The sequence below is a fragment of the Hibiscus syriacus genome, unplaced genomic scaffold (genome assembly GCF_006381635.1).
Source record: "Hibiscus syriacus cultivar Baekdansim isolate YM2019G1 unplaced genomic scaffold, ASM638163v2 tig00111069_pilon, whole genome shotgun sequence".
NCBI classification, from domain to species: domain Eukaryota; kingdom Viridiplantae; phylum Streptophyta; class Magnoliopsida; order Malvales; family Malvaceae; genus Hibiscus; species Hibiscus syriacus.
In genome coordinates this window covers 151,089-295,267 of record NW_024062970.1, presented here as the reverse complement: position 1 = coordinate 295,267, position 144,179 = coordinate 151,089, and the positions used below count along the sequence as shown (strand labels likewise).

General features: G+C 34.3%; 8 protein-coding genes, 1 long non-coding RNA gene, 1 other non-coding gene and 7 pseudogenes across 11 annotated transcripts; 11 read left to right on the top strand and 6 right to left on the bottom strand.

Annotated features, from left to right (window-relative positions):
* Nucleotides 1–28,807: 28,807 nt before the first annotated feature.
* Nucleotides 28,808–32,042, top strand: LOC120151729 (annotated as a pseudogene).
* A 2,053-nt stretch (nt 32,043–34,095) lies between these two features.
* On the top strand, nt 34,096–47,420 carry LOC120151810 (annotated as a pseudogene).
* LOC120151730 lies at nt 38,714–40,875 on the top strand (annotated as a pseudogene).
* Nucleotides 47,421–48,298: 878 nt separating the features above from the next.
* Nucleotides 48,299–52,408, top strand: LOC120151731 (serine/arginine-rich splicing factor RS2Z33-like). 2 transcript variants are annotated; one of them, XM_039164103.1, is made up of 7 exons: nt 48,299–48,383; nt 49,052–49,170; nt 49,691–49,730; nt 49,876–49,971; nt 51,322–51,518; nt 51,646–51,726; nt 51,845–52,408. In XM_039164103.1, the coding sequence occupies exons 2-7, from the start codon at nt 49,064–49,066 to the stop codon at nt 52,284–52,286; spliced, it is 963 nt and encodes a 320-aa protein (XP_039020034.1). In that variant the 5' UTR covers nt 48,299–48,383; nt 49,052–49,063; the 3' UTR covers nt 52,287–52,408. The 2 variants fall into 2 exon arrangements, with proteins under 2 accessions (XP_039020034.1, XP_039020035.1); XM_039164104.1 differs by lacking the exon at nt 48,299–48,383 and having other exon boundaries at nt 49,081–49,170; nt 49,493–49,730.
* Nucleotides 52,409–54,844: 2,436 nt separating this feature from the next.
* Nucleotides 54,845–66,667, top strand: LOC120151766 (annotated as a pseudogene).
* Nucleotides 66,668–72,343: 5,676 nt separating this feature from the next.
* LOC120151767 (LOB domain-containing protein 1-like) lies at nt 72,344–73,933 on the top strand. Its single transcript, XM_039164130.1, has 2 exons — nt 72,344–72,607; nt 73,585–73,933. Exons 1-2 carry the CDS (start codon nt 72,344–72,346, stop codon nt 73,900–73,902), a joined length of 582 nt encoding a protein of 193 aa, XP_039020061.1. The 3' UTR covers nt 73,903–73,933.
* A 10,434-nt stretch (nt 73,934–84,367) lies between these two features.
* On the top strand, nt 84,368–87,397 carry LOC120151779 (elongation factor 1-alpha-like). The gene is made up of 3 exons (XM_039164135.1): nt 84,368–84,453; nt 85,653–86,134; nt 86,245–87,397. Exons 2-3 carry the CDS (start codon nt 85,673–85,675, stop codon nt 87,124–87,126), a joined length of 1,344 nt encoding a protein of 447 aa, XP_039020066.1. The 5' UTR covers nt 84,368–84,453; nt 85,653–85,672; the 3' UTR covers nt 87,127–87,397.
* Nucleotides 87,398–87,483: 86 nt separating this feature from the next.
* LOC120151809 lies at nt 87,484–89,981 on the bottom strand (annotated as a pseudogene).
* A 110-nt stretch (nt 89,982–90,091) lies between these two features.
* TRNAP-AGG lies at nt 90,092–90,163 on the top strand. Its single transcript has one exon. It is a non-coding gene; the product is annotated as a tRNA-Pro (tRNA).
* A 7,367-nt stretch (nt 90,164–97,530) lies between these two features.
* LOC120151808 (MLO-like protein 6) lies at nt 97,531–101,967 on the top strand. The gene is made up of 13 exons (XM_039164158.1): nt 97,531–97,752; nt 97,843–97,900; nt 98,260–98,420; nt 98,508–98,624; nt 98,757–98,817; nt 99,499–99,587; nt 99,738–99,816; nt 100,517–100,557; nt 100,704–100,877; nt 100,968–101,003; nt 101,092–101,159; nt 101,285–101,345; nt 101,503–101,967. Exons 1-13 carry the CDS (start codon nt 97,627–97,629, stop codon nt 101,965–101,967), a joined length of 1,536 nt encoding a protein of 511 aa, XP_039020089.1. The 5' UTR covers nt 97,531–97,626.
* Nucleotides 101,968–109,950: 7,983 nt separating this feature from the next.
* Nucleotides 109,951–110,287, top strand: LOC120151770 (ubiquitin-like protein 5). The gene has a single exon (XM_039164132.1). It carries the CDS (start codon nt 110,062–110,064, stop codon nt 110,281–110,283), a length of 222 nt encoding a protein of 73 aa, XP_039020063.1. The 5' UTR covers nt 109,951–110,061; the 3' UTR covers nt 110,284–110,287.
* Nucleotides 110,288–110,759: 472 nt separating this feature from the next.
* LOC120151807 lies at nt 110,760–114,049 on the bottom strand (annotated as a pseudogene).
* Nucleotides 114,050–114,223: 174 nt separating this feature from the next.
* On the bottom strand, nt 114,224–116,470 carry LOC120151771. The gene is made up of 3 exons (XR_005518645.1): nt 116,445–116,470; nt 114,410–114,484; nt 114,224–114,331 (listed from the first exon to the last, which is right to left on the bottom strand). It is a non-coding gene; the product is annotated as an uncharacterized LOC120151771 (long non-coding RNA).
* A 1,783-nt stretch (nt 116,471–118,253) lies between these two features.
* Nucleotides 118,254–119,446, bottom strand: LOC120151769 (annotated as a pseudogene).
* Nucleotides 119,447–121,112: 1,666 nt separating this feature from the next.
* On the bottom strand, nt 121,113–122,964 carry LOC120151768. Its single transcript, XM_039164131.1, has 2 exons — nt 122,824–122,964; nt 121,113–122,063 (listed from the first exon to the last, which is right to left on the bottom strand). Exon 2 carries the CDS (start codon nt 122,033–122,035, stop codon nt 121,247–121,249), a length of 789 nt encoding a protein of 262 aa, XP_039020062.1. The 5' UTR covers nt 122,036–122,063; nt 122,824–122,964; the 3' UTR covers nt 121,113–121,246.
* A 2,865-nt stretch (nt 122,965–125,829) lies between these two features.
* Nucleotides 125,830–127,885, top strand: LOC120151715 (tRNA pseudouridine synthase A-like). Its single transcript, XM_039164095.1, has 2 exons — nt 125,830–127,329; nt 127,421–127,885. Exons 1-2 carry the CDS (start codon nt 125,906–125,908, stop codon nt 127,797–127,799), a joined length of 1,803 nt encoding a protein of 600 aa, XP_039020026.1. The 5' UTR covers nt 125,830–125,905; the 3' UTR covers nt 127,800–127,885.
* Nucleotides 127,886–139,063: 11,178 nt separating this feature from the next.
* Nucleotides 139,064–143,976, bottom strand: LOC120151748 (probable pectate lyase 13). The gene is made up of 5 exons (XM_039164115.1): nt 143,788–143,976; nt 142,825–143,505; nt 141,832–142,048; nt 141,003–141,205; nt 139,064–139,335 (listed from the first exon to the last, which is right to left on the bottom strand). The coding sequence occupies exons 1-5, from the start codon at nt 143,916–143,918 to the stop codon at nt 139,110–139,112; spliced, it is 1,458 nt and encodes a 485-aa protein (XP_039020046.1). The 5' UTR covers nt 143,919–143,976; the 3' UTR covers nt 139,064–139,109.
* Nucleotides 143,977–144,179: the final 203 nt, after the last annotated feature.

Sequence of the window (144,179 nt, the reverse complement as noted above, 5' to 3'; positions counted from 1 at the left end):
ATGTAATTGAATTGAATGGTGAATAGAAAGGACAATAAAGAAGTTGGAAATTAAGCACCAAAATTTTATTAAAATGCAAAGATGAAGTCACCACAATTCATATTCAAATCTCAACTAATGTTAATTATGCATAGATATTTTTAATTTTTTTTTTTAAAAAATTTTATAATGCGTTGGTTTTGTATAGATATTTTAATTTTCAATTTGTATTATATGGTTAGAGAAAATCGTTTAAATTTCAATGTGTATCATAATATTATAAAAAGTTACAATTAAATTTAAAGAGTCAGACAACTCAAATTGAATTTCATAAACTCGATTCAATTCAAAATAAAATTTAAATATAATTTTAATCATAAAATAAGACTACTCAACTCGACTAACTCGAATTTTTTTACTTGACCTCGATTGGATACTATCCCCTAGTTTTAGGACAAAATAATAAAACAAAGAAGGGTCCTAATTCTCAAGACCAAGTCAAAGAAAATTGGATGCTTTTAATTTGTGCTTTAGTTTTGAAAATTGATTGAAGAACTGGAACTGGACGGCTGATTTGAGTGCTTGACCAAAGCATCGAATCACAAAGTCTCAAATTTGCTTATATTTTCCTTTGAAATTTTCTTCTTACCTTCATCAATATCATCTCTTCACTATCATTCTCTCTTTTAATAGTTTAATGATAAAGGGATCAAATTGTTTGATTTCAAAACTAACAGGGATATAAAAATATTTAAACTAAAAAGCTAGGGTTAAATTTGCTTTAATTTTAAAATTTATAGGGACATAATCAATTTTGGACACCAACAAAATGCGAAGGCTAGAACTTGATTTGCAAATTTTCAATATTAATAGGAAACTAAAATGTGATTAATCATAAAAATTGAGGACATAATCAATTTTGGAACCAACAAAAAGCTAGGGTTAAATTTAATTAAACTATTGTCTAGTGGGATGGGGCACTAGGTCCCTTAAGCAAGGTCAGGGTTCGAATCCTGGCGTTTGTGAATGGAGCAAACTGGGTTGGGAGGGTCGCCCTTGCCTCTGCAGTACCCGATATAGATTAGTCGGTCAATAGATCGGATATCAGTGATTAATTCAAAAAAAAATACAAGATGCATTTTCAAGGAAGTTTACTTATAACCTAATTTTAGTTTCCTTGATATAGCATCAACCTAACCTAATTTAAGATCAAATTATTATTTTTTTAAAATAAAGTTAGATATTTTTGGTTGATTCTAATTATTATGTATTAATAAATTGTTTTATTTAAATATAATTGCAAGTATTGTAGAATTACTTTAAAAAAATCATTTTTTAACTTTCTTTTACAGCCTAATGGTAATATTTGTCTTGTTTTTTACTTAGATAAATTCACACTAACGTATTACTATTTACTATTGGATGAAAAATATCAGGAAAAAAACCCTAAATTAAATAAATTATTTATTGGGGATGAAAATGAATGGTACATTCTTTTCGTTGAAAAATATGAAATGAGAAAGAAGAACCACAATGAACAGATAGTAAGGGTGTTAAAAAAACCCGAAATTGTTAACTGTAACCGTTAACCAGTATAATCATTATATTTAACAGGTCAATTAATCGAATCGTTAATATTAAATGGTTTCTGTTAACTGAACCGCTAAAAATGATGGTTAACGGTTAAAGTTACGGTTATAAATTTTGATAAACGGTTAATCAACGGTTAACCACTAGAAAATTAAATTTTTAATTATATTTCTAATTTATTATAATTTTACACAAATAACTTAATATAGTTTTATATTATTTATAATATATATATATATATATTTAATAAAATTTGTATACAAATAAATATAATATATATATCATTTTTAATTTTTATTTCTTTAAAAATATAGAAATATTCTTACACCAATATAATTATATGTTTATTGTTAGGTACTAAGATATTTGTAATATGAATTATGAAAAAAAATTGATAAAAAAATTGTAATAGATTAACAGTAGATTAACCTGTAACCGAACCTTTAATAATATGGTTAACCATTGGATGTTAACCGTTTCTTAACGGTTAGAAAAATATCATAACCGTTATAACTGTTAACTGACTGTTTAGACCAAACGATACAATTAACTGTCCATAAAGAGCCTTAACAGATAGCATGAAGCATATGCTCCCATCCCAATCTCATCTCTTAAAGACATATCTAATTCTTGTCTGAAAATTGTTTGTTTGGACAAAGAAACAATTAAAACTAAGTCCAACTAATAACCACTTGATTTTATCATATAATATATTATATCCTTTAAATGGAATTTAAGAATTTAAATTTTTAACATTATTAATAGAATAATTTAACTTAGAAGGATTGTTCTCATAATAAATTACTACAGTACGTAATTTGAATTGTCGATCAATAAATTAAATATTAATGATTAAAAAAAATAGGTTCAATCATTCAAAACACAATTTCAACAAAGCAGGTGGAATCAATTAATAAAAAAGTCAAACTAGAAAAATGAATAAATTTTTAGTTCTTTTCATTTAATTAATTGAATAGTTGGATGTCATACTTTTACATATATATAAAATGAGATCGAGTCCCATCGTGGGATCGAGTTGGTAGAGCGCAAGACTCTTAATTTTGTGGTTGTGGGATCGAGTCTCATGGTGGGCAATTCATAATTCTGACTACCGGAGGTTTTCCACGGAAGCTGCTCTCAACCTGGCGTTGGGGGCAGCCTACTACCCTACCTCTCCCATACCCCTAGGGATGGCAACTCAACCCGAATCCGACGGGTTCCGACCCGACCCGATCGGGTCGGATTTTTTTAAAAAAAATTCGGGTTCGGGTCGGGTCGGGTTTTTTTTAAATGTACTGTTCGGGTCGGGTCGGGTCGGGTTTAGGGTGAAAAAAATCCGACCCGACCCAACCCGAAAAATATATATAATTTTATCCTATATATTTAGGGATAATTACAATAATGTCCCTCCATATATAATTTTTTTCAATTAAGTCACTGTTTTCATTGAATAAATTTTTTTTTATTATTATTTCGGGTCGGGTCGGGTTTCTAAGTCATATATTCGGGCCGGGTCGGGTGAAACCTTAATTTTGTCGGGTCGGGTCACGGGTGAAAAACCCTTTCTTCTCGGGTCGGGTCGGGTGGCCCAAAAACCCGACCCGACCCGACCCATTGCCATCCCTACATACCCCATTACATATAAGAATAGGTTTAGCTAATTTTTATAAAATGAGATATCAATAGTATGATTAAATTTAAAATATATTAGTATAGTAATTCTAGTTAGAAGAGTAGATAGTTTATTAAAACATTTAATTGAAAATTAATAATTTTAGTGATTTATGAAAAAAGGGGAATTTTTTTACAACGATTTTGTAGTGCATAATAGAATTTATTCATTGGAATCTTATATATTGTAGTTTCTGATAAAATTTAGCATTAAAAGTCAAAATAATTCTTAAATTGTGCTCAAATCCAACATTTAATCCTTATATTTTCATTAGATTAAAATATTAATAAAAACCATTTTAAAAAAATATTTTTTATTCATCTAAACCTAACAAGAGAGGTTTCAATGATAAAAGAAATATTGTTGCCCCTAGGTAAATTTATCCAGATTTAAAATCGAACACAAACATTACCTTATAATCATATTAAAATGATCAAAAGAAAAAATCATACCTTTCAAAATAATTTTAAACACTCAGTTGGTAGAGTGCAAGGCTCTTAACCTTGTGGTCGTGGGATCGAGTCCCACCATGGGCAATTCATAATTCTAACTGTCGGAGGACTTTCACGGAAGCTGCTCTTAACCTGGCGTTGGGGGTAGCCTACTACCTACCTCCTCCTTATCCCATTACATATGGGAATAGGGTTTGAAAAAAATTATTAATAAAAACCATTTAAAAAAATATTATTTTTATTCATCTAAACATAACGAGAGAGGTTTCAATGATAAAAGAAATATTGTTTCCCCTAGGTAAATTAATCCAGATTTAAAACCAAACACAAACATTACCTTATAATCATATTAAAATGATCAAAAGAAAAATTAATACCTTTCAAAATAATTTTAAACCTATAGAGTAATTTCAATTGTAAAAATGACTGTTATTCTCTTTAGAGAACAACTGCTTCTGTTGGATGTGTGCGTGTTATCAATAGACTAAGAATAATTATGAACATGTAATATCTTGTAATAATTCCAGACTATTTACATAGGCTAAATTTTAAATTTGAGCATGATAGAAGGATTGAAAATAAATTTACCCTTTTTATTATCAGTTAGTGATATTCTTTTTGGTTGCCCTATTTGATATCCAGAGCTTTGTTCTGATTAATCCGGACTGACCCGTGTCTCACACTTGGTATTAGTGGGCGAGTCTCCCAGTAAGAATTTTCTACATACACAATAACTCGAACTCGAAACTCAAAATTTGCTTAAATAATATCAAATTGCTTACTACTCGAATCAACCTCTTTGATCAAAGATGGAGCCATGTGTATGTATGAGGCCACTGCCCCATTTTTTATTATTAAAAAATATTTAGGGAAAAACATGTATTCAGGCCTTTAAATTTTGGTTTATTTTGATTTATCTATATATTCCGAAAAATCTGATAAATTCGCTTATCAGATTTATCTATCAACTAAAATAATAATAAAATAATTAATTATAATGGAAAATTGGTCAAAAAGACAAATATTATAACGACTCATAACTAAACCATTTGACCTCTAATTTTTTTAAAGCTAATGTGATTATAAAGTAGTATTTATTCTAAATATTTTCAATCATTTGAAAATAAACATTCAGTCACTCTACTGCAGCGGTTGGTGTTTGAACCCGTGACATGTAGGAACATAAACGATTCTTTTAACCAGTGAAGTAATCGGTTAGTGCTTTGACCTCTATTTTTTAAGTATACAATCACTTTCAACTTAGTTCAATCTTTTACATTATTTTAATTGAGATATCATTTTCATTTAATGGAAGGTCCAAAATTATTGTCTTAATATTAAATGTTTAATTTGGTATTTGTATTATCAAATCATTTAATATTTTGATACCTAACATTAATTCTATTAAATGTAGTGTTTTTGACCAGTTAGTACCATATATGTTTCTTTAAATAAACTTAGAAGAGTTATATATATATATATATAGTAAATTCAATTAATTAATTTTATTTTTACTTTTTATCGATCAGAATTAATTAATTTAACTGAATTTAATTATCGTATGTCAATTGTCGGCCTCTTTCGTCTCTTCCTATTATTTTCTCAACCTTCTCTTATTACATATATTTTTTTCTAGTATTGTTATATTTTGTGTAGGTTCGAATTCTGTTATTTACTTTGAAAATTTAATATCTCTTTAATTAAAAAATTATTTTACGTATGGACTTGATATAGTTTCCTATTCTTTTATTTAATAAATCTCTTTTTTTTAGTGAAAACAATGAAATCATTTCATAACCAAAGAGATAACACTTAAAAAAATGATTTTTTTCACATTTAAAGTAATCAAACTTTGAAAAAAAAAATATCATTTTTTTCGTAAATGAAGAGATATGATTCTAAAAAAATAATGATATATTACTTCGCACTTGAATGAAAATGATTGTAAAAAGTTAATTAATCATCTATTTTGAAGAAATTATATTTTAAAATTTAAATTATTTATTTTTTGATAACTTTAATTTTATAATATCATATTCGAATATTTTATCGATGAGAAAAAACTTTGACATAATAACCAAAAATTTATAGATCACTTAAACGATTTAACATCATGTTTGACATAATATTTTCTTCTGAATCGCACATTGCTAATGTCCCTGATGGTCCGAATAGCTTCCACCAGTTTAGTTAAGTTGAGTTACGGCCGTTGTTGATGGACATCTCGTCTGAGGAAGTTCGGGAAGTTGTTTTTAGTATGGCCCCGGGGGTTGATGGACTTCACGTGGCGTTCTTTCAGAGAAACTGGGATGTCGTAGGTCTGTCTGTTGTGGAATTTGTTAGGACGTTCTTTGATGAAGGTATTTTAGATGAAAGGGTAAATGAAACTGTATTGGTGCTTATCCCGAAGGTTGGTAACCCTGAAGCGATTACTCGATTTTGGCCTATTAGATTGTAGCATGGTGTTTCTTTGTTTCAGATGTGTGTAGTTCCTTTGTGAATTTCATTCAGGGGTAGTGTGAAACTACATTGATGTAGTCTGTTTCGGGCAGTTATAGTGGTGTAGTTCCCGACTGTTGTTATTGTTGTTCTCGGGTTCATGTTGAACCTTCTTCCATCCCAAGATTCTTGGGGTGGTGTACTTTATGAATTCGAATACAAAGTAAACATTTTTCAAACAAAAAAAAAGCTTGTGTAATGTCTTGTACAAGATAATTACTAAGCTTTTGGTTTGTCGCTTGAAGCCTTTCTTACCGAAGCGGGTGTCTCCTACTCCATCAAGTTTTGTCCCGGGTAGACAAATCATGGATAATATAATTCTTGCGTAGGAGGTGATTCACTCAATGTCGAAGAAACCCGGAATAAAAGGTTGGATGGCCATTAAGGTAGACCTTGAAAAGGATTACGATAGGCTGGAATGGGACTACATTGAGGAGATTTTGTCGATGATTGGCTTGCCTATTAAAATTATCTTCTGAATTATGCAATGCTTAGATCAATTTCGACCAAGATTATCTGGAATAGAGAAGTTATGGACCCTTTTCGTCCCACTAGAGGGATTCGTCAGGGAGACTCGATGTCACTGTATCTTTTTTGTTCTGTGCACGGAAAGACTCTCCCAGACTATAATGGTAAAAATTGATTAAGGGAATTGGACGCAGATTCGCCTTTCTAGAACGGGTCCAAGCCTTTCGCACCTCTGATTTGCGGATGAACTAGTCCTATTTGCAGAAGCCTTGGTTGATCAAGTGAATACTATCTAAGAAGTTCTTGATGAGTTTTGTGGGGGCTCAAGACACCGTATCAGTGTATCGAAAACTCAAATCTACTTTTCAAAGAATGTACCGCCATCTAGACGGGGAAGTATAGCCACAAGATTCGGCTTTGAGGAGGTGAGTGACTTGGGAAAGTACCTTGGAGCTAAGATTCTTTCTCTGGCGGGCCGTGTAACGTTAGCCAGGGCAGTGCTTCAGGCCATCCCCGTCTATGTTATGCAAGCTGCTTGGATTCCTAAGGGGATTTGTGAGGAAATGGAAAAACTAATCCAAAAATTTGTTTGGGGCGCTCATCAGGGTAATGGTGGTATTTCTGTTAAATGGGAGATGGTGCAGCGTGGTATGAAGAGCGGTGGTCTGGGGCTGCACAAATTATACAAGCAGAACCAGGCGTTTCTGATGAAAGTCGCTTTCCAACTAATCTCTCAACCGGAAAAATTATGGGTTCAAACTGTTCATGAGAAATATAAGTGGAAGGAGCCTTTTCCTTTCAAATTCAAGCGGCTCTAGATTATGGCGGGGTCTTCAGTTCATCTGGCATGACTTTACAGAGAGTATTACATGGAATATCTGGGATGGAAAAGACACTAATTTTTGGTATGATCATTAGTCAGACAATAACAATTGACTGGTGTTTTCTTATACGGGAGGAGGTAACTCGAGCCCTTTACTTGTGTGTGAGATGACACTCCCGTCTGGTGCATGGAATTGGGAATTACTTTCGGATATTTTTCCCGATCATATTGTTCAGCGTATAGCTACGGTACAGCTGCCTGGATGCTAGCTAGGCCCTGATATCCCGGGATGGCGATGGGAGCTCGATAGACGCTTCTCTGCCATCTTGGCTTATAGTTACATTACGAATTATGAGGCAAGAGAGAATTCAAAATTGTGGCGTGGTTTGGAAATTGGAGGTGCCGCAACGAATAAGAATGTTTCTTTGGCTTGCTTTGCACGATCGGCTCCTTACGAATGCCGAACACTCATGCTGTCATTTGTCATCTATGGATGAGTGTTCATTATGCAATGAAGTTATAATGCCCCGGATCCTGAGTTAGGAGTTTTGGGCTAACCCGAGATTGGCCTTACATTAATTTCTTAGCTTGTAGGAGACCTTAACCCAAGAACAAGTGGATTTAGGCTTGGATTGAGCCTAATAGTGGAAAAAGGACATTTTTAGTTTGCAATTAAAACCAGAAGGACCAAGGAGGTAATCAGACCCTTATTCAAAATAAAGTCTGATCACCATTTATGAAATAGTAATCTCACGTCTGAAATTCCAGCTTCTCTTTTACTTTACAATTGTTTTCTTCTCCCAAGTTCCCTTCTTTTCCTTCATCTTCTCCCTTAGTTAAGCAAGTTAAAGGTGATAGCTTTGAAACCTTACAACTCTAGTTCAACAACCTAAAGGTAAGAATCAGAATCAACACCTCTTGAGCTTTCATTTGAGACTTCAAGATCAAGTTTTTGACATGGTTGTAAAAACGTGTTTTAGAAGAGTTTAAGAAACTAGATGGTTTTCACCTCATTTTTTAGATATTTCTAACCTTAGTAAATGTTTTAAAACCCTCCTTAATCCTTGACAACATTTAGTAATTCTTGCATTTGGTTTTGTTTAGTGCACGAGGTTAGAGAAGGCTCCAAAGCTAGGTGAAGAAAAAGCTTACATTGGGTTAAGCTTTTGACGTTTCCAATAATTTAGCATCAAAGGCAACTCACCTATACCATATGTAGCTCATGTAGATGAGTTGGTAGGCTTGCATGAGATTGAGCACGATCATGATAGATTTTGTTAATGGACTCTTTATGCCCTATTTTACTATACATAACACTTAAACATCATTTGGGGTGTGTCGTAACCGGTTTTCGTCCGGGCACAAAATATTTATTTGGCGGGAAAATTGATGTGAATAAATGGTTTTGAAAATAATTTGGGAGTCGCCATCGGCCTTTTGGGTCAGGTAGGTCGAATACCTAAAAATTATTTTTTTTTAAAAGTTTTAAGAAAACATTAATTAAAAAATGAACTGATCTGCGTTTATAACCAAAAATTCGTTCTTTTTAATAATAAAAGGGATTCGTGGTCGGTTACGTTTAGGGAAGGATTAGCACCCCTACAACGCCCAAAATTGGTACTTTTTAATTATAAATTGTCTCTATTATTAAAAATTTTAAAAATTCAAAATATATTTAATTTATAATCCTATTATTTCAAAATTATATAAAAAATATTTAAAAATATCAGAAAAGGACTTCTAGGTGCCTTAAGACAGCTCTTTTCTTTGATATTGATAAATATTAATTTAAATTAAATAATATTTTTATAATTTTAATTTTAAAATACCAGAATAGGACATCCAGTTGTATTAAGACTGTCCTTTTCTTCAATATTGAAAAATAAATATTAAAATAATTTATTTAAAATAAATATTTATTTATTATATATATATTTATGACTACATAATAAAAATATTTAAATATATAAACAAGTAAAATAAAAATAAAAATACAATTAGAACTATATATTTAAAAGCAATAAAATAAATAAAAATATTTAAAATTATTAACTAAATTATAGTAAAATTAAAATTAAAAACCTAATTCATAATTAATCAAAATTACAGGGATTAAACATGCTATTTTCTTATTTATTAATTTAGTGACTAAAATAAACTTATCTAAAATTTGAAATATCAGATTAAAATAAATTAAAAATATTGATTAAAATATTATTTATTAAAATTAAGGGATTAAATCTGTTATTTATCCTAAATATATTATTTTAATATAAAGGACTAAAATAAATAAAACTAAAATTTAAAGATCAAATTAAAAGGATTATAAACTCGATTTAGTGACTAAAATGTAAAAATTACAAGTTGGAATGGCTTCGGACGGGGTTTACCCTTTATGAAATTACAGAAATACCCTCCCCAAAACGACGTCGTTTGGGAGAGGGTATTAATACCCGAAACCGGCTGGACCTACGGGCCAGCTTCTCATTTCTTCATTTCTGTTCTCTCTCTAACAGAGAGAACAAATTTCTCTCTGGCTTCTCTCTAGCTTCCCTCATCGGAGGGAAGCCGGTCACCGGACGGCAACCGTCTGCCGCCGTGACCCTCACCGCCGGCCACCGCATCCGGTGGCCGGAAAATTTTATTTTTACACCATTAGATAGATCGGACCGTCCTAAGGACGGTTCCGGTGCTCTTTTCTCCTAAATGGCTCCTGATCGGAGCGAATCTAAAGAAGTACCTTCGGTTTCTGAAGGTTTTGGTGACGTTTGAAGGGGTCCGGTGGCTTCCTCGGTAAGTTCCTTTCTTTTCTTTTCCTTTCTGTTTTGTCTTTTTGCTGGTTGTGGGATGTTGCTCTCTGTTTTCTATCTCTCTCTGTCTCTGTTGTGGTTTCTCGGTTCTTCCTCCTTTTTTTTTTTCTTTGCAGGTTGGGTGATGGCTTTATAGCCATCACCGGTGTTCGTTTCGGACCGGTCCGAAGGGTAAAGTTCAGTGAGTCACCGGACCGTAGGTGGTGACTCACCCCAGGGTTGGAACGTGGACGGCGTTCCTTGCTTCCTCTAGATGTTTCTGTTGAAGCGTGGCAGCAGTGGATGGACGGGTCAGAGAGGCGGCCGGCGTCGTGGCCCTAGGGTTTCCTGCTGGAACCATCTGGACCGTTGGATCTTGCCAGATCCAACGGTAGCAGGCTGAGGCGGCTGGTGGAAGAGGGAAACCCTAATCTGGTTTAGGGTTTCCATTGGGCTTCTGGATTTGGGCCACCATTTGTAATTGGGCCTCTATTTTGGGCTTGTAATATTAAATAATATATATTAATAATAATAATTATAATTATAATTATAATTATAATAATAATTATTATAATAATAATAATAATATAAATAACATAAAAATGAAAAAAATGAATATCTTCAGCTGCCCCTCTTTGCTTATTCTTAATAAGAATAGAGCAAAGACGAAAAGATAATAAGTTTTTTTCATTTGACTTCACTTAATTAGTATGGAGATGTTGAATAAATTCTTCTCTTTCTTTCAGATGAGTTCTTCTCATTATGAACTTTCCGCTGGGGATGATGTTGACCTCTTTCTTTCTGTGATAGAGTCATTCAAAAGGTTGAATAAGCTCTTCTTATTATGAACTTCTTCTTCTCCTGATGAGTTCTTCTCATTATGAACTTCTTCTAGAAAAGTTGATCCATCAAGTGATGGATTTGAGCAAAAAGTTGAACAAATTCTTCTCATTATGAACTTCTTCTTCCTTCTTCAGATGAGTTCTTCTCATTATGAACTCGAACTGGAAAATCTAATCCATCAAGTTATGGATTTGAGCAAAAGGTTGAACAAATTCTTCTCATTATGAACTTCTTCATCCTTCTTCAGATGAGTTCTTCTCATTATGAACTCGAACTGGAAAAGCTAATCCATCAAGTTATGGATTTGAGCAAACGGTTGAACAAATTCTTCTCATTGTGAACTTCTTCTTTCTTCTTCAGATGAGTTCTTCTCATTATGAACTCGATTTGGAAAAGCTAATCCATCAAGTGATGGATTTGAGCAAAAGGTTGAACAAATTCTTCTCATTATGAACTTCTTCTTCCTTCTTCAGATGAGTTCTTCTCATTATGAACTCGATTTGGAAAAGCTAATCCATCAAGTGATGGATTTGAGCAAAAGGTTGAACAAATTCTTCTCATTATGAACTTCTTCTTCATTCTTCAGATGAGTTCTTCTCATTATGAACTCGATTTGGAAAATCTAATCCATCAAGTGATGGATTTGAATCTTTGCTAAATATCTTTGAAATTCCTGTCCAAATTCAACATGGATGAAAATGAATGAAAATGCCATATTTTTGCAAATGCCTAAATATGATGCATGAATGTTAAGTTATTTGATTTCAGATTGGTGAACTGAGTATTTCTTCAGTTGTAGAAACCCAATAAATCTTTCTTCTTCAAATCAGAGAATCTATCATCTTTGACAAATGTAGATGTAGATATAATGTCACAAAACCTCTTGAAAATAAAACTCAATAGTATAGGCTCTTGAAAAGCTTGCATTCATGTGACATGTTGATTCTGATAACAACTCATCTGATTATGAAATGACCTTTCAAGATGATTTCACAAATATCGATAGTTCTTTTAATACCGTGAAATCTTGAATTCTGATTCTGATGAGGAGAATAAACTGTTATACTTGACAAAAATGGGATTCTCAGAGGCTGAAGCTTCAATAGCCATGGAGATGTGGTCCAGATTCATCAATTGCAAAATTGACAAATTTTATATGTGATGCTCAAATGACTAAGGCTGCCGACACATTTCTTCCGGTAAAAGATGGGAAGCCATTATGCAATGATCTCAATTACAAGCAAAGGTGAAACTTGGGCTATGTTTTTTTTTTGGAAAGGAAATAAGCAAAATAAGCTTTAAAAAAAACTTCTTAATGAAGACGATCATGCAGTTCATCTTTTAATTCCAATGATTGGTTCTGTGGTTCCTACTAAACCAGATCAGATAACTCAAAGAACACTTCCAGAAGATGCTATGAGCATATTACTCTTCCAAATTCAATGATTGGTTCTGCCAAACCAGATCAGATAACTCAAAGAACACTTCCAGAAGATGCTATGAGCACATTCATCTTCCAAATTCAATGATTGGTTCTGCCAAACCAGATCAGATAACTCAAAGAACACTTCCAGAAGATGCTATGAGCATATTCATCTTCCAAATTCAATGATTGGTTCTGCCAAACCAGATCAGATAACTCAAAGAACACTTCCAGAAGATGCTATGAGCATATTCATCTTCCAAATTCAATGATTGGTTCTGCCAAACCAGATCAGATAACTCAAAGAACACTTCCAGAAGATGCTATGAGCACATTATTCTTCCAAATTCAATGATTGATTTTTCCAAACCAGATCAGATAACTCAAAGACCACTTCCAGAAGATGCTATGAGCACATTCATCTTCCAAATTCAATGATTGGTTCTGCCAAACCAGATCAGATAAATCAAAGACCACTTCCAGAAGATGCTATGAGCACATTCATCTTCCAAATTCAATGATTGGTTCTGCCAAACCAGATCAGATAACTCAAAGAACACTTCCAGAAGATGCTATGAGCACATTCATCTTCCAAATTCAATGATTGATTTTACCAAACCAGATCAGATAACTCAAAGAACACTTCCAGAAGATACTATGAGCATATTCATCTTCCAAATTCAATGATTGGTTCTGCCAAACCAGATCAGATAACTCAAAAAACACTTCTAGAAGATGCTATGAGCACATTATTCTTCCAAATTCAATGATTGGTTCTGCCAAACCAGATCAGATAACTCAAAGAACACTTCCAGAAGATGCTATGAGCACATTATTCTTCCAAATTCAATGATTGATTTTACCAAACCAGATCAGATAACTCAAAGAACACTTCCAGAAGATGCTATGAGCACATTATTCTTCCAAATTCAATGATTGATTTTACCAAACCAGATCAGATAACTCAAAGAACACTTCCAGAAGATGCTATGGGCACATGGCATTTGTTCCATTTAATGTTTGGACTGGGATATCACAGTATTTATTCGATGTAAAGCCAGAATTTGTAGATTCGAAGCATTTTCATGCTACTACACTGAAAATGGCTATATTCATAATTCTGCCAATTAAGAACAGATTTTCTCTTATTCTGTTTCCTCCATGTGCTGATGTTTTTCCATTGACAAAGAAATGATGGCCTTTTTGGAATCCAAGAACAAAATTGAAATGTTTATAAACATGTACAAGAAGTGCCAAATTGATAGAAAGGATCTGTAAGGCTCTTGAAGCTTATGACAAAGAGCCACTTTCGAGTGTCCAAAAATATGTTCTTGATGAGTGCTGAAAATGGAATCTAGTATGGGTTGGAAAGAATAAAGTTGCTCCACTTGAACCTGATGAGGTGGAAATGCTTCTAGGTTTCTCTAAAAATCATGCACAATAATCTGTATAGAGACATGTTCCATGGTGGTATCAATGTCCTATCTCTTTTATCTGGGATCAATGATGCAGAAGTTGCCTTTTACTGTCTTGGCATACTTTTGAAAGCAGATATGCAAGAACTGAATGATGATCGATTGGAGCAATTGATGAGTAGATTTGTCGAATTCGACCTTGTTGTTGTTTGTATTCAGCATAACAACCTTATTGTTCATGGCTTTAAGATGGTGATGATTTGCTTACTTTGTATTCCATGTATTTAAAAGTATTATCATAAAGTGATATTCAGAAATCTTTAACTTATTTCAAAATTATGTTAATTCAATAAAAGAATAAATTGAATTTTCGAAAATAAATTGAATCTCAAATAAATTGAACTTGAAATAGATAGAATTGTATTCAAAGTTATGGCAAGCATAAGAATAATAAAAATTCAAATGTCTCAACAAATTATTAGCATAAGTATTTCTAAATTAATCAAGTTGACACAATTTAGAGTAATGATGTAAGCTTTTGTCTGGAAGATCTCAAACGTTGTCAAAATGCTTGTAGATGTGAAGTTTCTCCCAAACTGTCAAAATCTTAAGAGAGTTCAATTGCCAGATGCCTAATATCAACCTGCATTTGAGCCGCCTTTTCAGGTTTTCAACTCAAATCCTTCCTTTGGTTACAAGATGCCCTTTGCGGGTTTTTACCTTGACCCCTCTTTTTCTTTTTTCTTTTCTTTTTTTTCTTTTTTTTCTTTCTTTTCTTTGCTTCTTTTCTCTTTTTTTTATTATTATTTTTTCATTAAGCATAATATTTCTTGACAGAATCTGAGTTTATTGGATTTCTCAGAATTTTTCCATCAATTTCTACCAAGATCAACGCTCCACCGGAAAAGGCCTTTTTCACAACGTATGGCCCTTCCCAATTAGGCATCCATTTCCCATGGAAATCTTTATGTATAGGCAAAATATTTTTTAGTACTAGATCACCCTCTTGGAATTCTCTTGGATGTACTTTTTTGTCATGAGACTTCATCATCCGTTTCTGATACATCTGTCCATGGCAAATAGCTTTCAATCTTTTCTCCTCAATAAGGTTCAATTGATCAAATCTAGCTTGGATCCATTCAGATTCATCCAATTTTATTTCTCTCAATATTCGAAGCGATGGAATCTCAACTTCAATTGGTAATACTGCTTCCATCCCATAGACTAAAGAAAACGGTGTTGCCCCAGTAGATGTTCGAACAGTAGTTCGGTATGCATATAAAGCAAAAGGTAACTTCTCGTGCCAATCTTTGTAAGTTTCAGTGGTCTTTGTAATGATTCTCTTGATGTTCTTGTTTGCTGCTTCAACTGCCCATTCATCTTTGGACGATATGCCACTGAGTTTGCATGTTTGATCTTAAACTGTGCACAAAGTTTGGTCATCATTTTGTTGTTCAGGTTCAGAGCATTATCTGTAATGATCCTTTCTGGTAGGCCATACCGGCAAACTATCTCTTTCTTTATGAATTTGCAGACTGTGGACCTCTTAATATTGGTATATGAAGCAGCTTCAACCCATTTGGTAAAATAATCAATTGCCACAAGGATGAAACAATGTCCATTCGATGCTTTCGGTGTGATTGCTCCAATGACATCTATTCCCCACATAGAAAATGGCCAGGGTGCTGTCATTACATGTAAAGGAGATGGGGGTACATGAATCTTGTCTGCATATATCTGGCATTTATGACATTTCCTTGCATAATCAATGCAATATGTGTGCATGGTAGCCCAATAGTATCCATATCTCATTATTTTTCTGGCCATGGAAAGACAATTTGCATGTATTCCACATACTCCACTGTGTACTTCTTCAATGACATTTCGAGCTTCGCTGGTATTTAAACATCTCAATAGCATTTGATCATTGCTTCTTCTATACATAATCTCTCAATCAAGAAAATATCCAGCAGTCATTCTTCTCAAGGTTCTTTTATCAATTTTCGATGCATTTGGTGGATAACTTTGATTTTTGATATATTGCAGAATATCATGATACCATGGTTTACCATCTACCTCTTCTTCCACACTATATAACAATGTGCAGGAATTTCATATACTTGCATTTTGATTGGCATCATATCAACTTTCTTAGTTGCTTGAAACATAGCAGCTAATGTAGCCAAAGCATCTGCCATTTGATTTTCTTCTCGAGGGAGATAATTGAAGGTAACTCTCTCAAATTCTTTCACTAATTCGAGGGTAAAATTTCGATATTCCAACAATTTGGGATCTTTTGTTTCCCATTCTCCTCGCAATTGATACACCACTAAAGATGAATCTCCATATATCTTGAGACGTTTGATTTTTCTTTCTATAGCTGCTTTCAATCCCATGATACAAGCTTCGTATTCCGCCATGTTATTGGTGCAAAAGAACTCCAGTCTACTTGTAAAGGGATAATAAATATTTTCTGGAGAAATTAACACTGCCCCGATTCCTCGTCCCAAAAGCATTAGATGCTCCGTCAAAGTAAAGCTTCCAAGTTGCAAATGCATCATTTGTTCTGACTTCTTCATTCATGGATATGCATAACAAATCTTCATCGGGAAAATTGAAACTCAAAGACTGATAATCATTTGATACACGACTGGCCAGAAAATCAGCTATTACACTTCCTTTTATTGCTTTTTGGTTGACATATACAATATCAAACTCAGATAATAACATTTGCCATCTAGCCATTCTGCCTGTCAAAGCTGGTGATTCCATTAAGAATTTTAAAGGATCAAGTTTGGATATCAACCAAGTAGTATGGTATAACATATATTGTCTGAGTCTTCGAGTAGCCCACACCAAGGCACAACATAATTTTTGTATTGGTGGATATCGAATTTCACAATCAGTAAATTTCTTACTCAGATAATAAATAGCTTTTTCTTTTCTTCCAGATTCATCATGCTATCCTAGTACACATCCCATCGAATTTTCGAAGACCGTTAAGTAGAGAATTAATGGTCTATCAGGCATTGGTGATACTAAAATTGGGGCATTGGATAAATATTTCTTAATAATATCCAAAGTTTCTTGACATTCTTCATTCCAGACTTCAGGATTGTTCTTTCGAAGTAATTTGAACACTGGATCACATTTGTCAGTTAATTGAGAAATGAACCGAGATATATAATTCAATCTTCCCAAAAAGCCTCGAACTTCTTTTTTTGTATTGGGTGGTGGTGGGAGATCTTGAATTGCTTTTACTTTATCTGGATCAATCTCGATTCCTTTTTTGCTGACCACAAATCCCAAAAGTTTCCCGGAAGTTACCCCAAAAGTGCATTTTGCGGGATTGAGCTTTAATTGATATTTCCTCAATCTCTGGAAAAGCTTTCTCAGATTTTGAATATGTTCTTCTTCAGTTCGGGATTTGGCAATCATGTCATCCACGTATACTTCAATCTCTTTGTGCATCATGTCATGAAACAAAGTTACCATGGCTCTTTGATACGTTGCCCCTGCATTTTTCAATCCAAATGGCATCACTTTATAACAGAATGTGCCCCACATAGTTACAAATATTGTTTTTTCCATGTCTTCAGGATTCATTTTTATCTGATTATATCCTGAAAAAACCATCCATGAATGAAAACCATGCATGTCCTGCAGTATTGTCCACCAATGTGTCTATGTGGGGTAATGGAAAGCTATCTTTCGGACTAGCTTTGTTAAGATCTCTGTAATCTACACACATTCGAACTTTCCCATTTTTCTTTGGTACGGGAACAATGTTGGCTACCCATTCTGGGTATTTAGCTGCCTGTAGGAAACCTGCATTGATCTGTTTCATCACTTCTTCTTTGATTTGCAACAACATTTCTGTCCTCATTCGTCTGAGCTTTTGTTGGACCGGTTTATATTCTGGATTGATTGGAAGCTTGTGTATCACTATATCTGTGCTTAAACCAGGCATATCTTGATAAGACCAGGCAAAGATATCTTTGAACTCTTGAAGGAGATTTATCAATTCTTGTTTTATCTGGATTGTCAGAGTAGTACCAATTTTCACCTCTTTCATTTCTTCATCTGTTCCCAGATTCACAGTCTCAATCTCTTCTTTGTGGGGTAGAATTTGTTTGTCTTCTTTTTCTACCAATCTTAATAATTCAGTATGAACATCACATTCCAGTTCATCCTCACACCCATTGATTTCTTCCAGGCATATAGGTTGCTCTAAATTTATCTCTTGATTAAATTTAGGAATAAACATGCTATTAACATGGTGACACCTGCAAATTTAAGTCGGACATATTTCCGAAAGAATATAGTAAATTTATGAAATAAATAAATGTATAAATGTAAGAAAATGTAAAGAATGATTGCCATCTGAAAATTTTAAAGAAAATTTCTTATATTTAACATAATTTCTTTTACAAGATAACAAAAAGTTTTCATACTTTTGAGCTAAACATAAAGATTAGTTCTGAATATTACTCTGCGTTAATATTAAAAACTATGGGAAGATCTTCAGTGGTCCAATTGTTGAGTGTTTCTCCAGGAAAACATGGGCGAATCCTATCCAAGTATTTGCCAGTCTTGTTGTCATTCATGATCATGTTGATAAATAATCCATTCATAGCTTCTTCAACTATGTCTTGATCTTTCGTCAACTTTTCTTCTTTAAAGGCTTCAACAAGCTGCTGTTCTACATTAATTGTTCCCCCTGATCTGAATGTGGTCTTCAACTGTGGAAAAAACATGTGTTCCCAAAGGATTTCTTTCCCTTTCAACCTTGCCTTTCTGTCCTCACATCTTCTTTTCATCTCTTTGTTCTTTTGCTGAAAATTGGGCTTAAATCCAAGCCCAAAACGATCTTTCTTCATCTGTATATTTACAGGAACCGAAATCCCTTGAAGATTCTTTCCTAAACCTTTCCCAGCTTTAGCTCCGATGCCTAAAGTTTGTTGTACCGTCATCTTGGTGCAATCAGACAATCTGGGATATGGAATTTTGCTTCCTTCTGCAATAAAGGTTGCATTGACAAATTCAAGAGCTCGGAAAGAGCATTCAAGTGCATCATCATTGGTTTCAATATATGGAACATCACTTGTTATAGACGCAATGATTTCTTCTTCAGCTCCTACACATATTAGTTGTCCATCAACAACAAATTTCAATTTCTGATGTAATGAAGAAGGAACGGCTCCTGCTGAATGAATCCATGGCCTCCCTAATAAACAATTATATGTAGGGTGGATGTCCATCACCACAAAGTCAATATTGTACACAACTGGTCCAATTAACAACGGTATTTTCATTTTCCCAAGCACTTCTTTTTGAGTACCATCAAATGCTCGCACTACATTCTGATAACTCTTCATGTGTGATTGATCTACAGGCATTCTTTGAAGTGTGACTAGAGGCATCAAGTTGAGAGCAGATCCATTGTCAATCAATACTCCTGGCAACACATGACCATGAAAATGTGTCGTGATGTTCAAAGCTTTTACTGACCCCATTCCGCCTTCCGGTATTTCATCATCCGTGAACGTTATGTAATTGTCAGCGGCTATATGTCCCACAATTCTGTCAAGTTTATTGAGGGATATATCTTCAGGGATAAATGTTTGATTGAGAATTTTCATCAAAGCATTTCTATGTGCTTCTGAATTCATCAATAGATCAAGAATAGAAATTCTCGCTTGTTGTTTGTGTAGTTGTTCAACCACACTATACTCACTATGTTTCAAGAATTTCAAAAATTCTTGAGCTTGTTTTTCTGTCACAGGCTCATTGAATGCTGGAGGGGATTCATCATCAAATACTTTCTGAGGCATTACCATGGCTTTTTCCTTTTTCTTTCACTTGTTCTGAAGCATTGGATGTTTCGGGAGAGTAACATCTCCCACTTCTTGTAAAGAAACCGACTTCGCTCACTGCTTCAGACGTCGATGTTGTATCCAAATTCTGTATTTTCTCTTCTGTTTTTTCTAGAGAAACAGATCCTCCTACCATTGAAACATTGGTAGTATAATTCCAAGGTACCCTGCGGGTATCTTTGTATGGAAATGGTAGAGGAGTGGTGATAACTACTTTCGGCTTTATTGGTGCAGGAATCGCCGTAGATAATTTTACATTAATGATCACAGGATCATTTATTCTTTGATTAGGTTTAGAATCCTCTGATGAGCAAACATCATCTTCTTTTTTCCCTGGTTCTTCTTCAAAGAATTCTATTTCTCGGTTGTTCATCAATTTTTGCACCAAATCCCTACACTCAGGACATAGTTGAATTTTATGCCCTTTCTCTTGATGATATTCACAATAATTCTTGCCTTCATTCTGCTTTGGCCTGAATTGTTGTGGAATTATACCGGCTAAAGAGAGTTGTTGGAATACCCAAACAAAAGGAGATTTAACTTTAGAAATGTCAATTTTTGCTTTCTTTCTGTTCTCTTCCTGAATTGCATTCACGTTTTTATCTCCATGATTTGGCAATGGATGATTTAATGCAGATGGTGTATTGAATTCCAACTTTCCAGTGTTGATCAAATTTTGAACCACCCTTTTGAATGCCAAACAGTTTTCAATAGAATGACCCGTAATTCCTTCATGGTAAACACAGTGTGCCTTTGTATCATACCAAGGAGGGAATGGTGGTTGCATAGGAACCAAAGGATAGGGCCGTATGACATCTGCTTTTAACAACGAATCATAGATCTCCGTATATGGTACTGGTAAAGGTGTAAAAGACAACCTTTCATTTTCCTTTCGAGATCCTCTGGACTCTGTTCGATTAGTGTTTGTTTCCTCTTTCTTAACCCTTGGCTGGGTTATTGTAACACTTTTCGATGAATCCTTGTTGTAAGAATTTGCATTATTGACTTCATTCTCTTTTTTCCGGTACATAGGTCTTTTGGAACTAGACCCCTCATTTGATTCAATTTTGCCACTTTTCAAGACATTTTCAATGAGTTCTCTAGAAATGACCAAATCTGCAAAATTTCTTGTTGCATTCCCCATTAGATGATTTAAATAAGGAGCTTTCAATGTATGGACAAATATTACTGTGGCTTCTTTTTCTGACAGAGGTGGTTGAACTTGGGCTGCCGTGTCACGCCATCTCTGGGCATACTGTCTGAACGTTTCATTATTCTTTTTCTCTAAGTTTTGGAGAGTCCATCTATCAGGAACCATGTCTGTTACGTGGCGGTACTGCTCTAAGAATGCTTTAGCCAGATCTTTCCAGGATCTAATGTTGGCTTTGGTCAATTGAGTATACCATTTTAAAGCCGGTCCTGTCAAACTATCCTGAAAGCAGTGAATTAACAATTTCTCGTCCTTCACATATCCTGCCATTCTTCGACAAAACATAGTAATGTGGGATGAAGGGCATGTAGTACCGTCATATTTATCAAATTCAGGAGCTTTGAACTTGATGGGGAGGATTAAGTCTGGAACCAAACTCAACTCACTAGCGTCAAACCCATAGAATGATTCAGTTATTTCCACGGATTTCATTCGTTCTTCTAAGCTCTTGATCTGTCTGGTCAATTCTTCATTTACTTTTTCTTTCTCATTCAGCTCATTCAAATCTGGGATTAAATGCTCAGTATTAAGATCCCCTATTTTCACATCTGATATAAGCGGATTTTTGCTTGAAGATGCAGGATCCACTTGTTGATTTTCATGTGGTTTGGCTTCTTGAAATGCTGATGTACGAGCATTGATTTGTATAGGTGTAGTACCAGAATGATAAATTGGTTCTGGTGGAAAACCTAGAGGATACATAGGTTCTTGGTCGAAAGATACAGGATTTTCATGCATTTTTCCAATGATAGCCTGCCTTTTAAACATGTCCTCTATTTTCTGCATCATGCTGTCTTGTGAATTTGCAATATTGGCTTCAATTTTCTCCAGCTTCATTCTCATTTCTGCTTGTTCTTTATTATGATGTTCTTCAATACGTTGTATTTTATCCTCTATAATTCTCTTAGTAGCTTGTCTAGTACCGTAGTGATGTTGTATTTCTCTTTTGGCCAGAATAACTGCGATTGAAAAATCTTTTTAATATTATTTTTTCCAAATTGTAATTAATGAATTTTATCTTAATAAATAAAATAAAAATAAAAAAAATATTCATAAAGAAATTTATGAAATGAATGATGAATGTATGCAAAATGTATGTATGCAAAAAGATATTGATCCCCAAAAAGTTAACTGTCATAGAACAACTTTCATCGGCATACAAAAGTTTCTTTATAATAGTTCATAACTACAGATAAGGCGTAGCTTTCTTATTAAGCTCTATAATTTCTTTAATTAACCATAACACCTTCTTTCCGCACTTAGAAACTGGATCAACATGATGCTCAATTATTTTGGCTTCAACAGCTAGTTCCCCAACATATCTAGCAACTTCGCTCATTTGTACCATGGCCTCGAACACCATATTACTTCTTTCTTCACTTCTTTCAACATAGAAATCAGTTGACTTTTGCCATTGTTCATTTGTTCCTTCAAGAGTTTGCTCTAACTCAGTGATTCTGACTTGACAATTGTGCAGAATTTTTTCAAGATCTCTAATGCGTCTTCGCAGTGAAGCACTTTCCTCATTACTTTCTTTGAGATCATTAGGTCCTAGACGAACCTTTTCTTTAAACAACGATTCTTCAAGTTGCAAAATGTAAGCATTAAACTCTGAGTTTTTGTTTCTAGACTGATCCAGATCTTCTTCAAGTTTTGTTCGTGCTTCTTGCGTTCTTTGATTAAGTTTATGGATTTGAACATCCTTGTTTCTGCATCTTTGCATCCAATTGCTAGCCACTTCCTGATCTACCTCAAGTCTGGTGTTGAAATTTTTCTTTCTAGCTCCCATTTTTCTTTTTCAATATTGTTCTTCCATCTTTTGGCCTCTGACTTCAAGTTCAGCAATCAGCTGGTTCATTTCAGATTCAAATCCCTTGAACATGATATTTTTCTCACCTTCAAATTTATCAAAGATGTCATTCTTCATCTCTTCTAAATCTTTGGCTCGATCCCTTTCTTTTTGCATTTCATTCATGATCTCGCGGTGTTCAGCCTTGCTTTTTATAATTCGCTCTCTTCTGTCAACCTCAAAATCTTCCATTTTTTGCTTTCCTTTCTCAAGGCTTTTGAGTAGAAGGCTATTATTTCCTTTCAGATCTTCAACTCGTCTTTTCTCGATGTTCAATTCTCTGGTCATCTGTATTGTTTCCTGGCTTGATCCTGATGCTTTCCGGGATTTATATAACTCCTGGTAATTTTTCTGTAATGCTCTGAATTCATCATCAACTTTTTCTTTATCTTTTCTCAACATTGCACATTGTGATGAATGAAAGTCAATGTCAACACCCAACATAGCTTTATCTTGTCTCATTTGCTCTAATTCTTTCGACCAGCCTTCTCTTTCTGCTTCAAACTCAACTCTCAGGATTTCAATCTCTGATGGAACCACCTTAATGTGATCTTCCATAGAGATATCCTCTTTTTGATCTGGTAGAGGAATATTTTTATTTTTCCTGGCAGATCTCCATTCTTCATAATCATGAGTTAGCATTTCTTTTGCTGCTTTAGCTCGGATACAAAAAGTTGTTTTCCAAGCTGTAAAGGCTTCTATGATATTTCTTTTATAATTTTTGCTATGGAATGCGAACTCAGATGAATGTAATCCAGCAGTGACAGGTACAAATTGACGACCTTCATACTGTCTTATGACCAGAAGTGGTGCATATCCAATTCCTCCCCATAATCCGAGCAGCATTATCCAGTTGTAATCACCACATTTGTAAAAGAATTCCCTTTGGATTTGCCACGGGGCTCGCCAAACAATGTCATTGCTTTGCAGATTTCGAAAGGCATTAATCCACATATCTTTCTTAATTTCTTTCGGCCATTCCTGCTCCAGAAATTCTTTTAATGGTGAGTAATCCGTATTAAAGCGTCGGTATGAAACCTTTTCTGTTCTCCAGAAATGACTACGGATCCAAACATATAACAACTGGGTACACCCTGAGAATCGTCCACCTCCTAGCTTTCTACAAGCATTTAACGATCTGAAGGTCTCTGCTAGGATTGCAGAAGCAGGATTAATCTTTTTCGGTAGCTGTTCAAACAAATCTACTACTGCAGCTTCAACATATCCCAATACTTTTGGGAAGATGACCATACCATACATACTCAGAGCAAATAAATCGAATTGTACTTTAATATCTGGATGGCTCTGAATAAGTTCTTTAATGTTGGTCCAAGCAATGCCTTCGCTTTCGCCTTTTTGTTTTGTACGGGATGTCACCCATTCTTCTCGTACCCCGGCAATCTTCGCTAATTTAACTCGAAAGGGTTGAGTTTTAATTGACTTTGAATAGATTCGATTCTCCAAAGCCCCTTCGATATGTAACAAAGTTGTGTACTCTTCAATAGTAGGGACCAAATCCTCTTTATTGAGAGTGAAGCAATTGTACCCTGGATTCCAGAATTGAATTAGGGCTCTGAGTAATTCATCATCAACTTCAACATAGAGCAAATATGGGATGTCTCCGTAAGTCTGATAAAACTGCAACTTTTTGTTTGAATCCCAACTTTCCCAAATACTTCTCAAATCCTGCATATCATTTCTTTTTAGCGAAACTGAAGCATAACTGGCTAAGTCAGATACATAATCATCCTGCAGACTGTCTTCTTCTTGTCTTTGTAAATCCTCAGCCCACTGTCTTACTTCTGAGTTTAGAATTACTTGATTTGAACACTTTTTATCCATGGATGAAGGCTTTCCAATGAGACAATTAACACAAGGATCAATGCCTTTTATCCTGTATGATGCTATGCAAACAGAAAAAATAAAGAACACACAAAAAGAAATGAATTAGTTTACATAATAAAGAGATTTAATAATAACATTTACCTAAATATTTTTATTTAAACATGCTTTTTCTAAATTTAAATAATTTACATATACATGTAATTTAATCAGTAAAGAAAATAAATAAATTAACAGGAAAGTTTAGAATTCATTTCTCCTGTGTGTACACCTATTTCGGCATGACTTCGTATTGGAAGAGTTTCTAGGGTTTTATATGCAGGGTTTCAGATCTAGGAATAAAGGTACCCGAATTGTCCTTGTTAGTGCCCCCTTGGGTTGCTAACCCTCAATCCTAGTCCATCACAGACTAAAATGGATCGAGTTCAATTCGAGGGGATACATTTCTCTATGCCTGACACGGAGAATAAATTCTCACGAAGCCATAGAGCATATGAACCCCGAAAGTTACTTGCTAGGTCTGACACGGAGAATAAATTCTCACGAAGACGTCGCTTTCACTCCCACTTAAAAGGGACAAACTCAATTATAGAGCTTTATGTTATGCAAAGCAAGTGTTGTGTGTGAGGAGAAATGTTCAAACCTTTGACAGAAAATAATAATGAAATAAATACTTGCAAATAAAATGAAACATATAAATATTATGAAAATAATAATAATATAAAAATTTGAAAAGAAAGAATTAAAATTAAATATATGAACTTTTAATTTTTAATTAATAGAGACAATTTATAATTGATTTTAAAGTTTGACCGATCCCCAGCGGAGTCGCCAAGCTGTCGTAACCGGTTTTCGTCCGGGCACAAATATTTATTTGGCGGGAAAATTGATGTGAATAAATGGTTTTGAAAATAATTTGGGAGTCGCCATCGGCCTTTTGGGTCAGGTAGGTCGAATACCTAAAAATTATTTTTTAAAAAAAGTTTTAAGAAAACATTAATTAAAAAATGAACTGATCTGCGTTTATAACCAAAAATTCGTTCTTTTTAATAATAAAAAGGGATTCGTGGTCGGTTACGTTTAGGGAAGGATTAGCACCCCTACAACGCCCAAAATTGGTACTTTTTAATTATAAATTGTCTCTATTATTAAAAATTTTAAAAATTCAAAATATATTTAATTTATAATCCTATTATTTCAAAATTATAAAAAATATTTAAAATATCGGAAAAGGACTTCTAGGTGCCTTAAGACAGCTCTTTTCTTTGATATTGATAAATATTAATTTAAATTAAATAATATTTTTTATAATTTTTAATTTTAAAATACCAGAATAGGACATCCAGTTGTATTAAGACTGTCTTTTTCTTCATATGAAAAATAAATATTAAAATAATTTATTAAAATAAATATTTATTATATATATATTTATGACTACATAATAAAAATATTTAAATATATAAACAAGTAAAATTAAAATAAAAATACAATTAGAACTATATATTTAAAAGCAATAAAATAAATAAAAATATTTAAAATTATTGACTAAATTATAGTAAAATTAAAATTAAAAACCTAATTCATAATTAATCAAAATTACAGGGATTAAACATGTTATTTTCTTATTTATTAATTTAGTGACTAAAATAAACTTATCTAAAATTCGAAATATCAGATTAAAATAAATTAAAAATATAAAATAGGGATTAAAATATTATTTATTAAAATTAAGGGATTAAATCTGTTATTTATCCTAAATATATTATTTTAATATAAAGGACTAAAATAAATAAAACTAAAATTTAAAGATCAAATTAAAAGGATTATAAACTCGATTTAGTGACTAAAATGTAAAAATTACAAGTTGGAATGGCTTCGGACGGGGTTTACCCTTTATGAAATTACAGAAATACCCTCCCCAAAACGACGTCGTTTGGGAGAGGGTATTAATACCCGAAACCGACTGGCCCTACGGGCCAGCTTCTCATTTCTTCATTTCTGTTCTCTCTCTAACAGAGAGAACAAATTTCTCTCTGGCTTCTCTCTAGCTTCCCTCATCAGAGGGAAGCCGGTCACCGGACGGCAACCGTCTGCCGCCGTGACCCTCACCGCCGGCCACCGCATCTGGTGGCCGGAAAATTTTATTTTTACACCATTAGATAGATCGGACCGTCCTAAGGATGGTTCCGGTGCTCTTTTCTCCTAAATGGCTCCTGATCGGAGCGAATCTAAAGAAGTACCTTCGGTTTCCGAAGGTTTTGGTGACGTTTGAAGGGGTCCGGTGGCTTCCTCGGTAAGTTCCTTTCTTTTCTTTTCCTTTCCTTTCTGTTTTGTTTTTTTGCTGGTTGTGGGATGTTGCTCTCTGTTTTCTATCTCTCTCTGTCTCTGTTGTGGTTTCTCGGTTCTTCCTCCTTGTTTTTTTTTTCTTTGCAGGTTGGGTGATGGCTTTATAGCCATCACCGGTGTTCGTTTCGGACCGGTCCGAAGGGTAAAGTTCAGTGAGTCACCGGACCGTAGGTGGTGACTCACCCCAGGGTTGGAACGTGGACGGCGTTCCTTGCTTCCTCTGGATGTTTCTGTTGAAGCGTGGCAGCAGTGGATGGACGGGTCAGAGAGGCGGCCGGCGTCGTGGCCCTAGGGTTTCCTGTTGGAACCATCTGGACCGTTAGATCTTGCCAGATCCAACGGTAGCAGGCTGAGGCGGCTGGTGGAAGAGGGAAACCCTAATCTGGTTTAGGGTTTCCATTGGGCTTCTGGATTTGGGCCACCATTTGTAATTGGGCCTCCATTTTGGGCTTGTAATATTAAATAATATATATTAATAATAATAATTATTATTATTATAATTATAATTATAATAATAATAATATAAATAACATAAAAATGAAAAAAATGAATATCTTCAGGGTGCTCACTAGGATTTTGGGAGTGGAAGCTTAAGTTTTTTTGTGCCAAAATAGGGTACACTGCAAGTTGGGTCTCGATACTGAAAGGTCGATATCGAAATTGTTCTTCATTCTGGGCAAAAACATGTGATTTCTGGGTAGTGGTATCGATACCATGTAAGGGGTATTGAGACTGGGGTCACGGTCTCGAGGCTCCTAGGTTCAGTATCAAGATCGAAATTCCAGTGAATAAAATAATATCGATACTTTCATAAAGTATCGAAACTTGGGCAATAATATTGATATTGAAGGGTCAATATCGATACTGGCAGTCATTTTTTTTTCTAATAACTGAAATTTTAAAGGATTAGACTCGAGGTAACTCAATTAGAATGTTACTATAAATAGATTATTTCATGTTAAAACTAAAGCAGACATTGAATGTTTTAATAATTACATAAGTTATTTTTATTTTAATAATTTAATAATATTTTATGTAATTGGCTAATATTTTCAAAAAATTTAATATTAAATATAAGGTAAATTATATCATTTTTCATTAAATTTTACATTTTTTCACTTATTGTACTTTCAATTTTTTTAATTTGCTCACTAAGTTGTACATATTGAATCATTTTGCTCACTCTGTTATAATCTCTCTAACGTTGTGATGACGTGTTATTTTTTATTATTTATTAATATAAATATTTGAAAATATAAAGGGTAAATTACATTGTTTCTTATTGAACTTTACTCTCTCTTCTATTTTGTTCATCCAACAATAAAATAAAAAAGTAGGGAGAAAATGGAGGGAAGAAGAGGATTCGAAACGACGTTGTTTTGGTGTATATTTGAGTTTTTTTAAAATGACGTCGTTTTGATACTTGTGTCATGTCATAACACCGTTAAAAAGTTAACGGTAGGGTGAACAAAATTATTCAATCTAAAAAGTTTAGTGAACAAATTAGAAATATTAAAAATACAATGAATAAATAGAAGAAAAAATAAAGTTGAGTGAGAAATGGTATAATTTACCCTTAAATATAGTAGAGAAGAAAATTCGAAACACCTTCCCTTCTTCCTTAGCCAACCAACACTGACTAATTACTCTTCTTCTTTGAACTTTCTTCTCTTTGTTCTTTTTTCCTTTTCATATTTACTTTTTATTTTTCATTTTAAAACAAATAAATATTCCCATCATTCTCCTTATTTTCTTCTTCACCAATGGCCGCATCTTCAATCAAAGACGGTAACACTGTTGACTCTCCTTTGACTCATCTGTAAATTTCCAATACAATTTCTCTTTAACTTATGTACATACTTTTTCATTCTTTTTTGTTGTAAAGTTTGATCCTTTAGCTTAAAGACTCATTGATTTTGGGTTTTGATTCTTTCTTAAAAAAATTTAATGGGTTATTTTGGAAAAAATACTAAATCAGCTAGTTTAAACCAGTTTTTTAATTGAATTTTTAGCTTAGTTTATATCTAGATCCATTGGAGCTTAGTTTTTAAGAAATAAATTGGGAAACAGGGTTCTTTAATTTTGAATTTGGCGGTAGTTTTAGTTTGAAATTAGGTTTCAAGATGAAGATATTGGAGTTTTAATTGGTTCATTGACAGGAGCTGAAAAATCAAAACATCTAAATTGTGGTCATGGGGTCAAGGAATATGACAAATTTGTGATTAGTTTTGATAATTATATTGATTATTTATTGATTGTTGATTGTAAAGGTGGAGATATGGATCTGGAGAAAGGACTTGTGAGTCCACATCCGGGTCATAATTCCGGCATGGAAGCTTCGCCGATACCATCACCGTCCTCAGCTGTAACAGCGCCGACTCCGGCTTTGATCTTATCGAATTCCAACAAGCGAATTGACCGGTTGGGAAGTAGCCTCACCAGTTGCAGTTCCACTGTTACGGACCACTCAGCAACACCATCACCCTCATCTATAGCAACGGCCCCGGCTTTGATACTATCGAATTCTAACAAGCGGATTGATCGAATGTCCAGTAGCCTCACCAGTTCCAGTTCGGGTACTGGAGAACCCTCGGCGACACTGTCCCCGTCGTCAGCAACGGCCCCTGCTCTGGTCCTGTCGAACTCCGGCAAGCGCATTGATCAGGCTAGCAAAAGGAAATACGTGAAGCAGGTAACTGGTCGTCATAATGACACCGAGCTGCACTTGGCAGCACAGCGTGGTGATTTGGCGGCCGTGAAGCAGATTCTTGCCGACATTGATTCGCAGATGATGAAGACTGCGAGTGGGGAAGATTTCAATATGGAGGTGTCGGAGATACAGGCAAGTGTGGTGAATGAGGTAAATGAGTTGGGAGAGACTGCCTTGTTTACGGCTGCGGAGAAAGGGCACCTCGATGTTGTCAAGGAGTTGCTAAAATACTCAAACAAAGAGACCGTCATTAAGAAGAATAAATCTGGGTTTGATCCGTTGCATATTGCTGCAAGCCAAGGGCACCATGGTAATGATCCTTAGCTTTCGATTTGTGATTTTGCTTGTGCTGTTATTTGATTTCAATTGGTAAGTCGAGTTCTTGCAAAGATGACATATAGTAAAAGTACGGGTCCAAGTCAGTGTCAAAGTCTGTTGAATAAATTTCACTGTTAACCGATGTTTGTGTAAGACAACATGGTCGATATCGTCCTGCTGATGTTATGAAGTGCTTGTCGTTATCTGCTATATGATTTCGTTGAGAAATAAGAATGATTATCCACCATCCTCTTTCAACCTTCGGAACAATCTGTCAACATATTGTTCGTATATGATATCGAGAATATAGTTAATATGTAAATGCCTTTGTTATTAGTTTTCGTTTCTACAGACCAGTTGTGGAGTCAGTAATCGTATTTCAGTTATTTTTCGTCGATTCTAGGCTGGAAAAATGACGTCCGATCCTTGTAGGTATTGTCCAGGTGCTACTCGATCATGATCCTGGTCTATGCCAAACATTTGGGCCGTCGAATGCAACCCCTCTTGTCTCTGCAGCTACCAAAGGGCATACTGCGGTAGTAAATGAGCTGCTATCGAGAGATGGTGGCTTGCTAGAGCGTACGAGATCAAATGGGAAAAACGCATTGCATCTAGCCGCTCGACAGGGGCATGTAGATGTCGTAAAAGCATTGTTGAGCAAAGATCCACAGTTGGCAAGAAGAACCGACAAGAAAGGACAGACGGCATTGCACATGGCTGTTAAAGGACAGAGTTGTGAGGTGGTGAAGTTGCTTCTCGAGGCAGATGCTGCTATTGTGATGCTCCCGGACAAGTTCGGGAACACCGCACTACATGTAGCCACTCGGAAAAAGAGAGCAGAGGTACAATTATTCAATCACTTCATTTTCGATTCTTGACATAGCTGAATATATTAACATTCATCGCAATTTTTTACGAAACGGTTTCATATAATGAATCTTGCTATTTCCTTGCAGATTGTAGATGTGTTGTGTCCCTTCCTGATACGAACGTCAATGCACTCACCAGAGACCATAAACGGCTCTTGACATAGCGGAAGGGCTTCCGCTCTCTGAAGAATCCACGGAAAATAAAGAGCTGCCTTTCTCACAAAGGTGCTCTCAGAGCTAATGAACTGAATCAACCGAGAGACGAACTGAGGCAGACGGTGACTCAAATTAAGAAGGATGTCCATACACAGCTTGAACAAACCAAAAGAACCAACAAAAACGTTCATAATATCTCCAAGGAACTTAGAAAACTCCACCGAGAAGGAATCATAACGCCACGAATTCTGTGACTGTGGTAGCCGTTCTATTTGCAACGGTTGCTTTTGCGGCTATATTTACTGTGCCTGGAGGAGATGAAAATAGCGGAGTTGCGGTGGTGGTAAGCTCGAGTTCTTCAAAATCTTCTTCATCTTCAATGCCATTGCTCTCTTCACCTCTTTGGCCGTTGTCGTCGTTCAAATTACATTGGTCCGAGGTGAAACCAAAGCTGAGAAACGGTGGTGGAAGTGATTAACAAGTTGATGTGGTTGGCTTCTGTCTGTACTTCAGTTGCCTTTATGGCCTCCTCGTATATAGTGGTCGGCCGGAAACATGAGTGGGCTGCAATTTTGGTTACTGTCGTTGGGGTCTGATAATGGCCGGGTTCTTGGCACCATGACTTATTTTGTGGTGAAATCGAAGAGGCTACACGGAAGCGGGGAAAGAATTCAAGGAGAAGCGGATCCAACTCTTTGCTTCATTCCGACTTCACTAATTCGGAAGTTGAAGTCGATAGGATTTATGCCCTCTAATACGCTCGAATCTATAGCTTCCGCCGCCAAACGAAAAGATGAACGTTAGAAATGATGCATAAACCGATGTTCGAGCTTCCGAAAGGCGGTCTTTCATCAACGATGCATCACTTCACGTGCATAGAATATCAGAGCTCGAATATGACTCGAGATTTCTCGGAACACTCGTAAACGCTGCACTGCGGATGTTCGTCCGGCCTGGCATTATCACGAATCACCCAGTTCATCGGATTCGACCAGGCGTATGCTTTTAACTCTTCAATAGTGTCAATATCTATCAAAGCCCTGGCTATGAAATGTATGAATGATTAACCTTTTTGCTGGGACTAAACTGTATTATTAGTACAATAAATGCTTGTTTTGCAAACGATAAATACTAGTTGGAATAATCCACGACTATCAACGAATCGGAGTTATTTTACTTGCGCATAATTTTACTAAGAATTAATACCAAAATAAGTGCCTACACTTATTTTTTTTTAATAGGTGTCTAAATTTTTTTTAACTCATCTCGGTGTCTAACGTTTTTGTATTCTCCATTAGCGTTTTAGGTGTCTGGACGTTAACCGTAGTTAAAAAAAACTCGTTAATTAACATGTGTCAGGTTTTGGTAATTTTAAAATTTTTATTTAAAATAAAAAATTGAAAAAAAACTATTTTTTATCAAATCTTGAAAAATTCAAAATTTTTAAAACCTTAATTTTATTCTCTTTGCCACCGCCTGCCACCATTAACACAGACAATCGGATGAACACCCAATAACATATGATCGACCAACCATCCATCCACAAACAAAACCCTCACGCTTTTGCAACCAATCAAACACCAAATCTCCCTAAAATTTTAAATTCCTAAACATAAATCGTTAACCAAATACCCAAATTCCTAATAATAATCTCAATTTATTATTAAATTCACCCAAAATATAATTAATTGAACATGGGATGATGGGAAGAGCACAGGCGAAGGAATGATGGGAGAGCACCTGCGAATGAGAGGGGAATGCGGCGGACTGGGGGTTGGAATTTGACAGAATATTTAAAAAAAAATTCTCAAAAATACTATAATATGACACATGTAATCTAACGGAGTTTTTTAACGGCAGTTAATGTTCGGGCATCTAAAATTATAATGAAGAAAAGGCACCTAAAATTGGTAACAGAGAAAACGTTTAGCACATGGATGAATCAAAAAATAATTTAAGTACCTATTCGAGAAAAATGATATAGTTTGAGCACTTATTTTGATATTAAGCCTTTAACTAATGGTTAACTTTCGTCTCAAACTCGTATATTTAGATTTCTTTTGACTCATCGACGTTAAAGTATTTTCATCTAAATCCGAATGGAGAAAAATAATGTCTTGATACTATGCTGATCAGACGGTAGAGATTAAGTAAAAGTTTTAACTTGAGTTTGTCAATTTCAAAAAAAAAAAACAAAAAGAAAAATAAATTGAAAAGGGAGAAAAAGGATGGGAAAGAATGATATTAAAGTTTTAGGGGGAAATGAAAATAAAAAAGTTCAGAAATGCAATATCTTTGATATGATTTAGGAACTAATAATAGACTTAAGGATCCATTTGAAAAACTCTAAAAAATTAATTCATAAATTAACGACTCTATATCAATAACTAAAGGGAAAATTACATGTTTAGTACTTAAATTATTAGTTTTGATTTGTTTAAGTACCTAAACTTTCAATTTTTTCAAAACCATAACTAAGGTTTAATTTTTATTTTGTTTTAGTACTCATCTTTAAAATTTAATGTGTTTAATACCTAAACTATCAGTTTTGATTCGTTTTAGTATTTGAACTTTCATTTTTTTAAAACTTAACGTTAAATTTTAAATGTGGTAACGAAATGAAACAAGACTAAAGTTTTAAACGTCGAATACTAAATGAAACAAAAACAAACTTTACATATGTTTTTGAAAAAATGAAATTTTAGATACTAAAACGGATTAAAACTGATAGTTTAGATATTAATGCGTAAGTTACCCATAATTAAACGTATAAACTGTAGTCCAATCGGCCCAACCCATGATGTTGCAGAATCAACTGGATTTTATGTAGACAGAACGCTATTGAAACGCGTCGTTCCAAGGATAAGATATCAATTTATAATTATATTTATTCCCCAAAAAAAATCCTGAACCGAGAGCGAGATGATAGCCTAAAACCCAAACCGAAATCCCTAACCCTAAAAACAATGAGAAAGATAAACACGCATCCAAACGGTCCCGAGATCGCGACGGCAGGCACCACCGTGACTCTGATCGCCACAACGACGACCGCGAATCCTACCGCCGTTCGGACCATAGATCTTCCGCATCGCGCCGTGACGAGCGCGAGAGATCCTTCGATAGGGAGGGTTCGGAGATAGAAGCACCGTGAGGGTTCCTATGAAGAATCGAAGCGAAGAAAAAGAGGAAGAGAAGAGAGAGTGAGGAGAGGGGAGAAGAGGAAAAACTTGGAGAAGAATACAGAAGGGAAAAGAGAGAGAAAGGTTTGGTGATAAGGCTAAAGAAGACGATGAAATTGAGTTATCCAATGGTGCCAGTGGTGGTGATCCAGTACACAATGTGAGTCTTTGAATTCATTTTTTTGTTAGTTTTATCTTTGCGATGTTTGCCTTCTATTGTTCTTGGCTGTTGGGAAACTGAAATGAAAAATGAAGTTTAATTCAAAAACTATGACAAATTTAAAGCCTTTAAGACTAAGCTTGTTATAACTTAGAATTTAATATGATTTTGTTTTCTATATCATTTTTCTTATGAAATAGAGAAGAAAATATTTTAATTAAGTAGCAAATATAACAACTTTGGTTGAAAACTAACCTTATTGCTTTATTGTTAGTAATCTAATCTGAATATATTTAAGTTTCTCTTGATTTTTATTTACTTGGAATGAGTATTTTCATAATGTTTCAGGGTAGGAGGTTTTTTTTTAATGTTGTTTTCTGGGATTTAAATGGATATTACCAATGAGATGTGCTAATAAATGCTGTTTTAGTCCATTGTAATAAATGTTGCCCGTGAATTTCACTAGTGAAAGAGAGATCTAAAACCAAAAAATAGCGACTGTAAAGTCATGTTGTGGATACTATTTAAATGCACTGATTTGAACATCAAATTTCCTTGATAATATGCATTTCTTTCAAATGGCTACTCCCACTATGAGTCGACTGTTGCATTATGGTATACATTCTGTTGAGATGGTCCTTGTTACTTATTACATAAGTTTTTGACCTTGTTTATCGGAATTTATTTTTCCTAGTTCTTTCCTGGATTGCCAGTTTCATCGATTTATGGGTGGAGGAGTCATAGTTGTTGCCTTCTTACATTTGCGGATAAGTTGAGGCTTGTAGTAAATATTTGAGTCATAGTTTTTTACGAAACGGTTTCATATAATGAATCTTGCTATTTCCTTGCAGATTGTAGATGTGTTGTTGTCCCTTCCTGATACGAACGTCAATGCACTCACCAGAGACCATAAAACGGCTCTTGACATAGCGGAAGGGCTTCCGCTCTCTGAAGAATCCACGGAAATAAAGAGCTGCCTTTCTCGCAAAGGTGCTCTCAGAGCTAATGAACTGAATCAACCGAGAGACGAACTGAGGCAGACGGTGACTCAAATTAAGAAGGATGTCCATACACAGCTTGAACAAACCAAAAGAACCAACAAAACGTTCATAATATCTCCAAGGAACTTAGAAAACTCCACCGAGAGGAATCAATAACGCCACGAATTCTGTGACTGTGGTAGCCGTTCTATTTGCAACGGTTGCTTTTGCGGCTATATTTACTGTGCCTGGAGGAGATGAAAATAGCGGAGTTGCGGTGGTGGTAAGCTCGAGTTCTTTCAAAATCTTCTTCATCTTCAATGCCATTGCTCTCTTCACCTCTTTGGCCGTTGTCGTCGTTCAAGTTGATGTGGTTGGCTTCTGTCTGTACCTCAGTTGCCTTTATGGCCTCCTCGTATATAGTGGTCGGCCGGAAACATGAGTGGGCTGCAATTTTGGTTATCGTCGTTGGGGGTCTGATAATGGCCGAGGTTCTTGGCACCATGACTTATTATGTGGTGAAATCGAAGAGGACTAGACGGAAGCGGGGAAAGAATTCAAGGAGAAGCGGATCCAACTCTTTGCTTCATTACGACTTCACTAATTCGGAAGTTGAAGTCGATAGGATTTATGCCCTCTAATACGCTCGAATCTATAGCATCCGCCGCAAAACGAAAAGATGAATGTTAGATATGATGCATAAACCGATGTTCGAGCTTCCGAAAGGCGATCTTTCATCAATGATGCATCACTTCACGTGCATAGAATATCAGAGCTCGAATATGACTCGAGATTTCTCGGAGCTAACACTCGTAAACGCTGCTCTGCGGATTTTCGTCCGGCCTGGCGTTATCACGAATCACCCAGTTCATCGGATTCGAACCAGGCGTATGCTTTTAACTCTTCAATAGTGTCAATATCTATCAAAACCCTGGCTATGAAATGTATGAATGATTAACTTTTTGTTGGGATTAAACTGTATTATTAGTACACTAAATGCTTGTTTTGTATGAATTGCCCGTTCAGCGTAGTTGGTAGAGCGCAAAGCTTTTAACCTTGTGGTCGTGGGATCGAGTCTTATGGTGGGCAATTTATAATTCTGACTGTCGGATGTATCTCACGGAAGTTACTCTCAACCTGGCATTGGGGGCAGCTTACTATCCTACCTTCTCATTATCTCATTACATATGAGAATAGTGTCAGCTAATTAAATGCTTGTTTTGCACATGATAAATGCTAATTGGAATAATCCACGACTACCAATGAATCGGAGTTATTTTACTTGCGCATAATTTTACAAAGGATTAATACTAAAATAAGTGCTTACACTTTTTTTTAAATAGGTGTCTAAACTTTCTTTACTCATAACGGTGTCTAACGTTTTCATTTTCTCCATTAGCGTTTTAGGTGTTCGGAAGTTAACCGTAGTTAAAAAAACTTGTTAAGTGACACGTGTTATGTTCTGATAATTTTGAGAATTTTTATTTAAAAAAAATTGAAAAGAAATTTTTTTTTTATCAAATCTTGAAAAACTCAAAATTTATAAAACCTTAATTTTAATCTCTTTACTATTGCCTTTCATCGTCAATACAATCAATCGGACGAAAACCTACCAACATATGATCGACAAACCATCCACAAACAAAACCCCCTTGCTTTTACAACCGATCAAACATCAAATCTCTCAAATTTATAAATTCCTAAACATAAATCATTAAATCGAATACCTAAATTCTTAACCATGATCTCAAATTTATTATTAAATTCAACCCAAACTATAATTAATTAAAGCATGGGGATGATGGGGAGAGCACCGGTGAAGGGAATGATGGGGAGAGCACCGGTGAATGAGAGGCGGAATGGGAGAGCACCGGTGAAGGGAATGATGGGTGTGGGGGTTGGAATTGCGCAAAATTTTTTTAAAAAAATAAAATTATGAAAATTACCGGAACATGACACATGTCACTTAATGAAGTTTTTTAATAGTAATTAATGCTCGGGCACCTAAAATGGCAACGAAGAAAACGTTTAACACCTGGATGAGTCAAAAAATAATTTATGCAACTATTCGAGAAAAATGATATAATTTGAGCACTTATTTTGGTATTAAGCCTTTTACTAATGGTTAAACTTTCATCTCAAACTTGTATATTTAGATTTCTTTTGATTCATCGACGTTGAAATATTTTCATCTAAATCCGAATGGAGAAAAATAATGTCTTGATACTATGTTGATCTGACGATAGAGATTAAGTAAAAGTTTTAACTTGAGTTTGTCAATATAAAAAAAAAAAAAAAATTGAAAAAGGAGAAAAAGGATGGGAAAGAATGATATTAAAGTTTTAGGGGGAAATCAGAAATAAAAAAAAGTTCAGAAATGAAATATCTTTGTGATGATGTTAGGAACTAATAATAGACTTAAGGATCCATTTGAAAAACTCCAAAAAAATTAATTCATAAATTAAACGACTCTATATCAATCATTAAAGGGAAAATTACACATTTAGTACCTAAATTATTAGTTTTAGTCTGTTTAAGTACTTAAACTTTCAGATTTTTCAAAACCATAACTAAGGTTTAATTTTTATTTTGTTTTAGTACTCATCGTTAAAATTTAATGCGTTTAATACCTAAACTATCAGTTTTGATTCGTTTTAGCATTTGAACTTTCATTTAAAAAAAAACTTAACGTTAAATTTTGAATGTGGGTAACGAAATGAAACAAAAACTAAAGTTTTTAACGTCGAGTACTAAAATGAAACAAAAACCAAACTTTACATATGTTTTTGAAAAAATGAAATTTTAGGTACTAAAACGGATCCAAACTGATAGCTTAGATACTAAATGTGTAATTTACCCATAATTAAACGTATAAACTGTAGTCCAATTCGGCCCAACCCATGATGTTGCAGAATCAACTGGATTTTATGTAGACCGAACAGCTATTGAAACGGCGTCGTTCCAAGGATAAGATATCAATTTATAATTATTCCCCAAAAAAAATCCTGAACCGAGAGCGAGATGAATATAGCCTAAAACCCAAACCGAAATCCCTAACCCTAAAAAAACAATGGAGAAAGATAAACACGCATCCAAACGGTCCCGAGATCGCGACGGCAGGCACCACCGGCAAGCGCATTGATCAGGCTAGCAAAAAGAATACGGAAGCAGGTAACTGGTCGTCATAATGACCGAGCTGCACTTGGCAGCACAGCGTGGTATTTGGCGGCCGTGAAGCAGATTCTTGCCGACATTGATTCGCATGATGATGAAGACTGCGAGTGGGGAAGATTTCATATGGAGGTGTCGGAGATACAGGCAAGTGTGGTGAATGAGGTAAATGAGTTGGGAGAGACGCCTTGTTTACGGCTGCGAGAAAGGGCACCTCGATGTTGTCAAGGAGTTGCTAAAATACTCAAACAAGACCGTTATTAAGAAGAATAAATCTGGGTTTGATCCGTTGCATATTGCTGCAAGCCAAGGGCAACCATGGTAATGATCCTTAGCATTCGATTTGTGATTTTGCTTGTGATGTTATTGATTTCAATTGGTAAGTCGAGTTCTTGTAAAGATGACATATAGTAAAAGTACGGGTCCAAGTCAGTGTCAAGTCTGTCGAATAAATTTCACTGTTAACCGATGTTTGTGTAAGACAACATGGTCGATATTCTACTGCTGATGTTATGAATTGCTTATCGTTATCTGCTATATGATTTTCATTGAGAAATAGAATGATTATGCACCGTCCTCTTTCAACCTTCGGAACAATATGTCAACATATTGTTCGTATTGATATGGAGATATTGTAATATGTAAATGCCTTTGTATTAGTTTTCGTTTCTACAGGCCAGTTGTGGAGTCAGTAATGGTATTGCAGTTATTTTCGTCGATTCTAGGCTGGAAAATGACGTCCGATCCTTGCAGGTATTATCCAGGTGCTACTCGATCATGATCCTGGTCTATGCCAAACATTTGGGGGCCGTCGAATGCAACCCCTCTTGTCTCTGCAGCTACCAAAGGGCATACTGCGGTAGTAAATGAGCTGCTATCGAGAGATGGTGGCTTGCTAGAGCGTACGAGATCAAATGGGAAAAATGCATTGCATCTAGCCGCTCGACAGGGCATGTAGATGTCGTAAAAGCATTGCTGAGCAAAGATCCGCAGTTGGCAAGAAGAACCGACAAGAAAGGACAGACGGCATTGCACATGGCTGTTAAAGGACAGAGTTGTGAGGTGGGAAGTTGCTTCTCGAGGCAGATGCTGCTATTTGATGCTCCCGGACAAGTTCGGGAACCCGCACTACATGTAGCCACTCGGAAAAGAGAGCAGAGGTACAATTATTCAATCACTTCATTTTCGATTCTTGACATAGCTGAATATATTAACATTCATCGCAATTTTTTACGAAACGGTTTCATATAATGAATCTTGCTATTTCCTTGCAGATTGTAGTGTTGTTGTCCCCTTCCTGATACGAACGTCAATGCACTCACCAGAGACCATAAAACGGCTCTTGACATAGCGGAAGGGCTTCCGCTCTCTGAAGAATCCGGAAATAAAGAGCTGCCTTTCTCACAAAGGTGCTCTCAGAGCTAATGAACTGAATCAACCGAGAGACGAACTGAGGCAGACGTGACTCAATAAGAAGGATGTCCATACACAGCTTGAACAAACCAAAAGAACCAACAAAAACGTTCATAATATCTCCAAGGAACTTAGAAAACTCCACCGAGAAGGAATCAATAACGCCACGAATTCTGTGACTGTGGTAGCCGTTTCTATTTGCACGGTTGCTTTTGCGGCTATATTTACTGTGCCTGGAGGAGATGAAAATAGCGGAGTTGCGGTGGTGGTAAGCTCGAGTTCTTTCAAAATCTTCTTCATCTTCAATGCCATTGCTCTCTTCACCTCTTTGGCCGTTGTCGTCGTTCAAATTACATTGGTCCGAGGTGAAACCAAAGCTGAGAAACAGGTGGTGGAAGTGATTAACAAGTTGATGTGGTTGGCTTCTGTCTGTACTTCAGTTGCCTTTATGGCCTCCTCGTATATAGTGGGTCGGCCGGAAACATGAGTGGGCTGCAATTTTGGTTACTGTCGTTGGGGGTCTGATAATGGCCGGGGTTCTTGGCACCATGACTTATTTTGTGGTGAAATCGAAGAGGACTACACGGAAGCGGGAAAGAATTCAAGGAGAAGCGGATCCAACTCTTTGCTTCATTCCGACTTCACTAATTCGGAAGTTGAAGTCGATAGGATTTATGCCCTCTAATACGCTCGAATCTATAGCTTCCGCCGCCAAACGAAAAGATGAACGTTAGAAATGATGCATAAACCGATGTTCGAGCTTCCGAAAGGCGGTCTTTCATCAACGATGCATCACTTCACGTGCATAGAATATCAGAGCTCGAATATGACTCGAGATTTCTCGGAACACTCGCAAACGCTGCACTGCGGATGTTCGTCCGGCCTGGCATTATCACGAATCACCCAGTTCATCGGATTCGAACCAGGCGTATGCTTTTAACTCTTCAATAGTGTCAATATCTATCAAAGCCCTGGCTATGAAATGTATGAATGATTAACTTTTTGCTGGGACTAAACTGTATTATTACAATAAATGCTTGTTTTGCAAATGATAAATACTAGTTGGACTAATCCACGACTATCAACGAATCGGAGTTATTTTACTTGCGCATAATTTTTACTAAGAATTAATACCAAAATAAGTGCCTACACTTATTTTTTTTAATAGGTGTCTAAACTTTTTTAACTCATCTCGGTGTCTAACGTTTTTGTATTCTCCATTAGCGTTTTAGGTGTCTGGACGTTAATCGTAGTTAAAAAAAAACTCGTTAATTAACATGTGTCAGGTTCTGGTAATTTTAAATTTTTATTTAAAATAAAAAATTGAAAAAAACTATTTTTTATCAAATCTTGAAAAATTCAAAATTTTTAAAACCTTAATTTTATTCTCTTTGCCACCGCCTGCCACCATTAACACAGACAATCGGACGAACCCCAATAACATATGATCGACCAACCATCCATCCACAAACAAAACCCTCACGCTTTTGCAACCAATCAAACACCAAATCTCCCTAAAATTTTAAATTCCTAAACATAAATCGTTAAACCAAATACCCAAATTCCTAATAATAATCTCAAATTTATTATTAAATTCAACCCAAAATATAATTAATTGAACATGGGATGATGGAAGAGCACAGCGAAGGGAATGGGGAGAGCACCCGCGAATGAGAGGGGGAATGCGCGGACTGGGTTGGAATTTGACAGAATATTTAAAAAAAAATTCTCAAAATACTATAATATGACACATGTAATCTAAGTTTTTTAACGGCAGTTAATGCTCGGGCATCTAAAATGATAATGTAGAAAAGGCACCTAAAATTGGTAACATAGAAAACGTTTAACACATGGATGAATCAAAAAATAATTTAAGTACCTATTCGAGAAAAATGATATAGTTTGAGCACTTATTTTGGTATTAAGCCTTTAACTAATGGTTAAACTTTCGTCTGAAACTCGTATATTAGATTCTTTTGACTCATCGACGTTGAAGTATTTTCATCTAAATCCGAATTGAGAAAAATAATGTCTTGATACTAGGCTGATCAGACGGTAGAGATTAAGTAAAAGTTTTAACTTGAGTTTGTTAATTTTAAAAAAAACAAAAAGAAATAAATTGAAAAGGGAGAAAAGGATGGAAAGAATGATATTAAAGTTTTAGGGGGAAATGAAATAAAAAAGTTCAGAAATGCAATATCTTTGTGATGATTTAGGAACTAATAATAGACTTAAGGATCCATTTGAAAACTCTAAAAAATTAATTCATAAATTAAACGACTCTATATCAATAACTAAAGGGAAAACTACATGTTTAGTACTTAAATTATTAGTTTTGATTTGTTTAAGTACCTAAACTTTCAATTTTTTCAAAACCATAACTAAGGTTTAATTTTTATTTTGTTTTAGTACTCATCGTTAAAATTTAATGTGTTTAATACCTAAACTATCAGTTTTGATTCGTTTTAGTATTTGAACTTTCATTTTTTTAAAAACTTAACGTTAAATTTTAAATGGGGGTAACGAAATGAAACAAAGACTAAAGTTTTAAACATCGAATACTAAAATGAAACAAAACCAAACTTTACATATTTTTTGAAAAAAATGAAATTTTAGATACTAAAACGGATTAAAACTGATAGTTTAGATACTAAATGCGTAAGTTACCCATAATTAAACGTATAACTGTAGTCCAATTCGGCCCAACCCATGATGTTGCAGAATCAACTGGATTTTATGTAGACAGAACAGCTATTGAAACGGCGTCGTTCCAAGGATAAGATATCAATTTATAATTATATTTATTCCCCAAAAAATCCTGAACCGAGAGCGAGATGAATATAGCCTAAAACCCAAACCGAAATCCCTAACCCTAAAAAACAATGGAGAAGATAAACACGCATCCAAACGGTCCCGAGATCGCGACGGCAGGCACCACCGTGACTCCGATCGTCACCAAGACGACCGCGAATCCTACCGCCGTTCGGACCATAGATCTTCCGCATCGCGCCGTGACGAGCGCGAGAGATCCTTCAATAGGGAGGGTTCGAGAGATAGGAAGCACCGTGAGGGTTCCTATGAAGAAGTCGAAGCGAAGAAAAAGAGGAAGGAGAGAGAAGAGAGTGAAGAGAGAGGGGAGAAGGAGAAACTTGGAGAAGAATACAGAAGGGAAGAGAGAGAGAGAAGGAGGTTTGGGGATAAGGCTAAAGAAGACGATGAAATTGAGTTATCCAATGGCGCCAGTGGTGTGATCAGGTACACAATGTGAGTCTTTGAATTCATTTTTTTGTTAGTTTTATCTTTGCGATGTTTGCCTTCTATTGTTTGCTTGGCTGTTGGGAAACTGAAATGAAAATGAAGTTTAATTCAAAACTAGTGACAAATTTAAAGCCTTTAAGACTAAGCTTGTTATAACTTAGAATTTAATATGATTTTGTTTTCTATATCATTTTTCTTATGAAATAGAGAAGAAAATATTTTAATTAAGTAGCAAATATAACAACTTTGGTTTAAAACTAACCTTATTGCTTTTTGTTTAGTAATCTAATCTGAATATATTAAGTTTCTCTTGATTTTTATTACTTGGAATGAGTATTTTCATAATGTTTCAGGGTAGGAAGTTTTTTTTAATGTTTTTTCTGGGATTTAAATGGATATTACCAATGAGATGTGCTAATAAATGCTGTTTTAGTCCATTGTAATAAATGTTGCCCGTGAATTTCACTAGTGAAAGAGAGATCTAAAACCAAAAATTAGCGACTGTAAAGTCATGTGTGGATACTATTTAAATGCACTGATTGAACATCAATTTCCTTGATAATATGCATTTCTTTCAAATGGCTACTCCCACTATGATCGACTGTTGCATTATGTATACATTCTGTTGAGATGGTCCTTGGTACTTATTACATAAGTTTTGACCTTGTTTATCGAAATTTATTTTTCCTAGTTCTTTCCTGGACTGCCAGTTTCATCGATTTATGGGTGGAGGAGTCATAGTTGTTGCCTTCTTACATTTGCGGATAATTGAGGCTTGTAGTAATAAAGTTCATAATATATATGACATTATTCAATTTGATCCAACTCTCATTTTTCTTTAAGTATTTGTGTTGCACCATGTGTGAATTTTGATGCATACTGACCCTTTGGATACATGGAAATATTGGAAAAATTTAATATGCTCATGACACACACTAATGTCTGTCATTCACATCTGAGTTTGAATACCTAGCTTGATGAACTTTCAAGGAACTTACCTGTCTTTTGTTGTCCTATTATTAATGTTTCACCATTTTTTTATAATTTTATTATATACACACTAACTTAGCATAACTTAGATATTAGCTAACATCACATGATAGTATGAGATATGAAATGTATAATAATGCACGATATTATTGAACTGTAGAATGGCATCTGATTTCAATGGATTTATGTTGAAATTATGCTAGTTTAAATTGATCTAAAGTTATATCATATTGCTGAAATCCTAAGTTTGTATGCTGATGTAATTTACTTTTTTCCATGCTTGAAGGGTGCTGCTCAGGCATCATTATCGAAGACTGGTCACCCTCCTCCTACCAAGGTATCTTCAATTTCTACTGCTGAAAATAAAGCATATAGTGTTACCGGATCTCATGAGGTTACTGGATCTAGTACAGATGTCTCTTCATGTAATGGGAAAAAATGGTGCCAATTTCTCTCTTGATGCCTTAGCCAAAGCAAAAAGGCTTTACAATGCAGAAAGAATTGGCTGAGAAAATGAAGAAGATACCTGCAGTAAGTTCATCTCTCTTTTCAAAAAGGAAAAATTCCCTAGTTGTTCTAAATTAAAAATATTCATGTTGCATTGGTATTGTTATGTGTAGTTGAACAAAGGCCCTAGCTCGAGTTCAGTAGGTACTACTGGAAAAGTTCAGGGACAAGTCTCATCAGCCCCTCCTGCCTCTGCACCTGTTGCTTCTTCAATGCCATCTACTACTGGCATGGCTGCTGTTCCGGGCCTTGCATCAGTACCCAATTTAGAAGCTGTTAAGCGTGCTCAAGAGCTGGCTGCTAAGATGGATTCCGCCAAGATCCTCAGTTTGCTCCTCTAATAAACATGTTTCCTGGACAGGTGCAAGTAGATGCTCCAGTTCCTCAGAAACCTACCAAGGCACCTGTTCTACGTGTTGATGCACTTGGTAGGGAAATTGATGAACACGGTAATATCATAAATGTGACAAAACCAAGTAATCTTAGCACCCTCAAGGTTTGTGAAATTCGTACTCTTGGTGCAATCATTGTTATTTTCTTATTTCAGTGCTATTTGTGTTACTTTCAAGGCTGTTATTTAACTTGAACCATCTGATTTTTCAGGTCAACATTAACAAGCAAAAGAAAGATGCATTCCAGATCCTTAAACCTGAGCTGGAGGTGGATCCGGAAGCAAATCCACATTTTGATCCTCGGATGGGAATTGATAAGAAAAGATTATTAGACCAAAAAGGATGACTTTTCAGTTTGTAGAGGAAGGAAATGGTCAAAAGATGCAGAGATCATCAAATTGAAGGTATTATTTTGTTTTTATTTCTTTGATTCTTCCATCAGTTTTATGGTCTGTTTATTACAGAATCAATTTGGAGAAGCGAAAGCAAAAGAGCTAAAGGCAAAGCAAGCACAATTGGCAAAGGCAAAGGCTGATATAAATCCCAATTTAATTGAGGTGTCGGAAAGAATTATAACGAAGGAGAAACTAAAAGACCCGATTCCTGAAATAGAGTGGTGGTAAGTTGATAATCCTTTAATCATTCTATCACTTAGGAGACCTTGTTTGATTTAGCATGTCATCAAATTAAACCCGAAAAATCCTTCAGTTGGTTATTATGTGTGAGGATTGAGGAAGATATTTTATTGCTCAAATACAATTCTTTGTAATGGTTATTTTTGTTGTACTTTCTGCTTAAGCTGTAAACAGATGTTCAGAACTCTTGCCTTCTTGATTATGTTGTCAATATTCAAGCTGAGAGTTGTGTGCCTCTTCACCATGTGTATAAAGCCAAAAACTTTACATTACTTTTGGCATCATATGTAATTTCCATATTAAAAAATCTAAAGGAATCATTGCTATCTATGTTACTAGGATTCGGGTACAGGTGTTGGGTACGGGTATTTTTGTTCTTTTTAAAAGGTTTTTCCTTTTTATTTTGTGGGTCCTTGGAGGCTTGGACCATGTTTGCATATCTAAGTTTGAATATTAATAGTTGGATCAACATAAATTACAATGTTAGGTTATTTTTTCATTCTTTTACATTACCTTTTTCTTATTGTTTTTGGTATATTTCAGGGATTTGCTTATTCTGGTTTTGGGCTCTTACGATGACATTGCTGATGGTGTGCTAAGTGAAGATAAACTGAAGAAGGAGAAGATTACGATTTATGTTGAGCATCCTCGTCCAATTGAGCTCCTGCTGAGCCAGCTCCTCCCCCGCCACAGCCCCTGAAGCTAACCAAGAAGGAGCAGAAGAAACTTCGGACTCAGCGACGTCTTGCCCGGGAAAGGATAAACAGGAGATGATCAGACAAGGCCTGGTAGAACCTCCGAAGCCGAAAGTTAAGTTGAGCAATTTAATGAAAGTTTTAGGCTCTGAAGCTACCCAAGATCCAACTAAGCTTGAAATGGAAATCCGAAGTGCTGCTGCTGAGCGGGAACAGGCTCATGTCGATAGAAACATTGCTCGCAAGCTTACCCCTGCTGAGCGCCGTGAAAAGAAAGAGAGAAAGCTTTTTGACGACCCAAGTACGGTGGAGACAATCGTTTCGGTTTACAGGATCAATGACCTCTCACATCCCAAGACCCGCTTCAAAGTTGATGTTAATGCCCAAGAAAACCGTTTGACTGGTTGTGCCGTGATCTCAGAGGGCATTAGTGTTGTAGTGGAAGGTGGAAGCAAATCCATTAAGAGGTATGGGAAGCTTATTCTTCGACGAATCAATTGGGCTGAAGCTGTAAACGAGAATGAAGAGGGAGATGATGATGAAGACGAAGAAAACCGCCTAACAAGTGCGTGTTAGTTTGGCAAGGCAGCGTCGCGAAATCAAGTTTCAGCAGGTTCTCGGTCCACGAGTGCATCACCGAAGCAGCTGCGGAAAGGTGTTTGCCGCTGCTGGAGTCGGCCATTACTGGGACCTTGCGGTTAATTTCTGTGAGAATGATTTTTGATGATTCTCTTAAAAAGGCTGCCGAGTTTAACAAGAACTTGGATTTTCTCTAATCATATGAATTGTTTGTATTAAGAACTACTTCATCGGAGCCCTTTTTTCTCCGATCATCGTTGTGAATTACTTCGAGTTCTGTCTGTCGAATGTTCGGATTCAGGTCGAATTTGAGTATCGTAATATCAATAGTTTTGTCTAAACCAAGTTCTACATGAACAAAATTGGTCCATACACTTCAAATATTCTAATTAGCTTTCCGACTATTAGTACCGTTTTAATTTATGTGTTTTATCAGTCTAACCATTTTCTTACCAAAAAATCAGTCTTAACAATTTGTTTGAAAATATAATATCTCTTCGGCTATATCGTGCTAAGTAGAAAGTTTTCATTGAGAGATTTACCTATTAAAATTAAGTTTATAATGTGAATTAATTCAGATTAATAAAGATGAAGTTTTAAAACCGGAAGAACAATAAAACAAATATTAAAACGTCATATAAACCAAAACCAAAACGTCATATAAACCAAAACCAAAACGTCATAAAATATCTCATTAAATGGAAAGTATTGTTAGTGAAGTATCAATCGATGTATATTGTTGATGCGATGATTTTATATATATTTTATTGCTAACATGTTAAATGTCATGTTATTATATTGATGATATATCATGTGTCACGTCACTTAAAATGATGACATAATATATACCACATTATTAATTAAATATATATAAAAATATAATATTAATAATACATATATCAACAACATACGTTAATTAATATTTTTTATCAAATAAAAGTTATTTTGATAAAAATTGAAATGTTTGTTATTAAATAAAAGTTATTTTGATAAAAATTGAAATGTTTGGTTAAAATATTTCTGGAAAAGAATAGGGGCTGGTATGACCGTGGAAGATTAATTTTAAAATTAGGCCCTTTCTTCCTCAAGCCTATAATTGTCATTCCAGGCAGGGGTCCTTTCGTAATTACGTATCCTCTGATTTTTCAGCGTCGAATGATCCTTATCCTTGAGGCTTAAAGTCCCTATAAATGAGGAAAATAAAACGCAGCGTTTAGCTAAGCTTTCTCGTTCTCTTCGAAAAATCTAGGGTTTTTCATCTTCTCCTTCCCCTCTCTCTCCTCTGAAATTTAATCGTAAGCTTCATCTTCTACTTCTTCTTTTTTAAATTTATATTCTTTAATTATTATTTTTAATTGCCATTTAATTTTGAGATCTCATGCTCTTACGTTTCTGACTTCTTGATTTTTTTATAGATCTGATAAATCGTCGAGCTTGTACTTTTTAAAATTTAAATACCCACTTTTTTCATATATTTTTCTTATGACTTGTAATAGTAGTTTAAAGATGTACTGATTTGATGCTTTAGTCGATTAGCCTTTTAGAATTGAGAGCTGAAAAATTAAATCCCTTTCTCAGATTTGTTCCTTTTGAAGCTTATATGTATTTAATTTTGCTTGTGTATTTATGGAATCCATAATAAAAGATAACATGAACTATGGGTTTGTTTAGATATTGTTTGATTGTTAGCTTTCCACAGTTGAATTCTGTGTGCAATTGGATATGCATGATTTTATTAATATATAGAAGGTTCCTGTTATAGTTTTTGTTACATTTTAGTTGTCCGTTACATTGAAAATCTATTTCTATTATCTGTTCTATGATGGAAGCAAAAGCTTGAGCTTTAAGGTGACTTGAGCTTAAAGTAGATTGTTGATGTCATTAATGATGATTGGAGTGTTTTATCATGTAAATTTGTGTGCCTTCCCCCCCCCCAGGATTCTAATGGCAACTTTTAATGCAGGGAAAGGAAAAAATGCCTAGGTATGATGATCGCCGTGGTGGCACTCGCCTATATGTTGGTCACTTGTCGTCGAGGACAAGATCACGTGATCTAGAGGACATGTTTAGCCGATATGGGAGGTAATGGAATCTTTTTGCTATGTTGAAGAGTTCGTGAGTTTATCCTACTTATTAGACTGGTTTAAAAGCTGTGTTCATTTGACATACTTTGTTCAAGTTCCCCCCCCCCCCCCCCCTTAGTTTGAGTTTTCATGGTTCTATTCTTTTGCATTGAAGGCCATTAGGATTGATTCTGGGTGTAGTGACAATGATGTACGAGAAAATAGTCTCATTTACGAAGCCCTTAATGTAGAGCATGACCCCTGGTCCTATTCGAATATGAGTGAGAATGTTGCAACCCTCCATGAGTCAGTCTGCTTTAACTCAAATGATCTTGTTGAAGGTCATAACCTGGAGGTCTATGGTGAGAGGGTGACCTTGGTGGATTTGGCGAGTCTTTCTATAGTGTTATTGCGTGTTTTTATCGAAATGGCAACAATCTCAAATGTCAGTGTTTTTCGTTCATCTGTGAGGGGCGAACTATCAACCCTTGATAATTGTGTCATGATGGCCTTACTGTTTGTGGCACCCGTTTGCGCAGAGTACGTGATGTGGATATGAAGCGAGACTATGCATTCGTCGTATGTATTTCAAATCTCTTCCAATTTAAACTGAAAAACTCTTCTTTGTTATCTATAATTTCTTCACCATATTGAAGATATGATCTTTTTCTTGGATCTTTTCTTTGTTCGTCTTGTGTGTTTTTGTCTGCCTCCTTGATAACAGGAATTCCGTGAACCTAGAGATGCTGATGATGCAAGACATTCATTGAATGGTCGAGACCTAGATGGAAGCCGTATCATTGTGGAGTTTGCCAAGGGAGTAAGTTTTATGATAACTTCACTACTATAAGTTTTCTAGAAGGCAGTGGATGCTATATGAAACCGAATGAGAAATTTAATATTATTTGGTTAATGTTTTTTAAGTAGTCATTTTCCTAATGCCTTCTGATTTTTGGATTGTGTGACACATACAAGTTTGCATGTTCAGTTCTGTTGCTGCTTAGGGTGCTAGTAATATGTCTAAATGCTGATGTGGATTTCTGAAATCAGACAATGTAGACCTATAGATATAAATAATTAAAGCAGCAAAATATAAGATGCTTGTGGTTTGGTAATAAACTGATATTCTCATGGATATGCTTTATGATCATGAGTTTGATGTTTAAATTAAGTGTAAGTAGCTGCTGCTGCTGGGAAGAAAGAGATTAAAAGCCTTTTATGTAACCAGGCATTAGAATATCATTGTTGCCACTCGGTATCTTTATTAGAAACTATAAGAAGATTGTTGTCCTAGACTTGACTCATTAGTAGGGGTGTGCAAAAAGATCCTATCTGATTGATCCGATTCGTTGATCCGATCTGTTTTTTGATTTTTGGATAATTCGGATAGGATATCCGGGGGAAAATTCGGATAATTGGGTTGGATACGGATTGGGTAAATTCCATTTTCGGATTATCCGAAATAAATTGGGCTTTTAGATTTTAAATTCCTTTAGCCCAATTAATAAGTAACCCTCAACTCATTAAAGCTCGGTTGCCTTGCTCATGTAGAGCAGTGGGAAAAATATTTCCTCGTATAAGACTCGCCGTATTATTTCCTGATCTAGGGTCATTGCTATAGTATCAAAAGGACGCTAGGAACACCGTGCGACTTCAATTTTTTTGGTGGAAGACGCATAGATTACCATGCGTCTTTAGTTTTGCCAAGATTAAATACGCATAGCAGTCATGGAGTCTGCAACTAAAGACTCCATGCAATCCTGGAGTCTTCTAAATGTATTGTAGCAATTACCCTACTCTGGGAAATAATGCTTAAGGTGGATTATTTTGGAATTTTTTTTGAAGAATTTACCATTATCCCATTGAAGCTCTAACCCAATAAAAATTAGAATATTTAATTATTTATTGTGGGTAGTAATTAAATATATATATAATATAGTAGAGGTATCAAATAAATTATATTAAATCACAAAATTTAATTTTTTTATGTCAAATTAAATTTTATATTCGGATCGGGATATTCGGATATCCAATTTTTTGGATTGGATATGGATCGCTATTTTAGGTTTCCGAAATTTTCGGATGTCCGAATTTTTTGATCGGATCGGATCTGATATCCGAATTTGCACACCCCTACTCATTAGTGTATCTGATTCGAATCGCAATATAGGTGCCCCGTGGCCCTGGTGGAGCTCGAGAGTATGCTGGAAGAGGTCCTACTCCTGGCTCTGGCCGCTGCTTCAATTGTGGAATTGATGGTCATTGGGCTCGTGATTGCAAAGTCGGGGATTGGAAGAATAAGTGTTATCGCTGTGGCGAAAGAGGCCACATAGAAAGAGACTGTCAAAATAGTCCAAAGGAGCTGAGGTCATTTCCCTTCCCTCTCTTTTTGTTGGTCTGACCAGTTTGCTGCAAATTGGAGTTTTTTCCTACCATTTGAAAAACTTATATTTTGTGTACTTGGGAGTCAATTTTATTTGTTTTATTGTTGCAGCCGTCGTAGTTACTCTCGCTCACCTAGTCCCCGACGTGGTCGAAGCAGAAGCCGCAGTTACAGCCGTGGCCGTAGTGACAGGTTTGTATTGAGCTCTACCTGCGTCAACAAGATTCTGGTTGAGATACGCAAATTGTTTTGGTCTTGTAAGCTGGTCGGGCTCATTCTTTTTTGTGTTGAATCTCTCGACCTTCCACAGTAGGTCAAGATCACCTGTGAAGCGAGAAAGGAGTTTCGAGCGTGATGATAGAAGATCAAGGAGTCCCAATCGCCACAGGCGGTCTCCATCCCCAACCCGAGGGAGGAAGCAGAATCCGGTGTGCGGTGGAAGAAGCCCCTCCCCAGCCCAAGGGAGGAAGCAGAGTCCACCGCTCGATGAAAGAAGCCCACAAGAGAAGCGGAGCCCATCCCCAAAGGATCACAGACATGCTAATGGTTCGGATTACAGTGCGAGTCCCAGGGGAAGTAGCAGAACTCCAGATCGTGAAGCTGATGCTGAGGACAGGCCTTATAGGGGATCCAAAAAGGAAAACGGCCAAAGCTGCAGCCCCAGCCCGCCCCCTAGGGAGGACCGAAGCCCAGTTTACGATGATGAAGACGACGATAATCATGCTTCTCCGAGACGCAGCGAGTCGAATTAAGCTGCGGTGGTTTGAATGGTAGGACCTGGTTACAATCTGTGTTTGCTAGAACTTTTGAGATCTTGATGTATATTTTGATGGATTAGTTTTGCGTTATAAGAAATTAAGCACTTTTAAGATTTATTAAAGGCTTAATATAAAATAAAAATAAGTGACTAAAATTAGGTATCTAAGTTATAGACCTGATGTTAAAACTATTTTTCGGTAAATTTAGATGTTTAACAATTTCAATGTTATACTTTTAGGAGCCTGCGTTGTTATTTTAAATTTTATCGTTAAATAACATGTGTTGTTTTTATATAATTTTAATATTTTTATTTTTTTTAAATTATCTAAGCGTTCCGTGTTATTCAAGGTAGAATTTAATGTTTGTTATAATTAAAGTAATTAAAAGTGTAATGTTAAAAAAATTTAACTATTTAAATAAAAAAACTGATATAATTTGAATATTTATTTTTGTATTAAATTATAAATGATTTTTTTTATATTATCTTGACAAAGATTATTCTATAACCGAACTATTATGATAAAAGTAAATATTTTATATTAGATCAAGAATAAGTATTTAAATTATTTTCTATATTCTTTGGTATTTTATTTATTAAAATACATGTATAATGTTAATTTCATTTGTTTTAGATCAATTATCCATTCAATAAATGTATGACAAATTATTCTTTCAATGTATGAATGATATATAATTTAAAATTAGATAAAGTATATAAATATTTTATCGATTATAAGATGTTATTCTATAAAGTTTATTATAAGGTGTTATTTTATAAAGTTTTTTGATAGAACATTTATAAAATTTATTATAAAGTTTTATCAATTATAATGTTTATTTAGTTGAGTCTCTTGATTATAATAACGAATTGCCTGTCCAACTCAGTTGGTAGAGCGTAATGCTCTTAATCTTGTGGTTGTGGAATTGAGTCCCACGGTGGGCAATTCATAATTCTGACTGCCGGAGGTCTTCCACGGAAGCTGCTCTCAATTTGGTATTGGGGCAGCCTACTACCTTACTCCCCTCTTCCCATTACATATGGGAATAGGGTCATCTAATTTTTTTTCTTGATTATGATAACCTTATAATAAACTTTATAGAATTAGATAAAGTATATAAATGTTCTATCGATTGTGAGATGTTATTTTATAAGTTATTATTTTGTTGAGTCTCTTGATTATTAAAAGTTACTGAATAATCTATTAATTATAAACACTACTTTGTTAAGACCTTCGATTATTAAAAATTATAAAATATTTACCAGATTATACATATGTTTTTCTTAAAAATTGACAATTGTCTGAACTGGACGTTAATTAGTTGATTGTGATATGAACGTTTCGGGTTCAAACATCACATATTTTAATGATATAAACATTTATTATCAAACGATTAAGAACCTTAGATGGGATCAAAGAAGAGATTGTGAATTGTTTGATGCATAAACAAAACCAATTGAGCAGATATCATACAAAAATTCAAATGAAGTTCATCCCTTTTGTTCTTTTATATTTGTACAAGTTTTTGATGTGTTATTAAACCGTAACGTTTTGATTCGGTCTCATTTTGCGTAATAATTAAAGGGTTAACTACACGGATGATATTTTATATTTTTAATTTGATCGATTTTTAAATCAGTCACTGATTAAAAAAAAGTAGGTTTGATTCTTTACTTTATCGGTTCATTCTATTTTAATCTCGCTAGTTAGTTTAATAGAAATGTTATACGGCTTCGTCGTGATTAATCTTGATCGACTTGGGTATCTGACTTTGGTGAGCGAGTCTTCCAACGGGAATTTTCTGCATACACAATGACTTGAGACTTTACTTAAGCGATATCAAATTGGTTACTACTTGAACCAACCCCGCTGATTTATTTGAATATACTTTTAATAGAATTTTATGCTCTTAACGGGTCGTGAAATAAAATTTAAAATAATTTTTCAATTTAATTCGTTTTCTATAATATATTAATTCTAATATTAATTTTTTAAAAAAATTAATGTTTCATGTCACTTAACTCGATCAGCTAATAATCAATTCGGTCTAATTATATTTTTATTTAAATATATATTTTAATAGAGCTCTCGAATCAAAATGTGCCCGTCGAGAAAAAGCTAAAGTCGGGTAGGTGGTAAAGGAATTGATGTTATTTTTCAAGGTGTTGGGTTCGAGGGTATGAGTGTTCAATATTAAGTGGTTGAGAGTTATCTTCGAACAGATAATATATTGCACTAAAACAGATCAAAACTGATAGTTTATGTACTAAACACGTAAAGTTCTTTATAGATACTAAAATGAAATGAAAATTAAACGTTTGGCATGATTTTAAAAAACTGAAAATTTAAGTACTAAATATGTAGTTTACCCATAAAAAACAAAGTCGGGTACCAGAAAATTCCAAATCGGATTCAAGTGCGACCCGATACCCGATTTCGAATGCCTTCGGAGAAAAAGCTTCAGTTTATGTATTTATTTAATATTATATTTCTTTGTTCTTGTTGAGAAAAACAATCGGGTTCGTTTCAGAAGATTTCTTCAAATGCCTCACACCTCATCTCCCTTCCTTTAATTCGTCTCTCTCTTCTTTACTTCGAATCATTCTTAGCTTCTTCCCCAAAGTTTCAGGTAAAACCCTAACTCTCTCTTCCCATCTCTCTAAGATCCCGGAAAGTTTTTAACCTTTTTTTTTTGGAAAATCAGATCCATTTTTTTATTATGTTTTTTAATTTAAATATAATGATTTCAGTGAAGTAAGATTCCATGATTTTGAGTTCTTTTAACGATTTATTACGATCGTTACTGTTAAATATTTTAATTGGTTTAGTGAAGTCGTGAATGAGAAGAAGATTGATTGTAGGAGTAATTATGTGATCCCCCCCCTTTCAATTGGTTGACTATTTTTTATTGTTTGGAAAGAAGTGACGAGGAGTGGAAGGACGAGACTTTTGTTTACATTTTTTAGTTTGAGATCGAGGAAAGTGGTAAATAGGGGGAATGGGGTTTTAGAATTACGTGGTCTTGATTATTTTATGCATGTATTTTTAATGGTTATGAAGTGGTTTGCGCTTCCAATATTTTTTCTGATGTAAACATACTATTATTTGTATAGATATAGTTGGCGAAATAGGACTTGTGCTTCTGTATCTTGAGTCTTTCTTCACAGCTTCTGTGCTGGAATTTTGGGTATTATAGTTTATTACTATGTTACTTGGACTTATGATTAAAAATGTTACTTGGACTACGGCGTTTTAGTTTTGGACGCTTATATGCTCATCCCCCCCCCAAAAAAAAACATTTCCATGTATTTGAAGTGTCCTTGGAGGATCTTATCCACATTCCAATTCCATTTACAATTTGGATTTCGGACATTACCTTCGGACACGGATTTCAAGAAAATTGAAAACTTGGATAATCATGGATTTATAAAGTAGTAATTGAAAATAAATTGTTCCAATAGAAATTACCGTGTTATGGGGTTGGCTACAATGTTTTGTGCAACATAGCGTAGGATTTAAATGCTGGATGAGATTGTGATATTTGACGTGCTAGATAGATTATTCATATGGTTACTATCTTGAAATGCATGATTCTGGACAACCTAAAAAGATCCTTTTTGTTGCTACTGGCCTCTTTTTTTCTTTTTCAATTCTCTTATTTAAGTATTGTTTCTTTAACTGTTGTTACAAGCCTTATAGAAGGTTCTGTATAGCTCCTAAATTCATAATTTTATTATGAGTTTATTGATTATTGATATTTCAGTTATATAGGAACTTATTTTGATTAATAATAGATGAGATGGATCATCACGAAGATGAATCTCGGGCTGGAGTTGAACAGCATGGAAAACAAGGTGATGAGGTAAGATTAATGGCCTAATTAATTTCATGTGAATGGATGAATAAGGTTTACTGTCTGATCATTTGTTCTTGTTCTCAGAGTGTTTTTCTTGATAAGAAGTTACTTTGATACAGTAGACTTATATATTTTCCTTCCAATTTCAGGAAGCCGTTGCTCGCCTTGAGGAAATTAAGAAATCTATTGAGTGCAAAATGGCTCTCCGTCAAACCAATTTGAATCTTGAAAGGCCTGGTTAGTAAATTTTACTACATTTTAGGGTTTTTATATGCCCATTGCTCGTTATGGAAGTGGTTAAGTTTGTTGAATTGATTTGTATATCGTATAGTGATGTTAGCCCGTACTAGATATGCATGCATACATGATACATATATATTTGTAGATTTTCTTTCTAATTCATCTTAATAAGTTGTGATTATATATTTTGGACTGGTTCTGTACAGCAGCCCTCATTATATTGCCATGGAAGCATTTGCATTTTTATCTATTTTTTTAACATGAATTCAGTTTCTCTGATATTGATACGTAAAAACTGTCAGGTAGATGTTAATATTTTTTCCCGTGGTTCTAGACTCTGTATTCCTCAGGACTTTGGATTCTAGCATTAAGCGCAATACAGCTGTGATTAAAAAATTAAAGCAGATAAATGAAGAGCAGAAGGAAGGATTGATGGAGGAGCTACGAAGTGTCAATTTAAGTAAATTTGTTAGTGAAGCTGTCTCTGCTATTTGTGATGCCAAGCTTAAGAGTTCGGATATACAAGCCGCAGTTCAGGTAGCTTTCATGAATAAGTTTGATCCAAAAATTGTATGGTTATATGTTTTAATAAATGCATATAGATTTTATGGTTATATGTATTATTTTATCGGTTAATTTGCTGCGAGTACATAGTCTTAGAAAAGATCTATGTTATTTTCTATCCATACATGCAAAGTTAATATTAGCATATTTGGTTTAGTTTTTTGAATGTGAAAGTTTCTTATATTCTCTTCAGCTGAAAATTATGCATGGTTTCACTAGCCAAACCCAAAGACTTGGATGTCATAACAGTTTGAGCAAGGTGATTAAGCTGCAATCATGTAGGTCATTTTGATTTTAAATAAGAAAGAGGAACATTAGTCTTTTGCGTCCAAATGGGTTGTAGTAGTTTCTCGAGTAATTTTTTATCTCTTTCAATTTTCTCGTGTGCACCTGTTGAGGTTTTGCTAGCAGACTTGAGTTTTAATGAAGATTCGACAATATAAGCTATGAATATTTTTTATTCTGTACAGTTCAAAGATCTATAGCCTGGTTCCTCTTATTATTTTAGTGGTCAATTTATTTGTATTTCACCTTGTCAAGTTCTGTGTCTGTCTGATAATATGCCCTAGTTTATTGTGTATATATATATATACACACATATACTATATAAGTATATAATAACCTCCCCTGGTTTATGTTAAGTATAACAGGATTTCTATCGCAATTGTCTATAACCTTCCCATTTCCTTTTTATATAGATTTCTCTTCTTTTTTGGTAGTGTAACTTGTTCAATGTTTGCAAATATGTTGATGGATATAGGTATAGATTTCTTGGTATCATGAATGACATGCATTTCTGTGACATCTGTAACTGCATGTATCATTTAGGTTTGCTGGTTCTTTAATGTTGAGTTCTCTTCATATTCTATGACTTATGATTTTGCCTGCTCAAAGTTTGTAAATGTGTTGATGGATTATTCACATTTGTTCTCTGTAATATAAGAATATACTTATTTGCAACATTAATAGTCTATATTTTTCCTAGCTAGCTTTTTATTGTACACCAAACCATTTATCCTTTTTAAGTTTGTTGGTAATTTACTATTGTCTATCTGTCCAAGATCTGCTCTCTGCTTCATCAAAGGTACAAAGATTTCTCACCAAGTCTGATACAAGGGCTCCTGAAAGTCTTCTTTCCTGGAAAATCTGGGGATGATTTGGATGCAGACAGGAACTTGAAAGCAATGAAGAAGCGTAGCACTTTGAAACTTCTTCTGGAACTGTACTTTGTTGGAGTTATAGAGGAAAATGGTATTTTTATCAGTATCATTAAGGATCTTACTAGCACAGAGCACTTGAAGGACCGTGATGCTACGCAGACAAATTTAATTCTTCTTGCTAGTTTTGCTCGACAAGGGCGAGTGTTTCTAGGACTTCCTATTTCTGGTCAAGGAATTCAAGATGAGGTTTGTCTCTCTTTTTTGTTCTTTAGTTGGCCTGAAATTTGCATTTGTTTTATTTCTGTAAAGATATCATGATTTTCATTTTGAATTTTAGGTTATTTGTAGCTTTGGTTTTGATGATGAAAGTTTATGGTTTGACATGTTTTATATGTTGACACTTTGCTACAGTTCTTTAAGGGCCTCGGTATCACAGCAGATCAAAAGAAAACTTTTAGGAAGGCATTCAATGTATATTATGATGCTGTCACTGAACTTCTTCAGTCTGAGCATACAGTAAGCTTTTGCAATTGAAAATATTAACTTTAGGGGAAAATAAGTCATGAGGTTCTTATTTGAACTTATCCTTGGCAAGAACTTTTGTTTATACTTGATAAGTTTGACGGCTTGATTCTTTCATTATCTTTTGCTTTCTTTCCCTCTTCCCTAATTAATGGGGTTTTTCTTTTATAGTCTCTTCGCCAAATGGAGCATGAGAATAATAAGATTTTAAATGCTAAAGGAGAGCTCAGTGAAGAAAATGCAACTTCATATGAAAAGCTACGAAAATCTTATGATCATTTGTACCGCAATGTCTCATCGTAAGTTGCTTTATGATGTCAATTTCATGGACTTTTTATTTAATGGGAACTGGACTAATGGGTCGATTGATTGATATTAAGCTTTCCATGGTGAATATGGTATCTTTTGTTTTATTCTAATTAGTGTACATATTCATGTAATGCCTGAATGATTAATGATGTTGTGATTAACAAGTTTATGAGCCTTTTCTAAATAACTACCATTTGACATAATTGGAGCCAATTGTACTTTTCTGCACTTCAAAACTTAAATTATTAGCTGCTACTAGTTCTTACGCGCACTACATATAAATTAAGGTTTGGATATTAAATGCTTCCTCAGATGATTTGCATTGTGTGTACCTAAGATGGCTCTTCTATTATGAGTCTAGGGTTTAGATCTCTTATGACATTCAGATGAGCAATTGTATCAAGAATTGTGGCAAAAATGCTGGTTTTGGGCTTGATTCATTGTGCCTCTTTTGTGAACTTTTAGATTTAGTGATTTCTTTGAATAAAGATTGAAGTGCAATGGAATTGTGATGAAGTGTTTTTCTATTTGTCAAGACCAGTGTAGATACAATTTTTTTCACTTAATAGCAACTTTATGATGTTGGAACTCTAGACCCCAGTTTAATTAGGGTCGCTTATGTCCCACCAAAGTTAGCGGCTAACTTATCCCAGAAAAGAAAAAAAATTGGTGGCTAAGATGATAAATCACTGTAAAACTGTCAGGTTGGTGCTATTCAACCCCTCTTCAAAATTTTTATTTTTCCACTATTGAATTTTTGTATCAAGCATTCCTTTTGCATCACGAGTAAATATATGAGTTCTTTTTACTTGCAAAAGAAACCATCCATAACTGATTTTTTATTTCTTATTGCAGTTTAGCAGAAGCACTTGATATGCAGCCTCCGGTAATGCCGGAGGACAGTCACACAACCAGGGTTACCACTGGAGATGATGCTTCATCTCCAGCATCTGGAAAAGAGTCTTCGAACCTTGAAGCTATATGGGATGATGACGACACTAGAGCTTTCTATGAATGCTTACCTGATCTTAGGTATGTTGTGGTCTTTATTTAGTTAGTTAAGGAGAGACTTTCTCTATTGGGCCTTTCATTGATTTTTTTTTTTTTTTGAAATAAAAGATGTATTTTCATGCTTTTAAGAGCATTGTGTACATGTTCTTCACAGAGCATTTGTCCCAGCAGTATTATTGGGAGAATCTGAGTCCAAGGAAAGTGAGCAAACATCAAAGGCACAAGAGCAACCAACTGTAAGTAGATCAAAATTTTGAACATTATCATTAGTTCAATTAGGATCAATTTGAAGCTAACAATTCCTGTAGGCTTGTCTGTGCTTCTATGCTGCCAATAATACACTGTTCCTTTTGTTTTAGCATTAAGTTTTGATTGAGTTCAAGCATCAGCAGCTTCTGCTCTAACATTTCATGTTCGATGCTCATCTTTGCTCCACCAATCATTACCAACCATGATCCAAACTTTGAATCTGATTGTTTAACAAAAGAGATAAAAATTAAAAATGAAACTAAAAAAGATATTATAGAAGAAAAGCATTTTAACGTAGCAAACCTCAAAGGTGGACTGAACCATTTCTTAATTTTTTAACTGCTGTGCACCCATCCTATGCCCGAAATTCATTTCCTTTTTATCATTTTGGTGGCTAGGTGGGGCAGGATGAGTCAGTGATGGACTTAATGACTGTTTAAATTTCCTTTCTGAAAGATCTGATCTATGACTCGTAAATAGTCTTCTCTATTTGATGGTTATTGGTGATTTGGTGTACCTTTTAGGAATCCTCTTCTGAAGCAGATCAAAGTACTCCAGTCACAAGATGCTGCGGAGGCTTCTGCAGACTCTGGTACTCTGCAAGAAGGTAAAAGTATAGAGAAAGGGAAGGATAAAGATGAAAAAGATAAGGAAAAGACCAAAGATCCAGACAAGGAGAAAGGGAAAGAGAGAGAAAAAGACACTGATAAAAAAGGTGAAAATGAAAAGGAAAAGGTCAAAGGTAGCGAAGGGACAAATTTGGATGCTCTACTGCAAAGACTCCCAGGTTGTGTGAGTCGTGACCTTATTGATCAATTGACGGTAATATCTTTTTTCAGTCCTACTGTTGAGTGCCGCTTTTCGACGGGGTATTATTCAACTTTAAAGGATCATTGCATTGTTCATTGAAATTTTCAGGTGGAATTCTGTTATTTGAATTCAAAATCAAATCGGAAAAGACTTGTGAGAGCATTGTTTAATGTTCCACGGACTTCTTTGGAGTTGCTTCCATACTACTCACGCATGGTTGCAACATTGTCAACTTGTATGAAGGATGTTCCTGCTATGCTCTTGCAGATGTTGGAGGAAGAGTTCAACTTCTTAATTAATAAAAAGGTTTGCTTCCCTGTGGACCCCCCTGTTCTCTTTGCAACTGTCTTCATCTCTACATTTATTTCATTTTACCAGGTATATATAATTATAACTTATATTTCAAAATTGAAATTAACTGCAGGATCAAATGAACATTGAAACAAAAATCAGGAACATTAGGTTTATTGCAGAACTCTGTAAGTTCAAAATTTCACCGCCTGGTCTTGTCTTCAGTTGTCTGAAGGTATGTGCAAAACAGCTAACTGATAAATGTTGGTTTATATCCCCGCGCTTATTACTATGATGATACTTCCTTTCTTATGGGAGTTTATGAACTTTTGAAACGACCAGAATTATAAAAATTAGGAGCAATCAGCTTGTTGCTCTCATTTTGTTGTCTTATAAGTTGGACGCTATAAATCCAAACCTGTTCTGGATGCTCTCTTATTCTATTTTCCTTTGTACCAGACATGTTTAGATGATTTCACTCATCATAACATTGATGTCGCTTGCAATCTTCTTGAGACTTGTGGTCGTTTTCTGTATCGTTCTCCTGACACTACCATCAGAATGGCTAACATGTTGGAGATATTGATGCGCTTGAAAAATGTAAAGAATTTGGATCCTCGACACCGCACACTTGTAGAAAATGCTTACTATCTATGCAAACCGCCTGAAAGATCTGCACGGGTCTCTAAAGTTCGTCCTCCATTGCACCAGGTATAATTTGCTTTTCCTGATAATATACTCTACTTGTTTTGATGTTAAACCTCCTTACTGAGTTTTGTCAAATACTTTTGCAGTATATTAGGAAGTTATTATTTACAGATCTTGACAAGTCTTCCATTGAGCATGTTCTGAGGCAACTTCGTAAATTACCGTGGAGTGAATGCGAATCATACCTCTTAAAGTGCTTCATGAAGGTTCACAAGGGGAAATATAGTCAGATTCACTTGATTGCTTCTCTCACTGCTGGTTTGAGTCGCTATCATGATGAATTTTCTGTTGCTGTTGTCGATGAGGTTTACTTCCTGAATTTAGTGCTAGTTCTTCTTGAGTTGAATTTTGATTCTCCTATATCTATGTTATCTGTAGAATACATTCTTCATAACTTGTTAAAATTCCTTTTAGTGTATACCTTTTGTGAACAATTGAACACTGTGGTGATAATACAAAAAAATCTGCCAATTAGGCCTATGTTTCAATTTTAATGTATAGTTTTAACCTGTAGAGTTCCTTTTTTTTTTGTAATCTATTTGCCTTGGTTTTCAGCTGAGTCCGTGGAGAAATTCTTGCCAACATGATATGATGGTCTTGAGGAGGTTTTCTTGTGTTATGCCTGCTCTAGAGATTCTATTATTTTGTTGTGTTAGGAAGGTAGGATGCGGGAAAATAGATGTCTCATGACCTGGACCGTTAATTTTGTTTTTTTCCCCATGGTTTTAGTTGGGTATTGCTTTGCAAGGTACCTTGTTGGTTTGTTAGATATGCTTGGAGAATGCTGCCCTTTGAGAAAGTTTTGATACTTTAGGATTTGACTAGGCCTTTTTGAAATTAGACTTTTTTGTTCAACCTGAGTGTTGATGACTCCAGTGTGAGATTCTTTTTTAACTAAGATGGAAATATATTGCTATAAAGCCATGAGCTTCTATCATTAGAACTTATATTTTTATTAGGTTTTTTGCCTAGCTTCTGAGAAATTTGTGTATCTTGTTCCTGTCTCATCTTTCCTGTTGATGGTTATGGCAAATTCAAGCACAATCTTCCTTGCAGATAAGAGTAGAAGCACACACACCCATGAATTTTTCCCGTGGTTTACTCATGGTTGTTATATTCTGTACTTTCAGGTTCTGGAGGAGATTAGAATTGGCCTGGAGTTAAATGATTATGGGATGCAGCAGAGGCGCATTGCTCATATGCGTTTTCTTGGGGAGCTATACAACTATGAGCATGTTGATTCTTCTGTCATCTTTGAAACACTCTATTTGATTCTTGTTTTTGGCCATGATACAGCTGAGGTATCAAGATATCTGACTTATTGATATGATTATCAATTACATAGGGATATGGTATGCTTGCTAGGCTCGGCAGTGGTGCTTTCTAGGCACTTAAGCTCTCTCTCTCTAATTTTTCTCTAAAACATTCATGTGTGTTTTGTTCCTTGAGCTTCTTTGGCAATGCATTCAAAGAGAGGAATTAATTTTGTAGAACATATCTGCTGATGCATTGCTGCTTCTCTGGGGATTATGATGGGTTGGGATTTAGGAATTTTAGGGTCATGCTACAGAAGGGTAGGGTTTTCTGAATTGTTTAGGTTTGATTCAAATGAGTCTTGATCTGTTAAAAGAGGGTTTGATTTGAGAAAAGAAAAAAAATTAAATGAGATTTCTGGTTAGTTAAAAATATAGGATAAATGAAGTTTAGAAATGCTGTGAATGATGAGCCCAATAATAATAAACTCAACTCATGGGGACTGCTAGGTTTTTAAACTATTAAGTAACATGTTTAACTGTAGGGTACATTGTCTCGCAGAACTTGCTGAAATTATTTTATCACCTTTGAAGAGTAATATACAGAACAATCCTAATAGAAAATTTCTAATTCCTAGAATTGAAGTTATATAGAGAAAATAAGGATTTCAAATGATTACTTCATTAATTGTTCGGAGATAAGACTGTTTATAAGAGTTTTAAACGATTTTGTTGTTATTATGTGTAAGATTTTGTACTGAATGTCGTTTGATTCAATTTTTCGTGGTCTGATTTGATTGTCTCTATTGTTAGCAAGATATCCTCGATCCACCTGAGGATTGTTTTCGGATCAGGATGGTTATTACTCTTCTTCAGACATGTGGGCACTACTTTGACCGAGGTTCTTCCAAGAGAAAACTTGATCGGTTCTTGGTACACTTCCAGAGGTATATTCTTAGCAAGGGTGCGTTACCACTGGATATTGAATTCGATTTGCAGGTAAGCAAAATTGGAATGTTTATTTCAAGTTCTAGAATTGTCCTTTGCTAATCATAGGAAAAAGAATGCTTTCTCTCTTTTTGGTGTGATCAAAGCCTGTTGAAACTGTTTTCCATGCTTGGCTACCTTTTTTAATGGGCTTAATATAGAGGATGAACTTGCATTATTAGTCCCCTTTAATACTGCAAGTGCTGACATGTTTCACTATCGACTTTTATCCATGCAATGTTAGAAAACCTATCTTAGCATTGGCGTAGAATACTATGTTTCTCGTCTCTTCATTTTCCCCAAAGTACCCATGTCCAATGGGGTGTGATTCCTCAACTATATTGGAAAAGATTGGAAAAAGGTGAGCATATCCATGTTGGACACATCCATATCCGACACTCACTTCCTAGTCAGAAAAACATAGATGTAATGCTTAATTGTCAGTATGATCTCCACGTGGTTGGTTACAATAGAACTTAAGATTTGTGGGCAAGTTAATGGTACTTCTTTTATGCATAAATATTTTTTCGTTCAGCCTCTTTTTGTATGTTTTGTTCTAAAAGGTGTCCTGTGATGTATAAATGCGGTAAATGCAGGACTTATTTGCCGAATTACATCCCAACATGAACCGGTATTCATCTATGGAAGAAGTTAATGCAGCTTTAGTAGAACTTGAGGAACGTGAACATAGTGCTTCAACTGACAAGACAAGTAACGAGAAGCACTCCGATACTGAAAAGCCTTCTAGCAGGACTACTTCCCATTCCATCTCAGCTGATCAACCAAGCATTTTGAATGGTTCTGAAGAAAATGGTGGAATGCATGAGGAAATCGGTGACGGTGACAGTATCAGTGAATCAGGGAGTGAAACCATTGAACCAGAGGGACATAATGAAGATGATTTGGATGAAGAGAATCATGATGGTGGGTGTGATTCTGATGAGGAGGATGAGGAGGATGGTGGACCTGCTTCTGATGAGGATGATGAAGTTCATTTCAGGCAGAAGGTAGCCGAGCTCAATCCTCTAGAAGTTGCCAATTTTGATCAGGAGCTCCGGGCTGTAGTGCAGGTAAGCTCTCATTTTTAATTATCGCTGTTATTTGTTTATAAGAGAAATTATCCAGTTTCTTACGGTTAACAGAACTGCATTCAATGCGTTTCCAGGAAATCATCCCCACGTATTTCACCCTGATACAGACACCTTTGCCCCTATTCGGCCCTTTCACAAAATCCATTCCATCCAAGCTTGATATTCTAGCTTGCTTTGTGAATTTTATCCCTTTGCCGAGACTAAGTTCTACTAATATTGTTAAATCTTTGTCTAATGTGGTCAGTGAGTTCAAATTATGTAAGAAATAGTTGGCTTGCTGTTCATTTCGATTCGATTTTAATTACAGGAGAGCATGGAGCAACGCAAGTTGGAGTTGAGGGGCCGACCTACATTAAACATGATGATTCCGATGAACGTATTCGAGGGTTCTAGCAAAGATCATCACGGAAGGCTTGTTGGAGGGGAAAGCGGTGATGAAGCATTGGATGAAGAGTCTGGAGGGAGCCGGGAGGTTCAGGTGAAAGTTCTCGTGAAGCGAGGGAACAAACAACAAACAAAGCAAATGTATATTCCTCGAGACTGTACGCTTGTCCAAAGCACGAAACAGAAAGAAGCAGCCGAGTTTGAAGAGAAACAAGACATTAAGAGGCTGGTCTTGGAGTACAATGACAGGGTTGAGGAAGAGAATAATGGACTCGGAACACAGACATTGAATTGGTCAAGTGGAAATACTCGAGCTTATGGCCGTGGGAACTCATGGGAAGGATCCAGCAGCAGGATCGGAGGATCCCGTCATCGCCACCATAGCCATTCTGGAAGTGGATCTTATTATGGAAGAAAAAAGTGAGATTCATGGTAAAATGTTAAAAATTCGGATGTCTGGGTATCAGATTTGCACCTCTATTTGCCTAGACATTAGACAAAGGATTGAGAACAACAGTGGCTTGAGCTCTCAGAAACAGCCATATGGTTGAATGATCCTCTTTCGAGTCCGATTTGAAACGGAATTTTGATGATACGTTGCCGGTTAGCCGGAAATCAGCCTTCCTGCAAAAACTGTTGTTTCATGGGTTTTCTCATATAGGCAAGGTACGCGATACGTCTAACTTGCTATTTTACTAGATATTATCCGTCTTAGTTCGGAGTACGTAGAATGGATCCCGATGTGTGGTTTCCGGGACGATGAACTGAAAATAATCTTTTTCGGAGTGCGGAAATTGTTCGTGTTTCCGGTCTTTACTGATTATCTGTTAAAGAGGGAAGGAATGGATTTGATTTATTATGGTTTATGTTACCCTAAGTGGTGAAGGTCACTATGACTTGTGTTTGATATATAAAATATGAATGGCACTCATTTGGTGTGTATAATTTCTTTTATAGTTTACATGTTAGCAAACACTAAACGAACGAAACAAACACCTTAAATGATATATAAACGAATGTGAACACGATATTAAACATTTAAATGAACACAAACCGAACTTGAACACCTTAAAAGATAAATAAACGAATACAAACACGGTATTAAACATTTAAATGAACGCGAACATGACTTTATTTGTTTGAACTTAGTTCATTTACACCCCTATATGTGTGTTTGTAATGCTCATTTCCTTTTATTTATAATTTATTGTTATTATCTTATCCAATTTTATAACACTACAAATGAAGTTTTTTATTTGGAATTGTACTCGAATAGAAAAATAATTTAAATATTACTTTTCTAAAACAACAAATGCTTATTCTATCCGGTTTACGTATAAATAGACTAATTTGAACCTGTCTCTATAATAGAAGGACGTTAAGGGCAATTTCACCAGTTTAGATCAGTAGGAGACAAGATGAATCTAAAAACCAAAAAATCTAGCCAACACATGATTTGATTCTTAAGGTGCATTTGAAGCAATTTGCAGCTAATATTGGCTTTTAAATCTTTTAGCCCAAAATTATTAAATTCGTACATCAAACCTTTATTATTCATTAATTGAAGTAAGGCCCCCTGTGCTTTTCACTAAAGTTGGATTAGGGTTCATCATTTCTGTTTTCCAGTTTATTTTTACTAAAAAGATTCCTGATTTTAATGAAATGATATTATTATCATTATTATTCTCTTAACTTCAACCGGTAATTATAGATTCGATGTGTTTTTTTTTGTTTAATCATTGATATTAATTTTTTTGATCGATTGAAATGCAAATATAAATATATTAATCGATCGAGGTATGAATTAGACGATCTCATTGATTAAGGGATTGCTAATATTACTCGACGTCTGAGTTTGAGCACCACATTTGTAGGAATGTGTGAGCCTTCATTGATAAATTGTGAGGTCTTTTGAACATATACTATATTATGTTTCATACAAATCTAATTAAGGATTGCGGACGTCGGTTTTATTCAAATGTACATCCCTAGCTCCGATATTATGCTATATTAAGTAAAATTAAAGAATAAAGGGTAAATTACGTGTTTAGTACCTAAACTATTGAGTTTGATCCGTTTCAATACCTAAATCTTCAATTTCTTTCAAAACCATATATGAAGTTTAATTTTTGTTTCATTTTAGTACCCGTCGTTAAAAACTTTAGTTTTTGTTTCATTTTAGAATCCCGTTCAAAATTTAACTTTAAGTTTTGAAAAGATTAAAAGTTTAGGTACTAAAACGTACTAAAAATAACAATTTAGGTACTAATCGAATTAAGTTTTTAACGATGGGGCATTAAAATGAAATGAAGACTAAACGTCATATATGCTTTTGAAAATTTTGAAAGCTTAAATATTAAAAATGACCAAAACTAATAGTTTAGGTACTAAATGTATTGTTCTCCATTTTTTCCAAGCTTCTAAACTCATCATTGATGGAAGTTGGAGAGGGGCCATAATTTTTCTAAAATTGTGGGGCTTATATATCCTTATGGAATAAAAAGCTTTTAGCCTTGAGAAATTATTTTATTCTTGTGGGGACTAAATGATTACAAGTACGCCAAATAAATGAATCAAATTATCAACTTCATAAAATTTCAAAAAAAAAATTACGAAAGCCTTAATATACAACTAAAAAAATGTCTTATCGAAAATGTTAATATTTTTTTAATATTTTTGATTAAGCGCTACCTAAAACATTATTTTTTTACCGGAAATGTTAATTTCGCTACCTCATTCCAGTAGCAAAAATAACATTTTAGGTAGCGTCCAATATTAATGGTTCCGGTAGAAAAAATAATGTTTAGGTAGCACTTATCGGAAATGTTAAACATTTTAGGTAGCGCCCAATATTAACATTTCCGGTAGAAAAAAAATAATGTTTTAGGTAGCGTTTTACCGAAAATGTTAAAAAATATAAACATTTTCGGAAACATCTTTTCTTAGCCGTATATTAAGGTTGTTGTACCTTAGACACCCCGTATTTTGTTCAGATTTCAATTTTTAATAAAAAAAATCGAGTTTAATTTAGCTCGATAAAAAAATAATTTTTACTTGAAAAATATATATATATATATATATATATATGAGACTATTAAATGATCTCAGTGGTGAAAAGAATGTGTTTTTTTCCTTAACGATTCGAGTTTAAATAGTTGTGTTTGTAGGATTTGCGCGTGTTGTCAATCTTTAAGAAAGATTCTGAATCAAATTAGTCGTGCTTTGACACGTTGATATTTACGTATCAATTGTACTTAATTAGGGTTTTTAACCTAAACATGTTTTTAATAATGTAATAGTTTTTTTGTGTGTTAAACTTACTAATAAAAATAAAAAATAATTAATAATTAATAAAATAAAAATACAAAATAAAATTAAGCCACTCATTTTACATGAGAATCAAATTTATCTTTCCAACATAAAATTCTATATTTTTATCATTTCAAATATGTGCATTATGATCATTTTTTATGATTAATTTAGTTGTGAGCTAATGATGGATAACTAAAGGGAAAATTTCTTCAAAGATCGGGTCGAATTGGAGCGTAATAAAAAAAATCCACTCTTTTATTCAAGGGTAAACTATACTTTTAGTACCTAAACTATCCATTTTGTTTTGTCATGGTACCTAAACTTTCATTTGTTTAAAAACTATACCTAATGTTTACTTTTTGCTTCATTTTAGTACATTGTCGTTAAAAATTTATCGGTAATTTTCATGGATAAATTACATCATTCATCACTCAACTATCTTCTCACTCCTATTTTAGTCATTAAATTTTAAAAAATTTCAATTTAACTAAACTTTCAAGTTACTCCTATTTTAATCACTCTACTTTGTTTTATTAATATTTTTTGTGTCACGACATTTTATTATTATTTTATTAATATATAACTAAAAATTTTTTGGAAGTTAGAGTGATTAAATTTGGAGTAATATGAAAGTTAAATAATTAAATTAAAAGAATCTAAACTTTAGTGACCAATACAAGAGTGAGAAGATAGTTGAGTGATGAAGGATATAAATTACCCATAAAAAAGGTGCCATGTACAACTCACCCGTTAAGTTTTTAACGGCGGGGTACTAAAATGAAAAAAAAAGTAAACATTAGATATGGTTTTGAAACAAATGAAAGCTTAGTTACTAAAACGAAACAAATTTGATAGTTTAAGCATTTAATGTGTACTTTCCTAATTTATTTAAAATAAAAATAATATTCTTTTGTAAAATCAATGATATTTGATTCATTAGTCTTAAATCGAATTAATTATGGTAATACATATTATGAGGGTGATCCTCTCAACTTAACCTTCTTTATTTATAATAACAAGATTCGAACATTTAACTTTATTTAGACGACCTAATGTCAGATTAAATAACTAATCCTAAAAGGGATTAGAAAGCTAAATTCTAACCCATTTCACTGTAATTTGCATCCCTAACAACAGGCCAATGCTTGTCTTTTGAACATGTTTTTATTATTAGTAATAGTATATTAATTAAAGTTTTTTTAAATAAAAATAGAATTTATGTTGTTTTTCTCAAAGTTCGAAATTGCTGCAAACACAATTCACTTTGGTCCCCTTTGTTGAAAACAATTGTAGGCCATGATCTGCCCCACCTACAAAGTATAGTTTAAAGGTAAGTACTTTTAATAATATTTTTAGTTGACTTTAGACCCAAGAAAGAATATTAAGTGGAAGCATTAAAGTGTAAATTAAAGAATAATTGATAATGAAAATTGTTTTTTATTTAAATATTTTTTAAGAAAAATAAAATAAGTGTACCACTTTTCTAAAAAATAGTTGTCAAATTAAAAAAATTAAAGAACAACACATTCTATCATAATGAATTAAAAATAAGAGTAAATTACAAATTCCATCACTCAGCTTTCTTACCACACCTATTTGGTCACTCGAGCATTAACAACAAGTGACATGGCACCTACGTGTGCTGACATGGACTATTTATTGCTGACACGACATCCACTTGTCATCCATATCATTTTGCCTTTTATTTCCTTTTATTTTATTTTATCTTCTTCTCTCATGGGGGAAGTTATGCAATTTCGTCCTTGTATCATGTTGGTGTTGAAATCTCATTCTGTAGCATCTCTCCGACCACTCAAGACATTGATGAACTCGTTTCATTATCTTTGACCACTCAATCAATTTAGATTTTTCCAAATTCACATTGAAACTCATGAAACTCAACCCAAAACTTAAAACTTATGAAACATTAAACCACTTCGATCTACAATTTCCACCATTCAATCAGCTTGAACTCAAAATATATAGCTCACTTCATCCTTCTTCACCTCCCTACCGTTGAGATTTGAAAGCAGATGTTACATCGTTGAGAAATTAAAAGAACCCAAAATTAGGGTTTCTTCACAAAAGTGATAAAAGTTTTGAGGTTATTTCATGATTTTTAAAATTCAAATGTCTATTCATAACGACGGTAGTGTGAACAAAATAGGAGTAAATCGAAAGTTCAATGAGTAAAATGAAATTTTTAAACTTTAACAACCAAAATAATGAAAAGAAAGTTGAGTGATGAAATTTGTAATTTACCCTAAAAATAAACGAAACATATGAAGGCTTTTGAATTCATTTATCTAATTAAAATAGTTTTAAATTATTAATGTTATTCAATATGAACACACAATTTATGGGGTTTTCCAGCTAAAGAGAGTCATGATTTTGCCTTTATGTAGAAGAAACTTTTTTGCCTTTGCATGGTAATGATAATTTATGATCACCTCATGAAATAAAATAAAATAAAATAAAATAATAGAATTATGTAGCACAAGAAAGAGATTTAAAGAAGAAAAAAACATTCCCCTTTATACTTAAAATGATTAAACTAATAAAGAAAATAACTCAAATTTGATAATTTTTTCATTAAACTATAAAGATGAAATTTTCAATGCATTATTATTATGGTATTATATAATCGATAGCGGAATTAAATTAGAATCGAAGTTACGTAGATATTTTATAGTGCTATAGGTGCATGTGATCTAAATTTGATTAAAAATAGACTTAAAATGAAGAAGGGTTGAGAAAAAAATGAAAAAAATGTAAAATTAGGGGACTAAATCAGAAAGAGAGAAAATATATGTCAAAAGAGGAAATGAACTAGATAAGTATTCTATGATGATTGAAAAGCATGTGATTGAGATTTTGATTAAAAAATTAGACTTAAAACAAATGAGGTTTTGTTATTATTTAAATAACAAAACCGGTAAAAAATTACCAAACATCAATATTTTTTAACGTTTCCGGTAAAGTGTCCAACAATAACAAAATCGATAGAAAAATTAACAAAACCGGTAGAAATAATAATGTTTATGGTAATTTTTTACCGATTTTATTATTATTTTTTTAACTGTATATTAAGGTTGTTGCATGTGATCATTTATCGAGATTGGAGAAACAAGAAAATTAATAATTAAATCACAAAACTATCATATTACTTAGCTAAAGGTCAAAACGACGTCGGTATTTATATATCTTCCTTTTTCCCTGCTGTATTTATATAACTTCCTTCCCCTGCTTTCAACTAAAAGCAATTTCCTCCGTATATTCTCAACTCCCTTTGCTTATTTCAACAATGGAGAACAATGAAAAATGCGCACAATTCTCATCTTCTTCTTCGCCGCGTTTTCCTTCTCCCAACTCTCAATCTCCTCCGCGGCCCGCTTCTCCCGCTCCGCTGCCCACGGTTGTCCTCAGCCCTTGCGCCGCCTGCAAAATCCTTCGACGCCGCTGCGTCGAGAGGTGCGTTTTAGCTCCTTATTTTCCTCCGACCGAGCCTTACAAATTCACCATTGCTCATCGAGTTTTCGGAGCTAGCAATATCATCAAATCTTTGCAGGTACAAAATTTCCTCTTCTCTTTTAATTTTTCTTCTTCAAAACTGTCATTTTTAACCTGTTTTTAACAAAACTAAGATCAACATTTTCATTTATTTTTACGAGTTTTCTTTCAAAATCATAATTATATTAATAAATATATAAATTATTTCATACGTTACTGAGAATATATTAAGACGAAAATGTACTAATGGAATTATTTATAATTAATTAAACATTCCAAATAATTACTTAATTTAACAATTAATTTAACAAGGGCAGAAGTTTTCTCAAAATTCTAGTTTTCATGTTCATGATTTAATTTGGATTAAATTGGATAGTAGCTCAAATTTGGATTAAATCCAACCTATTTGAATAGTTAAATTATTATTTAATATTTGACCAACTTGACCTCGAACTTTGATCCAGATCGACCCGATAATCCATATAATTGTTAAAAATGTAAAAGAAATACAATTAAGGTAAATTTGTGTTTAATACTTAAATTATCATTTTTGATCCGTTTTAGTATCTACACTTTTAACTTTTAATTTTTTTAAACTACACCTAAAATTTATTTTTTTGTTTCATTTTAGTATCCGTTCAAAATTTGATGTTAAGTTTTGAAAACAATTGAAAGTTTACGTACTAAAACAGAACAAAATTAATAGTTTAAGGACTAAATGAGTTAAGTTTTTAATGACGAGATGGTAAAATGAAACAAAAAATAAATGTTAGGTATAATTTTGAATAAAAATTGAAAGTTTAGGAACTAAAACATATCAAAATTGGTGATTTAAGTACTAAATGTATAATTTAACCATAAAAATATCACTACCAAATAATAACTTTAACCAAACCAATCTAAATTTACAAAATCTTATCCAAAACTTAATTCGAACAAGCCGGAATATATCAAATCTTGATAGATAATCAAATTTTTAAACATGCTCAATTAATTTTACAAACTAAAAGTGATTCTCTCTCTCTACCATTTCAGGAACTTCCGGAGTCGCACAGAGCCGACGCCGTAAGCAGCATGGTGTATGAGGCGAGCACTCGGATCCGAGACCCCGTGTACGGTTGCGCCGGGGCCGTATGCCAGCTCCAAAAGCAAGTGAGTGAACTCCAAGCGCAGCTCGCCAAGGCGCAAGCCGAGACCGTCACGATGCAATGCCAACAAGCCAATTTGCTAGCGATTATATTGGAAATGACTCGATCCAAAGAACCCAACAACATCAATTCTCAGCAAATTGATACCACTTGTTTTCTGGATGACAATAATCTTGCTTCAGCTTGGGAGCCTCTTTGGACGTGATGGACAATTAGTCATGATAATTATAGATATTAAGAGGGATAAAGAATTAAATTAAATTATCTCATTCGTATTTGTATTTGTATTTGTAGTTAGAGTATCTTCAATGAAGTAATTTAGTTTTTGTATTACTATTTGTAGTTACGAATTTTTGGTGGGTGAGTTTCCGAGCTAGGGATGGACCAAGGAGAGCGGGCGGTCGCCCCCTGAAAATCTAAAATTATCATATATTTTAAATTTTTTTTGTGTATTTTCTACTAAAAATTTGTTTTCCCCCTCTAAAATTTTATAAGTTTAAGTTCGCCCCCTAATAAAAAATCCTATGTCCGTCCCTGCTCCCAGCGGAGATTTTTTTTTGCATACACAAGGACTCAAACCTGAGATCTTACTTAAGCGATATTAAACTGCTTATCACTTGAACCAACTCTGTCGGTAAAATCCAAATTTGTTAAAAAAAAGGAAACAATACAATGAACTAATTGCAAAGTTACTTATAATAATGTGTGGTATTATTTACTTTTTGTTCTTTTGGTCTAGGTTTGAATACATTCTAATGTTTGACTCTCATTATGCATGGGCTTGTTTAGATTTATCATAATTTATATTCAAATACATTCTAGATATTACCTTTTTACAATGTAACGATTCCCTCATGTCCGATTCAATATGTATTGACTAGAAGATTTAAAGGTTGGTTTAAGCTAAAAATCGATCAATTTGATATTGATTTAATCTGAAAAATGGATCAATTTAATACTGATCTGAATCGATATCCAACTCGATTCGACATATCATAGACTAAAACTAAATCTAAACCAGATCTGATATTAACCCAATCGAGCCAAAATTGAATGTTGTTCAAACCTAAAATAACTCAACCCACACCCGATCATCGTATTTGAATAATCATTTTTATTAAAATAAAAATACATGAAAATCATTAAATCAACATTTTTTTGTTATATACAAAATTAGAGGTAGCAATATCCTTCATATTTTTTAAGGTATAATGATAAAATTAGTCTTTATTATTTGTTTAAATGGTCTCTTTGACTTATTATTTTTTTAGAGTATTTTAATTTCAATGTTTTAATTTTTTTGTTAAAATAGTCTCTGTTGAATAAAAACTGTTACTTGACTAACAATCAACGCATGTTATGATGACGTGATACATATCATATGTCATTACTTTAAATGATGTGATATATATCAATTTATCATTTTGGGCGACATGTCACATTATATACATAACATTTTAGATGATGTGACATATATTACGTCATTACTTTGGATGATATAATACATGTTGATTGAGTGCTTTGAGTTTTGTAACATGTACAACATTATTTTGAATGACATGACATACTACATCATTACTTTAGTAATATTATATGTGATGTATAAACAACAAAACACGTGAAAATATCATCTTAACGATATGCATCGACCGTTATCAACTAATAGTTCCATCCATCATGAATTACTTTGACCAAAAATTAGAACAATAGAAACTAAAATACTTTAAAAATAATAAGGGTCAAAATGAAATTTAGACAAAAATTAAGGGCTAAGCTTTAAATTAAAGATTAATACACTTTTAAACCCTCTATCTTCAAAATATTATAACAACAGTGATACTAAAACTAAGATTTAAGTGCAAAAAATCATATTGAAGCCGCTAATAAATAAATAGTTGTTTCCACCCTAAAACCTTCAACAATATACGAAAACCCTTGCCCGATCTCCTTTCCTTATCACTCTTAACATTTTCCGATCGGCCGCCATCACCATCGCCGTCACCGTCACCGCTTGGTGATCGGAACTTCATCGTCGTATATTTCCTGCTCTGTCTCATCTTCATATCCTTAAGCTCAATCTCCATCGGGAACCTTCCAACTCCAAATGCAAAAAAATACCACCTTGATTTAACTGGAGTCGACACTTTCTTGACCGGAAAATCAAACTTCTCATCACTGAATTTCCCGTATTTGTTCTTGGAAACCGAAGCCGGCATTGAAAACGACTTGTTGAAACTCTGTCTCTCTGATTCTTTCGTTGATTTTGATGAAGGAAATGTTCTCGACTTGTTGAATAATGAAGGCGACGACGATGAAGTTTTCCAGGGAAACAAACAGCCGTTTCCGCAGCTGAAATTCTTCCTTTTCTCGTGATTTTCTCTCTCGGTTCTGAACTTTGGTATCTGGGATTTGTTGCCAGCATTGGGTTGACTTTCTCTGGAAGAAATGATTTTCCCACAGAAAATGATGTTGTTTCCCGGGGAAATTGAAGCCGAAGCAGGAAGATCTTCACTGGAAAACTCAAACGAATCGCCATTCTCATCTTGCTTTGGGGAACAATCATCATCGTCGTCCCAGAACTCATTTGAACGATCACTTTCCATCACGAGATCGCAAAGAGAAAGTGTTTCTTCATTGTATTCATCACCAAAATCTTTCCAGGAATCTTTGATTCGTTGCATGTTTTTCCCAGGCTTATGATTCAACTTCCCAGCGCCTATTGAGAGAAGTACTAACAAAATCAAGAAAGATGAACAACAAAGTATACTATCACGAAAACAAGGGTTGTTTTCATGAAAAAAGAAGTTCTAATGGAAGAACAAGTTAGAAATACATACACATATATATACACACAATATATATATATTTAGACGGCTTCTAGAGGAATACAAATAAGCCAGCTTTTAAAAATAATCCTAGGGTTTATGGTTTAATATTTATCTAGAGAGAGAAAAATGTTTGGTTGATGTTGGAATCAGGGTTTTAAATAGAATTTGCGGTCATATTTTTGGTCGCGTTGTGTTTATCACTGTTGCAGATATAACGGATGCTATTGCAGTCACTACAGATATCGCGATCGTGAATTTTTTTTTGAAAGAGCTGAATTTTTTAATAAAAAACCCATTTTTCAATTAAAACAACGTATTAATAGTGGAATAGTGGTTCGCTATTGCTACGATTGACCGCAATCTATTAAATTGCGGTCGCGATCCGCCGCTATTGATGTGATCCCGCTTAACACCGTTATTTTCCGTGAATAGCGGTTTTAGACACCGCCACGACTGTAATATAACGGCCGCGATACCGCTATTCGGTCGCTATTTGAAACCCTAATTGAAATTTTCAATTATGTACCTGAATTGAATCTTGACGTTGTGGATAAAATAAACTGAATTGTAAAAGTTGTTTGCTATATTGAGAATTGATGATATTTAATCTAAACTAATCAATTAATGGATCTAATACAATCGTATCGATTATTAAAAAATATATAATGATGGTCAATTTCACTTATAGTCTGTTATTAATAGGGGTGTGTATTTGACATTAACCAGATGATTTCTGTCCCGAACCAATCTTACAAGCATGGGCAAACTTGGAATTTATTATAGCGGGGTTAAAATATTTTTTATTTTTCATAAATACAATTTTCTTAATTGAGGGATCTGATAAATTTTTCTTTATTTATTTTTAAATATATAATTTTTTCTATATTAATTAATAATTAAAAATATAACTCCCCTTGGCCCCCGCGATGTTCCAACCAAACTTATAGGGTTAGTTTAAAAAAATCGAGTTCATGTCAATTCAGGTTCTTTAGAAGGTAAGGTCAGACTGGATTTAGATTTAGGATAAAAAAGGTCAGACCTAAGAATAATAGTATAATTGACCTCTATATTTATAGATAATTGCTATAATACTCTTCATCTATATAATTTTTCAACTAAATCCCTATTGTACTTAATAAAAATGAGAATTATATATATATTATATGTATGTGTCGAGTCGAATTGAATGCAGGTGCGGATGCATATTTTTATCTTAAAAGTTAAGTCGAGTTTTAGGTCCGGTGAAATTTCTCTAAATTCAAATTGTCTCGGACGAAGTATAAGATATGTTATGTTCCAAGGTCGAATGACCGAAAATCTCTACCTGACCTATAATAATCCTAATTCTAAGTGAATTAAATAATAATTTATATATTTAGACTTCTAGAGGGTGGCTTTTTGTAGGCGAATTTTCTTTTCATGGGATTGAATTTATTTAATAATATAATAAAATAAGATGTTATTTAATAATAAAGTGTCTAACATAATTAAATGGAAAAATATTTATTTATAATATATTGTTTTTGAAGAATGGTCAAAGTACCTTGAGATTGTGAAGGTTCTAAATTAGTCAGTTATTTGAGTCCAATGGACGAAGCATACCAATGCGAATTTGGAATATTTTCTAATTTATAGAACTAAAGTTTCTTTAATCAATTCAGAAGTTATCAAATCTATTGAGCTTTTCTTAAAGGATGGAAGAGAGTGTCGTTGTTCGTAGAAATCTCGAATTCAAATAGTTATGTTTTTAGAGTATGTGTGCGTGCGTTCGTTATTAATTGACTAAAGAATATTTTGAACAAATACCATTCTAGACTGACTAAAAAGAAGTCGTCATGTTATTTTTACCATGTATAAAAAGCTACTCTACAATAATTTTACACCAACGTATTAGATAGAGGATAAAGTACATAAATGGTCTCTCGACTACATGGTATTACTTTATTAAGTCCTTCAACTATTAAAAATTACAAAATGGTCCTATGACTATAGAGTGTTGCTTTGTTGAGTCCCTCGAATATTCAAAGTTACAAAATGGCAACCGACTATTCATAATGTTTCAAATTATTCCTTTTCCATTAAAAACTGATGATTGTCAAAGCTGGAAATTAACATGATGACTAAGATATGATAGTCATTTGAGATTATGAGATCATATTTTATCATATCACAGTCAACAAGTTAACGTCGAGCTTAGAATATCGTAATTTTTTTTACGAAAAATAACGAGTTTGGAACATAATAAATAGTCAGGTGACCATTTTGTATTTTTTAATAGTCAAGCTACTCAACAAAGAAACACACTTAGTCAGAGGACCATTTTATAACTTTTAATAGTCGGATGACTTAATAAAGCAATATCTTATAGTCAGGGGACCATTTGTGTAATTTACCCTTAGATAAAATGGTCAAATTTGATGGGCTTTTTTATAGAATTAATTTAGCAATACTTTTTCCTACAAATCGGTCCCTTTATTTACTAATTTTCAACACAATTTGTTCTTGCAGGTCTTCCACGTGGTGAAGGAAACCTACTTACTTGGAGAATAAACTAGAAACTAGGAATACATACATCGTTGACTTAAATAGTAATTAGATGTTTAAATTGCAATAATTTAAAATTTTTAATTAAGTACTAGAATATGGGATTTGAATTCTTTCCAGAAAGTTCAATTATTCTTTGAAATATTTTTATTTAAATACAAATATCTCTAGGCATAGTCAATTTTGATTACCTAAATATAAAAATTAAAAATATATAAATATTTTAATAGAATGTATTTTTCGACATTATTTATTTATCAATAGTTATTATTTTATTTACAGTTTTAATATTTAATTTAGCGTTTTAAGTACATTTTTGTCACTTTAGAAATTTTGGTCTTTTTTTGTGTATGTGAACCATATGTTAATGTTTGTGTTGTTTATATGTTTTTTCGAGTTGTCCTTCCAGTTTCAAGATTTCGTTCTGATTAATCTGGACTAATCCAGGTCGTACATTTGGCATGTTGTTTATTCGTTGAATCGCTTAAATAGAGATTATTTTATGGAATAAGGTAATATCACAAAAATAATAAAATTTATTGAGTATTTAATGTTGGTGTACTCTCAAAATCTAAGTTCAACTGAAGCAACTTGTGCCAATTAATCTTATAGTTTAGTAACTTTTAACCTATTTTAATTTTTAAATTATCATTTAATCGTGATTTATCTAATCAAATACAAAATGACAGTTTCAAATATAGTTTAGTTTGTTAATTAAATATTATTTAAATATACTTTTATATTTTTAGGATTCGTCCTATTTTTCTTTTCTAGTCGTCTTTTTCAGTCGTCGTTAGCCTTTTTTATTCTTCGATTTTGTGACTAGCGATGACATCAGTCTTAATGTTGATCGTCGACCGTCGATATTCATTATTTTTTCTTTGATTTATTATAGTGTATCTTTATTTGTTTGTTTTTAATAATTATACCTTTATGGAACGTCTTCTTATGTCTTTATGATATATTTTCTCTATCTTTATGTCACGTTTTCCGTCGTTTGACCGTTATTTTGTTTATCTTTTTTTTGGGTTGATTTGGCATTATTACGATTGATCGAGACGAGACTTTATTTGTTATCATGTTAATCTTGCCTACTTTTGACCATCGATTGGATTTGAATACGTGATTTGCATTCGTGGATACTATTTTTGACGTCGCTCAATTATGATTTACGATTTGTTGGTGACCTTTCAATATCTTCATCTCTTTTGTGATTTGTTTATCGATACGGTCAGATCTGTTCATAACTACCTTTTATCCGCGTTTATTTGATTAGGTTTTTAACTTTTTCCTTATATAGTCTTTGTAATCTTAAAAGTGACTAGTCTTCTCGTGTTTAGCAAAATATTTTACTATATGTTTAGTCTACGATTGTGTTTATAAACATTCGTTCTAATTTAGATATTTTTATTCTTAATAAAATTAACGGATTCTAGAACAATAAAATTAACTGAAACAACGGAAAGTTCATGGGCTTCGCCTTTTGATTTCACACTTCAAAAAACAATAAATAAATTAATTCAAATCATTCTTCAAGAACGTGCTTTGTTGTTAGGCAAGAAATTTGGAACTTTTAGACTTATTCATTGAATTTAATTTATTAAAATTGAATGTAAATATTTTATGAGAATAATACTTATTTTTAAATTATTTATATAAACTACTCTTATATTTAATATTTACATTTAAAATGTTCTCGAATCTCTTAAGAAATCGGTTTAATATCATAATTAAGTGTATTTGGACATGAAAGTTGTACAACCAAACGACATCGGTAGTAAAAGAATTATTGTTAAAACATCATAAATATCCGAGATGTGAGCGTTCAATATCAAATGATTATTTTTAAAGAGATATTGCCTTATAACTACAGATTACTAAAATAAAACATATAAAAATTCAAAATTTCGCAAGCTTTAATACCCCACAAGTATTGATACGATGTTGATCGTTAAAATCGAGCATCCACACAACCAGGGTCGTGGGTAGGTTTTCGGGGGCCCTGTACAAATTCTTATAAAGGGGCCATATTTTTTAGATATATTCGATTTCGAGGCAACAATAGTGGCATTTTTTTTGAAAAAAACGTCGCAATAGGTCCATCTATAGTGGTGTTTATTGGAAAAACGCCACTATATATATACTTTTTTAGGGCATTTTTTGGGGCTGCACAATAATAGTGGCGTTTTTTGAAAAAACGTCGCAATAGGTCCATCTATAGTGGCGTTTATTGGAAAAACGCCACTATATATATACTTTTTTGGGCCCTTTTTTGGGGGCCCTGCGCGGTCGCGTAGTTCGCGCCACCCCAGCCACGCCCCTACACACAACTATCCATGCATCATTATCATTTAAGGGGCTAATTTGCATAACTTAACAAATATATAGGCCTTAAGGACATTAAACAAACATCTAAGCACCAAAAGAGAGAAGTTTTCTAAGTTTTTAGATGATGAGAAAGTAGTACAAATTTCATCAGTCAGAAAGGTCATCTTTTAGGAGCTTTCACTACGTCCTCATAGTGTCTGAAAGTGGGCTTGTAGTTAGATAGGAGGCAGAAGATTTTGGGCCTTCTAATGGATTTGTAGAGCCCAGAGTTTCTAGTGCTGAGCAGTCCATCTACCATGGGTCGAGACTGATTGATGTTCCTATAGAAAAATGGTTGTCCCTTATTCCCATATGTAATGGGGTAAGGGGAGGTAAGATAGTAGACTGCCCCCAACACCAGGTTGAGAACAACTTCCGTAGAAGACCTCCAAATTATGAAATGCCCTCCGTGGGACCCGATCTCACGACCTCAAGGTTAAGAACCTTGTGCTCTACCAACTGAGCTGGATGGTCATCTCATCGATGTTCCTATAGAAGTAAACACTTTTATTTACATCGGTCGAGGCTAGTAGCAACGTGGCATCACTGATGGTCGAGAGACAAGGTTTAGCAGTTGGAGCAAATTGTGGTTGAGAGACAAGGATGAACTCTCACCAGTAGGGTATTATTTACATGTTCCCAGACCCAAGATTGAACTCCACATGTTTAATGGAACCAATCCTAGGGGTTGGGTCAAGAACTGCCAGAAGTATTTCTTTATTTTTTGCTATTTTTGAACACCAGAAATTGGAAGTTGCTGCTATGTACTTGGTTGGACAGGCAGAGGTTTGCTTTGATGGGTACGTGATGCAGAAAAATAGGGTGACATGGCAAGAATTTGTAGCAGACCTATGTCACAGATTTTGTGACATGAATTACTCTGATGTCGTAGATGAATTCAACAAGCTACTTCAGAAATCTTCAGTGGCTGAATATCAAGCACAATTCAAGGAATTAAAACCATTCATGTTACAACAGAACCCCTACCTGGAAGAAGGTTACTTTGTATCTAGCTTTATTAGTGAACTCAAAGAGGAGCTGAAACACAAAGTAAAGGTACATGAACCACAATCTTTCGGATGCTTTTAGGAAGGCTAAGTTGTATGAATTGGCATTAGAAGTGGACAGTTAGAGAACTCGGACAATTGTTAGAACAAATTCAATTTCATACTACTCTACAGTGCCTAGACAGCTCATCCCTGTACCATTAATCAATCAGAAGAGTTCAACAAGCCAAACAACTAACAGACAGAGTCTAATTGAATATAGAAGAGCAAACAGTTTATGCTTCCGATGTGGAGAAAAGTTTGGACCAGTACATAGATGTAAGTCGCAACAACTCAATATGATGGATGATTATCCTAGTGGTTTAGGCGTGCCTTGAATTGCCTAATGCCCTTGGTTTGAATCCTTTCGGCATTTTTTTAACTTGTTGCTTTCTATTTAATCAGCACCACCTGATTGGTGAATGCATTATTTAATTAAAATATTAAATTAAATTAAAAAAAACCTCCTATCAATTGGTGACACGTGACAATTCCTGATTAGAGAGTGAACTTTTTAAATTAAATTAAAATTATGACCAAATCGATAGAATATATAAGTAATAGGGATCAAATGTATAATTATATCAATTTTACTAACTGCCACGTCACCACTTCCTTTAACTGTTAACGGCTAGTGGCCCGATTGAATGCATTTAAATAATTAAGTGGTTTGATTGATAAAAATTCAAAAATAATTGTTAAAATGAAAAGGGGTTATAATTGAGTGGTCTCTGGTATAGTTTACACCTAAATAATTCATATATCGGACTATTATTGTATGTGAGATCCCTTAAACATTGACGTGGGATACTTTTTTTTCCTCTGTTTAGGTTTAGGTTTAAAGAAGTTTTTTTAACAAGGCCTTGGTCTAAATTCCATACAAATTACTTTAAATGTAGATAATTTTCCTTTAACCATAACGTAAAACTGTTACCAAATGGATTGTAAAGGATTTGAGATTGCGATAATATTGTATTTGGTGTCTATATTTTGACGAAATGTATAATATGATACTTGAAATGACCATCCAGCTTAGTTGGTAGAGCACAAGGTTCTTAACCTTGAGGTCGTGGGATCGAGTCCCACGGAAGGCACTTCATAAATCGGAGGTCTCCTACGAAAGTTGCTCTCAACCTGATGTTGGGGGCAGCCTACTATCTTACCTCTCCCTTACCCATTCATATGAAAAAAAGGGAAAACCGTTTATAATATGATACTTATACTTTAAAATATGTGTAATGTGGTACCTATACTTGTTAAATGTCCAATGTGATACTTTTACTTTGAAAAAGTGTTCGATATGGTACTTTTACTTTGAAAAAAATGTCCTAGCTGGAAAAAAAATATTTCCTCTATGTTTTATTTATATTTTTTCACATGGTATTACAATATCCCTTAGATTCACTAGAAAAATTCCATGCGTCGTATTTGCATTGGTTGATGTGGCTCTAACGTCTCCAAGTACCATAATAATAAATGAAATGATAATTCAGTTATTATATTAGATATCTTGTCAAAGTATAGATACAAAATTGGATATTTTAAAAGTTTAGGTATTATCTTAGATATTTTTGTCAAAGTTTTTAACGGTGGTATTAAAATAGAACAAAAGCTAAATTTTAGGTATAGTTTTGAAAATATTGAAAGTTTAGGTATTAACACGGATGAAATTGATAGTTTAAGTACTAAATACATAATTTACCCGTAATTTAATTATTAATGTGTGAAAATTGAACCGACCGAACCCTTTGGCCGAGTAAATGAACCACAAAGAAAAGACTGACTGTCATGGAACCAAAAAGAATGGATATAACTGTCAAAATGAAACTTAAATGAGGGCATTTTAGGAAACATGAAGTTACGGGAAACTCCGCGATTATAAAAATGAAACACCTGGCAAAACGGAACCCTCATCAGCCGCAAGGGTTTTAGCTCCAAAGTTCTGAAGTCCATCTCGCTTGTTTCTCAAAGGTTCGATTCTTAGATCTCGAAGCTTTATCAATTTATTTTCAGCTCAGTTTTATCTATCAGTTCATCTGATTTTGATTTCCTGAATTTGTTTGTTTCTGTTTCTTTTTTTTTCTTCTAATTTGATGTATGATGATGTTTATTTTTTGAATTAAGTTAACATTTTTGGCTGCTTTAGTTCGTTTGTGATTTGGATCTGTTAGATTTATTGTAATTGTAGTAATTGAGGATCTATTTAATTATTTTCTAGAATTGTTTTGCCTTTTCTTTAAGATCGTTGTATTGACTTCCTGATTTATATGATATTTGCTTTTAGTATGAATAAGTGATTAATATTTTACGAAGTGGATTTGTTATGAGATTTTGTTGAGATCTAATGATTTCCGATAGTCAATCTGTAAATCGATCATTCGGTCTTTTTTAGATGTTATTATGTTTTGTTGAGATCTATTTAATTATTTTCTAGAATTGTTTTGCCTTTTCTTTAAGATCGTTGTATTGACTTCCTGATTTATATGAAATTTGCTTTTAGTATGAATAAGTGATTAATATTTTATGAGGTGGATTTGTTATGAGATTTTGTTGAGATCTAATGATTTCTGATAGCCAGTCTGTAAATCGATCATTCTGTCTTTTTTAGATGTTAAACTGTTTTGTTGAGATCTATTTAATTATTTTCTAGAATGGTTTGCCTTTTCTTTAAGATCGATGTATTGACTTCCTGATTTATATGAAATTTGCTTTTAGTATGAATAAGTGATTAATATTTTATGAGGTGGATTTGTTATGAGATTTTGTTGAGATCTAATGATTTCTCATAGCCAGTCTGTATATCGATCATTCTGTCTTTTTTACATGTTAAACTGTTTTGTTGAGATCTATTTAATTATTTTCTAGAATGGTTTGCCTTTTCTTTAAGATCGTTGTATTGACTTCCTGATTTATATGATATTTGCTTTTAGTATGAATAAGTGATTAATATTTTATGAAGTGGATTTGTTAATAGATTTTGTTGAGATCTAATGATTTCCTATAGTCAGCCCGTAAATCAATCATTCTGTCCTTTTTAGATGTTAAATTGTGATACTGAAATCATTGTATTGTTTGCTGAGTTTATTACGTTCATTGTTTTGCTGCCTAATCTTTTTGTTGATTGTCTATATAGTATTCCAGTTTAATTTTGTTTGATAATGTTGGTGCAGATCCTAGCTGATACTGCATAATGGGTAAAGAAAAGATTCACATTAACATTGTTATAATCGGACATGTCGACTCTGGAAAGTCGACCACCACTGGTCACTTGATCTACAAGCTTGGAGGTATTGACAAACGTGTTATTGAAAGGTTTGAGAAGGAAGCTGCTGAAATGAACAAGAGGTCATTCAAGTATGCTTGGGTGCTCGACAAGTTGAAGGCTGAGCGTGAGCGTGGTATTACCATTGATATTGCCTTGTGGAAGTTTGAGACCAACAAATACTACTGCACTGTCATTGATGCCCCCGGACATCGTGACTTTATCAAGAACATGATCACTGGTACCTCTCAGGCTGACTGTGCTGTCCTTATCATTGACTCCACCACTGGAGGTTTTGAGGCTGGTATTTCTAAGGATGGACAGACCCGTGAACATGCTCTCCTTGCCTTTACACTCGGTGTGAAGCAAATGATTTGCTGTTGCAACAAGGTAGAATTTCATCTTCTTTTTAATACAGAGTCCAATTTAAGCTCATGTGTTTTGGCTTGGTTATTATTTGGTTCATTTCATTGCTAATTATTCTGTTAACTTCTATACAGATGGATGCCACAACTCCCAAATACTCAAAGGCAAGGTATGATGAAATCGTCAAGGAAGTTTCTTCGTACTTGAAGAAGGTTGGTTATAATCCTGACAAGATTCCGTTTGTCCCCATCTCCGGTTTCGAGGGTGACAACATGATTGAAAGGTCAACCAATCTTGATTGGTACAAAGGCCCAACTCTTCTTGAGGCTCTTGACCAGATCTCCGAGCCCAAAAGACCCTCGGACAAGCCCCTTCGCCTCCCACTTCAGGATGTTTACAAGATTGGAGGTATTGGAACTGTCCCGGTGGGTCGTGTTGAAACTGGTATGCTCAAGCCTGGTATGGTTGTTACTTTTGGTCCCACGGGATTGACCACTGAAGTCAAGTCTGTGGAAATGCACCATGAGTCTCTCCAAGAGGCTCTTCCTGGAGACAATGTTGGCTTCAATGTTAAGAATGTTGCTGTTAAGGATCTTAAGCGAGGATATGTTGCCTCGAACTCAAAAGATGATCCGGCAAAGGAGGCAGCTAACTTCACCTCCCAAGTCATCATCATGAACCACCCAGGCCAGATCGGAAACGGATATGCTCCTGTCCTTGATTGCCACACCTCCCACATTGCTGTCAAGTTTTCAGAGCTCTTGACCAAAGTCGACAGAAGATCTGGTAAGGAGCTTGAGAAGGAGCCGAAGTTCTTGAAGAATGGTGACGCCGGATTCGTTAAGATGATTCCCACCAAGCCCATGGTTGTGGAAACCTTTTCAGAGTACCCACCTCTCGGTCGTTTTGCTGTGAGGGACATGAGGCAGACTGTTGCTGTTGGTGTCATCAAGAGCGTGGAGAAAAAGGAGCCAACTGGAGCCAAGGTGACCAAGTCTGCTGTTAAGAAGAAATGAACCGTTCCGGTCGTGGTTGATTCGACAAACCTGCTTTATGATCACTACTATAGAACTTTGGTTGTGTCGTTCAACAGACTTATAGTTGCATGTTTTAATGGCTGTTATCGTTTGAAGTCATCACCGTCTTCTCGAGGATATTGTTCTCAGAACTGGGTTCTTGATAGACGGTGGTGTGGCTTTAGTTTCGGAGTCTGGAGTGTGTGTTGCATATTTAAAAGGTGTCTTATGTGTTGCTTTGCATTACAATCATCGGAGAACTTTTATGCCCTCTGTGTCTTGCATACTGTAGAACTTTTATGTATGTGCATCTTATATCATCTAAACTTGTTTTTCGTTTTATTATTATTACCATGCTCATTCAACCATATTATTCTGATATAAATTATATGGATCATTCGTTGTAACCATGAAACTTTCTCGAAATACTGATTCCGACCTTTCGAATGATCGACTTGAATCATAAGTTCTTCGGGCCGACTCGTGAGTTGCTTTCTGGGGTGTGAGTCTAGCCAACAAAGCCTTGTTATGGCAGTGCTCAGCATCTACAAAGTAGAAGTTCCCATTGGCTTTAAACGTCACAAACGGCCTGTTGGTCTCGGGTGGACGGATGTCGGCGAACTTGATGGTTCGTGGGACATATGTTGCTAGCCAAGACATCATCTCCACCTCAAAGCTGTCCGAACCGGGCTGCCACCGGATCTTTTGGATGTAAGGGCTCACGAACCAGTGAAGAGCAGCCCGTCGTTGTAGCACTCAGGAATATCACAGAGGATGCCACTGCACCTTTCAAAATCGCATTCATATCCGGAGAAGTCATGAATGTAATAACAGGACCTAATGATACCGAGAGGCAGCAGGTTGAAAGCGAAAGCATCTTTACTTTCTTGATTGTAGATGAAATCGGACCGTAGTAAACAACCCCAGCTTCCTTCTCATCTTCTTCGTCTTTTCTCCCTTTTTGGGGACCGATGCTGATTTTATTGTCGTCCTCAGTCGTCTTAGCTTGAGAAGCCCATCTTTTTTGGACACCGAAAATGGTCCCTGCAGAGTTGAGGTTTGGCTTGACATATCGGGTGACAGACTGTGTTGCAAACCTACACGGATAGCCTGCAGCAACGGAGAGAAGAATGAACAAGAGAAATGATATTGTTTGTTTGTACAATAATTAGAGGAAATAGCATCTGAAACAAAAACATTAACACGAACCGTGAATGAAGCATAGTTTCATGAAAACCTGGATTCATCAAGTTATGGACAATAACATATATTCGCAGTCAAATGTCATGAAAACCACACGAGCTTTTTTGTTTCCCGTTCAAGTGAAATCAAGATTATTTTCTTTCTCACAATAAGAACTGTGCCTGGTTAGAAAGTTCTAACTTATCTGTAGCAAACTTCAGAAGTTGTAATATTCCAAGCAGTAAAGAGTCCTATATGCTGAGAAGTTTACTGTTTCGCTTTTGAGCAAAGAACAAAGGAAACCGAGAAACATCAAACCCCCGATCTTTTCTGGTATCCGGAAAAAGGGGGAATTAGATCAGATACTAGTTAAAGTGACATGTTAAAGAACATGCTACCGAAGTAAAATTCAGAAATTATATCAGGCTTCAACCCTCAATGGGAGGCAAAAAATCCACACAAAACAGATTATAAATGTTGTCCTGGTAGATCAAATGCCTTAGTGATGGAAGTCATCTAATATCAAGCAAGAGAATTACAAGCAAAGCACAAGTAGTTGCAAATCAGAACCAATCACAAGCAAAAATTTCCATGCATCAATGTATGAACCGAGACAGATTGTCATGGTGTGTGACAATTTTGTGCAATTATACGAATATGCGACACTATAAGGATTCAATGATATAAGACAAATTAAGGACACCGAGAAACATCAAATCCCCGATCTTTTCTGATATCAGGAAAAAGGGGGATTAGATCAGATACTAGTTAAAGTGATATGTTAAGGAACATGCTACAAAGTAAAATCCGGAAATTATATCAGGATTCAACCCTCAATGAGAGGCAAAAATTCACAGAAACAGATTCTAAACGATGTCCTGGTAGATAAAATGCCTTAGTGATGGAAGTCATCTAATATCATGCAAGAGAATTACAAGCAAAGCACAAGTAGCTGCAAGTAAGAACCGATCACAGGCAAAGATTTCGAAGCAGACATAAGAACGGAGACGGATTTTCATGATGTGTGACATATTCGTGCAATCATACACTAACAAGCAGATATATACACAAACATAATAAGATTATACGAATATGTCAAAATCTATATATTTGGAATCCTTATCATATCAAAATTTATATAAATATACGATATTTAGAACACAATAATGACACAAGAAATAACACAAACACTTGCGATGCATGTTCCGTTAGATAAGCAAATCACAGCTTCAACCCACTTGCTAACACCAAAAACCCTGGATTCTGAATATTATAAACTCTTAAATTGCAAATACAAAACCCAGAAAAGTTGTAAAAAAAGATAGATGGCAAACCTCAATGACAACATAAAAAAACCCAATCTTTTTCCATTTATGAATGTGCCATGTTAATAAAACCCAATTCCCAAATCGAAAGAAAAACACCAAATTTCAAACAAAAGAATCAGAAATAGGATTAACAAACATGGGTTTTAAGCTTTTAGGCGAATGGGGGGCACTAGAATTAAGTATTCAAACTCCACATCTAAATGCGATGAACAAGAAACACAAAAGGGATTTCCCAAAATAAATTTAAAAAAAAGAACCTGAATGGATGTTTCTCGAAATGAGCTGCTTGGATTGAGATCTTAGGAGGTTGAAGAGAACAGTTCTCGCCATTTTCTCCAAGTTTTTGCAGGGACTGACGATGCGAAAAAAATCTTATTTTTAAGGGTTTTAGATAGTTTTCTTTTTTGTTTTTATATAAAAGTTTTATATTAATGTTTTATAATTTAAAAAAGCAAGGGCATTTGGTCTAGTGGTATGATTCTCGCTTAGGGTGCGAGAGGTCCCGAGTTCAATTCTCGGAATGCCCCTTATTCTTTTTTTGTTCTACGTTTTTTGGGTACAATTATGTTCCCAGTCCCTTTACTTTAAATTCCATAAATGTAGTCCCTTTATTCTTTTAATGTGATGAATGAAGCCTAATAGATAACTGCTATAAAAAGGATAGGCTCTTTTGATATATAATGTGTTAAAACATAACCAATTCATACATATTAGTATTTTACTACATGCTTACACTAATTGTAGTATGCTCTGATGACAACTTTTCGCAATGCTTCGTTAAGTCATCTACATATAACAAATCATTGATCGGTGCTAATGACATCTTAGACAACATTCGGAACCAGAATACAGTAGCTTTCGGCAAAATCGGACATTTTCGAAAAAAAGGGTTCGAAGTTCGGACCTTGCTGCCCTTGATTTTGCTTGTATTCGACGTAGTTTGCATCAAACTCGTGAATCGTTGCTTCAAGCAAAGCATGAGATCACATTCTCTCGTATCTCCATCAACCATCACTTCTTTTACCCTTTTCCATGATGATTTTGTAGTTGATCGATTCGAATTGACCGGGAGTTTCGAGTAAGATTTTCGACTTGACACGTATGTCGAGGCTTCAACACGGTTCGAAATCTCAAGAGCAACGTGTTCCGATGATAGGTCGAGGAAATCGAGCAACCGCTCCGTCGAGAATTGATCGGACATTATATAGCTATAAACCAAATCTCCTAGACAAACTCATCCATTCTGCAGCAAGTCACTTATGGCATATTTAGCACAATTAAGGGTACAATTTAAAAAGTAAATAAATATTGAGAACTTTTATTATTATTATATATTTTTCCCTATTGATTTATTATTTTATTTTGAATGGGTGGGTTCATTTTATAATATTATTAATTTATATAAAATATTATTTAAATGATTATAAAATATAAAAGTGTAATTAAAATAAAGAGTTAAACTAAATAAAATCGATCCAATACTTACCCGACCCATTTAATTTAGAGATTTTAACTCCTTGTTTTCTTTTCTATTTTATACCTTATAACAGGAGGTGTAAATGAATATAACGTTCAGTGAACTGTTCGTGAATCGTTCATTTGTTAAATTAAATAATTGAGTGTGAACAAAATTTTTATGTTCATTTAATAAACAACAGAACATGAACAAAGGTATTTTTGATTCGGTTATGTTCACGATCAAACTCGTTTATCGACTTGTTTATTTATGTTCATGAACAAACTCGTTTAATGACACATTTGTAAGTTGATTTACTTTTTATTTTATTTTTTTTTACATTTTAAACATTGGTGAACGTAGGTACTAAATAAACCACAGGTTGAAATTTAGGGTTTAAAGATTGTATTTTATTTCTGTTGTGGATGTTATATAGGATTTATTTAGTTGATTTTGTTTAATTTCTGAATATATAAACGAACAAGTTCACGAACAGATAAACAAACATATTCATAAAAATATAAGCAAACATTAAACGAACATGTTTACGAAACGAACACGAACACCTTCAAAAATAAATAAACGAACATGAACACGATATTAAAAATTTAAACGAACATAGACACTTTTAAAAATAAATAATTGACTATAAACACAACTCTATTCGGTCAAACTCTTCGACTCCCTCATTTAAACCAGTCATATAAAATAAATTTAAAAAATATTACTATAATTTAAATAAGAAGGGCATTTGGTCTAGTGATATGATTCTCACTGAGGGTGTGAGAGGTCCAATTCTCGGAATGCCCCTCTCTTTTTTCATTTTACCCATTTTGGGTACAATTCTGTCTCCAGTCCCTCTCCTTTAAATTCCATAAATTTAGTCCCTTTAATATTTTAAATTAACAATCAGGTAAAATAAATAGGGTTGAGAGGATCATCCCATAATAAGTCTCTATAATACTTGACCTATATTAGATGGTTAATACTTAATTGATCAGATACCGATAGTTAAACAAAAAAAAATTCCAATTGAACAATGCTATCAAAGGTTTGAAAACATAATTAAACCTTAAATTTTCTATGAACATGGCAAATAGTAAACCCTTTAAAACTCTAGCCTTGTCGTGAAAAAGCTTGATTTGTTAGTACGTGAACATAAACACTTACGTTTACGTAAGAATGTCTTAATTTTCAAACCCATTTTCGTCTTGATTTGTTAACTGAATTAGTTCGATTAATTCGGTCGGCCACCGAATTAATTCGATCGGGAAACGGTTAAGAATTTTTTTAAAACTCGGTTAATGGTTAATTCGATTCGAAATCGGTTAATTAACCGAATTAACCTTTAAATATAATTATATTAAGAGGCCCAGTCCATTTAAAATCTATTTAAAACCCAAATCAATAGTAATTAATTAAAATAATATCAAAACTAAATGTAAAATGTTTGAATCAAATTAATTAGATATTATTTATAATTAGATATTATTTAAATTAATTGTAAATTATTTTTTTTAATTAAAAAAATATTAAATTATAAAATTCTAACAAATTTCGGTTAATTCGAAAATTAACTAAATTAACCAAAATTTATTCGGTTCGGTAATATTTTCGAAAAAAAATTCGATTCGGTTAACGGTTAAAGAAAAAAAAAAGTTCGGTTAATTCGAAAATAATAGTTCGGTCGTTCGGCCACCGAATTAACCGAATGAACACCCCTAGATCGAAGACGATAGAAATCCTTTACGAGAATAATTTTTACAGTTCAATTTGTTTCATTCGTAATGTTAGGTTTAAAATCTTTAATCTTATTAAAAAACTTGATACTGAACTAATCATCTAATATAGTCGATAATAATAGCAATATTATTTTAATAACACATGTCCAATGATGCTACTCTGTATTTAATGCTGCTTGAGACGTACTATTTTAATAGGTAGACCGAAACTTTCAAGGGTAAATTACAGATTTAGTATATAAACTATCCGTTTTAATCTGTTTTAGTATTTAATTTTTAATTTTTTTATTTTTTTCAAAATCATACCTAATATTTACTTTTCATTTTATTTTAGTAACTCGTCATTAAAAAAATTAACGTGTTTAGTATCTAAGCTATCAGTTTCGGTCCATTTTAGTATCTAAATTTTCAAAAAAAATTCAAAACTTAACGTTAAATTTTGAACGGGTACTAAAATGAAACAAAAAATAAAGCTTTTAACGATGATGTACTAAAATGTAACAAAAACTAAAGTTTTTACGATGGATTCTAAAATACAAAACCTAAACTTTAGGTATGTTTTGAAAAAAAATGAAAGTTTAGATACTAAAACGAATCAAAACTGATAGTTTAAGTATTATACACATAATTTACCCAAAATTTATAAAACAAAATAGGGTATTCTATTCATTTAGCACATAAACTATCAGTTTTGATCCGTTTTAGTACCTAAACTTTTAATTTTTTTCAAAATCATATCTAATGTTTAGTTTTCATTTCATTTTAGTACCCTACCGTTAAAAACTTAATGCGTTTAGTACATAAACTGTCAGTTTTTCTTTGTTTTAGTACCTAATTTTTAAAAAAAAAACTTAAAATTTAACGTTAAATTTTTTATGGGTACTAAAACAAAATTAAAAGAAACTAAAGTTTTTAAAGACGGATATTAAAATGAAGCAAAAACTAAAGCTTAGGTATGATTTTGAAAAAAAATTGAAAGTTTAGGTACTAAAACAAGATGAAAATGATAGTTTATGTACTAAACACGTAATTTACCCAATAAAATAATTGGGCCCATGAATTTATTAATGTGTCAATTGTCATTATTGAATTTTATATTAACGTTAATAATATGTTATTCTATAAAATTCTAATTCAATATTTCTTTCCCAAAATAAAAAAAATCAATTGAATCTCTTTAGTTTTGATCTTTCCAAATTTTCATCATCAATTCACCAAATCTCTTTCCCGATTTTTCATATCAATGAACAAATTTATTAACGTTATTTTTTTCTTCAAAACTTATCGAGAGGAAAAAATTAAGTATAATTAGCATGCTTCTCTATTTCATGTTTCACGATTCATCTGAAAATTATTATTATTATTTTTAATTTATCATATTTATCTCACACGTAAAGTCACACTTGTACATCATCAATTGTGGTGCTTGAATCATATTGAGGATTGTTCTTAAAATTCTAGATAGATCACGTTTTTAAAGTCTTTCTTTTAACGTTTTTAAAGTATTTCTTTTAATTTTTTATATATTTTCAAATTCTAGATAAAATCGTTCTTTCATTTTCAAATATTGTGTTATGTATTGAGAAAAATATGTTGGAAATCATTAATGTTGCCATTATCATAAATGGTTTTGCATCAAAAAAATGATCGAATGTATTATTTTTTATAAGTATTTGTATTCTTAAATATATTTTTTGACATCTTTTATATTATAATGAATAATTATTTTTTTAATTTAATAAAAAAATCTAATAAAAATTTCCTATTATATATTTCTTAAATTTTTTATATTGATGACCATTTTTTTATTTTCATCTCGAGCCTAGAAATAGTCAGAATCGGCCCTGTCCAACCTATATAATGCATGCAACAGATAAAGAATGCCTTTTAGATTAACCAATGCGTCAGATACCTTATGTAAAGCGGAATACCGACCCTTTAAGTAGATTTTAAATTCTAGAAATATGAATATAATCCAATTTAACACGGTTGTCATTAAATTAAAATAATAAAGGGATTAAATTTATGAAATTTAAACTAGAGGGACTAGTAATATAATTGTACCCGAAAAAGGACTAAAATGAACTCGATACCAAACTGTACCAAGTCTCCCCAAGTCTGAATTACGGACCAGAATGTCATCAAAGAAAACTACCACGAATTGTATTCCGCTTTCATTCACCATATAGTGGGAGGAACGTTAAGCGGCTTACTGTTCAAAGCAGCGGAAGTGGGTTCAACCAATGGTTTTCGGGTTGGCTCTAGCAGTTTTTGCATTTCCCACGTCCAGTTCGCTGATGATCTGATTGTGTTCTCCGACGCTAAGTTAAAATCGAGTCAAAAAATTTTGAGTTATTCGAGTTGACGGGTCGTATTTTACGACTTAAACTTAACTTGAAATTTTTTCGAGTCGAGACGAGTTTAAGAAATTTGAGTCGATTTATTCGAGTTTCTATGCTAATTTTATTATAATTATTTATAGTATTATGGTAACGATTGGTTCCATTTTTTCGACTTTCTTTAATCATATAAGAAATATATATATTACATATTCTTTTCAAATTATAATGTTATTTAATATATCAAATACAATCTAAAGTTATAAAATATATTTACGATATTATATTTTTCTTTATTTTGAGGGTAAACTCCTGATGAGAGTATAAAAGAGTCAATGAATTGTCGGGAAGAAAAAATTTGAAAACAATTGCAGTCATGAGTAAAATGCGATGTTAAGGGTCTAAATAAAAAAGAGAATACATCTTTAGTTAAAAAAAAATTGAAGTTACATAGGTATTCTATAGTGGTATAGATCATGTGATTCAAATTTGGTAAAATAATGAATTTAAAATAAAAGATGAATTGAAGAAATAATGAAATTATGAAAAAATTATGGGACTAAATTAAAAAATAGAAAACTTGTTATCAAAAAGAGAAATTGTAAGTGCATATGTATTCTACGATGGTTTAGGAGCATGCGGTTAAAATTTGGTTAAAAATAGACTTAAATGAAGAATGAATTAAATGAATAATGAAATCACGAACTAAATCATAAAACTTTTAAAATACATAGTCAAATTTTTTGTTTTTCAAGTAACTTGAAATTTTCAAATTTCAACATCGATTTGAACTCGAAAACTGAATTGATAATTCAAGTCTACTAGAATAACTCGAATAACTCAAAATTGAAAAAAATGATTTTATGAGTCGAGTTGAGTTTTGTTCACCCCTAGTTGTTTGATCAGTAGTGTCTCTAGACTCCTCAGATGTGTATTTGAGGTATGTTTCTTCGATCCCTCTTGTCGCCGGAAAGGATTGTCTCTAATTTATCTCTGTAGTCATGGCACACTTTTTTTATCTAAGGTTAGGGAATTTTTTTTTAACGAGACTCAAGATTACATTTTTATTTTGTATGTGTTAATTAATAAAATTGTCAAAAAATCATTTAAAAAATAGATTGTAGGGTTTTAGATTTTGAATTTTGGACCATAAGATTTTTTCTTTAATATATTTTTTTCAAAAAATTTAGTGAAAGTCAATATATTTTTAAATTAGTCATATAAGCAATTTTATAAATGTTAAATAATCTGACTTATTATATAAAAAAATTAATAGTGTTGTTAAATTCTTAACACTATTAATTTTAATTTCATAAATTTAGTCCATTTTAATAATCAAAGTCCGATTGAACAACTAATAATCAATTGGTCTAGTGACACGAGAGTCTAGATCCTTTAAGTATTATTGGGAGTTTGAATCCTAACATTGTGAATAATGAATTGATTGATCGATAGATCAAGTACCGATAATTAAATTAAAAAAAAATCCAATTTAACACCGCTATCAAAGGACTGGAAACATAATTATACCTTAAAATTTTTGTGAATGTGTCGAATAGTAAACCCTTTAAAATTCAACACACACGCCGTGATCGGGTGGAAGTATTATTTTTGTGAGTATGTGAATATAAACACTTACGTTTACGAAAGAAAGTCTTAATTTTCAAATCTATTTTCGTGTCGTTTCACTATATGATTTACGTTGCCATACATATTCAAACTATGGTTTTTATATTAAATTGGTCTTCAAACTTTTGAATATTCTAATTCCATCCTCAGACAACGACTCCCATTCTGAATAAGTTCTCAAATTTTTTAACATTCTAATTTCATCTTCAGATTATGACTCTCGTTCTAAGTTGATCCATAAACTTCTGATCTTCCAGATTCATCCAAATATGAAATTAGTTTCGACCATAGTTTGACCTAATTTTTTTCTTCAAATACATAATAATATAGTTCGGTCTAATGATTTTATTAACATGAGGTGTGATTAGAATATACATATGGTTTAGGATTAAATTGAAATATTCAAAAAATTATAGCCTAATTTAAAATGAGGGTTGTAGCATCTGGATGGAATTGAAACGTTCAAAGTTTGAGGGAAAGCTAGAATGAGAGTCACATCCAGTGGTGAAATTAGAATATGAAAAAGTTTAAGAACCGATTCAAAACAAGGATCATAATTTGAGGATGTGCAGTGAAGGTGAAGGAAGAGGCCAAGTCACTCTCACTTTGAAAGAGTCAAATCAACTCTTTGTGGAATCATTCCATGATTTTTCTCTTCCATATCTGCAAGGAATTCAAACTCTATAAATAACCCATTTCGGGATCAAAAATTTCAAGTACAACAACAAGAAAAGCTTCATTTTTGTCAAAAATTATTGAATACACATACAGGAGAGTATACGAAGTAATTTCAAGTGCATAAAAGCTTGGAACAAAGGACAACAATGGCGGATGCTGACAACAAAGCACGTTCCTTGGAGGAGACACCGACATGGGCTGTTGCAGCTGTGTGTTTTGTTATAGTTGTCGTCTCCATCTTCATTGAACATGCCCTTCACATCCTAGGCAAGGTTGGTCTTAATATTTCATTATTTAATCATTTATAAAAGATAGTATACAATAAATTTGATATATGATATTCTTGCATGCACTATACACAGTGGTTGAAGAAGAAGCATAAACCAGCTCTTTATGAAGCACTTGAGAAGGTTAAAGCAGGTAACCAATTACCTTTTGATTTTCTTGAGAGAAGTTTATGAGTAATTATTAAATCAAGTGTAAACTACGTGTTTAGTATTTAAACATCAGTTTTGGTCCGTTTTAGTACTTAAATTTTTAATTTTTTTAAAATCATACTTAAAGTTTAATTTTTTGTTTCATGTTATTACTAAGTTCAAAACTTACGTTAAATTTTGAAAAAAAAAATTAAAAATTGAGGTACTAAAATAAATTAAAACTGATAATTTAAGTACTAAATTTAAATTTTATATAATTAAATAGATCAAAATTTATCGAACTCGAGTTAAATATTTATCTATATCAGTGACTAGCAAATACTTTTTGTTTTGTCATTGCAGAGCTGATGCTGATGGGATTCATATCACTACTGCTAACGGTATTGCAAGACAGTATAGCTGACATCTGTATATCTAAAAGCATAGCGGACACGTGGCATCCTTGTGATATTAAGTCCACGGCTAAATATCCACCTAAAGAAGTCGACAAGTGTAAAGAAAAGGCATGAATTTATTTATAAAATATTTATATATATTTGATTTTTTCATTATTAAAATTTAAATAATAATTAAAAATTATATAATTGCAGGGTAAAGTGGCATTTGTATCGGCCTATGGAATCCACCAGCTTCACATATTCATCTTTGTGCTTGCAGTCTCTCATATTCTCTACTGCATCATAACCTATGCTTTTGGAAGTTACAAGGTAATATATATATATATATATATACATATAATATTTAATTATTCTTTATATTATATATTTTAATCATTTTGATGTTAAAAATTAAATTCTCTTAATTATTTTATGATATTTAAATAATTTATTGGATTACAGATGAAGACATGGGAGGCTTGGGAACATGAAACAAAGACAATTGAATATCAATATTACAATGGTATGTATATTCTCAATTTCTCAATTAAATTACTTTACCATGAAATAGTTGCGATTTTGCTCTATCCGATAGCCGTAGAAAGAATGGTGTGAAAATATGACTGTTCCAATCAAATCTTCAAGTGGGAGATTGTTGAAAGTAAAAAATGACAAATGGGGCGTCTGATTTTCTTCAAAATTAGGCAGCATGATTTGGTTGAAAAGTGGCATGGAAAATTACGAATTTAGTCCCTGTACTTTAGGGTATATATAAGATTAGTCCTTAAGCTTCAACTATAAATACCCTAACCCATTTAACTTCAAAATCATCCCAAATCATTTTAGTTTTCTCCCAATATTAGAGAATTTTCTTGAGAGTTGTTTTCTCCTTTTTATCAAGAGAGAATTGTTATTGTTTTCTCTTTGTTAGATCGAGAGATGTTGTAATTCATATTTTCTTATAGTGAAATTATTCTACCGTTGCCCGTGGTTTTTACCCTATATTATTTAGGGGTTTTCTATAAAATTTGTGTCTTCTTTATCTTCATTTTTATTTTCTCAAATTATCAGTTGCGATTTTGCTCTATCCGATAACCGTATTACGCAACAGAAATTTCTTCATTTTTAAATTCATTTCTTAATTTAATTCGAATTAATAAGAAAATTATTCAAATTCGATTTGGTTTTGATTTGTATGATGCAGATCCCGAGAGATTTAGGTTTGCGAGAGACACTTCGTTTGGACGTAGACATTTGAACTTTTGGAGCCGTTCAAACTTATCTGTTTGGATCGTAAGTATATTAATCAACTTAAATATTTTTTTTTATAATTATCGATATCTAATTAATTAATTAATTAATTTGGACCGAATATCGTAAAGATTCATTTTAAAGAAGACCTATAACATCATTAATCGTTATTTAATTATTTATTCTCTGCAGGTGTGTTTCTTTAGACAGTTCTACGAATCGGTTACAAAGGCCGATTACCTAACATTGAGACACGGATTTATCATGGTAAGTTAACATAACGTTCGGTGAACTATTCGTGAATTATTCATATAACGTTTGTTGGTGTTCGTTTGTTAAGCTAAATAAATGATCATGATCTTAAATTTTTATGTTCATTTGATAAACGCACGAACATGAACATAGGAGTGTTCGATTCATTTATGTTCACAAACCAACTTGTTTATCGACTCTTTCATTTATGTTCGTGAACAAGCTCGTTGATCCGGTTCTCCTTTTTCTTTTTGTACATTTTAAATATTGGTGAAGGTAGGGACTAAATAATACACATGGTAAAAGCTGAAATTTAAACTATGAACTTCAAGAAGTTTAAGCACCAGTGACATAATTTTACTTTTTTCTTTAGCTTGTATATGAAAGGGTAAAACTAAAAAATTGAACATATAAAATTAACACTAAATGACCATGTTCATGAACAAATAAACGAACATGTTTGTGAACAATAAATAAATAAACACGAACACAATATTAAAAATTAAAACGAACACGAACCGAGCATAGACACCTTAAAGAATAAACAAACGAACACGAATATAACATTTATTCATTCAAGCTCGGTTTATATACATCCCTAAACAATTATTATTATTATTATCAATTTAAAAAATATTAGAAACTAAAATAAAAAACATTTCATTTATTTATTTGTTCTTAATGATATCGAACAACTAATTTTCTCTTTTTATGGACAGGTTCGGAATCTTATTTTTGGCTTCCTTTTATCCCCTTAGTTGTAAGTACAACACATATTTTATATTATTATATATATATATATATATATATATATATATATATATATATTTAAAAAACATTATAGATTCGAATAATATTGAAATTCGATAATAAATTCTTAATTGGATGGAGATTATTATTTTTCAGATAATTTTAATGGTGGGAACCAAGCTGCAAGTGATCATAACAAAAATGGGACTAAAGATTCAAGCAAGAGGGGATGTGGTGAAGGGTGCACCATTGGTTGAACCGGGCGATGATCTCTTCTGGTTCGGTCGTCCGCGTTTTCTTCTTTTTCTTATTCACGTCGTTCTTTTTACGGTAATTATTTTTTTATTTTAGAATCAATTTTAAATATATTCGAAGTTGGATTCGAGTTTATTTGAATATGTTACTGATTTCATTGTGCAGAATGCGTTTCAGCTGGCCTTTTTCGTGTGGAGCACGGTAAGCCGAAAGCAGAAACCCAGTGTTTGTTTCTCGAGAAAATGTTTAGTTAGCTTATCTAACAAGTTTTCTTCTTCTCTTTTTTCAGTATGAATTTACCATAAATTCTTGCTACCATGAGAAGATCGAAGATATCATAATTAGAATCTCTATGGGGTGAGTTTTCTATAATATTAAAAATTACCAATGAAAATCGTAAAATAAATATTAATGATTTGAAAAATAAATGAAAAATTACTAATAAAATGTAATTTAATTAATTTTTCTTCTGCAATTTTCAGGGTAATTATACAGGTTCTTTGCAGCTACGTGACTCTTCCACTCTATGCTTTGGTGAACCAGGTAAAAAATTATTTCAATTTAACGGTTGAACAATTCATCCGATTTAATCCGATCCGATCTTATTTAATTTCATCTTTATAGATTATATTTTCGTTCAGACCGACCTGAACGTGTCCAAAAATATTGTACATTAATTTATGTACATATATGTGTACAGATGGGAACTAATATGAGACCGACGATCTTCGATGAAAAAGTTGCCGATGCACTTAAAAACTGGCATCAAACAGCAAAGGAACAGGTTAAACAAGGCAAGAACTCGGAGAATACAACGCCGTTTTCGAGTAGGCCAGCAACTCCGACGCGCGGGACGTCCCCGGTTCATCTCCTCCATCGCTATCCCGAAAGAAGTGTAGATAGCTCTCGCACCTCTCCGAGTCATTCCGACTTCGAGAACAACATATGGGATCTGGCCGATTCGTTCGCCGATTCCCCGAACCGCCGTGATACCGATGTTCCTGCTGCCGATCATGGTAGATTGCAGCTGCAAACGAGTGAAGTTGCAGATACGGCGGTTCGAGAATCTAGCACTTCGGAATTCGTATCGAGGTCACCCGGCTCGGTCCGAACACAGCACACGATCGAGATTACCCCATCGAATTTCTCCTTTCCGAAAAGATGATCAAGATAAATATATAATTTTTAGTTATTTATTCATTCTTTTGTTCTTTTATGTTCATCTAATTAGATTCAACTTTACATCATAGTGTGTTGAATTTGATAGCATTTTTACTTGTAATACATGAATTTCCTTTTGAAATAAAATTACTAATAATTTTTATTTAAAAAATTATAAATTCGAATTAAAGAAAATTGATTAAGAAAATCACTGTCGTAATCAACAAAATTCAATCTAGATTAATCGACTAATAAATTAAATATTGGTAATGCTATAAAAAAATCATATACCTCCTGTTTCTTTCTCTATTGACTTTAATATTTCCGAGATCTGTTAGAAAATATATATATATAAATTAATTAAATTAAATTATTTTATCAAGAATTTAAATTTATATTATGTGCTTTCGATCGTATCGTGTTTTCGATTTGGTCTAATTTTTTTATGTATAGATTGGTAATTGAATAGGTCAAGAATAAATTTGCACAGGTAGAGGTGTTCGTGAGTCAAACGGATCGAATATGATCAATCAATTTTTGATCAAATCCTTTAGATTTGGACGAAGAATTCGATCCGATTCGAGACGATAAAAGAAAGAGGATAAAGTGAAGTTATGGTGCATCACCTCAGCTTCAGCCATTTGTAGATTCTCACATCTCCTAATGAAAGCTTTCTTGTAAAGTGATTCCTTTTGGATATGTGAGACAGCGATTTTGGCAACTTTATCTACCTGATCCTTCATTTCATCCAACCTGCAAATCGGAATCGAATCGTAAGTTATTCGAATTCGAGTTTGAATCGACACTCATCCGATTCGAGTTATGTATGATCTCAGTATGCATTGATCAGTTAATTATACTCCATATAGGAACATTGGCAAGGAACTGCAGTACCTCGAGGCATGCCTTCCTAATCTCTTAAATGATTCGAACTCGAAACTATGCAACGTTCGAGATGAATCTCGAATAAAGGTTTTATGAGATCCTTCAATGAAGGGTTTCCTGCAATCTCTGGTAGCATTGTGTGAATTTGAATTGATTAATGTTATGCCTAACTCGGACCCTAACTCGCTCAATAATGCCTTGCCATAATCCAATTGCAGCAAAGCTTTCTCAAGCTTGATACTTGTCGAATTAGTACTGTTCTCGTCGTAGGTAAAGAATCCGGGGCAATGGTCGTGTTGATTGGACTCGAATCCGGGTGCAGCGTGTTGGAGGCTTGTACTCCGTTGCATAGGCAGTTTGTATCACGGCTTTTTCGTCTTTGAAAAACTTAACTAGTCTAACTAATACATGTGCCAAATTATCGACTGAGATCTTCGAGTTACACCGACTTTGTTCTCGGTTCGTCCGGTCATCGGTTTTGTCTAGAATGCAACCTTGTTTCACCGACTCAACTAGGACAAAGTGGAAAATATCTTCCTTGATGAGACTCTCCAGACTAAATGCATATATTTCCTTCTGGTGTTCCTTGATGACATCAGCTAGGAAAACCTTCAGAACATCATCCTTGATCGAAATTGCTGCAGATTCGAAGAATTTATCGTCGGACTCAAAGTTTTGATTCGTACTCTCGTTGACTTTGATCTGTTGCAGTTCAATTAATATAGAATTGGAAGTGTTTACAATTCCTTTAACAATCTCACACGGTTCCTCACCTAAACAACTTGTAGACTTCAAAGTTTCTATGTTCTCTTTCCATTTGGCGATGATTTTCCGTAAAAGGACCGCGTAAATGTCGTCCCAAAGTGCTCGAAAGAGGTAATCAGGGTGTGTTGACTCCTCTAGGCTCGTGTTTTCCGAATAGAGTAATGTTTGATGATTTGCAGGTATAGAATTATGAGCAGAATCGAGATCCCGCACCGTTGGCTTGGCGTACAAGTTACCGTATTTCTCACTTCTGGTTTTCTCGTTCCACTCGGTTTTCATTTCCTCGATCAAGTTTTCATACATATTTTCTTTGACTGGGCAATGTATGTGATGATTGAGCATCTCGATATGAAATTCATCAACAAAACTTCGTAAAAGAGTTAAATAAGTCTCTTCCATGATCCTGTTTTGCAGATTTGAATCTTCAATTTCTTGTTTCAGAAGCTTTATTTCACTCCATGGATCTTCATTTCTTTCTTCAGAAACTGGGGTTTTTTTAGTCACTTTTTCCCATATTTCTTCCATACTGTGAACGCCTGGATTCTCGATTTCGATTTGACCATTCATAAATGGCCTCGCCTCGGGTGGCTTTTGCAGTTCATAGTCATACCTATTGTCACTAGAACAATCACCAATCCCAGGGTTCAGGTTGATTAAATTCTCCAATCTCGCAATAATTTCTCGAATCCATCGTCTCATATCAACGATATCCTTTCCTTTCCTCGGTGGTAGCGGACTCGATTTATCTCGAAGAATTTCTTTCGTTAACAAATTGAGCTCGTCGCTTTTTCTCCGGAATATGGACCCGTTGAAATCAAAAGGCCTACCGAGATGATGATGTTACTCGATTTCCTGAGATCGTGACCTCCCGAGAAACATCGTCATCTCGGTAGACCCTTTGATTTCGAACTCTTGACTTGAACATCATCTGGATTACTAATGAACCGAAGTTCCTGATTAAGGCAATTAATCTCTCGAATCACATTGGCCAAATGTTTCTTCAACATTAACGAGGCTTGCACCTCTCGTTCATTTCATCTTCGAAACTCTCCCGGGAACCTTTAATCACGATTGCAGCTACGGATCTTTCAATGTCCGACATCCATTGATGCTCAATCAGCCTGAGTTCGGATAAGAAAATTGCGTTCTGCATCTTAGTAAAGGCAAGATCTAGTGTCTCCTTCAAAATCCCGAGATCCAATCCCATCTGCTGGATTTTCTTGGTTTTGATCACTTGATTTCTCTCTTCATCTTGGATTTGATAACTTGGTTTGAGCTGTTGTTTATTGTTCCATACCTGCTGATCAACCGAATACTTCAACTCACAAAATTCGTCTTCCCGGTCCCTGGTTTCGAAGCTGACTTGGCTCCCAAGAAACAACTCATCGAAACCCTCGATTTTCATATGTTCCTTAAGATCAACATACAATGAATTCATTCTCTTTTCACTCATCTTCAATGCCTTCTTGAGCTTCATTTCATTCCCCGATCTCTCCGATAACTCGTTATCCTTATCCGAGATTGCCAATTCGGCTTCCTTGAGTCATCGTTGAAGCCGATTCTTGATCTCCATCAAGTCCTTGAACAAAAAATCGTGACTGATTTCGAAATCATAGTTGCCCCTTTCTTCTTGGACAAAATTCAAACAGTCTTCTAATTGCAGCATGGCGAGTTCGTAGAATTTCGAAATCTCGTTCAAACATTCAAGAACATCCTTTTTCGATTTTACTTTCTGGTATGCTTTGTCCATTGATCTGTGAAGAATCTGCATCATTGTTGATTCGGTTATGGAAACTTTGATCTTATTATCAGAACTATCAACTTCAATCAAATTCAGAATTTGTTCCATTTCGTTACTTTTCCTAGAAAATGCTGGTTTTTTCTTATAATTTTTCATGGAAAATCTAACAGAAAGTAGAGTTAGAAGTTGAAAATTAATTGTAAATTATTTTTTTAATTAAAAAAAATATTAAATTATAAAATTCTAACAAATTTCGGTTAATTCGAAAATTAACTAAATTAACCAAAATTTATTCGGTTCGGTAATATTTTCGAAAAAAAAATCGGTTCGGTTAACGGTTAAAGAAAAAAAAAAGTTCGATTAATTCGAAAATAATAGTTCGGTCGGTTCGGCCACCGAATTAACCGAATGAACACCCCTAGATCGAAGACGATAGAAATCCTTTACGAGAATAATTTTTACAGTTCAATTTGTTTCATTCGTAATGTTAGGTTTAAAATCTTTAATCTTATTAAAAAACTTGATACTGAACTAATCATCTAATATAGTCGATAATAATAGCAATATTATTTTAATAACACATGTCCAATGATGCTACTCTGTATTTAATGCTGCTTGAGACGTACTATTTTAATAGGTAGACCGAAACTTTCAAGGGTAAATTACAGATTTAGTATATAAACTATCCGTTTTAATTTGTTTTAGTATTTAATTTTTTAATTTTTTAATTTTTTTTTCAAAATCATACCTAATATTTACTTTTCATTTTATTTTAGTAACTCGTCATTAAAAAAATTAACATGTTTAGTATCTAAGCTTTCAGTTTCGGTCCATTTTAGTATCTAAATTTTCAAAAAAAAATCAAAACTTAACGTTAAATTTTGAACGGGGTACTAAAATGAAACAAAAAAATAAAGCTTTTAACGATGATGTACTAAAATGTAACAAAAACTAAAGTTTTTACGATGGATTCTAAAATACAAAAACTAAATTTTAGGTATGTTTTGAAAAAAATGAAAGTTTAGATACTATAACGAATCAAAACTGATAGTTTAAGTACTAGACGCATAATTTACCCAAAATTTATAAAACAAAATAGGGTATTCTATTCATTTAGCACATAAACTATCAGTTTTGATCCGTTTTAGTACCTAAACTTTTAATTTTTTTCAAAATCATATCTAATGTTTAGTTTTCATTTCATTTTAGTACCCTACCGTTAAAAACTTAATGCGTTTAGTACATAAACTGTCAGTTTTTCTTTGTTTTAGTACCTAATTTTTTAAAAAAAACTTAAAATTTAACGTTAAATTTTTTATGGGTACTAAAACAAAATTAAAAGAAACTAAAGTTTTTAAAGACGGATTTTAAAATGAAGCAAAAACTAAAGCTTAGGTATGATTTTGAAAAAAATTGAAAGTTTAGATACTAAAACAAGATGAAAATGATAGTTTATATACTAAACATGTAATTTACCCAATAAAATAATTGGGCCCATGAATTTATTAAAGTGTCAATTGTCATTATTGAATTTTATATTAACGTTAATAATATGTTATTCTATAAAATTCTAATTCAATATTTCTTTCCCAAAATAAAAAAAATCAATTGAATCTCTTTAGTTTTGATCTTTCCAAATTTTCATCATCAATTCACCAAATCTCTTTCCCGATTTTTCATATCAATGAACAAATTTATTAACGCTATTTTTTTCTTCAAAACTTATCGAGAGGAAAAAAATTAAGTATAATTAGCATGCTTCTCTATTTCATGTTTCACAATTCATCTAAAAATTATTATTATTTTTAATTTATCATACTTCTCTCACACGTAAAGTCACACTTGTACATCATCAATTGTGGTGCTTGAATCATATTGAAGATTGTTCTTAAAACTCTAGATAGATCACGTTTTTAAAGTCTTTCTTTTAATTTTTATATATTTTCAAATTCTAGATAAGATCGTTCTTTCATTTTCAAATGTTGTGTTATGTATTGAGAAAAATATATTGAAAAACATTAATGTTGCCACTATCATAAATAGTTTTGCATCAAAAAATGATCGAAAATTTATTTTTTATAAGTATTTGTATTCTTAAATATATTTTTTGACATCTTTTATATTATAATGAATAATTATTTTTTTAATTTAATAAAAAAATCTAATAAAATTTTCCTATTACATATTTCTTAAATTTTTTATATTGATGACCATTTTTTTTATTTTCACCTCGAGCCTAGAAATAGTCAGAACCGGCCCTGTCCAACCTATATAATGCATGCAACAGATCAAGAATGCCTTTTAGATTAACCAATGCGCCAGATACCTTTTAGGCTTTGATGAACGACTTGTTTAGACCTTACTTAAGAAAATTTGTGGTAGTTTTCTTTGATGACATTATGGTCCGTAATTCAGACTTGGGGAGACTTGGTACAGTTTGGTATCGAGTTCATTTTAGTCCTTTTTCGGGTACAATTATATTACTAGTCCCTCTAGTTTAAATTTCATAAATTTAATCCCTTTATTATTTTAATTTAATGACAACCGTGTAAAATTGGATTATATTCATATTTCTAGAATTTAAAATCTACTTAAAGGATCGGTATTCCGCTTTCATTCACCATATAGTGGGAGGAACGTTAAGCGGCTTACTGTTCAAAGCAGCGGAAGTGGGTTCAACCAATGGTTTTCGGGTTGGCTCTAGCAGTTTTTGCATTTCCCACGTCCAGTTCGCTGATGATCTGATTGTGTTCTCCGACGCTAAGTTAAAATCGAGTTAAAAAATTTTAAATTAGATATTATTTATAATTAGATATTATTTAAATTAATTGTAAATTATTTTTTTAATTAAAAAAAATATTAAATTATAAAATTCTAACAAATTTCGGTTAATTCGAAAATTAACTAAATTAACCAAAATTTATTCGGTTCGGTAATATTTTCGAAAAAAAAATCGGTTCGGTTAACGGTTAAAGAAAAAAAAAAGTTCGATTAATTCGAAAATAATAGTTCGGTCGGTTCGGCCACCGAATTAACCGAATGAACACCCCTAGATCGAAGACGATAGAAATCCTTTACGAGAATAATTTTTACAGTTCAATTTGTTTCATTCGTAATGTTAGGTTTAAAATCTTTAATCTTATTAAAAAACTTGATACTGAACTAATCATCTAATATAGTCGATAATAATAGCAATATTATTAAAAAAATAATAATATTGTTCACTTGATTTTCTTGGTAAAGGCAAGATCTAGTGTCTCCTTCAAAATCCCGAGATCCAATCCCATCTGCTGGATTTTCTTGGTTTTGATCACTTGATTTCTCTCTTCATCTTGGATTTGATAACTTGGTTTGAGCTGTTGTTTATTGTTCCATACTTGCTGATCAACCGAATACTTCAACTCACAAAATTCGTCTTCCCGGTCCCTGGTTTCGAAGCTGACTTGGCTCCCAAGAAACAACTCATCGAAACCCTCGATTTTCATATGTTCCTTAAGATCAACATACAATGAATTCATTCTCTTTTCACTCATCTTCAATGCCTTCTTGAGCTTCATTTCATTCCCCGATCTCTCCGATAACTCGTTATCCTTATCCGAGATTGCCAATTCGGCTTCCTTGAGTCGTCGTTGAAGCCGATCCTTGATCTCCATCAAGTCCTTGAACAAAAAATCGTGACTGATTTCGAAATCATAGTTGCCCCTTTCTTCTTGGACAAAATTCAAACAGCCTTCTAATTGCAGCATGGCGAGTTCGTAGAATTTCGAAATCTCGTTCAAACATTCAAGAACATCCTTTTTCGATTTTACTTTCTGGTATGCTTTGTCCATTGATCTGTGAAGAATCTGCATCATTGTTGATTCGGTTATGGAAACTTTGATCTTATTATCAGAACTATCAACTTCAATCATATTCAGAATTTGTTCCATTTCGTTACTTTTCCTAGAAAATGCTGGTTTTTTCTTATAATTTTTCCGGGAAAATCTAACAGAAAGTAGAGTTAGAAGTTGAAAATGAGATTAGTATGATACATACAAAAGTTTTTCATGGGGTTAATTACAAACTGGTCCCTGATTTCCACATCTTTTTGCAATTTAGTACTTAAAGGATAAAAAATCACAATTAGATGCCGCTTGTTCGTGTTAATAAACATATAAATTATGTTATTCGAACTCGGATCATTTTAGAATCGAATTTAGATATTTACCCATTCTGAAATGTTGATTCTAAAATTTTGCTTTGAATTCATCCTTTCCATGGAATATGGGTGATATAAGATCTAATGGCCAATTCTATAATGTGACATCTCACACCCAAATTTACAACTTAAAATAAAGTTTCGATACGTTCACTTTTTTTATTTAATTCCGGTTGGTGTGAGTGTAATCGATGTAATCTTAATCAACTAATTCAATTTATGAATATAAATATGAGATAAAATCCGATTATACTATGTAAAACGAATAAATTTTATGAGTATAGGTGGTAAGAGGGAATTAATCCATTTTAAAAAGGTTAAACTGGTAAAACGCACGAAACGACATTTAAGAAACCAAAAGTCAATAATAGCCCTAAAAAAATTCTCTAATAAAAATCCACACGGACCACACCCCACACATCGATTCTCTCATTGTTTCTCCGGTTTTAGCGAATTTGGGAATTAGGGTTTTCTCTGAAGTTCTTCTTTCGACAAAAAAAAAACCGAAGATGATCGAGGTGGTGTTGAACGATCGTCTGGGCAAGAAGGTGCGCGTGAAGTGCAACGACGACGACACCATCGGAGACCTCAAGAAGCTGGTGGCGGCGCAAACCGGAACCCGAGCCGACAAGATCCGTATCCAGAAGTGGTACACGGTCTACAAGGATCATATCACCCTCAAGGATTACGAGATTCATGATGGTATGGGCCTCGAACTTTACTACAATTAAAAGATTATGATTATCAGGGTTTCTATTTTATGTTATCTCTACGGTCTTTGATTGAACAAAGCTTTGATTTTCATGTATGGATGTAATATAATCGTGGATGGTGGGATTCGCCTCTTTTAAGTACTGTTAATGGAAGAATAAGTTCATGAACTCTGGGTTTTTCTTTAGAAAAAAGTTTTTGTTAAATTCAGTATGTGTGTATGAATTATGAAACGCTTTTTACCGACGAAATATTTCTTCAGAAACCGTCGGTAAAAATACTTTTTTCCCGACGGATTTTTCATGTTTTCAAACTCCAAAGAGATTTTGTTAGGAGTACTTGTAATAAAATATAAAATTTATCCAGATGATAATGGATGTGAAAGAATTACATTACAAGGCTTTAAAATACATGGAATGAAATATATAAAACACTACCAAATTATCAATTCAATGGATTCATGTTTTCACTTTCAAGTTGATTGAATGTTAATCAAAATTTAAAAGAATCTATACAATTGTGCCTGTTCGATTCAACCTCTCTGTAGATCATGGCACCGCTACGGGAGCCTTCGATAGATCGAGATGATTTAGCCTGCATGTTCCAAGCAGGGATTCCGGTAACTCCTCCTGTGTATTGCCCTGAAAAAGTAGTTTAGATCGAGATGGTTTAGCCTGCATGTTCCAAGTAGGGATTCCGGTAACTCCTCCTGTGTATTACCCTGAAAAAGTAGTTTGGATTGTAATCAACACCATCAAACAAATCTATATTACTCGGATTCGAGTGTGTAATCAACGCAATCAAACAAATCTATTAGTCGGACTCGACAAACAAATCTATGTTACTCGGACTCGACTGTGAACGTTAAATTTAATGAGAAAACAATGAGTTGAAGCAAATTAATCAGAATAATAGCAACATGCAAGCTAATTGTCTCATTGTTCTTTAGTTGCTTGCTACTCAAGTAAAGTCCACATGCAAAGACATGGAGGAAACTTCACTTACAGAAGTCTTACCTGTATTATAAACGCCATTTCTACAACCAAATTGTTCAGATATCCGAGGACAAGATTAGCTATGCCCCGTGCCACTGTCGAAGACCCTATATCGATTTCTGCCTGAAATTTAAATATGTTTCAGTACGGCAACACAATAACAAATCGAAGACTGGAAAAACAGAGAACTAAAAAATGCATTCGTTTTTGCAGAGCCAAGTAATTTGCAATATCAGCAACTAAGACAATGACACAATCATCGTTCATGTAGTGTCGTACTTGATTCGAGGATTTTCCGAATCGGAAATTTACCTCCAAGTAATTTTTCCCACGAAAGTATCGAGTATCGAGAGCTTGACCGAGTAAGCAAGCTTTCTTTCCAACACTTTGTTTGACTATCCATGATCCCTGAAGAAGATTATTCACTAAAACAGAGTAAAAAGCCTAGGGGAATAGACGAGACATCTGTGCTTGATTATTTTTTCAGGTCGTTTACACATTTAAAAAAAAACTGGCTACAGAGTCGTCTCGGAGGGAGGAACAGCATTTGCTTGAGTTTCCGTTTATGTCTCAAGAATGTCGGAGATGACACTAACTGGCTATGTAGGAAACTTGAAAGCTTAATTTTGAAGTTTTGCATACCTTAGAAATATATGGTATGAGCTTAAATCTCGTGTTTCTATAGGCATCATCTCCATCGACAAACTTGTACAGCAATGGGTGATCCTCAATGGGGGTTTTTATCATGTAGTACAGTGCTAGTGTATACGTCGGCGATCCGGGAATCTGATGTATAATAATTGGGAGCATATCACATGATCGTTGACAAAATCCGTATGAAGTAATTGAAAAAAAATGTAAAAATCGAACGCACCTGCATGTTGATGATAAAGAAAAACTCTGGTCCACCACGTTCTGCGTATTTCTGCATGAAAATATTTCAACGAAGTTTATTTTTCCATCATACATGTTTAATAACATGGACTTGAGCGTTAGAAATCGGAAAATAAACCGACCTGAACAATGCCACCGACTCGGCTGCCCATATCATTTTCTCGTTTGTCAGATATTAATCAGTCTGCCCCAACCATTTGCATCAGCGTTCCATTTGCCTTGATCTACCACGAAGAGTACAAGTTCAGAAATGAAGACAGAAGAAGCCAGCTTTCTAGATATGTTACTAGGATTCGAGTACGAGTATCGAATACTAGTATGTGTTGAAATGAATTTGTTCAACGTTTTCCAAGTTTATTAATGTATTTGGAGGAGAAGAGGGTTATTTCTTCATACTCATGTCTAAATATGTGTCGAATGCTTGTACTTCAAGAAAAATGAAGAGCTGGACACATGCATGCATAGATGTATATATGCATTCTTGGTGGCATATCATATGCAAGTGAATGAATACCATTCTGTTGTCTTGCAGGTAAGTTTTACCACGTATCAAAAACGAAGAAGGATCGCCGGCCGACCAACTGCACGGTAAAGCACAAGTCGGGTCCTTTTGGAGAGAGGTTCTGTAGGAGAAGACTCTGCAGTCGTCCCGAGCCACCTCTTGATACTCATTCCTTCTTTTGATCTGCAGCATGAATAATAGTTTAGAAATGCCTAAGCTATGCATTCAATCCATTGATTATCTCGACAACTTTGGTTAGTCCAGTCGAACTCACTTGCAAAATTCTGCAATTTTCTCACTAAATGGCTTGCTGATGTTGATTTCGGCAGTGATTTGCTCTGCATGTTCGATTATGATGAAATAAAACACAGTTAATGATCTGATTGAAATCGGTACGAATCGGAAAACCGAGAACCTAATATGAGGGATTAAGAAAGTACTGGCGAACTTGGTCCAGGAGACCACTCACTGTCCAAGCGATCATAATCTGTGAATTCATCTGCTTCCGGAACATCAAAGAACTCATCCGCTTCTTCGTTCAGGCCTAATAGACTAACGAGTCCGAGCGGTGTTTTCTGCCCCTCATCATCCTTTAGAGCAACGTCCTCGATCTTAACATCTTTTTCGGTTTGAGTCAAATTTTATCACATGTCCACTCCATAGACAAGCATTCAGGAAAATAGTTTCCTTGTTTCGCTTTGAACAGCTCTCGTAAGGCTGCGAATCCGAAAGTGCAATAAAACATTTTACATCAATGGAAAAGGGAAAACTAGTCCGAGGTCCCATCGACCACACCGACAGCCATTTGCCGGAATATCATCCCAACGCTAAGAACAAGAAGTTTCTTAAGCCGAAAGAAAACGAAAAATATCGAGTACAACATTCATGAATGATGTTCAAAAGCAACCTACCTTTCCACGAGAATTCACATCTTTCGCTTATTTGAAAAGCCGTAACCCTGCGACACATTTCTTCAACGATGCATCGCGTTCGTGAACATGAAAACGTGATTATGAACTCAAATCCGTACCGTTCTGACAACCAAATATCTTCCAAGGTGAGGGTGCAACAACATCGGATGTCATTGCATCGGCATTAACGGATGAGTGGAATGGCCAATGGACAGAGACTTTGTTATCTTTGCTCTTCGCATTAGCCGATCTTTTCGTGCAGGAATATAGATCATTAAAGCAAACAAGCATTTCAGAACAAATCGGGAGATTATCAACTGTAATTACCTCAAAGATGACCATATGTTCTTGGGAGAAGGTGAAACATTCTTTGAACGACATGGAGAGTCCTGAAGAAAATATTATATAGTATAAGGTAACGATGAAAAAGTCAGAAGCATCCTTCAACCAATGAATCCACCTTGCTGCTTCCTCTGAGCTAGTTGCACCTAACTGTAATGTTTCGATGTTAGAAATTGCTTGCTAACAAGATATGTTACTCGAACTCGACTGCGCATGTGTGATACGGATTCCGACATAGATATATTCAATTCGTTCTATGTTTTTTCATGTATCACGGGCTTTTGAACATGGTTAAAGAAAAATGAAGAGTCGGAGCAACATAGGTAATACGTTCAACATCAAAATCGACACAGCTCACAGTTTTACTTGCCTTAAGCTGATCATTATCATATGAAGTACTGTAAAGAGTGAAAACGAAGCAAACCTGCAAGTGGCGAACACATCGTGAGCGTTAAATATCGACATTGCAGCATCAAAAGGAAACATTATTTGCTAATCATACCTTCCTGTTAATGCTCGCCCTTCCATTGTCCGTAACCCGAATACTCGAATTGATTACATCACTTCGAACAGACTCCTGCAAAAGAACGGTTTCGGATTTATTACACCTTGATACAACTGCTGTTACTAAATGCGACCGTAATAGGTAGATTTCTGGTTAATCTATATAGGAAGCTACATAATCACGAATGTGGTGAAAAATGTTAGGCAGTGGTACTTGAAATTGAGCATTAATCATTTCACAATGTTATTTGGAATCTTTATGCTCCTTCATCTTCCTATAAATCCTTTGTTATAGCAGTATTGTCAAAGTCTGTTCCAGTTTCCAGGTGTACAAATTCTTAAAGAGACCATACTAACCTCAGGAGACGCTTATTCCTTACGACGAGTACACGTATCAGGATGAATTCATTTCTAAAATAGTGATTTATCACGATACAATTCTTTATTCCCTATATTTATTATTTATTTAAAGAGAAAGGTCTTAATTTCAGTTACCAAATGAACTCAAAGCCATCTACCTTACTACTACTCCATCAATGATTGGTTTTATTGTTTGTTTCATATGGTCACGTAAAACCAGACATAAGATATAAAATTTGGATTCTTCTTCTTTTCCAACTACTAGAATGAAAATGTGATAATAAGCAAAACCATTAACAGAAATATTGGCTATTGATAACAAAAACCAACCATTCAGAAAAATGAAACCCAGAAGATTAATATATACAAACATATATGTATGTGCATAAAAATGATCAAATGAACATTGGGTTCAACTTGGTTTTCAAAACCAATCACTTAGGTTGAAATCCAGAGTTAAAGTCTGACGGAACGTGCGGCCTTAGACGCTTCTTCACATTTCTGAGTTTTCTCTGCGACTAAGTATGTCTTACCCAAGCCTAGTGAGCATGCAAACTCACTATGGTTGGAATCAAACCCTTAAGGCTTCTAGGATGCGGAAGCTTTAACACCAACATAGTTACTCCAAGCCACCAAGGTTGGACTATGGTGTAGAAGTGCAAACACAAGTGTGACTACTCCTGGCCACCAAGAGAGACAACAACACAAAAGAGAATAAAGAACAAAGAACACTGAAACTAGAGTAAATATCTCAAAGTTTTATTACAATCTCCCAAGAGAATGGAAGAATAAATGAAGGAATGGATGGTTACAGATGAGGAGGAGAGGTTCTCTATTTATAGTTGAGATTCCTCTCAATCAATTGCCTAGATCGATTTACTCAACGATTAAGATCAGTCCAATTAATACAAAATCTCCTAAATCAAGGAAACCCTACCCAATCCTATCTAATTACATCCATTAGTAGGATTCTTTCATTGGATAGGTGTTCACATAGGATATGGTAAGATTCACTCACAATATCTTCCTGATTTGTTGTCTCTTGCTATATTTACCGAGCTCATGTAATCATTTTCGGATTTGATGCCACTTTCCTTTTCTGCACAGCCAATGTGAACGGGCTTCACAACATTCTCCAAGTGATGGACCAAGTCTGGTGGTTTAGGCAAACCCACACTCTACATAAAATCTCTTTATCAGACACTTGCGCCAATATTCCGAATCTAAAAATCACGGCCCGTGACAATATATATATATATACACACATACACATTTGATGTGATTAAATGAACATAGGATTTAAGTTCGTTTATGTGATCATAAAGTGAATTCTGAATGAATTGATTACGTGTTCAGAAATCAACCAGTGAGAGAAAAAGATAAAATCCAGAAAACTATACATAAAAACATGCAAACATATATGTATATGCAATTGTATAAACATGATCAAATGAACATACTTATTACATATATGCATTTGCCTCAGTCAAACCCAGAAAACCATGATTCTCATAAAACCAAGAACACATCATCATAAAAGCAGCAAAAGAACACAACATTTGTTCCATTCTCCAAAATGGGTTCTATTCAACCAAAACATATAAAAGAATCCATAACTCAACCAAAATAAATGAAAATGAACAACAAAAGGGATCAATTAAAAAAGGGGTTACCTCTTTCTCATAATTGGGGATTCCTTTGTAGCTCTTGAGAACGTTGTTACGAAGAATGAAATAACGTTTGCGAGAGAACTGTTAGCCAATTCGATTAAAACGTATTGTATATAACCAACCCTCCATTGTTGCTTGATTCTGAGGAGCACCCATTGCTTTAAATCACTAAAAAAGAAATACAATCTTCAAGAAGTTGGTTCTTCAACGAAGAACGTTTATTGCATGGCGACTGTTTTCGCTGCATTTTCTTTTTGAATTTGAGGAGAACATCGAAGATGATCCTCTGATCCCAATAAATGGAATCAGAGAATCAAAATTGGGAGAAAACCAGAGGGGCTTCTGAAATTTGCGAGCAATTCAATTCTTTTTATATCTTTGAGTTCCCCCGGATTTGTTGGTTTTATTTCTGAGTTTTCCCTACATGTTGAAACTCTAATATTAGAATCTTAAACAGATCTCTTGACATTTTATCGTTTTATGTTTTTTTTCTTTCTTTTTTATAATTATTAGAGTACGATCTATTGATATATTAATTCGAATTTTTATTCGAGCTTAATGCATCATCTTACTAAATTAATTATGTTTTAAAAATATAAGAAAATGTTATGTATTTGTGTTTTACGTCATTCCTACGTTAATAGTGTATTGTTGTTTCTCTCATCTGAAAATGTAGATAAGAATAACTCACGTTAAATTTTATATTTTAGATGTAATATATTTCATGTTGATATCGCTTTTAATTATTTTTTCGCTCTCAGATTTCTAATAAGTGTTATAATATTTATAATTTGAGTTATTAAGTTTTGAAATAATTTTTTATGTAAATTTTGTTAACGATGTTGGAAACATATAAAATGAGTTTTATTGGGAAAAAATTCAGTTTTAGAGGAATAATTCTCGATCAATTTAACGATGTTTCAACTGATATTACAATAGAATTGAAGTTGTTAAAAATCTGGTTTCAACGGACATTTAACTTTAAATCAAAATTGATGTTATTGAATACTTAAAAGACCAATTTTTTGATGAAATTTATGTCAAATGGAAGAATATTATATATGGACTCAAATTTTTACTTTTAGCCTTTTTTTTGAATAGTTGCCGCTAGTATTATTAAAAAATGAAAATATTCAAAATTAGAATGAGGGTTTATAACTATCATCGTAAAATAAATACATAATTTGAGAATTTTCCTATAACATTGAAACTACCCACTTTATATTATATACATAAAAAAGGTTAAAAACTCAACCAAATGACTTGGACAAAAAATATATACGAACAAATTTGACTGCATTCACAAACCAACCACAAAAAGCGAATTAAGCTATTGAAAAACCACCAAGAATCGTAAATCAGAGTCAAACGTCGTGAGAAACTATCCACAAACATAAAATCGCGCATCCAAATTTAATCCGATGGTACATAGCAAGAAAGGTCATCAAGGTTACAAATAAACGTAGTCTTCTAAATTTGATTGTTGGATGGGATTTCAAATGAGTTAAGGTTCAGGGTTCCGTCAAAAGGAGCTTTGGGTTTAATAGAAAACAACTGTTGTTTATGATTTAAGATTTAATCGGATTTGAAGTTTATGAGAGAGTTCAGATATAAGAATGTGACACATTTATATCGGGCACATTCTCATGTCTAAACACTCACACTCACACTCGAGTTCAAATAACATAAATGTCGAGCACGAATGTCGGACACAAATATTTTAAATAAAGCGAACATTCGATTAACATTACGATTGCAGTAACATCGAAACATTAAAACATAAAGATCGAAATATTGCAGATTCAAGTGCACATTATACAGTTGAAGTTTGTGTTTTATTCTTCGAGTGCCTTTGAAAACGTGAAACGGAAACTGCTTACCCGCCGCTTATCGGAGGAATAATGGCCAATTCATCTTTGTCTTTAACAACAGCAGAATCGGTTGTATATTCTTCATTGAGAGCAAGAACAATGCAGTTCCGCATCTCGTCCAAGTTCGGGAACTTCGAAACGAGCTTGTTTAGACAATCTTGTGTAGTACTACCGGATGGAACCTCCATCGATAGCTCCGTCAACCCGGTTATATCTCGAGCTTTGGCGAAGAACAGCACCTTTATCTGAATGGACGATCCGTCTTTGCCGACCGGCGTGGTGGCAGGAATATTTATCTTCCTTAACTTTCACATCCATCATGTTAACAAATGGAAGGCAGCACTGGATTTATCACAAATTGAACCCTGTTGACACTACAAAACGGAATCGATTTCGAACCACCATTAGTGTCTGTTTTCGATTCGAGGAATGGCTAATTCAAATCTTGTGCTTTGAGCACCGATCATAGACCAGATACACAAGTTCAGCAAGTAACCTTGTTTCATGTAATGCTTGAACATGATTATAATTTAAAAGTACATAATCAGATGAAAACTTCAGATCAGATATTCAAATTAGGTCAAATGCATCGATATAATCGATAATTCCCCCCTCGACTTCGGCTTCTCAGCTGTCTATTTTCAAATCAATCGAAGATAATAACATGCATGAGCATGGGTCATACACCCAACAATCGATTCAAATGCTCGAGTACAGCATTAATATCTACTAGATACGAGGAATCATGAAACACTAGAACATAAATTACAATCACATAAATCAGATGAACATTAAAGATCAGAAATTTAAATTAACATCTTGAAAGTGACAAGAGTAACAAGCAGTAGAATCGAAAACAGCGAATCAAAGCAGTAGAATCGAAAACAAGAAATCAAATTGTAGCAGAGTACCAGATAACACAGCGAGCCAAAACAAAGAATCCCATGAATCAAAGTAAAAATTAATCCTCAAATTAAGTTTAGGGTTTCGAGATTTCACCTTAATTTACTGGCGCGTCGGAAACTTGAAGGAAAGAAAGAGCTGGGTCAGGCACCGGAGGAGGAGAGGGATAAAATACAGGAGGAACACAAAACGAGGCCTTCTTCAGTGAATAGTTGAAACGGTGAGCGTTCGATCGAATCAAATGAAAAATTTTTCGAGTCGAATCTAATTTATAAGATCTGAGTTGAGTTGAATATTCGAATGTCTGTTTAAATTTATTTATAAATACTTATAATATTATGATATTCAATTTAAATAATTTTTATAATCATATAATACAATATATATGTTTTTTTAATATTTTTTCATATATGATATACATATATCATAAAATCAAGAGACTCGACTTAAACTTGAAAATCAATCCACTAATTACTAAAATTTTGAGTTATTCGAGTTGTATTTTACAACTCGATTTGAAATTAAAAAAATTTTGAATCGAGTTTATGAAATTACAACTTGAAATCGATTGCAATCGAGTCAGAAAAATTAATTTTTTGAGTCGATTAGAGTTTTGCTCGCTCCAATATAAGATTATAGATAAAAAAAAGTGTGACAATAATATTGTGAATATATTCAAATTTGAAAAGTAAATTATTTAGATAGTGTGTTGGAAAAAAATTAATTCATTTACTTGAGAAATTATTTGTTAAGATAAGATGTTTGATACATTATCTTTTGGAAGAATTTGGATCACTCGACAATACGGGTGAGCATTCGATCGAGTCGAGTTTAGTCGAGTCAAAAAATTTCAAGTTATTTAGTTGATGAGTCGTATTTTACAACTCGAACTTAACTTGAATTTTTTTATTCGAGTTTCTATGATAATTTTATTATAATTATTTATATTATTATGGCAATAATTTGTTCTAATTTTTTTGACTTTATCTAACCATAATATATATATATATATATATATATATATATATATATTATTCTTTCATATTATAATGCTTTTAATATATCATATACAATCTAAAATTATGAAATATATTCATAATACTATATTTTAAAGAAATTATTTTGAGGGTAAAATATTAACGAGAGTATAAATGAGTCAAGGAATTGATGAGAAGAAAAAATTTGCAAACACATGTAGTCAAAAGATTAAATTGAGTACAATGCATGGTTAAGGGACTAAATAAAAAAGAGAGTACATATTTAGTAAAAAAAAAATAACAATTGAAGTTATATAAGTATCATATTGTCGTATATGAGCATGTGGTTCAAATTTGGTAAAAAAAAGGGGACATAAACTAAATTACAAATTGAAGGAACAAGAGATTATGAAAAATTGAAGGACTAAATTGAAAAATAAAAATTTGTTATCAAAAAGAGGAATTGAAAGTACACATGTATTCTACTATGGTTTAGGATCATGTGACTCAAATTTGGTAAAACAAATGGACTTAAAATAAATGACGAATTGAAGAAATAAAGAGATTATGAAAAATTGAAGGACTAAATTGAAAAATAAAAAAATTATTATCAAAAAGAGGAATTGAAAGTACACATGCATTCTACTATGGTTTAGCAACATGTGATTCAAATCTAGAAAAATATAGACTTAAAATGAAGGAGGAATCGAAGAAATAATGAAATTAAGGACTAAATCATAAAACTATCAAAATATTTAATTAAATTTATCATTATTCAATTAAACTCGACTCGACTCAATTACTTTCTTAGATGAGAATGGATCAAAAATGTTTAAAAGATATTTTATAAAGTTCATTGTCAATAATTATAAAATAATCGTTAATTTTATTAAATTATTATAAAATAATCATTAAATTTATTGAAATATTATTATAAAATAATCATTAAATCTTAACTTTACAATATTGTCTCATAATGAGTCCTAACATACATGAATCACACCAATCCATATGTATATATCAGAAAAACACTACTTCCCCAGCTCACTTGCTTTCATCCATTTTTGTCTTCAGTCCCTTGCAACCATTGTTCTAATTTAGCCTCTTTGTCAGCCTTGAAATCCTTATAGTTTTCGGACAAGAATGATAATTTGTCATGCGGAAGTTCGACGTCGTCTTTGGCTTCTTCCTTTTCGTCTCCTTCGTTGACTTCATCGGCCATTTGACTCGATGCGGGTAGCTCATCAGCTTCTGTATCTGGAATTGTACTGGTGCTGGTAGATGCAACCGATAACGGTGGATCTGGTTGCAGAGGCAGCTTCTGGGGTTCGGTTTCCGTCTGCTCCTCGGAATCAAGTTGCGACCACTTAAAATTGCTCGCCTTTTGTTTCGCGGACTTGATTACAGTTGAAAAATAGTTATTGCCGCCAAACTGAGCATTTCCGGAACCGGGACCCCATGACATTGGTCCCCAAGTGTTGGTTCTTCCCATCTGAAAGCTTGAAGTAGAACTGTGGATCAAACCTCTCTTTGGTTGTTTTGTGGACATTAATGTTAACGAGCTCTTAATGTCCTTAATCATCTCATCCGCAATTGGGAAACCGCATTCCTTCATCGATCTCACCATGGTGATAGAGTCTTCCAAGTCCTCGGTGTGTAATGTTGCTTCATGAGACTTCTCTGCAACATGATCATGGAGATTAACTACGTTCGGAATGGCATTCTCGGTGTGCTGTTGAATGTAGAAAAGTCCGACCGAGGGTTCATTCGCCACGAACTTGATCATCTCTGCTAAGGATTCAGTTATCTCCACAAAGCCGTCCACAGCGGAGAAACCATTCATCTTGTTGAAGGTGAACCGCGGTTCATCACTGAAGTTAGTCAAAAATCACAAATCGAAATGCACGTCGGGAAACGGATGTTTTAAAAGAGAAAAACTAGGCTACTTGATCATGTCTAACATCGATATCCAACACATATCGAACATATATACGAGTATGATCCTCTAAACGAAGAAACCTATAAAAGCTCAACTCATGTCGGATGCATACCATATCCGACACTCATCCAAATTCGGATAAAAAACGATCTAAATGGCAAATTTCCTTTCTACAATCAATGAACCAAATTTGTTATCGTCTTAATTTCCACTGCAATCCATAAGAATGTGGTGTAAACAGAAACAACTACAATAAAGTCGATCCCCAATTTGCGCAATAATCATCACCACACACCTTCTTCATTGAACCCTAGAACCCTAATCCCCAAACCTAATTTTGACCACAAAGTGCAGATTTTGATTTCACAAAAAAACCAATCACTAAGCTCGTACGGCTTCTCACTGTATGAACAAACCTTCAACTTATACCAAATCAATTTCCACATGAATTTCCAGGATAATTCAATGAATTCTAGGGTTCATTTTTGTAGTAAAAGGGGGGAAAATCAAATAAACAAGCACAAATATCTGCAATTTAACCAAAACGAAAACACCCCATTGAACTAAAGAGACAAAAGATAAATAAAAAAAGTCATTATAATCGATACCCAAATTAAAACATCAGAAAATAACAATAACCCAGAAATCAAAGCTTTGATTTCTTCAATTAAAAAGAAGGGAAATTTACTTACCAGACAAAACGATTAGAAGAACAAAAGAAACAATCCTCAGGTTTCGATCAAAGGGAGAAAGACTAAAGTTTCAAGCTTGGAGAGTACAGCTTCTCTTCTTTTTAATTATGTTATCTCTGTCCCTTATCAATGAAGCTCTGTTGGAATTTATTTTCTTCTTCTTTTATTATATAAATCAACAACGTTTGTCTGAGATGAAATTAACTAACAGCATATAAAGACAAAGAGTTAATTTAGTTTCGGGTCCTAGTTTTAGGGTTAATACATATTTTAGTCCCTGATGTTGATTATAGGTATCTAATTAGAATTTGAATTTTTTACTCATTTATTATCTAGTTTATCAAATTTTATTATTTAAATTTAATTATCATAATTGATCAAACAATTTTAATGATAAAATAGAGTGTTATTCTTCTTAGAAATTTCGTGTTTAGACAACTACATCGATATGATTTATGTGGATTATCAATGATTAAGGAACACTATAGATATATGTAATGTTCTCGTCAGTTCTAACTATTTAGAAATTATATTAATAAAGTAAAATTTGAGTAAATTACAAGATTGATAATTTTTAGGGTAAAATATATAAATAGTCTCTGAACTTTTTGGACGCTTGCATTTTGGTCACCTAACTTTTGAAACTTATAATACAGTCATTAAAATTTTAATTCATTTTCATTTTGATCCCACCATTATCTCCTATTATTTTTTGCTGATGTGATACTTAACCCCGTTAACTTTTTGACGTGGCAGCAACAATTTCTTCTTCTTCCTCCTCATTCTTCTTCTCCTCCTCCTCCTCCTTCATCCTTCCTTCCTTCCTTCCTTCTTCTTCTTCTCACAACCGAAACCTACGATCCATGTTTCCATGTTTCCAAGCACCCAAGATCGAATGTCGAATTTAAAGGAAACTATAAAAATTCCCAAACAATAAAAAACATTAAAAAAAGGTACCTGGAAAGTTGACAACATATCCTTTTCACAAGCCTGAGGAACACCATCCTCCAGGGAAGGATGATTCCAAAAAATTTTGAACTTGATTGGAAAAGCTGCTAAGATTGCTGGCTCAGCAAAATCTAAGAATCTGATGGCTTGTATCCCAACCATAACAAACTACACGCAACTCTGGTAGGTTCCTAATGTTATTGTAACCCATCAAAAGGAAGGGATAAAAGCTATTCATTTGGCATCTGGTCGAACTATATGCAAGCTTCATCTCTAAAAAAGGCAACCTTCATGCTGATATCAATGGAGATGGACTCCTGGATCATGTTCAGGCTGTTGGAGGAAATGGTGCTGAGAAGACTATTGTTGTTGGATCAATGGAGGTATTACGACCTTGTTGGGCAGTTGCAACCTCTGGAGTACCAGTTAGAGAACAACTATTTAATGCTTCAATATGACATCACTCCCCTTTCAATTTATTCCAGCATGGAGAGTTCTACAGAGGTTATGGTCGAACTGCAAATGTTGCTTCTTTAGAAGTGGCAACACATATTCTTATCCCGAAAAGTGACGGACATAGGCATCGTAAGTGTAATACCCCAAATTTTAGCTAGGGACCAAAATATAAATTTTAAAAGTTTAGTGGACAAAATATGAAGTTTAGTGACCAAAACAATAATTTTTCTAAAAAGAAATTTTATTCCATAAATTGGGAATGACGTTTTCATAGAAATCCGAATTTCACAAAAAATTGAATGATGATAGATAAATGTTAGAAATATTATTTCCAAATTTTAAAACTGTAAAATTTAACGTGGATAAGTGAAATTGAAGTTGATTTTCCATATTTAGCTGAAATCATATAATTTATTTGTTTTAATGTCAATGATTATAAGATAATAGTTTTTTTTAAAAATTTAATTAATTAATAATATATATTTTACATATATAATTATTTAAACTCGAATTTTTTAGAAAAATTATATTTATTTTTATTAATGAAGTATTTAATAGATTTATTTTAAATTTTATAAATATATTTTCATTAATTACTGAAAAAATAATAAAATTTCAGATTAATCTTTTATGTTATTATAAGGGAAAAAGGGGTAAAATCAACGAGATAATACGTTGAAATTTTTTTTTTCACAAGATAGTGCCCTCGCCAGATTAATTGCTCAGATAGGGTGATCTCTACAGTCCCTGGGGTAGGTCGCCATGCACGCCCAGCGACCTACCAGGTCGCCATGCACGCCCCAACACGCTGGGCATCCGAGGCCATCCGACGTAGGTCGCCATGCACTCCGGGCGACCTTGTAGGTTGCCATGTACTCCGGGCGACCTACCCTCGCTCGGTTGCCCTCGGATTCCCTCGCATAGCTCGCTCGGATGCCCTCGCATAGCTCGTTCGGATGCCCTCACATAGTTCGTTCGGATGGCCTCGGATGCTCTCAGATGGCATCGGATGCTTTCGGATGGCCTCGGTCGGATGGCCTCGATCGGATGGTCTCGGATGCCCAGCGTGTTGGGACGTGCATGGCGACCTACAACAACGTTTCACGCTGGACATTCCAATACAAATGCTAGATTTCATAATTAATCTTTTTTCTCTAAATTCAATAATAAATTTCTATATATACACACAACTCTGTTAATCTTAAAAATTAAACAGAGAAACAAAGATGCCTAAAGGTATATTATAAATAAATGTAAATAAAATACAATAATATACTAAAAATGCTTTAAAAATTGAATCTGAAAACACCACACTATTTGATTGCATGGCGACCTACACCTGATCCTTTGCAAAACAGCCCACAGGTCGCTCGGATGCCATGGCGACCTCCAAGGTCGCCCGGATGCCATGGCGACCTCCAAGCTCACTGTAAAATTCACCCCCGGATGCCATGGCGACCTCCAAGCTCACTGTAAAATTCACTCCATTTCAGCAATTAATCTGTGATGTGCATTATCTCGTGAATAAAAAAGTTCGAGAACATTATCTCGTGGATTCACCCGGAAAAAGGAGTTAATTAGGGTTAGAAAATGAAACAAAACCACCACCTTTGAGTGTTCCCACGACAGTTGAATTGCAGCAAGTGGGGAGTTCCATCACCTTAAGAGCCCTAGAAACATGGACACTTCAGATACCCTCGTCACCAAAATCACTTCTTTGCAGCCGCCGCAGCAGGAACCTGACTCTAAAAGGCTCAAAATGTCTACCACCACCACGTCTGACGACGACGAAGCCGTCGCCACGATAACCGACGCCAAAAAACAGAGATACAAACGCCGCAAAATCGCCATGTTCTTTGCCTACTGCGGTGTCGGGTATCAAGGAATGCAAAAAAACCTAGGAGCCAAAACCATCGAAGGTGACCTCGAGGAAGCGTTGTTCCTATCCGGCGCTGTCCCCGAGCAAGATCGTGGTAACCCAAAACGTTACGACTGGGCTCGATCGGCACGTACCGATAAGGGCGTTAGCGCAGTTGGCCAGGTCATTTCTGGGCGGTTCTACATTGACCCGCCTGGCCTCGTTGAGCGCCTTAATCAAATACTTCCGACCCAGATTCGGATATTCGGGTATAAGCGTGCGACGGCCTCTTTTAATGCAAAGAAGTTTTGTGATCGACGGCGGTATGTTTATCTTATCCCTGTTTTTGCTCTTGATCCTAGTTGTCATCGAGATAGGGAAAGTATTATGGCTAGTGTAGGATCCGGTAATGAGCTTGTTAAGTGCTTGGAATGTTCTGAAATAGGTCGTAAAGTCATAGGTGTTATGGGCAAGCGTAGTTTTGAGACTAAGTCTACTGTAGTTCAGTCCGGCATTTCATCGAACAGTGAAGATGCTGAAAATGCAACCAAGGAAGATAACCTGATATCCGATCTTAAAGAGGAGGTTACTGAAATGGATAACTCGGGGGTTGTGGAAGTCAAAGTTAATGTAGTCAAGTCGACAACAGTTCAATCTGGCATTTCATCGAACATTGCGGATGCAGAAAATGCAATTATGGGAAATAAACTTACTTCTGAGCTTAAGGAGGAGGTTACTGAAATGGATGATTATGGGGTTGTGGCAGATAAAGTTATTGAGGCCAAGTCGACTATTGTTCAGCCTGACATTTCGTCGAACGTTGGAGATGTTGAAAATACAATTAAGGAAGATAACCCGACTTCTGAACTGAAGGAGGAAGTTACCGAAATGGACAATTCTGGATTTGTGGAAGATAAAGTTGATGTAGAAAAGAAAGAGGAAACAAAGTTTTGTTACGGTGAGGAAGAGAAGGAGAGGTTCAATAGAATACTGATTCACTATATTGGGTCTCACAACTTCCACAACTTCACTACAAGAACGAAAGCTGAAGATCCTGCTGCACGTCGATATATTGTTTCATTTCACGCGAACAAAGTTGTTACCGTCGAGGGCATTGATTTTGTCAAGTGTGAGGTTGTGGGTCAGAGCTTCATGCTTCATCAGATTCGAAATATGATCGGCATGGCTGTTGCTGTCATGAGGAATTGCGCCCCTGAGTCTCTGATTGAAACTGCATTGCGAAAGTAAGACTTGTTTTTCATTGCATTGCTGTCATAGATTACGGTTGTAAACGAATTTTAGTTTGCAGCTAATATACATCTTAACGTATTTCAGGGATGTACACATCAACGTACCGACGGCACCCGAGGTTGGTTTGTACTTGGATGAGTGCCTCTTTTCGTCTTATAACCAAAAATGGAAAGATACTCATGAAGAGTTGTCTATGAAAGCATATGAAGAAGAGGCAGAGGAGTTCAAAATGAAGTTTATATACTCGCATATTGCCTCCAAGGAGCGTGAGGAAGGAACCGTTGGCCTGTGGTTGCATTCTCTAAACCACAGAAACTATCCCGATTTACGGGCCTGCAGCGGAGACACAATCAATGGGAAGAAGAGTCCAAAGGTTGATGATGGTGCAGACACCATTGAAGAGAAGAGTAATGCGGGGGAGAATAGCGGAGACACTGCTGAGATACATACTGTGCAAGAGTAGAATATTTCCTATACTCATAGTCTCGATGAAAAACTAACTATTTTACATAATTTTTATCAAGTTATAGTTGGATGGTGTTTCAGTTTCGTTCGGAACTTGTTTTGAGTTTTTAACTACCGAAGTTTAGCGAGATCGGGTTGAAATTCGGTGTTTGGAAGGACATGACATAGATTCCTGACGTGCCGCTAACGCTTGGATGGTTATTCTGGACAGCCAACCAATGAGCTGACATGGTTTCGAGGGCACAGTTTCGGATTTTGTCGACCACCCTTAATCCGGGTCCGTATTTTCTTCACCTGTGATCATCCATTGCAGCTTTTCAACTGAGTTATGTGGACAAGTACACTTATACCATTCTTCACCTTGCTTAGCACTTACGGTGTATATGAGAGAGGGTTTTCTTCGTCAGCCGTGGAAGAGCTAAGGCTTCATGAGCTCGGAAAACATTTCCGGCGACGCTAACTTATTTTACTCAAACTTGGGTGTTAGTATTGTAGATGAATACATAATTGACAAGAGGATTTGACATAACAATTATGGTAGACTTTATTCTAAGTACTTAAATATTTTTCTCACCTCAATATTTCTTTAATAATTGCCCCTAAAATATGCTACAAAACCCTAAAAAAACTTATAATAATTGACCCTAAATTATTTATTTCCTTCACTTTGCAATGATTGAGGATTGGACTTTAGGTTATCGGCCGAAATTGAAGAGAGATAGAGTTGGGTCCACTTGACAGCCCAAACCCCATTGAAAAAGTTGTTTTTACCAATAATGTAAAAATCAATTGCCTTTAGTGGTCTATGATTGGATCCCTTTTACCCCCAAAAGAAAAAAAATCCCATCACAATCGTCATCTTCACTCAATGCCATGCACTTAAAAGAAATTTCATTGAAATTTAACAATCAAAGTAACGCTCCGAAACCTGGGTTAGTAATTCAGATCAACCCGATATTTATTTTAGACTCTAAAAGATTTATTAAAATGGTTCGGATCAAATTTAAAGGGAATTGGGCCGAGTTAGGCCCAAAAGAATTAGAAAAGATGATGATTTTCTTATGGGCTTGAAAGTATAGGGATCTAAAGAGTAGTTTACCCATTTTTAATTGAAGCTAAAATCTCCCCTTCCCCATTTTATATCAAATTCACGTAAACCAAACCTAGAACTATCTTACCAAATACTTTCTCCTTCTTCCTTCTAGCATTTTCCATTTCCCTTCCTTTCAAGAGCTAAGTTTCAAGCAATCCGATCTTAGTTAGCTTGAGCCAAGGTAAGATTATGAATCACCATTCTTCAAGCTTTAATTTAAGCCCTATTTTGCAAGTTTTCATATGTGGTTTCCAAAATGGGTTTTTGGGAGGCTTAATAAATCCAAGGATTCTAGGACGTTTTTGTTAGATTTAGATTATTGGAAGTATTCTAATCATTATTTTCATTCCTTAATTAATTTAGAATCTTCTTTTTATTATCTTTGATTAGTGAAATAAGTGGGTGAAGCCTCCAAGACAAAGGGAAGGAAAAAGTTTCCAGTGAGTGAGTTGGAGCTTTGCTTTTAGCCTAGAAATCAAGGTATCCACACTTACAACTTTTCTATACTCTTAGTGGGCCATGTTAATGTATTAAATAGTATGAAGGTAAGAAATAAGTTTATTGAGCATAGCAATGGTAGATTTTATGTTTTGGAATTGCAAGCATGATATAAGTCTTATTTGTGCCCTTTTTATGACACATAATACTTTAAGCATGTTTGGGGACCTCACAAGGGTCTTTGGGAGTATGATATAGCATTTTTGTGCTTGTTTTTAAGTCTTTTGTAGGTCAAGTATTAATATTATAGGGCTAGTATCGATACTTGTTCATCATTTCTGGGTAGAAACGTGTTTTATGGGCATAAGTATCGACATTTTTCCAAGAGTATCGATACTTTGGGTCGTAGTTTCGCCCAGAAAGTATCAAAATCGGGCATTATAGATTGTTTAAAAGTAACAGTACTTATATAAAGTATCAAAACTTTTGCGCGAGTATTGATACTCTTGGCTAGTATCGATACTTTTAGTTTGTTTTGCGCAAAACATATCGCTTTTAAGGGAATTAGACCCGAGATACCCCAATACTTCAGTATATTATCAAATAAGACTACAAGTGAGAATATTTACGATTTTTAATTCAAACATAGAAACCAAATAATTAGGGTGACATAAAACTAGCCTTGGTTGATGCTCCGGAAACAATTTAAACACCCGAGTTCCTTTAGTTTAGCGTGTCTAAATTATAGATGCAGTCTAGATATCCATAAGCAAGGCCCTTAAAACTAACTAGTTAGGGCGTAAGGTCCGACACTCGCAAGGGGTGGGCTAGTTGGGGGTGTGGTGTCCAATGCAGTGATTCCAGGGACCACATCCTCGACAGACTATATGGGTGTGTGAGCTCCGAGATGCAAAAATCCCTTAGTCGTACCATGATGTTTACCATAGCGTAGAGAGTGAGTATCGCAAGGATACTCACTAATGTTGCATTGGTGATGCATTTTATTATTTTCAGTTATTAAAACATGTTGTAAATGTACCCTTGTTAGTATATTTTAGTTGTTAGTGTGGCATTGGGCTAGTTAGCTCAACGTTTGGAATTTGTTTACTTACGTAGATTAGGTGAAGACTAGTAGTGGACCTGTTTGACTAGAAGAAATCCAAACCATACAGCAGAGCAGAGTACGTCTCGAATTTCTTAGAGGGCATGTATATTCAAAGTCTCTATTTTGTAAATTTGAGTCGTAAATTGTTCTAAACACATGGTATGTATATTTTTATTTTTTTATCTATGGGAGCTCTCGAACTATAATTTATTTTGTATGAATTTAATATCTATTTCATTAACAGGTTTCGTCAAGAATGTTATTTCATTTGAGCATGTTAGAGAAATTTGTTGGTTACCATTTCAGTGGTTCCGTGTGGCACTCTCTTCGGTCGATTGTGTGTCGTATTGGTGTAGGGTGTTACATTTAGTGTTATCATAGCGTCAGGTTTGATGGTCATAGGGCTCGTGGGTTAGAGTCAGTAACAGTTTATAAATATACATGCCTCTAGGGATGTCAAGAGTACTTATGCTTCTGAAAAAGTTTAAAATGACCCATATTATCGTTTCAATTTCAGAGAGTAAATATGGATGAGAGCCCAAGCCACAGTTATGAGGGTAGACATGACAGTGGGATGTCCCTTGAGGATGAGTTAGGTGATGAGGTTGTCCCTGATACTGAGGTTGAAGAGCCAATGGATACGAGGGTCGAGGAGGCAACATTCTTTAAGGACTTGACAGAGACCCTTAAGTCTATGGTCAGAGCTCTACCTACAGTGTCTACTACCCTACCTACCAGTCAGTCCCACCTGTTGTAGCATTACATGAGACCCCGGTTGAGAGGCTTTAGAGGTACCGGACCACATATTTCTTTGGTTCAGAGAATGATGATCTAGTAGTTACGAATCTTAGAGAGACTCCGTACTCTTCGCCAGCTACACCTCACTCCTGAAGGTATGCTAGAAGATGTTATCTCCCTGTTAAAAGGTGACGTCATTGACTGGTGAGAGACAGTCGAGATATCCCTATAGCCCTAGCGACCCACTTGATATCTCTTCCTAAAAGAATTCTATTATAAATATATCGGTGAGGCTCATATGGATGCTTTGAGGGACCAGGAGATCGTTCAATATTTGAGTATGAGGTAGAGTTCCTCCACCTAAGCCGATATGCACCTGAGTTGGTGTCGATAGAGTACCACCGCTACCAAAAATTTAAAGAGGACATTCGGTTGGATATTCTGACCCAATTAGCTGTCAATCCACTAAGGGTATTTGATGAGTTAGTCCGAAAGGCAAAAGCTGTCGAGAGGGTTTTGGAAAGAAGAGCAACAAAGACAAAGGATACATCGGGCCAGAACGAAGGAGGGGTAAGACCGTCTGAATCTTCCTAGCAGCCCAAGAGGGCAAGAAATTCTCAGGAGACATGGATAGCCTTATCAGGACAATCTACCAGATCTACTAAGACTGCGAGCAGAGGTGGAGGCAGATCGATGCCACAGTCTCATCCCAGTTGTTCTTTATACGAAAAGAGGTATTAGAGAGAGTTTAATAAGGGGTTTAGGGGATATTATCATTGTGGATCCCTTAACCATTTCGTGAGAGATTTCCCAGTGACTCAAGAGGTGACCTCAACTACTACTAAAAATTAACTCCATCAATTCAAAGAGATGAGAGTTCTGCATTCGGATAGACTGGTAGAGGAGCAACAAGATCAGGAGACAATGTCAAGCCCAGAGTTATCACTCGCCAGTATGTAGTAGAGCTAGGGAGGATTGTGATGCAACTGACTTTATCTCAGGTACTTTTACCGTATTTTTCCTTTCAGTCATTGATTTGATTGACCCTTGATCCACACACTCCTATATCTACTGTGATTTACTTCAAGAGAGAAATATCCCAACTGAGAACCTCAATATAAGAGTCTGAGTATCCAACTCTTTAGGGTTGATGTCATAATAGACAAGGTATATCGTAGATGCCCAGTTGAGATTCAGGGTGAGATGTTTTTCAACTGATTTTTTAGAGCTGCCACTAAGAGAATTTGATCTGATTCTGGGCATAGATTGGTTATCAGAGCACGACACAAGCTTGAGGTATAAGCTTTGATGGTTTAAACTCAGAAAAGAAAATGGAACCCGAATCGTAATGTTTAGTGAGAAGTACAAGGGTACAAGGGTTGTGTCGGCTCTTAAGGTGTAAGGGATATTGGATTAGGGTTGTGAGACCTTCTTGGCTTATATAGTTGAGACTCGAGTTGGAATTTTGAGAATTGATGATATCCGAACTGCCAGAGACTTTTCAAATGTTTTTTCAGAGGAGTTACCGGGTTTATCGCCAGACAAAAAGTTAGAGTTTAAAATCGAAGTAATGCCCGATTTTGCTCCGGTATCTATTATTTTTCATCGCATAACATCGACATATTTAAAGAAATTGAAGTCTCAACTTCCAGAGTTGCTTGAGAAAAGGTTTATCCGGCCAAGTATTTTTCTTTAGAGAGCGTCAATCTTTTTTGTTAAGAAGAATGATGGGTCAATGAGGCTATGCATCGATTATCGTAAGTAGAATAAACTGACCATTAAGAACTGATAACATTTTCCCATAATCGACGACCTTTTCGACCAGCTTAAAGGAACTTACTTTTTCTCCAAAATAGATTGAGGTTTATGTATTATCGATTAAAGATTAAAGAAGTTGACATCCCAAAGATGACGTTTAGGATAAGATACAGTCATAATGAGTTTATTGTGATGTCGTTTGGATTCACAAATGCCCCAGTGACATTCATGGATCTCATGAACCAAGTTTTTCACCCATACTTGAATCAGTTCTTGGTGATTAGTACTTGGATCAATATCTTCGTATAGTTCTTCAGACTCTTAGAGATCGTCGTCTTTTCACTAAAATTGGGAAATGCTAGTTTTGGTTACCTGAGGTTTTATTTTTGGGGTATGTAGTAGTAGCGAATGGTATTCGAGTCGATCCTCAAAAGATTTACGCGATGCTCGAGTGGGAGACACCCAAGAGTGTAACTGAAGTACGAATTTTCTTAGGACTTGCAAGCTACTATCTTATGTTTTTGAAAGTTTTTTCAATGATAGCAACCTCGATGGCTAAATTACTTCAAAAGGGAGTATCATTCGTGTAGGGAGAAAAATAGTAGAGTAGTTTCGAGCAGTTGAAAACTCTTTTGATCCAAACCCAATTATAACTCAACCAGAGTCAGGAAAAATTCACAGTTTATAGCGACGTTTCACTAAACGACATTGGATGTATGTTAATACAAGAGGGAAATGTGGTCGCCTATGCTTCTCGTCAGCTTAAGCGTCATGAATAGAATTATCCTACTCATGATCTAGAACTTGTAGCAGTAGTATTTGCACTCAAGATTTAGAGATACTACCTGTATGAAGAAAAATGTTGTATTTTCACCGATTATAAAAGCTTGAAGTATCTACTCACCTAAAAAGAATTGAGAGAACTTTTAGCACGTCTGATCATTTCTAGTAGTGGTGGATTATTGGTCGAGCTATGAGTAGAACATGATATAGTAAGCGAGATCAAGAGACTACAAGGTTCATATAATAGTATAAGAATTCGTGTAGAGTAAGTTCACCTAGGCGAGATCTCAGGTTTCGAGTTGCGTGAACGAGATGTATTGTTTTTTATGTGACGTCTTTATGTCCCGAAGGTTGATCAGTTGTGTGAAAAGATCCTTCTTGAAACCCATTATAGTCCACTTTCAGTTCATCCATGAAGTAATAAAATGTATAAGGAACTTCGACCGTTGTATTATTGGCAGGGGATTAAGATAGATGTTTATGAGTTTGTAGCAAAATGTCTGGTGTGTCAACAAGTTAAGGCGGAACATCAGGTTCCCTGTAGTTTATTACAGTCGATCCAGATACCACAATGGAAGTGGGACAAAGTGACTATAGATTTCGTGACGAGACTTAAGTATGATGCGATATGGGTAATAGTAGATCGGTTGATCAAGTCTACTCATTTATTACCGGTTAAAATATATTTCACTTTGGAATGATTGGGGCAACTCTATATCCATGAGATAGTAAGATTACATAGAGTTTCGACCATAATTATTTTGGACAGAGACCTCAGATTTACTTCACAATTTTAGGAAGCTTTACATGAATCTTTCAGCACTAAGCTCCATTTCAGCACCACATTTCACCTCAAATAGACGGTTATTCATAGCGGGTTATTCTAGTAAGATTACATAGAGTTTCGACCATAATTATTTTGGACAGAGACCTCAGATTTACTTCACAATTTTAGGAAGCTTTACATGAATCTTTCAGCACTAAGCTCCATTTCAACACCACATTTCACCTCAGATAGACGGTCATTCATAGCGGGTTATTCAAGTTATTGAGGACATGCTCAAGTGCATGGTTATGGACTTTAAGGGTAATTAGGATGAGCATCTATCTTTGGTGGAGTTCACGTATAATAACAGTTATCAGTCGAGTATTTAGATGACTCCATACGAAATTGTATATGGGTAAAAGTGTAGAACACCCTCTGTTGGATTGACCTCAGTGAATGAAAAAAATTGGGACCAGATCTAATCCGACAAACCGAAGAAAAAGTCAGGATAATTTCGAGTAGACTGAAGGAGACATTGGATAGACAAAAGCCGTATGCAGATTTGAAGTGCAAGGAAATCAAGTTTGTCATGGGCGACAAAGTATTTTTAAGGCATCTTTATGGAATAAAGTACTTTGGTTTGGGCGAAAAGAAAAATTGACTCCACATTTTATCGGTCCTTACGAGGTGATTGAGAGAGCTGAACTAGTAGCATATCGTTTAGCCCTTTTGCCAAAGTTGGAATGCATCCATAATGTATTCCATGTATCCGTGTTACGAAGGTGTCATTCAGACCCATCATATATCTTACCCTTGGAACATGTTGAGTTGATCCCCGACATGACATATGAAGAGGAGTAGATCAGAATCCTAGCCAATAAGATGAAAGAAGTAAGGAACAAGAAGATTCCTCTAGTAAATGTGCTTTGGAGAAATCATGGAGTCAAGGAATCCACTTGGGAAACCAAAGAAAACATGGAGCTCTAGTATCTGCATATTTTCTACATAGGTAAAATTTTGATGACATAATTTCTTATTAGGAGGGGAGAGTAGTAACGCCCCGAAAACTGAGTTAGTAGTTCAGGTCAACTTGAGATCTATTTTAGAGCTCAAAAGATTTATTAAAATGGTTTGTACCAAGTTTAATGCGAATTGGGTTGAGTTGGGCCCAAAAGAATTAGGAAATGTGATGATTTTCTTATCGGCTTTAAAGTGTAGGGACCTAAAGAGTAGTTTGTCCATTTTTAATTGAAGCTGAAATCTTTCCCCCTATTTTATATCAGATTCACGTAAACCAAACCCAAAATTATCTTACCAAATACTCTTCTCTTTTTTCCTTCTAGCATTTTCCATTTCACTTCCTTTCAAGATCTAAGTTTCAAGCAATCCAATCTTAGTTAGCTAGAGCCAAGGTAAGATTATGATAACTCCTCAAGCTTTAATTTAAGCCCCATTTGGCAAGTTTTCCTCTATGGTTTCCAAAATGGGTTTTTGGGAGGTTTAATATTTTTTTGAAGAAATTTAGGAGGTTTAATAAACAAGAATTCTAGGACGTTTTTGTTAGATTTAGGTTATTTGAAGTATTCTAATCCTTATTTTCATTACTTAGTTAATTTAGAAAATTATTTTTCTTATCTTTGATTAATGAAAGAAGTGGGTGAAGCCTCCAAGCCAAAGGAGAAGGAAAAAGCTTCCATTGAGTGAGTTGGAGCTTTGCTTTTAGCTTAGAAATCAAGGTATACACACTTACAACGTTTATATACTCTTAGTAGGTCATGTTAATGTATTGATGACAAAGAGTGTTATAGATGGTAAAATGAGCCATAATAACAACCTCTTTTATCCTAGATGGAGCCAGGATTTCAACTTGAGGGAGTAAAGTATAATATTTCTAAAATTAGGAGGATAATTTTATAATTATCTCATAAATATTTAAATTTTTATATATAAATTAAATGTAAAAAACTTACTGGGTTGGGGGCTATAACCCCTCTCAATCCCTTTGTCGTTCTGTTCTTGTCTTTTATTACTATTTATATTTATTTTTTTAAAATTTTATTCTGATTATGTCTCTATAATATAGTTCATATGGGCCATCCTAATTTTTAATATCTTTAATTTAATATTATAATATACATGGATGGACCTAGGGGGAGTTGGTGGGGGCGGTCGACCCTTAAAATCTAAAATTACTATATATTTTAGATTTTTCTATGTATTTTCTATCGAAAATCTATTTTCGCCCCCTAAAATTTTATAAGTTCAAGTTCACCCTGCTTGAAATTTTATAAGTTCAAGCTCGCCCCCAACTTAAAATTTTGCATCTGTCCCTGATAACATAAAGAAATATATGAAATTATTCCCCCAAAACAACCCTATGTTACCAACTATATTGACATTAACAATATAGTAATTATTGATTGACATTATTTTCCAGCAAGGAGACATGTCCATTGATAACTCCGTAAAAAGACTGTATTTAGGACCTTTTCACTTAAGTTCTTGGTTGTCTAAAAGCCCATACATTATCATATAGATGCATTTAGGAGCATATAGTTGCATGTGGTGGATATATTTTGCCATGCCATTTTATTTTAAAATTTATGTTGCATTATGGGAAAGGTGTATTGTTTAATGATGTGCATGATTTGGGAACAAGGATGTGCAAGGAGAATTGTCGTGACAAATTAGAAATACATAGCAGAATGCGAATGATGCGGCAATTCGAACGGTATTTCTGGGCAGAAAAGACAAAAGAATATATTTTTATTAAAGCCAGTTGTACTTATCTTCACGTGCTCTTTGTTGCCAGCCACATAGGATGGGACCACTACCACCTATATATCACCCCTCACGTCAAGGGAATGAACCTTAAGGTACTATAGGAATTTTGACACCAAACCTAGGTTTATTCCCCACTATAAATAGGATATGAGGTCACTATATTTGAGAGACTGAATTTTGAAATATTTTGTGCTGAAACTTTTGATAGGAGAGATAGATAGAAGAAAAGTTCCACCTTTTTCATTCTCTTTATCTTTACTTGGTGTTCCTCCATTAGCAAGCTTGAAGGAGTGGTGAGCTAAGCGTTTGAGAGGAGCTAGCGAGCTAAGGCGGTTTATGGTGGTCGAGAGAAGCTCTGATAATGCACGACAAAGGCTTTTCCTCCATCCCTTTGATGTTCTTTCTCACTTATCATATTCGGGTTGTAAGAAACGAATGTATTTTATGATTTATTTCATGGACTATTCGAGCCCCACCATAAACTAGCTTTATTTGGTGGGAGTTCACTATAGATGTTTAAGTTTTTTTCTTTAATGAATGCTTTTTTTTTCTCTGTGTTTTTATTTGTTTTGTTTATGGTGTTTAATGACTTAAGGTTGTAGGAGCTATGATAGTAGTTATTTCTTAGGAAAATACTTAGTGGTCGAGAGAAACTAGGTAACCCATCTTTAGTGTTTGAGAGAATCTAAGGAGGATAAACATAAACAAAGGGTTTTAGATAGTAACTAGACCTAATCAACCCTTAGACATAAGGTTAAGATTTCAATCGACTAAAAGGGGTAGTGCTCTGTTGAGAGGTTAGATGTTAGTGCTGACGCTGAGTGGTATTGCCGTGACATATTCTATTGATCTGAACCAATAAGATATATGCACCTGCTAATGCCGAGAGGTATTGCCATGTCATTCTCAACATATCGATTCCCTTGACTAGAGATAGCATAGGGCATTTTCGTAAATTATGTCGGGCAAGTAAGACATAGAAGCAAGATCTTCATGAGAAGATAAACTTAAGTTTCCTAATTGACTCCTATAATTCATTCCCGTAATACCTTGTTATATAAGGATTGTCAAGTTATATTATTCAAATCAAGTGTTTACATTTTGTTTTGGCTTTACATTCTCATTTGATTATTATACATATAATCTATTTTGCCACGACATCTCCATTTGCTTTCAGATCACACTATCATTCTATCCCCATCAACATACATTTTATTTTGCCTCAACACTCTCATTGGTACATACCATCACAGTAATTATACTTAGGTAAAGTAGTTCTTTGTTTTGATTGAACTTATAAATTTCCTTTAATCCCTATAAATGCGACACTCATTTATCATTATATTACTTGTTCAATTATGTATACTTACAAATATTTTAAGTCCATATTTATTACTAACAAAACACGGACATCCATGTGTAAGATATCATCCAAACAAAAATCAATACAAATAATGGATGATATGAAAAAAGTGCAAAGAAAACGAGGCACCCAACTGGAATGCACCGACTATGATGTGGGCCCCACCTTAGCCGCCCATTGTAAATTCCAAAATCTTCGAATTCAATTCATCTCCGTGATAATTAAGTTAATTATGTAAATTATTTTTACTCATCTTCATGATATGATTAAAACGTTAGTAAAATCTAAACCCTAAATTCAATTATACGTTTTTAATAAAAAATAATAAATTAAATGAAAATTGTATATTAATTAGTTAAAAAAAACAAACCATAACTAGGCTCGTAAATTTTAAACCATAAACTATAAACAAATGAGAGAACATTTTCTTTCATTTCTTATCTTAATAATCATTGATTCCTTTTCTTGTGTGGATTTATACTACAATAACAATAATAATGGTAGAGCACCTTGGTTGGTGATTGAATGCAACAACAGAATAATTAGAGAGGACAAAAACATTGAATCCATCGATGGGGACGGTGGGGGCGGTGGTGCTCCACTCCTGAATATCATTCCGAAGAAGTTGCTGTCATTGTCGGACCCGCCACTGCCGGTGTTGGTTGTGCCGGAGTACCCCGGAGAAGAAAAGCTCCCGGTCTCTTCCCTGTGAAAACAATTCGAAATCAATAAAAATGAAGAGTTCGAATAACAAAATAGTAAAAGCGCATGACAGAAGCAAAGAGGGTCCACCTAGTTGTCCATATGATCCAATAGTTCAAGCATCACATAATGGTGGTCATTGTTATACATTTAAAACTAAACCCCCCCCCCCTTTACACATCTTTTGCTAGCTGGAAACATCAACTTACTCACCTAACATGAACGCTCTCTCTCTTTGCAAATCTTCTTTATACCGTAAACTCTCGATATCCGATAATCGTATTAAGTCCGATCCGATTCAATCACGGGTCAAACCCCTAATGTTTCGTTTGGATCGTGTTACTCAGCAAGATAAATTGACCGTTAGTTCTATCGACATAGAGACACTTTTAACCTAAAATGAAATGTTTAAGAGTGTTTTTTTATTTATACCTAGGGTAAATGGGTAACAATCTATAAATGACTGTATTTTGTTCTCATATGTAATGGGGTAAGAGAAGGTAAGATAGTATGCTGTCCCTAACACTAAGTTAAAAACAGTTTCTGTAAGAGACATCCAAATTATAAAATGCCTTCCATAAGATTTGATCCCACGACCTCAAAATTAAAATCCTTGTACTCTACCAACTGAACTGAATGATCATTTCAAATGAGTAACAACCTATCTGGTTAGTAAAGGCTAAAAAGGAGACAGGCTCCAATGGGTACCCTAAACAGGGACGACCTTCCCCATGAAAAGGCACATGGATTTGGACAACTGAGTCTAATAAAGCTGTGTGATTGGCTCAATGCTGGTCTTACACTCTCACACCATGATTCCCCAAACACAAGCGCCATTTGTAACTTAAATTAACAAAGGTAAATGATTGTCAATTGTTCCCATATGTAATAGGATAAGGGAAGACAAGATAATAGGCTGCTCCTAACACTAGGTTAAAAACAATTTCTGTAAGAGACCTCCAAATTATAAAATACATTCCATAGAACTTGATCCCATGACCTCAAAATTAAGATCATTGTACTCTAACAACTGAACTGAATGATAATTTCAAATGAGTAACAACCTATCTCGTTAGTACAGGCTAAAAAGGAGACAGGCTCCAATGGGTACCCTAAACAGAGGGACGACCTTCCCCATGAAAAGGCACATGGATTTGGACAACTGAGTCTAATAAAGCTGTGTGATTGGCTCAATGCTGGTCTTACACTCTCACACCATGATTCCCCAAACACACGCGCCATTTTGTAACTTAAATTAAAAAGGTAAATTACAAATTTCATACCCTCTTTCCTATTTTATTCACATATCTTTAAAAATTTTAATTTACTCACTTAATTTAATACATTCAATTTTTTCGATCTATAAACTTTACTCTCTATTATTTTTATTACTCTGTCATTAAATAGTAATGACGTTTAAAACAATGCTATTTAAAAAAAAAATCACCAAAACTACATCATTTTATATTTATATAACATCTCATTTTAATACCGACTATTTAACGGTCGAATGATAAAAAAAACCAAAATTTTAAAAGATTTAAAATACAATAAGTAAAATAAGAGAGATAATAAAATTTAATTATTAAATTTGTAATTTACCCTTAACACAAGGAAATTAAAAGAAGGGCAGATCGAAGAGTAATTTATTCAATTGGAGATTCCGATTACCTGGATTCACCATAAACGCCAGCGTTTGAAGTGAGCTGCTCAACGAGGACGGCCGATTTAGGTTCCACACTGGAAGCTTTGACGTACTGGGTCATTATGCCAGCACCGGAGGGCACAAAGTACGCGCCATTTACCATTATGTCCCCATCTGTTCTCCAGTTCCAGTCCGTCCAGTCCTCGTCTGTATCCACTCGCTTGGTCACCTGTTCATGTGAAATATATTCTTAGACTAGGGGGCGTTTTCGTCACATGTGTACAGATTTTAAACCAGAACTCGACCGGACTTCATTCTCAAAACAATCCGATCTGATTTTCTCTTAATTCAATAGTTAGAAAATAATATAATTTTATAACATCGAATTCATTTCTTAAAATTTTATAAATTCATACTCGACCCGCTAACATAAAATCATACATCCGTCTATTTCACGATCCCTAGAACCAACAAATCCTACTCAATCACCAACAACCACGCGCCATCTTGGAGAGTGGACAATACACAAGAGTGCAACTTGCAGGAAATATATATATATATATATTATATATATGTAAAAGGTTTCACGAGACACCCGCCAATCCACCGTCAAGAATTCTAAACACAAGAATAAAAAAATAATTAAAAAATTGTCCTAAAATAATATTTTAAAAAACCCTAAAATCTTTTCTAATAAACCCTCAACTTGATATTTATACCAAAACAAAAGGTGTATTTAGAGGTAAAAGATAAGGTAGGGACTCGATTTAATAAAGCAATGAAGTTGGAGGATATATTTAGTAATTTATCCTAAAATTGAAACCAATAATTTTTTTAGATTAAGAAAAGGGATACCTCTTTAGCACTTGCGTCCCCCGGCGCAGTGTAACGGTTCCCTTGGCTGTTGATGGTGGGGTTACCGCTACCGCCGATAGCATACATTTTCCATGATGTGAAATCATTGTTGACCACGTGTATGTACCCCCTCCTACACCTCGGCATTCTTTGCACCAGAGCTTCCCCGAACACGTTGAAAGCTATCGTCACCTGCATCCCGGAATCCGGCAAATACCTAAACCAGAATGCACAAAGAATTTAGTTTTCGATCAAGAGAAACTCGATTCGATTCGAAAATTTACATAAGAGATGTCGTCAGGCTCTCTTTAGAGCTGGAAATTGGTGATTAAATCGATTGAACTAGTGAGATAGAATCGGAAATCAGGATAATTCGACTCTTTATAGTCGGAGAACAAAACCTCACACAATGTGCCACTGTTCAATTATATCACTAGACTGTTAAATTTTAATGGCATGATAAGTAGAGAGATCTTCATGTCACCGTGACAATGCGAAAAAACGATGTCATTTTAGTACAATTATTGATTCTCAAAATGATGTTTTAGATGGTCGGTGAAAAATTAATCTTACAAGAAGAAAATGAGTGAAATACAAATATTTTGACACCTATCTCTCCGTGAAAGACGACCGGTGACCGGCAATGATTTAATGCCAGCAACAGTAAAAAAAGTAAAGTGTCAAAACTGAATTATTTTAAAATTTAGTGACAAAAACGATATATCCCTAAAATTCAGTGTCCAAAACAATGATGTTTTAGATATCAATAATAGTGTCAAAACGATATTTTTGATCATGCTGTTTAGGTTTTAATGGCTCAATTGAAATAAAAACTGAAATTTAATGTTATAAATGAAGCAATTGAAAGTATAAAGTTCAGGGTAAATTCCGTTTTTAATATTTAAACTATTAATTTTGATCCGTTGAATTGCCTAAACTTTTCATTTTTTTTCAAATTCATATCTAAAATTTAATTTTTGAGACGGGGAGTACCTGTCGTCATGTCCCAAGAGCATAACTTCATCATGATGAGAAAAATAGCTGTTGCTGATGGTAATCCCAGTGGAACCCATAACAGCATCAACCAACCCATCAGTACAGTAACTCAACGAGCAATGATCCACCCAGATTTTCTGAGACCCGAATATCGATATCCCATCGCCGTCCGATCTCCCTCTCCGCCCCACATGCGTCGGCGACGCAGCGATGTCGGTGTTCCCCGACGGCCTACAATGGTGGACATGGATGTTATGTATGATGACATGCGAGACATACTGCAACGTCAAACACCCGTTCCCGGTGATATGAACGTTGGCCCCCCGACCGTCGACGGTCTTGTAAGAGTTGAAGATGAGCTCGTGCTTGAGCTTGATGACCATGTTTGTCGAGAAAACGATCCACAGCGGCTCGTCTTGGATGACGGCGTGTCGGAGCGTGCCCGGTTTGGGGTTGACGGTGTCGTGGTCGGACGAGTCGGTGACGGTGTAGATCCGGCCGCCTTTACCGCCGAGCGTGCCTCGGGCGAAGCCGATTGAGCAGTCGGCTAAGCGTTGGCGGTTGTTGTACCAATCTGGGTCGCATCTCCAGCAATCGTCGATGGGGTTTCCGGTCCGGCATTGGCCTTTTTCGTGTACGGACAAGGCTCGTCTTCTAGATAAGGATGCATTTAAGCTCCTACAAGCACAAAAAGCGAAGATTTTTAGTAAAATCAAGAGTAAAAACACAGATTTTCCCACAGAATCCTCGAGAAAATCAAGATTTTGAGCTGAAAATCCAAATTTGGCAACCAGAAAACACTAAAACTGGTGGGTTTACATCAGCAAAAGCAAAGATCTTGAAATATCCAAGAGCAAAACAAAAAAAAAGTTAAGATTTGGGGGTTATAAAACACTAAAATGTGTGTTTGTTTCTGGAGAAAATTCATGAGAGAACCCATTGGAAGTGAAAATAGCTTACCGTTGAACATCAAGAGCAACAGATTCAGGGTCAAGGTGCTGATGAGGGAGGCTGAGATTGAAGGCAGCTCTTGAAAATGAGGGAATTGAACCCAAGATGCATATCCAGAGAATGTAGGCGAAAGGGAGCATCTTGGAAGTGAAAGGGAGCAACTCAAATGGCAAAGAAAGTTTGGGCTTTTTTTTTCCAGTTTTGTTTAAACAATATATCCAGTTTTTTTTTCATTTTCAAGAACTGTTTATGAATCGTTTGACGAAAAATTCATTTATGTTCGTTTATGTTAAATATAAATAAAAAAATTTAAAATAATTAAATATAATATTATTCTAAAATTGTTAGTAAAGAAAAAAAAATTATTTTTATTTATGTTCGATTATGTTAATTTATTATGT

Excerpts from the sequence above, each read along its gene's own strand:
- LOC120151731 (XM_039164103.1), top strand. The coding sequence starts at position 49,064 with ATGCCTAGGTATGATGATCGCCGTGGTGGCACTCGCCTATATGTTGGT. Across the intron at positions 49,171-49,690 it reads ATGTTTAGCCGATATGGGAG|AGTACGTGATGTGGATATGA; the intron begins GTAATGGAATCT and ends CCGTTTGCGCAG. Across the intron at positions 49,731-49,875 it reads AGCGAGACTATGCATTCGTC|GAATTCCGTGAACCTAGAGA; the intron begins GTATGTATTTCA and ends CCTTGATAACAG.
- LOC120151767 (XM_039164130.1), top strand. The coding sequence starts at position 72,344 with ATGGAGAACAATGAAAAATGCGCACAATTCTCATCTTCTTCTTCGCCG. Across the intron at positions 72,608-73,584 it reads ATATCATCAAATCTTTGCAG|GAACTTCCGGAGTCGCACAG; the intron begins GTACAAAATTTC and ends CTACCATTTCAG.
- LOC120151779 (XM_039164135.1), top strand. The coding sequence starts at position 85,673 with ATGGGTAAAGAAAAGATTCACATTAACATTGTTATAATCGGACATGTC. Across the intron at positions 86,135-86,244 it reads TGATTTGCTGTTGCAACAAG|ATGGATGCCACAACTCCCAA; the intron begins GTAGAATTTCAT and ends ACTTCTATACAG.
- LOC120151808 (XM_039164158.1), top strand. The coding sequence starts at position 97,627 with ATGGCGGATGCTGACAACAAAGCACGTTCCTTGGAGGAGACACCGACA. Across the intron at positions 101,004-101,091 it reads CCTTTTTCGTGTGGAGCACG|TATGAATTTACCATAAATTC; the intron begins GTAAGCCGAAAG and ends CTCTTTTTTCAG. Across the intron at positions 101,160-101,284 it reads ATAATTAGAATCTCTATGGG|GGTAATTATACAGGTTCTTT; the intron begins GTGAGTTTTCTA and ends TGCAATTTTCAG.
- LOC120151770 (XM_039164132.1), top strand. The coding sequence starts at position 110,062 with ATGATCGAGGTGGTGTTGAACGATCGTCTGGGCAAGAAGGTGCGCGTG.
- LOC120151768 (XM_039164131.1), bottom strand. The coding sequence starts at position 122,035 with ATGAATGGTTTCTCCGCTGTGGACGGCTTTGTGGAGATAACTGAATCC.
- LOC120151715 (XM_039164095.1), top strand. The coding sequence starts at position 125,906 with ATGGACACTTCAGATACCCTCGTCACCAAAATCACTTCTTTGCAGCCG. Across the intron at positions 127,330-127,420 it reads ATTGAAACTGCATTGCGAAA|GGATGTACACATCAACGTAC; the intron begins GTAAGACTTGTT and ends AACGTATTTCAG.
- LOC120151748 (XM_039164115.1), bottom strand. The coding sequence starts at position 143,918 with ATGCTCCCTTTCGCCTACATTCTCTGGATATGCATCTTGGGTTCAATT. Across the intron at positions 143,506-143,787 it reads GTTGCTCTTGATGTTCAACG|GAGCTTAAATGCATCCTTAT; the intron begins GTAAGCTATTTT and ends TTGTGCTTGTAG. Across the intron at positions 139,336-141,002 it reads GGCGTTTATGGTGAATCCAG|GGAAGAGACCGGGAGCTTTT; the intron begins GTAATCGGAATC and ends TTGTTTTCACAG.